We start from the raw sequence: 144,179 nt of genomic DNA, 5'->3' as shown, positions 1-144,179 counted from the left end.
CTCTTTCTCAGCTTCTTTTCCCTTTTCAAAACAAAGAGAGAGGGCCTTACCAGCATCAATAAACTTATCGTCTACAGTTTCTTTATCAAGTTTAAGTATCTCTTCCTTTGATTCATTCTCTGTGTCAACTATCCCATTTGCAGCATCAGAAGCCTTTGCAATAATGGCTAGACAATAATCTTCCCTAAGATTGAAAAGTTTTTGAATATCTGATAGTAAAATGTACTCCTTCTCCTTGAAAGGATTAGATCGTAGAGAAGGAACAACATGGTGAGAACTCTCATCAGTTGCAGGATTTGCATCTCCTTGGCTCTCCTCAATGATGGTCTCAGCTTTGAAGTGAGCAACATCCAACTTCTCAGTAATAGAAGCCTCAAAATCTGCATCTACAACCTCCTTTGTTTCCTTTTCATCTACTAGATCATCTAACATACAAAAGCTAGCAGACTTTGCTCCTTCCAATTGTTGCTTATCAGCTTTCAGAGAATATTTGACAAGGGTGAAAACAATAAAAGCAGCAGACTTTGACATAATCTTGCAGTTCTTGGAATGAGTGGAGCACAATATGTCTCTTGCATAAAACCTGTCTAGAGAGTGGGCACCACACCTCTTAGTAAACATTGACTTTTCATTTCCTGTTGACCCAATGGGAACATGGACATATTCCTTTGTACCAACTTCAATAGAAGGACCTGCTAGATTTTCAAAATCCAAAAAGTCCTCCAAAAAATATTTTTTATAATATTTCAAAACACTGTCAAGGTCCCAATCAAGATTAAAGACATTCTTAACAACTCCATAGAAAGAGAGATCCATGCCATTTTGAAGGATAAAGTCAAGAAGCCTCTCTGATGGAGTGACATCAGTAAGCTCTGAAACTCCAAGACCTCTCATTGCCGACTTTCGCTTCCTTGGAGATGTGGTTGGCATTCTGACACTGGTGGCAGAGCATGGGGAAGAAATAGAATGCACATGCTCATCACATGTTGAAGCCCTTGAGCCTTTCGAAAGCCTTCTCCTTTTCCCAGTTCCTGGCAAAACCTTGGAAGCTAGAAAATTTGTAGGTTCAGACATTTTCCAAATTTTTCTTGATACGGCGCGATGAGACTCAAACGCTAGACACGGATGTTCATACTCGCACCGTATCGGTAATGCAAACCAGAACAACTCAAAGCAAAGGGCCACAACCAAAACGACGCGATAAGGCAGAACCAGAATCAGTGATCACGCGCCCTCACACAGTATCGAGTTAGGAGCCACGCCGAAGGAAGACAAGAATAGGTAAGCCCGAACAGGCAAAAGTGCAAAAGAGGAATACTCGCTCTCGCGCCGTATCGGGAGAAGAATGAGAAGTCCACAAAGAAAGTAAAAAAAGCCGTACGGATGAGGGACACCCCCTTATGTAGGACACACAATAATGCCACGTGGCACTAGCCGTTGGGCTTCGACATGTGGCACTAGCCGTTGGCCGACAAACACGTGGCAAACACGTGGACCGATCGTTAGTCGACACGTGGCATATGGACGTTAGGGAGACATGTGGCACAAGCAATGCGAGACACGTGTTTGACACGTGGCATGGTTGACGAGGGTATATAAGGGATTATTTTGCTTATGTGTACACTTTACATTTCTCAAGCTCTCGTGCCTTGCTTGCCTGATATGGAGTGATCCCAGTGTTGCATCTACTGCATAGCTGTCCTCTCGCGTCGTATCGGTTCCTGTCCTCAATTCAGAGCGAGTGTGCATTTGTCTCTTTCCCTATTTCCTCATTTCGGTGGTCTTCCCTCGGTGGCCCGATACGGAGCGAGGGGGTCCTTCGGTGGTCTTCCCAATATCCATCTCGCGTCATATCGGGCTTCTCTATCTCGCTGTCCTCGTTTCCGATACGGCGTGATTGTGACCATCCGTCTTGTTCGTTTGTTCCTTCTCACGCCGTATCGTGCCTACTGCGTTCTTGTCAGATTTTCGAGAAAATTCCTATATCATTTTTGTCTTTTTGGCTCTTCTATTTTCTCCTCTATATGGCAAGGACAAAGCAAATGGCAAGAAAAGTTTATGTGGATAGGAATGACAGTGGGGGTAGAAGGAAGTTACAATTTGATGAATCTGAGGAGGAACCCTCTTCAAATATTGCTGAGGTTGGGCCATTAGAGGCCCCATAGCATTTTGCCACAGAGATCCCCCTACACCAGGTGTTGGCCTAGCATCTTCCATGGAGTTAAAGCATGCATAGAATGTTTCTTCTCCTGAAGTTGAAGAAGCACAGGGTGAGACTTGCCCTGTGAAGGATTCATCCCCTCCAATTGCACCTGAGCCTACTTCTGCTGAAGCCAGTGAGCCTCCCAAGCCACAAAAGAGAAAGGGGAAGTCCCGGTTCTTCTACATGCAGAGGTGTTTCAGTGAGATTAGAAAAGCCCAGAGAGCTACAGAGCACGTGATTCCAAAGGCTGCTTTCATAAGAGTTGTTAAAGAGATCTCTGACAGATTGTCTAGAGTGGCAACTGTCTCTGGTCTAAATAAGAAGTGGCAACTCTCAGCAATTCTTGCTCTACAAGAGGCTGCAGAAGATTTTGTTATTGATTTCATGAACGATGCTTACATTGCTGCTGCGCATGCTCATAGAATTACCCTTATGAATAAAGATTTTAGCATGATTAGCAGAATCAAGTATAGGTTCGATAAAGTGTTGAGGCCCTTGCCTTCCAACAATCAAAAAGCCCTTGAAATCCTTAACATTCCCCCAAAATTGTCTAGTAAAGGGAAAAATCTAAAGATTGAGGATGTAACTCACCTTTACTCTACAAGGGGTGCCACCCAGCAGGAGTCTATCTTGAGTGAAAAAATTCAGGAGGTATTGGAAATTGAAGATGAAGTTTACAAGAGGAAAGCCGCATCACTTGCTCCCGTCAACAATGAGAGGATGGGTAACGTGTATGGGCAAATAGTTGTGAATGTTTCTGCGTAACCTGAGGAGGATTACCTTAGTATATCTCCCGAGGACAAGCCCATGTTGGAGAAAAGGGATGTCCAACTATCTGACTCCGTTGTTTTTTGTTGCATAAGGTAAGGCTTATACGTTCAAGTATATTCTATATGTAATTTGTATTGATTTTGATCGATTCAAATAGCTTTTGCTATTGATTGCAGGGAATTCGTCTCCTCTCTCACTCTCGATATCCGTAGAGCCATATATGTTGTTGATCCACTTCTCTCAGTGGAACTATTTGCAAGATCTGGGTCTAATATTGCACCATTCTTTCGTACTTTTGATAGTGTGACAAATTACCACATCTTTTTCCCTTATGTAGAAATGTATTTTTCTTTTCTGTAGAGGAAAATTTATATTCATTTGCTTTCACCCTTCTGTTCACATCTACTTTGAAATTGCAAAGGGCATTGGAGTCTTATCTATATTAACTGTCTTACTAGAGAAATTATCTTTATGAACTCTCTCAGCGGTGTTCATGGCCAAGCACGAATGTATGTTGAAAGAAAATTACTTGCTTTGATTATATTTACAAAAAATATCTTGAACTTACAAAGCTTCCTTTTGTAGTGCTGGTAGACTTGTTTCTACATTTTTGGATACTACATACGAGGATCTTGCTGATCCTCAAAAGCCTTATACGTTTCTTCTACAAGAAGTTCCATTGCAAAGCGATGTGCATTCTTGTGGATGGAGAGTTATATCAAATATTTGCAGAACAGTGGATTCAAAGCTGTTACAAATAGAAGGAGTGAATGTAAGTTAATGTCATTTGATTTTTGTGTAACCCTTATCATGATGTCTTTTCACTAACTTATAACATTTATTCTTACAGTGTAGAGACTATCCTGATTCGTATGTTTGGTGGATAAGGGAGAGATGCATTGAGCTGATTTTGGAAAAGGCAATCACACCATATGATCCTGACTCCCCTCTTCCTCCCAAAACTTCAATGGCCAAGGGCACAAGCAAGGGAAAGGGCAAGGGAAAGGGTAAAGGCAATGGTAAGGCAATGGCAATGGCAAGGGCAAGGGCAAGGGCAAGGGCAAGGGCAAGGGCAAGGGCAAGGGCAATGGCAAGGGCAATGGTAATGGTAAGTCAGCCACAAAGACCACTACTGCAGAGTCTAAAAAAAAAGGAATGCCAATGCTTTCTCCTCTGAAATTTGATCCATCCCCTCTTAAACCCCTAGAAAAGAGAGTACTTGTAAATGTGAAATTCTTTCAACAATCAAAGAAAGGCCCTATGAGAAAAAACATCTTTGAAGAAATCGATAAAGAAGCCACAAAGCCAACAAAGGAGAAGGCAACAGATAAAGAATCAAAAGAGCAAACATAAGCATACACAAGCCTTATTATTTTGGCTTTGTACATTTATATGACATTTTTGTACCTCATGATGTAATTAACTTTTTCACTTATAAATTGAATGTAATGTACATTTATTTCTATACATTCGAAAGGCAACTTGATTCATGATAGCTTATGAGTTCCCACTAAGAAATATCTTAAGGGCAGTCAATTAAGATAAATTCCTGCAAAGTTTTCATTCTCAAGGCTCAAAACTCACAATTGTGGGAGACAAACAACTCGTACAAGAGAAAGAGCGCTTGGCTCTTTTACCAATTGTTACGCCATTCACTTTGAACTTATATCTAGGGGATGTATTGTCTAGCAATTTCAAGGTATCCCTCACATCTTTCAGACTCCAATTGGAAGTAACATTCACATTCTTTACTTCTTCATGCGGCAAAACGTGCACCGCAAGTTTATATGGTGTGCAATCTGTATCGGAATCCAAAGGAACCCAAATACCCAATCTTAGTTTGTATCTCTTGTAATCAAAGCCCAAAGCAAGAGTTTGGTGAGGGAAACTATAAGCCAAAGCCAAGGATTGAGGGCATGCACTGCACCTCAAGATATCACCCTTATGGTCGCACTCTCTAGATTTCCAAAGCGTCCCTATAGTGTTGTCCAAATCCTCTTCCGAAAAGTTTCTACTTAGCCAAGATACCTTCATTCTTTGTAAATTTGTTGTTTTGAAGCAAGCCACAAAGATATGGAGGGGTACAAACTATGATAAACATATTCTTCTTGAGATCCTTCCAGCTGTCATGGACTTTTGAATATCCTAAGATATTTTGAATTTGAAACTCTACACCATTACCTTGTCAGGAATCTCCCAGTTTAGAGATAAAAGGCTTGGCAATGGAAAATCTTTGATATTCCCATACCTATCCGCTTTAGAGGGAACGACATACTGTGCATAATATATAAAAACCTTGCATTCACTAAAAAAAGACACAGTTTGATCGGTATAAATAATGTCTGTCAATACCTTATGAATGGCATGGAAAGTCCCACTTAGGCTTTCCACAAGTTGCCATTCAATACTTGTTGACAGAAAGATATCTGCAATGACGAATCGGTTGTTAGTACTTGCCTAAATGGAAAAGAATTACATACGTTATTCAACTAATAACTTACAATGTGTTTGTTGGGGAACACGTTCGTTTGGAGGCAAGTGCATATCCTTGGCCATGTAAACATGTTGCACCTTGACAAACCACCCTTCGGGCATAATTTTGAAGGCAATGATATGCCCCTTCCAGTGATGTTTTATATCATCTCGCTTTCTTCTTTTCACCTTATGAGAGCCCTTGCAAGATGGTAGCATGGTAACCCAATCGTTTACAGTAAAGGTTTTAGGCTCCCAATTTCCATCTGCTCCCTGGCTATAGACTGTGCAAGAGTGTATTAAATGAGAAGGGCACCTAGAGAAAGCCATGAAAAGAATGAAAGCGCAGAGAAAGAAGCTCAAAGAGGGGTGAAGGAACTAAAAAGTAGCGCCAAGAACACAAATGAGTATGTATTGGGCGCCAAAAGAATATTGAAAGATCTTCCGACTTTCAAAAAACTCATTATTAATTTCATCATATCTCTGTCATATATTTTGTCAGATTTGTGAGTAAATAACAACTTTGGGACTCCAAAACATGTCAAACTTTAGGGATTTTGGCTAAAAAAGAAGAGAGAATCATGAAATGGACTCCACTATCTCTAAAAGAGGAGACAAGAATACTATATTCTTGCACACGTGGCAAACTCTCTTTGGCCTATCTCTTAATCCCGTGATTAACAAAAGTGCATTTTTGGAAGTGTTTTTGGCCCTAATGGAGGGTGTAAATCGATCATGTTGACATCTATCTTTAGTAGACGGGTTGTGGGGATTATACATCTTGTTTAATATCATGGTCATGGGCTATTGAAGCATCAATTGTTGTAGGCTATCTAGCTAGTTGTACAGTAATAGGAGGCTCCTCCTGAAATATCACCCTACGTACCTCAACGACTTGCTTAGGCTACTTATGGATTTTCTTCTCATGGAAAACAACATCATGGATACCAATGACCTTCCAAGCATGTGGATCCCATAAGCAATAGCCCATCTCACCTACATCCCCATGACTAAGAAAGATGTATTTCACAGACTTATGATTCAACTTATTTTGCTTGTCCTTGGGAATATGGTAGAAAGCCTCACAACCAAAGACATGAAAATGAGTATAGAATGGAGGTCTTCTAGACCATACCTCCTCTACAACTTGATATTCAAGAGTAGTGCATGAAGATCGATTAATCAAATGTACAACAATAGTAATTGCATTAGTCCAAAAGTGGTGTGGTAAGCCTACGTGGCTAAGCATACTACAAACTTAATCCTAAATTTGCCTATCCATGCACTCAACCATACCATTCTGAGATGGGCTATATAGGGTATTCAATTGATGTTTAATTCCCCTCTCATCAAAAAAATGCTCAAAGGCTTTAGATATATACTCACCTCCATTATAACTTATACCCAAACTAGTTCTACCGAAATGTAGCCAAGACTTCTTATTTTGCTTTATGGGGTATGCCCGAACCTTATGCAATTAATCATTAATGAAAGTAATGAAATACTTTGTGCCACCTAAAGACTTGCAAGGCATAGTTTGAAAAACATCAGAATGAACAAGAGCCAAAGGATCACTCATACACGTAGTGTCAGACTTCTTATGAGAATTATGAGTTTGCCTGCCATAAAGACAATGATCACAAGAATCAAAACACTTATAATCAAGGGATGGAAGATACTACAAATGGATAAGCATTTTCATTCCCTTTAGTGACATGTGCCCAAGGTGGCAACGCCATAATGATACATGTGGTAGTGCATCCACTGTCAAAACATGGTCAATAGACTTAGATACAAGTAAGGGGTAGAGAGTGCCAGACTTAACACCTTGTGCTAGGACAAAATTCCCATGGGTAAGATTCCATGAAGAATCACCAAAAGAGACATCATAAGGTGTATCATCTAACTGTCGAGCTAAAAGTAGGCTTTTAGTCAAAGCGAAAACATGGCACACAATATGCAAAGTAAATATACTTACTAAAAGAAACTATAGCTAGACATCTCCAATACCAATAATATCCAATGCCAAGTCATTATCAAATCTAACAAAATTTCCATGGGTAAGCTTCCATGAAGAATCACCAAAAGAGACATCATAAGGTGTATCATCTAACTATCAAGCAAAAAGTAGGCTTTTAGTCAAAGCCGAAACATGGCATACAACATGCAAAGTAAATATACTTACTAAAAGAAACTATAGCTAGACATCTCCAATACCAATAATATCCAATACCAAGTCATTATCCAATCTAACAAATCCTATCATGTTGCGGTAGGAGTGGGACTACTCTCGATAAGGGGTGACATGAAATGAAGCCCTTGAATCAAGTAGCAACATTGAGCATAGGAAGATGAGGCATCGGTCAACTATGAAACATCAAGAAAAGAAGATTTAAGTATATAATCATCATCGGAATCAATTTGCACAACATTAATCTCTTTAATCTTGACACTAGTCTTACTAGGAATAATTTTGCAATCATCGTTCTTTTCCTGCACTTTATCCTTTCTATTTTCTTTGCACTCGTCATCATGCATTTTATGGCATTGTGGCCGAATATGACCCTACTTCCCACAATAGTAGTAAGAAGTCATTGTCAACTTATGGTTAGGGGACTTATGCGAGACTATCCACATGACTAGGAATGAGACTTCTAAGAGTCTCTCCCGTGGTGGTCATTACCACTCCTATCATTATTGCCTCTAACTATCAAAGCATGAGAGGTGCGAGAAGCATCTACATTGTTTTTATTAACCTCTTCATTCAAGAGCGCATCCTCTACATCTAATAATATCATCCCATTAGCAAGAATATTTACACACATAGTAATGCGGAATGTGTCCCATGGATCATGCAATGTAACCAACAAGAACAAGGGAGGAATATTTTTCTTAAATTCAATTCCCTGAAAGAAGACAAGTGGTTGAAAATAGAGTGAAAATTATTTAACTAGATGGACATGGAGATCCATTCCTTAATAAGGTCTATGAGTCACTTCAACCTTTACATTTCAAAGGTAGGGCTTTGCTTATCATAGGCATTACAAATCTTATCCCATAATTGCCAAATGGCTTGTCCATCAGAGACAATATTATAATAGACCTACTTTAAGAGTGACAAAATAATTATAGATTTTAGATAACTCATCTAGTTCAACCCAATTCTCTGTATCAAAGCATTCAAGATTTACACTCTCATGTCTCAATGGCTTGATCTACAATTTCTACACTAGAACCTGCCTGATTTGTGCCTTCAAATAGTTGTAATTTATGCCATCCAACTTCTCAATGTTAAAGATAACACTGCCATTTGATCCACTAGCCATAATGCAATATATGAAAGCACAATCCAAGACAATTAGGTTGCTATAAATGATAGTAAAATAGTCCCAAAATCACAACCAAATTCAGGGCTAAGCAAGAGAAGCTACCAAAATAGTGAGCTATCCATAAACTGTAATCAAGTAACTTTCAATTCAAGTGAGGGACATCTAGGTACTTAAATAGCATCCCTAAAGCATCAAATATGCATTATGAAATTTATTGTTTGATGTCCAAACTAGAACGGTTCTATTTTTGTGAAATAGAGATTAAAAACTACACAAAACCAACTCTATGAGTGCCCAAATTTGTACTCTAGTTGTGCTCTTGGTTTCTAGCTATAGAATGTCTAAATTCAATACTATATGCAAAAGTTATGGCCAAAATATGTCAATGTTGTCAAGCTGCAATAGCTATCCATGACTTCAATGTCATGTTCTATATCCACTAAAATTGTTGCTCCTCAGCTCAATAAGCACCCATGAAACCTTGACTTGAGACTTTGAATTCGGGTTGAAGCAAAGGATGAAGAAGCTCCTTGAATGGTTGGATTTGATACTGGTTGAAAGATAGAGCCCGAGTGTAAGCACACAAGCGGAAGCAAGAGCTATGGTGGATGGAGCAAGAAGAGAGTAAGAGAGAGACACATTGTATATGGAAACTCCAACAGTCACAATATATGACTAGTCTACCCTTATTTAAATATCACTAAAAGAATAAATAATAAAGTGATAGTCATGGACATCTACCACCTATAGTGTACAGGTGTGCGGGCACTATCAGTGCAATGAATGCACGGGTGGTTAGACACATGCACCTTTATCCCCAATAGAATGAAAAGCAATCGGGTGTTGTGTTTTACTATAAGTTAGTATACTTTTTTTAAAGAAGGGGGAAACAAAGAAGGGGACAACTTAACAACTTCTCTCCATTGACACCTTAAGAGGGCACAACTTGATTCTTTGTTTAAAAAAAGGAGAATGAAAGGAAGTTTTTTTGTACATTCCCTTTGAATGATCACAAGAAAAAAAAATTGGGGGGTTGGCACAGGTGGACTGGTGGCATTGGCAGACTGGCTGCATTGGCGCAGGAGCGTAGGAGACTGGTGGAAGCCTGGCGACTGGCGTTTCTCTCTCCCTCTCCACCTAGTTGCTCACCCTGGTGTCGGCATAGTTAGGCTGGTGGCGGCATCAGCTGCCGATAGCTGCACTGGCACATTAGGTTGGCGGCAGCCTGGCATAGGCTGCATTGGCGCAAAGGTTGTGGCTAGAGGCAGCGACAGCTCGTGATGAGGCACCCACGACACCTGGTTCCGTTTCTCTCTCCCCCTCCACCTAGCGGCTTATCCACTTGGCTGCTCACATGATCGGTTCACAGTTTGAAATGTCTACATTGGTGTCTGTCAAGGATCATCATTATGTGAGGACACGGGAGTATTCACTATGGAGCAATGCAAGGGGTTTGGTCTAAAGACTTGCATTTGGAGTTTTGGGGGCTTGAAGTTTCGTCAACTTACCAACTTGGAGAATATTGTCAACAAGTATCCTGAAATTGGGGAGTTGGTGGCTAAATGTGGGCTAACCAACTATATTAGAGCAACCAATAGGCCTGTTCACTTTGCCAATTGCTATACCTTTGTTCAAAGCTACAATCTTAAGACTAAAACAAGTAAGATGAGTTACTAGGATGAAAAAGGGCAGAAAATTGGGGAGGTAGCAATCACTTTCAAGTTGATAGAACAAGCCTTAGGTCTTTGTCGAGGGTCGGGAGGGCATGGTAAAGCCAGTAAAACTCATCTAGTGGATCAACGGTGGGATGGTAAGCCTAATATTACTACTGATGGAATATTGTTCTTTGCCATTGAGGAGTTGGATCTTAGAGCCACTGCACAGGTGTTTCACCACTTGTTTACCTACAACAAAACTAGCACTCGTGCAGGAAGAATACCCAAGGGCTTCATGGAAGACATCTTATCAGACACGATACTTGATGAGGATTTGAATAAGTTTTAGTTGGATCAGATTTGTGAATCCCTTGTGAAAGCACATGAGACTCTTTCCAAAACTCCAGAAGGGAGGTTCACCACTACTGAGGCCAAGCTATGCACGATAACTTACGGCGGTGTGCTCAGCAAGGTCATCACCACAACCTTGGGATTCTTCGAGCCATTACAGGTGGCACTCGCAGTTGCTGAGATGGGTCAACTGAAGGACAAATGACCACGAGAGGAAAAGGAGCCAAGTGTTGAGAAGTCACTCATGAAGATGGGTCAAAAGAGGAGTAAGAAAGGAAATTTCGAGAAAGAGCACCACACAATGATCGAGGAGTCTTTGAAGGATGCACAACACTTGAAGGAAGATCTCTAGAAGGAAAAGGGGAATCGAGCCACAACCATACATGAATCATATGATAAGGACATGAGAAGGAAGGAAGCTTCATTCCACATGAAGATAAGGAAGATATTGCTAGGAAACCAGGTGGCTTTGATAAAGGAAAGGGGAAGACTTAGGAAGAACAATCCGTGATTGATCCAGGAGATTTTTAGATGCTCATGACCACTTTACAAACCATGCAAGCCAAGATAAACAAGTTGGAATAAGGTAGATAGAACGAAGAAATTATAGTCACTTCAAGTGTGGAGAAGCTATGACATGTTGAAACTACCACTAGCTCAAAAGACCGCCCAAGAAGGACATCAATGAATTTGGGTGGTCTTGCCACAGTCAAGCTCTTATGTGAGGAGTTGAAGCAGGACAAGGACCAAGAAATTTCTGGAGAAATTGGAATTCCAAAAGAAGTATAAGGCAAAGAGATCATCTCATTAAGAATTTTTGAAGCACTTGGCCTAATAGTTACACGACTCACAAACTTAGATTGTGGAGAACAACAAGGAGATGGAGAGGTTGAGGGAACAGTTGCAAGAAGTCAAGACCATAAGGAAAAGGGAAGAAACTATACGTGCTCAGGTTGTTGATCTTATGGTCTAGCTAGAGGAGGAAAAGACAAGGATAGTAGCTCTCACTAGAGAGTTGTCAAAAGCACATTAGACTCAGGTACATATGAAGATGGCCTTCACAGGATTGCACGATAAAATCGCCACAAGTTTGACTACTGTTGTCAATCAAGTTGAGGAGAAAGCTATTAGAGCTCATGACGAGATGTTGTAGCAGCTATTCACAGACTTGGCTCATTCCCTTCACAAGGAACACTAGTTTAAGCTTCATGCAGCTGCCTACAAACATGCATTATAATTATAGCAAGGGCTTTATCAGCAAGTCATTTGCATTATATCATCTAAAAGCACAAATGATGTGGAGGAACTCAAAGCTCAGTTGGGAACTACTATCAGTGCCTTGGCCACTTTTGACCAGGGAAAGGAGCTCATGTTGTTGACCTCAGACCCAACTAGCAGCCAGATAATTGATCATTTGCATGGCATGGGCTATAATGATCAAGAATTAAGGGATGCAGGAATGATGCAGCCAGTATTCAGTGAGCCATGTGACTTACAATATGAGACGCTTGCTGAAGACCCTATTGCAGTAGAGCCTCTTGAAGGTATGGTTCCTTCTAATGATTACATGGATCCTCAAGATTTTACGGAGTAGAAAGTCGGAGCAACAAAGGAAACTTAGGAACCCGCAACAGTGTTAGACAAGGAACCTGAGGTGATAGGATGGTTCAAGTTCTTAGGGAAGTATGCAAGGTGTCGAGGCACAAAGAGAGGATCTAGATGAGCCCATTAAGACCTATCATGAGATGCAGAAGAAGGAGGAGACCATCATTTTTTATTTCATTGTCTATGGAGATGCAAAATTCAAAACACCCTTACCACTTAGTATAATGCAAAATCTTATTAACGTGGGAGAGAAGATTGCTAAGAAGTGACTAAAAAAATAAGATAGGTTGGCCTTGAACAGCTTGTAAGATTCCCAAGGAGAAGAACAAGAGGGAGTATCTCATTCAGAAGCCATGAGAGGTGTGGAAGCTTCAACCAGAATGGAGATATCCTATCCTTGAAGCAAATGAAATGGCCCATTCAGCCTTTTGCTACTCAAATCGACAGACAGATGTGCTCCATTGCCCTTATCCGAGAAGGTATGGAAGAGACTATGATGCTGCGAAGCATGGCAGACATAACTTTCCCAAAATTCCCAATATCAATGCTCCTCATGAGAGTAAAATCCATCACTTCCACTTGCATGATCTGCTACCCTCTTTTGACAATTTCCTTAAACTGTACTCAAATTGCCCAAATCCTGCATTCATAGTCACTTGCAATTATCTCTACCTCATATTCAAGCTCTTACAACAGCCATCGACTTCCTATGAGGATGGCTTGCCTCCCTTATTCTTTGACATCAACACAGGGATTGACCACATTTCCATGGCAAGACTTTTTCTTTGAGTTGTATTGTTCCCCTCTTATTGTGTAGCTTTACTTGAGGATATGGTGAATAGCAGATTTGTCCACTGTACCCATCCTTTCTATCTAGAATCACCCATTTATCTCTGAACCTTTCTTAAGCCATATCTTTTGAGCAAAGGGTGTCTTTCACTTACCTTGTAGCCACTCCTTGAGGAGTGAATCACTTGTACATCCACATTAAAAAAAAACCAAAAACAAAACAAAATAAACAAAAAGGGACAAAAAAAAGCGCTCACATGCACTGCACCGCACGTAGGGGTCCTCAAGTTGGATGCATCCAATGGCTCGATTGGCTCCATCTCTAACCCACTAGCCCTTTTCCCATTTTCCTGCACATTTTCTTAGGGCACATTAAGGTTAGGACATACCTAGGGAGTCTCGGCTTGCCTAGGTTAGACCAGTCTCCTTGAGTCACCTGGACATTTCATCCCTTCATTTGATTTATCCAGTGTCATCAATCCTCACTTCCCAACAAGAAGGAAAAGGTTCAACATAAAGCCAACCATTACATCAGCTACCATGTGTGATTGATCCTGCAGAGAACCATGTTCTTCAAAAGTTTATTGGATTGGACACTTGCTAACTCCTTTTCCCTTAGCCACGACAATTTTCCCATCATCATCTGTTCCAATTCCTTTGCTTCATCAAGCATCATTATCAATAGAAGCACCCATGGAGAAGTTTTCTAATTATGTATTAGACTATGTAAGCACATTCACTCACTTAGTATTTGCACCATAATCTATTCACGGTTTTGGGTCCTCAAGTGTGGGACAACACTTGAGGCAACCCATCTCCCAAACCAACATCATTATTTGTTTTATGCACTAACATAGATTGGCACTTTCCCCTAGGGAGTGATTGCATGAGAGGTTTTACTTTGCAGGTTCAGAGTTTGTGGAGGATCACACGTCATCACTGCTACATCAACATCAAATATCCCATCTTTTGCAATATCCCAATCATTTTCCATGACCATTCAATCTATCTCCATTAGAGGGACAAGCAATCAAGTGTCTTTTTAGCAACACCCAGCTCTACAAGATTTGTCACCAACAACAACATTAGTCACCATCTACCATAGCCTGAGCAACATCCTCTGTCCCAACTGTAGTAGAAAGAATCTTATCTTCCTCGACAACCATAGTTCTTCATTAGATATATTCATTACTCCTCCATCAAGCTTACTTCCTTGAGTGTTCCCAGCATTTTTCGGCTTTGGTGCAAGCTATTGCATGCTACCTATGACATGAGTGCCATGGGACTCGCACTCATCTAGGGGGAAAGTGTTGATGGTATTTTGAGAAGGCAAATTGAAAGTGCAAGTGCCAGATCCTATTTTTTGGTGAATAATTAATTTGTATATATTCAATGTATTATTTTGGGCACTTGTGTATCATGGACATCATCAGAATATCATGGATGTATTATTTTGTGAGAGCCGGGCTCATTCCCATGTAGATTGTATTTATCACCCGTAGTTGTATTTGTCGCATCCACAAGTGTTGCGTGGGTTGTGCACATGTATTTGTGGTTAGATTAGCATAGGCTTGGTCTATTTAGGCTAAGGTGCAAGCATGCTTCAAGGATTGACTAGCCTATAGTCCACTAAGTGGGTAGGATGCCCAAGAGAGGGTGCAAACCCTAATTCACAGTTGTGAGAACCCTAAATGCAAAACACAAAAGGGGCCCAAACCCTAAACCCAAAATGCAAACCCTAACCCTAACCCTAATTCTTGGTTTATATAAGGGTGGAAGGTCTCAATTGTATCACCCTTTTGGCACATCCATGTTGCAGAAGATCTATCAGTGTGACTACTCAAGCTTTCTATTCTATCTTTCCATTCTATCATCTTGCTTCCATTGTGTCAAGAGTGACTGAGAGGGAGATAGTGAGAGGTGCATTGAGTGAGGGATTGAGGGAAGGTGAAGTCCTTCAACATCGTCTTTCTTTTCTCGTCTTCTCTACTAGCTCTTCGACTCATTGGTGTGCTTGGTGTGGTGGATGCAAAGGAGTGACAACATTGGATCATGTTGATTGTGGTTGTGGAACCATCTTCGAGCCTTTGAGTCATCAAATGCAAGAAGGTAAGTTAGGTGAGTTCACTACAACTTGAAGCTAGTCTTATGTTCTTGCTATATGTACTAGCTGGACACTAGCTATAGGCTCTAGTTGGGCCTCTATAACACTCAAAAGACAACCCCCACACGGCCTCGCGGCCCAGGAGCATCCAAGGGATATGTTGTCCTAATCACTACTATAGATATTTGCATTTGTAATGGAACGTAGTCCAACAATACCCTTCCTTACTCCTAAAAGGGAGATTCCATACATCTTGGTATAACATACCACGTAACACAAACATAGAGGAGGCACCCCTTCGGTTGAATGCCGTGGTCCCACAGCAGCTCTCCGACACCAAGAGGATTGCCCCCTTGATGCATTGCTCTAACATAAAGAACATATGAACAATATCCACTCTTATATATTTTGAATGATCTGAGAGATTTGACATTTTCTTACCAAGCTTGCCCCAAGAAACTGTTCATCTACCCTACAGCTTAGGTGCCTTACACACTCCACGTAGGTCAATGTTTGGCAAACAATTGCAATGCATCCAAGTTTGATACCATGTTATTCTCAATGCAAATGTAGATGAGCATTGTGCTCAAGAATTTTAATCATTAGAAACTAGCCAGGTCATTTAGGCAAAAAAACTAAAATTTCTCTTATTTTTCCTATTTTTTCCATTTATTTCTTCATAAAAATGAGATATTTCAAAATTATGAGTTCTTACTAATCAAGGACATTGAGAATTATTTTCATATCCATTTTTATTCCATATGACCCCAAAACACTCGACAAAAACCCCAAATTCCATTATTTCCATAAAAACCGCGACTTACGGGTTTTGTGTATTTTGTGGAAAATTATTATATCATTGTATTTTCTAGTTTTTTTTCATATTTCAGAGAGAATGCAACATGGAAAATCAATAACAATCAAAATCAAGCACTTTCTTCAATCATTTTTCATAAAACAAAAGAATCGCTTACTTACGCATAGAAACCGTGATTTCGAGCTCTTATCTCATAGAGGGGAGGCCGTTGATGCTACTTCTTTGCCATTGATGCACTCTCTCAGCCTGATCTATGTCCTTCATCGCTCCAACATCATCATTTGGTTTGGATTCTTCATCACAACCCTCCCCCTTCTCTCTTAAATTGATGCATATGAACAACTGCAAAGAGGAAGGAGAGAGGAGAGAAAAAGATTAGAAAATTAGATTTTGAAATCCTCCATAGAAATTAGCAAACTCACAATCATTTCCTTCCTCTCTTTGCCTTGATCGAGAATCTCTCTCTCTCTCTCTCTCTCTCTCTCTCTCTCTCTCTCTCTCTCTCTCTCTCTCTAAAAACGGATCACAATTGAAGTGTCATTGATGAGATTTGGAAGGGGTGTAAAAAAATCCCCCCCCACCCTTGTTCATCAATTTTTCATGAGTTTTTGAGGCTTTTATTAGGCCTAAGGTTAAAACTTGAAAATAACCAATTCAATTTTTTTGTGTTCACAATGTCCCTAAGTGGAAGTGGGCAAACGGACTTGGATTTGAGATGTGTCTAGACAGGTGGCTCCGAGGCATCGAAATCCATCATCTTGGCCCCTTAAGCAACATATGCCCAAGACAAACATGCCAGAGAGATATATGTGGAATAGAACCCGCTGACAAAACATTTAATTTTATTGTCAAGCTTATCCTATTGTTGTAAGAGAGGTTAATTCTAATAAAAGGTTATGAGTGTGACTCCATGGAGGGTGAATCTTCTCTCCCCAAATCTTGGGTTTTTTGTTATAAAAAGGGGTAGTGGGAGATTAGAAAAATAAGGGAACGGATAGTATAGTGAAAGTGATATTGAGCAAAAGAGAAAGAGATAATGAGACAATGAGATAGAGAATGAATCACATACTTGTATTGCAATAGCTAAGAGTACACATATATATACAAGAAAGTTGTTGATATGGTATCCTCTACATGTTCTAGATCCATCTTATCTAGTTCTCCTAAATGTCTTAAAGTATTGTCTTCCTAGATATTATAAGTGCATGTTTGTATGTCAAAATTCTAACATTTTTCCTCTCTAGAAAAGCTTAACAATATCTTTTAACATTCTTCCTTTCTTCTCAAAAGAAAATGGAATTGTCTTTTGCAATACAAAAACTTTTTGTAAATCATCTTGGCTACAAGAGAAGTAAGATTACAATGATGGTTATAGCATAAGACCTTGTCCTTATCTTATAGAAGATATACACCAATCTCTACTTGCAATGATTCAAGAGATGTAAGTTGATGTTGAAGATCTTTTGGACTTTGCCTGATGGATACCTTGATGAATAGCTAATCACCATAGTTTGCTTCATGAAAGACTTGATAATGGGCTCATCTTACGATATTTCAAAAGGTTTTTGAAAAGTACAAAATTGTAAAATAGCAAGTGATTGATAAGTAATTTCAAGCATGTTATCTTTGAGAGGACTCCGAGAGTTACACATGACTTCTTCACTAATAGCATATTTAGTGTTAGTGTGCTCTTTTATCCATACAAAGTAGTTTGTGCAAATGTACTCATGTGTTATTTTTTACTTTATCTATTCCTTTCCCCTCCTTTGCAAGACCAAGGTTGTTGGCCGATTTAAGAAAAATACAATTTGTAGATGATGATTTGGGTATGGAAAGCGGTAAGTCATTTTATAATGAGATCAAGAAAAAATTGGAAGAGAGAGTACTTGTGATTATTGATGAGGTGGTTGCCCTGTAAGGTAGAATGATGATTGAGATTTGGGTATACTATTAGAGTAAGATGATTGTAGAAAGGTAACTGTATGGATGGTTTGATAGGGTTAGCTAGAAAGAAATGATGATTTGATAGAATTGGGGGGGGGGGGGGGGGGGGGTGATTGGAGATAAATAGACATAACGTGGATGGAATATGATGGCAAGATAAGGTCATGTGTAGGGATTTAGGATTGCACATTGACAAGTAGTGACATGATAGTGAGGAACTCAAGGAGATAGGATTTTCATTGAACTTGGAAACATTGTGAGAATCATGAATGTTTAAGAGAAAGTCAAGAGTGTGTGTAATTGCATTTGGTCAAGAGATTGTGGTATGCAGTTAAAGTGGAGTGTGTGTGTGAACATAAGAAGATGAGGATATTGAGTACATAAAGAGAGTGTATTAAGTCCACTATTCAGTCTCTCCTATCAACTAATAGACTACATAGAGAATTCTTTGATGGACAACCACAATCCTCTACTAGATGAAGGAGGCCCCTCATACCCACCTCTCTCTCATGACTCTTCTATTTTGTGCTCTCATTCTCTCAACTCATCTATATAAGCCTATTCTTGCTCTCTCGGTCACTTTCAATACTACAATCTTTGTCATTCCTATCGGTCCCTCATCTTAAATCCCGATTAGAGTGGGCTTGAAAAATGTGTATAAGCCTAGTGTGTGTGCTCTGGTACCACATGCAGTGAAAGTGATGGTGAGCAAAAGAGGGAGAGACAATAAGAATGAGATGGTGAATGAATCATGGAATTGTATTGAAATAGCTAAGAGTATACATATGTATAGAAGAAAGTTGTGAATATGGTAGGTTCTCTTACAAAAGTATCCTCCACATGTTTTGGATCCATCTTATCTAGTTCTCCTAAATAACTAGATATTTCTTCCTAGATATAATCTAATTACATATTCATATAAGTTCATCTCATCATTCTAACAAGTAGTGTACAAATTTTTCATTTCTCCTCATAGTTTCCCCCCTTTTTTAGCAAATGTTCAATTTTTCTTTTTTTCCTCTCACAAAATCAAGTTGACCCTAAAATTGAGTAACATAACACTTTCCCTCTCTTTTCCGTTTTGGTGAATTTTCATTGCCATTAAAGCTATGTGGAGAGAGTAATCATGGTTTTGATATCTTAGGTTACCTTTGCAATTTCATCTCTACATAACTATAGATTTTAGGAAAAACATAGGTTTAGGTCTCTCTATATGTTCTATTTTGTGATGTTTTATCATGAGGTTTTGATGTCCGAGACTCTAAATGCTGTCTTCTTTGTAGAGATTATTTTGGACATAAGGCATAGATACCTCTCTCTCTCTCTCTCTCTCTCTCTCTCTCTCTCTCTCTCTCTCTCTCTCTCTCTCTCTCTCTCTCTCTCTCTCTCTCTCTCTCTCTCTCTCTCTCTCTCTCTCATTCAATAGGTTTTGATGTCAGTTTTGACTACAAATGTTGTCTCCTTTTCTTTCTAAGAATATTTAGATATGTGGCATAGGGACCACACACACACACTCTCTCTCTCTCTCTCTCTCTCTCTCTATATATATATATATAATATATATATATATATATATATATATATATATATATATATATATATATATATATATATATATATATATATATATATATATATATATGGTTTAGGGTTTTCTTGATGTTGATTCTAATTTTTTATGTTGTTTTCTTACATGGATATTTTTTGGAAGAGACACAGATGCTCATATATGTGTGTGTGTGTGTGTGTGGTTTCACATTATTTGCTTGATGTAGGCTCAAATTCTTGATGTTGTCATCTTATAGGGGTCATCTAGGGTCAAAGACATAGGTGCTCATCTCTCTCTCTCTCTCTCTCTCTCTCTCTCTCTCTCTCTCTCTCTCTCTCTCTCTCTCTCTCTCTCTCTCTCTCTCTCTCTCTCTCTCTCTCTCTCTCTCTCTCTCTCTCTCTCTCTCTCTCTCTCTCTCTCTCTCTCTCTCTCTCTCTCTCTCTCTCTCCTTCCTTTTTTTAAAGTAGAACTTGAAGTTAGTCTTAACTTGTACCATTTTCTTCTTACAAATATCATTTTGGCCAAGATTGCATAGGTACACTATCTCTTCCCCTCTGTCTTTGTGTTTTTAATTAGTCACAATTTTTCAATAGAGTTGTATCTCAATTCTTACTCTTGGTATTATGTTCTTCTTATAGAGATCACTTTGGGTAAGGTTGCATAAGTGCTCACATCTGTGTGTGTGTGTGTGTGTCCATGTTTTATATTTCTTACTATTCATACAATAGGATTTGATGCCAATTCTAAATGTAGACTCAATTTGTTATTGCAATAATTAACATATGATATAACAAGGATTCCTTGTTCTTTTCTGCAAAATAACTTACAAATCAAATTTTCTTCTTGTTACCAAAATTCATGATGAATTAGACATGTTTGGTTATTAGGTTATTGATGTTTTCTTATATCTATCATTTCAATTGATTTTGATGATTGTAACTATATAATCAAGTGTTCTTGTAGTGATCAACATAAGGAAAACTAGAGATTCCATATTGTCTTCTACAAATTGCTTTATAGGTAAAATTTACCCTGTATTTGTATTGTCATAAACTAAAACCACACACCAAACAAAACACTTATGTACATAGACACAAATGTAGATTGAATTTGGTACCATCACATTTATTATCATGTTTACACAAAATAGAATGAAATATATAGTACATAAATACTCATTGATATAATTTTTACAAAAAGAGTTGATTATATTGAATAAAGCATGTTATTGATCATTTGGTTGCCAGCCTTGTATTGTACTACCCATATATCACACAACATACTAGTTCATAAAACATCTTACCTACCAATCAAAGGTGTCCATTTAGATCTGCATACCATTTGGCTACATCCTTGTAAGTATCACTATGCATTACCCATGTATTCATGCAATGTATTGAGTCAATAACATGCTTTATTCAATATAATCAACTCTTTTTCTAAAAATTATATCAATGAGTATTTATGTACTATATATTTCATTCTATTTTGTGTAAACATGATAATAAATGTGATGGTACCAAATTCAATCTACATTTGTGTCTATGTACATAAGTGTTTTGTTTCCCATGTGTGGGTTTGATTACAAAAGGGTTAATACCTCTTGATGCCATGGTTGATTTCTATGGTATAATTATAACTACTCCTCTATATTAAAATTCTTATCATTTAGCTTTTAACATAGAATGAAAATATATGAATTATCAAGGTCATAATGCTAGAGAGAAGAACAAATATTCTCTCAATGGAAATATGCAATAGGAAAGATGAGAAGGGAACTAGATCATTAACACGTATCATTGTTCCTCTTGGGTGTATATCATCCAAGCATGATGTTTAAAGTGAGAGCATATGCAATATGAGATGTATCAAAGCACTTTGTTGCTTGGCTAACTTTCCTTTCCAAATACAAGTACTTTGTAGCTCGCCAAAATTTATGCTTGTTATTCAAGTATTGCAAATGGAGGACACTTAAAGGTGAATGGTTGTGCCTTGATCCAAGACACATGTGATAGTGTAGATTTGGATATTTCTCTCATTTGAGAGAGTTGCGAGCCTCGAGTTTTGTAGATGGAGAAGGATTGGCCCTTAAGTATAATGCATCACGAAATCATGATATTAACGGAGAATCCACCTACTAACTTCTATTTCAAATTGGAATATCCTATGCTTGCAATAGAATACAATTGCTTTGCAATGTCTTATGCTTACACAAGAATACTAGTACTCTGCAATGCCCAATGCTTGCAATCTTCTAAACATCCGTTATTTTCCAACTTGTTATATACTCATGTATATTATTTGAAATCATTTGAACAAGTTTATGCATATTCTTATTTTTACAAATAGAGGTATGCACTTGAATATCCATTGAGAAAGAAGAGATACCTCTACTAATTATTTTGGATTTTTTGAATGTGTATACATGCATTTTTAAATAGAGATAATAAGTATACACACTAATTCGCATTAATGGGGAGGGGAAGAATGTACCTCCCATCCAAAATTAGTTGATAGATTACATGTGTATTTTTACACTTTTTAGAAAAACATGTATACACCTTTTTTATAAATACATTGCATACACTCGCACACATGTATCGGGGAGGGCCCTAGGTGGGTGACTATATGTAAACTCTCTATATCACATGCATTTAAAGGATATTAGAAAATGCACTTTCCTTACATGCTATAATGCAATAAAATGACCCCTTTTCCTTTAAGAAACTTATAGATTTTTTTTCAAAGTGTAATTAAAAAGACATTTTATAAATATAATATTGTAATTTTTACTAGATAAAATAAATCTTTCATTGATCCCATGTGTTGCACTTATATTTTTTGAGATGACCCCCCTTAGGAGGGGGGAGAGAGGGGGGGGGGGGAATCCCAACTAATATTAGACAATATAATAAGAAAGTGTCACTTGGCACATTGATATACACATATCAAATTTTCCAAGATATTAGTTGAAAATGTAAGTTAAAACCGTGTGTGAACAAGCCCTTTTTCTTTTAAAAGTTAGGGTTTTTAAGATAGATCTAGTTTAACTTTTGGTTTCATTGTTTCATTTCACAAACTCTCTCTTCATCTCCTCATATCCAACACATCCCTCCTACCACTTGAAATGGATGCTCACATAGATTTTGATGAGTGGATCCATGACACACAATTCACTGCACAATATGATGAGATCTTCGAAGCTCTTCAATTCTCTTAGTGTTAGATCTCAATCTCCTAATCATGGAAGACTTCATGAGTACATTCACTACGAACTCATACTCTATCTAGGGATCACACTTGTCAAGGGTGGATGAGGAAACATTTTTCAATGAATCAAAGTCTCCTTTGGTAGCCAAAAACCTATAATTATCTTTACATTCCTGTGCTTGTTACTAGTGGGCATGCAATGTGGGAAGAACAAGAAAAAAGTGGTTAATAGGAGCTCTTCGGCCCACATGGCTCCATGGCATAGAGCATGCATTATACCTATGGATAGTGCCCGAGGTACATCATCATTTGAGCTTGTGGAGCATGACATTGCCTTGGTTATCTACATGAACACCCTAAACCTACACAAAGAGGAGGGGAGCAACGATGAAGAGGCAAGTTCAATGGTTCCTACTATTACCTACAAGGAAGAAGAGTATGTGGAAGAGCCTATTGACCTTGAGGAGGAGTATCATATGGTGATACAGCAAGGCTTGGCTCTCACAATGCCATCATTTTTAGAAGTGCCATCTTAGGCAAACTTAATCTCACCTCATTGACACATATAGAGATAAAAGGTAAACATTACTTGGTATTGTCTAATGTACTAGTGTATTTAGAGATGAAGGAGGAAGTTCTCTTTTTGAATTTCATTTGAGATTCGATAGATGATATCTTCTATTGTGATTATGTGGATGTGAATCCAACAATGGTAGAGGTTGGAAGGTATTATGGCACCAGTGTAGACACACTAAGTGCAATCATAATTGCCCAAGAGGACATTGCTGCAATAGTTGAGGAAAGATATAACATTTCTAATTTTTATTTTGAAGATTTGTAGCATGAAATCTTTGGATCAAGGCCCAAGATAGGCCCAAGATTTCAATGATGAGGGATTTTCAATGGAATCTCTTAATCCCTCCACTCAAAAGGGTGCATCATTAACACATGAGAAGTTAAAGATGCAAGATGAGGTGGAGAAAGTAGGTTTCCTAAGTTTGATAAATTCTATTGCAAAAAAACTTGATTATGGGGTCCATTAGCTCCAGAGGATGCCATGGATGAAGCCTAGTTAGAAAATTTGACCTGTATGGCCTTAGTTTTCGAAATCTAGCATTGGGAGCCACTTTCCTGTCTTGATCAAGTTCCATTGCAATTTGATAACTCTAACTTAATTAGTAATCTTTTTTTTTTGGAAAATGTGATCCATGATATGATTTACATTGATGAGATTACATTGTGTTAAGGAGGATCAAGCCATGTGGATTGATGCAAGGACTCTGTGCTAAAGGAGTACATTGGCCACCTTATTATTGATGTCATTATCTTCCACAAGAAGTTCTCACTTGGAGTGAACAAGCCAATAATGAAGCTTCAAGCATTGACAAAGTTTGCACCATTCTATATCATGCCTAAAACCTCCAACATGGATAAGGTGGTTCGTGTGAAAAGCATAAGAAGCTTTTGTACTTGTCTAATGAAGCGTGTGGTGGAGCACTCTATATACCAACATTTCGCCTTCACTTTGAGACTTAATGATATTTGGAATACCTGTATGGTTGAACAACCATTTCAACGTTTGATGATTTTCAATTGGTACCTGGGCTGCACCAATCCACCAAATCTCCATCTCGGATTGGATCTTATGCAATGGAGCTTGGCCCTCACCATTGCTATGGTCCAATGCCATGCTCATGAGGAAAATGCTAATTCTTTCCATCTTCTGTCCCTTTTGAATCTGTGCTTCATCCAACTTCAAGGCAAACTTTAGAATACCATAACTTTCTTCTGTTGTGATTTTATACATGTGAACCATTGCAATTTGCACCTTTTTTAGATCAACCCATATATTGTTAAACGCATTGTAATCAAAAATTGCCTTTTTTTTGTTTTTCATAGGACATAGACCTTTCGATGTGAATGTAATATCCAAAAACATGTGGAATCTTACGATTCATGGTAATTCTTGCAGTCGAAACTGCAAGGGCTTGGGGCAATCCAAATATAGTTACCCTATTGCGTTTAAGATTTTTAAACCATAATCCAGAGATAGCACGATAACCTTTTCGACTTATACCCACAGTATCACACGTCTCTACAATTTCATTTGCTTTCATCGTGCCTTTTAAGTCCTTCACTAACTCTTTGAGAGTTGGACCTCTCAAATCCACATTTTTGGGTGACTTAAGAATCCTCAAAATATCTTTCTTATTCATGGTTTCCTTCAAAAGTTCGATTCTTTCCTCATTCTCTCGGATATTGATGCCTAATATGTTAGAGACATATTTCTTTGTAAGATTTAGTCTCCTTTTCTTTGCTCTCTCACACAAGTTGGTTATATTTTTTAATGGTCTCTTCCTCTCTCTAAATCCTACTGGAGTTTCTCTCAAGCATGTTAGCTTATCCTGCAATGACTTGTTAACATTTTTCAAAACATCAATCTGACTTGTCAACTCTAAAATATTTGTTTGTGTACTTTTTAGTGCTTTTTTCATTTCATGCATTTAAGCTATATATGTGTAAGATGCAGAGTATAACCTTATACAGTAGCCAAGCATCACATTGTAACCTTCTCCAATATATCTTATATAGTCATGGACATTGAAAAAAGGAGGTGGTTTACCTGTAGAAGGATCCCTGGGATAAATATTTCCATCCACCCACAAATCTATATGCTTCATTCCTTGTGTTCGCAACCTGTTGGCTTCGATCTCATCTATCAATACTCGATGATGTATACTTCTCCAAGATGTGTAAATCGGATCTAGCTGAACAGTTAGCTTGTATTTACGTGTGCTTGCACATGTGTTATTTGAAGAGGTATTGCTAGACATTTTAGCAAATGAACCGATCAAGAATCTCACAGTGATAGGAAGCAAGTGCAACAAAAAGAATGGCAAAAGAGAATAGTGTGTAGAAAGAAAACGTGGGAGCAAACAAATGCGAATTTCGTACAAAAATCTCAAAAATACAAAATCTCTCGAGTTCCAAGACAAAAACGGCCGAAAAGGTGACCCCTAACATGGATTAAAAGATGAGGGTAATTAATGGCCGACCTCTTCAATGAACCAAATATTCTCTCATTAATCACATCTAGACAACCAAATTTAGAGGTTTTATTCTTCCTAAACCTCAACTAATTAGGAACTTAATCAGTTTCTTACAAGTGCCATTTTTGAAGCGTTTTTGGCCCTAATGTATGGATTATGTTATGGTGACATATATTGGTTAGCCTCTTACCTATGATAAGGCCATGCAGAGAGGTGATAGTCACTCTTAGGAGAGGTCCATGCACTTAGAGTATGCCTCACTACAGAAAAATCATATATAGGATTTAGTTCCTTTACCTAGTGTAAAACATGCTTTGCCATGCAAGTGGATATACAAGTTGAAGAGAGTATCCCTGGATGCTTCAAGCTAGCTTATAAGGCTAGATTGGTCACTAAGGGTTTAAATCAAGAGCATGGTATTGACTTTGATAAATTCTTCTCTCCTGTCATCTTCAAGATGACTATCCTATGCTTAATTTTGGCTTTGGTTGCATAGCTTGATCTGGACCTCTATCAATTGGATGTCAAGACAACTTTCTTAAATGGAGACTTGCATGATGAGATTTATATGCAACAGCCTAAGGCATGGAACATCTGGTGTGCAAGTTAAGAAATAGCCTTTATGGCCTTATTCAAGTACCTAGGGAATGGTAGCACAAGTTTCAATGATTTTATGCATTCACAGCTATATACCCATAGTGATATAGATCCATGTTTATCCACAAAGAAGGCATGTGATGGTAGCCTTTAAACGATTTTGGTACTCTATATATTGATCATATGCTAATTGCTAGGAATGCTCACGATGAGCTAGATGCCTTGAAAGGTCAATTTAAAAAGAGCTTTAATATGAAGAACATGGAATAGGCCTATTCTTGGGATGCACATCACGTGCAATTGCTCTAAGGGGCTCATTTCCTTATCATAGAAAGAGTACATCCAAAAGGTTCTCGAGTGGTTTCATATGCAAGATGTTAAGCTTATTGGATGTCCTTTACCTTTTCATGTGAAGGCTAGTTAGCCATGATAGCCACTTGTCTTGACATAGCATTTACAATGGTAGTTGTGGCATGATATATGGCTACACCTAGCAAGCGGCATTGGGATATCATGAAGGGTATCATGAGATACCTTAATGGCACTGCAAATATGTGTATATGTTATGGTAGCCAAGATATAAGAGTCGTGGGGTACACTGACTCTGATTATACATGACATGCAAATAGTAGGAAGTCCACCTCTGGCTATTTATTCATATTTGCTGGAGGTGTTGTTTCTTGGATGTCCAAGGTGAAAAAATGTGTGGCCCTATTTGCTCTACAGAGGCAGAGTATGTTGTAGCCACCAAGGATTGCAAGGAGGCTCTCTGTTTAGGCCGTCTGATCATCGCTCGCAAACCTTGGTATTACTGATATAGTCCCTACATTGCATTCGGATTCTATGAGTACCATTCCATTACCAAGAATCTCATCTTCCATGCAAAGACAATGCACATTGAGGTGTGTTATCACTTCATCCAGGGGGTGGTAGATGATAATTCTATTGAGTTAGATCTCAATTGACAAGAATCCTGCAAATCTACTCACTAAAAGCCTCTTAATGGAATATTTTGCTTCCTTTAGGAAGATGATGGGCATAGGATGAGATGGCATCTATTCCTCATCCTATTGTACTTTATGTACATTTGTACTTTGTCACTTTTTTCATGTTATCTCCTCACTAAGGGCACATTTACCTTTAAGTGAGAGGTTGTTGGGGATAAAGGTGCTTGCACCTAACCTCCCATGTATTTATTATACTCACAATACCTGCACACCTATACACTGTAGGTGGCAGGTGCCCATCACTGTCACTTTATTCATTATTCTTTTAGTGACATTTGAATAAGGGAAGGCTAGCTACACATTGATTATTGGAGTTCCTACATATGGGGTGTCTCTCTCTTGCTCCATCCACCATGGCTCTTGCTTTGCTCTTACTTTCACTTGTGCGCTTCCACTCAAGCTCTATCTTTCACATTCTATATTTGTAATTTCTCTTTTCATTGGTATTTATTCGTTTCTTGTGTGTTTGCATGCTTTACTTGGTTATTTAATGCTTTCGTACTTATATTGTGAGATAAGTAAGATATGAAGCTCTCTTTGTAGCTTGTAATAATATCTATGCAGATTTTACTACTCTTTATGTGGGTTCATAAGGCTTCTTTTCGTTCTATAATTACTTGATTTGAGTGAGAATGAGTGTGTGATGTTTTATGGGGGTTTCTTCATAAGTAGCATTTTCAAAAATGGGCTCATGTTATGAGAAACTACCAGACCATCATTAACAAAGTCATCAAGTTCAACTTGAAAGTCTAACATATTACTAACAAATTGTAAGGTTGTTACTAACAAAGTTGTCAATATCAACTTGAGAGTTTTTATAGATGGTAATTTTTAAAGTTTAAGTAAGAAAAGAAGACTTCTCTCCATTGTTAGAAAACTTGAATAACATTTAAGGAAGTCTAGGCCTTAAAAATCTCAATGTACTTTTGCTCAATTGTAAATAAGAACTTTCAAACTCTTAACAAGAGAAGAATATTGTTTGCCATTTTTACTAATTGACACTACAAGGAAAGAGAGGTATAGCGACAGTGGGTAGCGACATAGGAATAGCGGCGTCGCGACGCCCCACAGGGAAAAAAAAGAGGGCCGAAACCTGAGCACGTTTCATTTCGCGCATTTTCGTGAGACACTTCGAGAGGGGGAGAGAGAGAGAGAGAGAGAGAGAGAGAGAGAGAGAGAGAGAGAGAGAGCGACTGTTTTGCATAGAGGGTGAGAGAGAGAGAGGAAGAAGGCTTGCCATCGCCGCCATTGCCGTTCGCGAAGGAGAGGAGGAGCCGCTGTCACGAAGAGGAGCCGCCAAACCCTCGCCATATCTTTATGGTGAGTCCATTCTCTCTCTCTTTTGCTTGTTAGGGTTTTATTTGTGTATATTGGAGGGAGAGGAAATGGGAGAGAAAGAGAGGGAGAGGGAGAGGGAGGGAGAGAAAGAGAAAGAGAGGGAAAGAGAAAGAGAAAGAGAAAGAGAAAGAGAGGGAGAGGGAGAGGGGAGGAAATGAGAGAGGGAGAGGGAGGGAGAGAAAGAGAAAGAGAGGGAGAGGGAGAGGGAGAGGGATGGAGAGGAAATGAGAGAGAAAGAGAGGGAGAGGGAGAGGGAGGAAATGGGAGAGGGAGGGGGAGGGAGGGAGAGAGAGAGAGAAAGAGAGGGAGAGGGAGAGGGAGGAAATGGAAGAGGGAGGGGGATGAAATGAGAGAATGAGAGGGAGGGAGAGTGTATTCTCTCTCTCTTTTATTTATTTTTTGTATAATTTGTGTATAATGAGAGAGGAAGAAGAAATGAGGGAGAGGGAGAGGGAGAGATAGAAAGAGAGGGAAATTAAAGAGAGGGAGAGGGAGGAAATGGGAGAGGGAGGAGGAGGAAATGAGAGAGGAAATGATAGAGGGAGAGGGAGAGGGGGGAAGACAAAAACATAATAGGGAAATGAGAGAGGGAGAGGAAGGGAGAAGAAATGAGAGAAGGAGAGGAAGAGAGCAAAATGAAATGAGAGAGGGAGAGGAGAGAGAAAAAAAGAGAGAATGAGAGGAGAGAGAAAAAGAGATAAGATGTAAACATAATAGGCAAAGAGAGAAAGAGAGGGTGTGGGTGAGGGTGAGGGTGAGGGTGAGGGTGGAGCCCCAAGAGGAACACCAAGGAAAAGGGAATTCTCTTGCAAGAAAATCTATCTTGTAACATCAACAAGCTTGTTTATTAGGTTTTATATGATCACAATGAAGAAAAGAACACCAGGCACAACAAATCTTCATGCAGCATCATGTAGATCTCCCACGAATTTGATAGAATCAACCATATTCTTTAATATCTTCACAAAATCCATCAATATAACAAAGAAAGCAAAGGAATACACTATCTTTGAATGGAAATACATCACATAGTATTCATCTTCAATATCTTCATAGTCTTCTCTCCCAATCTCTCATATACAATCACTCTGTTTCAGTAGAATTGGCTATCTCTGACTCTCTCTCTCTCTCTCTATATCAATAATACATCATATCCTCACTACAATCTCTCATAATCACCCTCAATAATCCTTCTTAGGTCGTGGATACCCCTCCCAAGAGGTATGTCTGATATGAAGGGTCACCAGAGCCACTACAGTGTCTTTTCATAGCTCACTACTGTCACTTCACTCCAATCTTCACTTGAGTCTTCAGCAGCTACTTCTTTCACTTCTTTCAGCTCTTTTGCACTTGTATTCACCTCTTTCCAAGGCTAGAAAACTTTCCCAAGCTACACTCTCATCCAACAGAACACATACAGAAGCATACAGAACAGTCACAGTACAGTACTAGAATAGCTACAGTACAGAACAAAACAGAGACAGAAGCTCTACAGAAGACCTACAGAAGGTTACAGAAGGTCATCAAAACCTCATAACTCATACTCAAACCATTCCAAACTCTCACAAACCATTCAATAAGCTTTCACAAGATCTCAATCTTCATCAATCATCAATCCATCCCTCCTTACAGAAGATAATCAGAACAAAACAGAACATAACAAAAGCTATACAGAAGGTATGCAGAACCAATCAGAACCTCTCAGAACATCACAAAATCTCATATCTCTACTAATAAACATCATGAACTTCCAAAACACAATCAATATCATCCAAAACACTCTCAAACCACTTCCAAACCAATCAATCATCTCATAAAATCAACCATTCAGCTCTCAAAAACAACAAAAATCTGCCAAAAAACAAGTCATTTCAACACTCAACAGAGGGCGAGGGAGGGAGAGGGAGAGGAAATGAGAGAGGGAGAGGAGAGAGAAAAAGAGAGAAAGATCATTAAACCTAATGCTAAAAGAGAGAAAGAGAGGATCAGGGTGAGGGAGGGAGAGGAAATGAGAGAGGGAGAGAAAGAAAGAAAAGATTTAATGATTTTTTTCTCTTTTTCTCTCTCCTCTCTCTCTTTCATTTTTTTTCTCTCCTCTCCCTCTCTCATTTTCCTTTCTTTCTTTCTCTCCCTCTCTCATTTCCTCTCCCTCCCTCACCCTGACCCTCTCTTTCTCTCTTTTCCCATTAGGTTTAATGATCTTTCTCTCTTTTTCTCTCTCCTCTCTCTCTCATTCCTTTTCTCTCTCCTCTCCCTCTCTCATTTCCTTTTCTCTCTTCCTCTTCCTCTCTCGTTTCCTCTCCCTCCCTCGCCCTCACCCTCTCTTTCTCTCTTTCCCTATTAGGTTTAATGATTTTTCTCTCTTTTTCTCTCTCCTCTCTCTCACTCATTTTTTTCTCTCTCCTCTCCCTCTCTCATTTACCTTTCTCTCTTTCTCTCCCTCTCTCATTTCCAGTCCCTCCCTCACCCTGACCCTCTTTTCTCTCTTTCTCTATTAGATTTAATGATTTTTTTCTCTTTTTCTCTCTCCTTGAAAGAGAGAGTCAGGGTGAGGGAGGGACAGGAAATGAGGGAGGGAGAGAAAGAGAGAAAGGGAAATGAGAGAGGGAGAGAAGAGAGAAAAAGAGAAAAAATCATTAAACCTAATAGGGAAAGAGAGGGTTAGGGTGAGGGAGGGAGAGGAAACAAGAGAGGGGGAGAAAGAGAGAAAGGGAAATGAGAGAGGGAGAGGAGAGAGAAAAAGAGAAAAATTATTAAACCTAATAGGGAAAGAGAAAAAGGGAGGGTTAGGGTGAGGGAGGGAGAGGAAATGAGAGAGGGGGAGAAAGAGAGAAAGGGAAATGAGAGAGAGAGAGAGAGAGAGAGAGAGGAGAGAGAAAAAATGAGATAGGGAGAGGAGAGAGAAAAAGAAATATGAGAGAGAGGAGAGAGAAAAAGAGATAAAAATCATTAAACCTAATAGAGAAAGAGAGAAAGAGAGGGTACCCTAGCACCTGCTACATAGTATCATAGTACTGGGTACTTGGCACTATGATACTAGAGTATTAGGTGCTAGATATTAAGATGCTATGATATTATGTGCTAGGTACTGAGTACTAGGTACTAAATGCGACGCTGATATATGATACTATATGCTCAGTCATAGAAAAAGAGAGAGATGGAAGGAGAGGATAACAATCTAAGAAAATAAAAGAATGATAACAAAAACAAATTGTTTGTTGTAACGTAGATAAAATGGAAAATGAAGAAGGTCATGTTGTTCAAGATCGCAAGGCGTGTCTTAATCAGCGTGTCCCATGTCCTTGCTCTCAATGCAAACTAGCAATTAGACGAAAACGCCGATTGTCTATAGAACATGTACAACAATTTGGCGAGTTTCAATCTGAGATCATTGATCAGGCGATTGTGGATTTTCAGCAAACGGTAATTTGAAGTTAATATCAATCATGCATTGTACTCGCAAGCTAATTGAATACCATATACAATAAGATTGGGTCTCACTGGCAAATTTTCTATCCAGGGAGCTGATGTCTCATCCCAAGGAGGAGTGCACCCTTTGCGGCCAATTAGAAGAGTACGTGGACGTGCAATGGATGGAGTGCAGGAGCCAATCCACCACTTGCAAGGCCAATCTATACCATCAATGCCAGAGGAGACAGGCAACCTTCTAGACCTACCTACAATCTTGGAGCTTGAGATGGAGGCAATGATCGATGCATTGATTCCCATGGATGTCGAGACTTCTGATCTGCTTAGAGAGGAAGCATCCATACCATTATATGATGGGTGCCGAGTATCTCACGTGAAGACACTGCTTGCACTCTTAAGTATGCAAGCAAAATATGGGTGGAGCGATACGAGTGTGACCGAGTTGTTCAGGTACCTTGTACATACGCTTCGTCGATATTTTTTTTCGGCACTATTATTACAAACATTTGTGCTTTTTCAAGGTGTTCATGATTTTTTTCAGGTTATTAAAATATCATATATTACCACATGCAAATACCATGCCTGAGTCTCGTGATGATGCACGACATGTTTTACGAAAGCTTGGCATAGACTACAATAACATCCATGCATGTATCAACGATTGCATACTGTTTCGAGGAAAATACGAGACTATGGAGACATGTCCAAAGTGTGGTGCTCACAGGTATCGACAGGACTTGCAAGGGCAAACCATCCCTCAAAAAGTTCTCAGACACTTTTCGCTTATCCCCCATATAAACCACAGGTTTCATACGTCCGGCATGGCGAGCTTGACAACATGGCATGCACAGAATAGGTCCACGGATGGAGTTCAACGAATATCAGCGGATTCAGGCGCATGGAGCCACATTGACTCTACCTTCCCAGGCTTTGCCCAAGAGCCAAGGAATCTTCGGCTCGGTCTTGCAATGGATGGCGTGAACCCATTCGGTCTGCGCTCAACTTCTTACAATGTGTGGCCTGTAGTCCTTGTCAACTGCAATATCCCTCCATGGCTTTCTATGAAGAAAGGACATCACTACAAGATATAGACCTTATAGTGACGTTTAAAGCGACGAAAATACAAACAACAAAATTTACCCCCATCGTCACAAAAAGCGTCGTTATTGACGACGCCATAGAATCGTCGCTATATGCGTCACTAGCGACACATATAGCGACGGTTGCAGAGAATTTGCGACGCTCATAGCGACGCCAATAGCGACGCGAGCAGTAAATTTGCGACGCAAATAGTGACGGTAACAGAGAAAAAAAAAATTTGTGGCAGGGCAGCAAACTGCCCTGCCACATATAGCACTGTGTGCTGTATGAGAGCCATACAAAATAGTTTCTGCACTGCTGCATACAAAGCGTTTGCAAACAAAAAGAATGTATACTGAAATCATAAAACTGATACATGAAATAAATACATGATCGCATAAAATGTGATTGGTACAATCATGAAACGATATCACTAATACATAGAAAATGTCTACATAGATCAGGCGACTAAAAACTAAAGGTGTGTGAGCTCTAAGGATCCAAGGGCGAGCTACAAATCCTCATCCCCCGAAAGCTCGTCCCGCTGCAAAGGAGCATCAAACGGATTTTGCAGAAAAAGAAACAACATATCAATCCACCATACAATAATGCATTCAAATATCTCATGGTAACTACGGACAAGAAAGATGAGTGACTTACAGGGCCGCCGCGTCTATACAATCGGTCGATCAATGCCCTGAAATCGTGCCTCTCTGCATATCGAGTCTCAAGGCCTTGCGGATCGCGATTTGTAACGGAGTGCTGCAAAGAAAACAAAATGCTAACTGTTAGGAACATGATTGTCAGTACAAAGAATATCTCAAAAAAACAAATAAGCAAAACAAAAGAGAAACTTACAAAGTCCTCCAAATATGTCCTGTGGCCGCCACTCCCAAGATGATGCACCGATCCGGCCTCGATTCGTGTCCTCGCTCAGTCGGCGCCAGTTGTCTGCATCTAACCACTCGGGCTTTGGAGCCCCACTCTTGATTGCCTTGCGTGCGTCGGATCGTCTATGTGACATGTATGCACGCATGCAATCCATCATCTAGCCCGTAGAGAATCTATCTACTGCGGCTAGCACCGGGAACTCCTCGTGCAAGAATGCTACTATGTAGTCCTTGCTCCCCTCCGGTATGTTCCTCCGATGATCCAGGACGTTGTGCCGAAAAACTTGTTGGCACAACTCCCTCATGCGAGCCATCACCCTCCTCCCCTCATCATTCATGATGATGGCTCCTGACCTACTATCCACTAGGTATCCATAACCCCTAGGAGTCTGCCTAAGATGGGCCCTCTCCCATCTCCGTCCATGCTCCTGGGCATATCCAGGAGACCCCTGTACATCCGGTGTACCGACGGGGGTACCCTTTCCCGGAGTGCCACTCAAAGGGGTGCCACCAAAAGGAGTGCCACCAAAAAGGGTGCCATCTGCCGACGGCTGCGCAAAAGCCGGAGTAACTGGAGTGGACGTCCCCACAGGTGTGACAAATCCTGGAGGTGATGCAGCTCCAGTTGAACGACGAGACGGAGACACACGTCCGTGTCTCCACAGCAGCACCCCCCTAATCCTCCTGCAGTCGCAGTCCCTCCCTTTGGCCCAAGTCGCGAGCGTCGAGATCGTCTGCTCGAAGCTGAAGCATCTGATCCCGCTGAAGCTGATCTAGCAGAGCGCCCTGACGAAGAACGAGACAGCTCCTGGTCTGCCATCTCTCTGAATCTCGCGAGCTGATTTGGAGACATGCGTGCCATCATGTCCTGAAACTCCTCATCGCTCATCCCTCGACTCATCCTGAAAATGTCGATACCTGCACAGATAAAAAATGATGTTAGAATAATCAATTTAAACTATACAAAGCACATTAATATAAATCATTCTTGAAAAATCTCTCTTAAAATGCATATCTTGTCTACCTTTATTGAAGATCTAAACAACGAATTGAGTAATACAATTCTCCAAGAATGAAGTATTCTATGGTCCCATATTAATCTCCTGACACAACTCGGCATACACAAGAAGGTCGATAGACATGTCACCACAAAAGAACGAGTCTGCCTTGTTCTCAAAAAATTCTACGACTTCTGTATTTCCATCATTGTTAGCTGATGCGGACTCCAAGCTTGCAATGGCCTCCACCCCTTGTAATATCGACCCCTCTATTTGCATATTTTCTTCATCTATGCCTGAAACATCACTTTGAAAATCCATTCTGTTCACAAACCTGATATATCTTATGCCAATCATGGGATTTTAGCTCAAACATTTGGTCATCTTTAGAAAATGCGGACCTGAGAGAACGCATCATACCCGTCGGAGTGCGGATAGACTTGATTACTTGCTTCACAATGCGCTCTTCTTTGGTAGGCAAAACCCAGGGAGCGCGAGGAAGCTGCACTCCCCCTTCAGCACTCGACTGCGGCAAAAGCGCCTCCATCTTACCTACCTCCTTTAAATCCATTCGTGACCCTATAGTGTCTCTCTTTCCTGTGATGTGGTCCCATAGCAAGCTGCCCACATTTTTGAAAATATGCATGGGATCCAACAAGTGGTTGACCTGTAAGTGGGTCCAATATGGCAACTCGTAGAAAACTGAGAACCGTCGCATTCCATTTGGATGTGATTCCGGATTTACCATTTTCAGCTCATACCATCTTGCAGCGTTCATATGTGCTGGAGGTCGTCCAAGAAAACCTTCCCTGAGTTCGTGATCCTCCGGCAAGAAAGCGGCGTGTCCTTGATATACCATCTTCTTCATGGTTCGTACCTTCGGGAGTCTAACTATGGCCCACACAATGGACATGCATGATAACCTGAGGTAACCAGGCCTGCAAGGCGATCCACGACCTAGTGAATACTTGATTGAATGAAATAAAATATAGATATTACCAGTGAGAACAAAGGTCTGCTCACCTGAGCACTCTCCCAATCCCGGAAAGTCATGCATCGTCCACATGAGAATGGCTCGAATGTTGGCTGACCGTCAACCATCGCGCCTGCTCATATCTTGCACCGTGACCCCCTCCTCCCACAAAATCTTAAGCTCATCGACTAATGGACGAAGATACAAGTCTATATTTTTTACTTTGTAGCGGCCCGGGACGAGCAAGCTAAGGATGAGATGTCCTTTCTTCGTAGAAAGCCATGGAGGGATGTTGTAGTTGACAAGCACTATAGGCCACACACTGTAAGAAGTCGAGCGCGGACCGAATGGGTTCACACCATCCATGGCGAGACCGAGCCGAAGATTCCTTGGCTCTCGCGCAAAGCCTGGGAAGGTAGAGTCAATGTGGCTCCATGCGCGCGAATCTGCTGATATTCGTTGAACTCCATCCATGGACCTATTCTGCACATGCCACGTTGTCAAGCTTGCCATGGCAGACGTGCGAAACATGTGGTTTATGCAGGGGATGAGCGGAAAGTGTCTGAGAACTTTTTAAGGGATAGTTTGCCCTTGCAAGTCCTGTCGATACCTGTGAGCACCACACTTTGGACATGTCTCTATAGTCTCGTATTCATCTCGAAACAATATGCAGTCGTTGATACATGCATGGATGTTATTGTAGTCCATACCAAGCTTCCGTAAAACATGTTGTGCATCATCACGAGACTCGTGCATGGTATTTGCAGGTGGCAATATATGATATTTCAATAACCTGAAAAAAAATCATAAAACACCTTGAAAAAACACAAATGTTTGCAATAATACTGTTTAAAAAAAAATCAATGAAGCCTGTGTGCAAGGTACCTGAATAACTCAGTCACACTCGTATCGCTCCAACCGTATTTTGCTTGCACACTTAAGAGTGCAAGCAATGTCTTCAACCGAGATACTCGGCACCCATCATATAATGGTATGGATGCTTCCTCTCTAAGCAAGTCAGATGTCTCAACATCCATCAATGCATCGATCATTGCCTCCATCTCAGGCTCCAAGATTGTAGGCAGGTCGGGAAGGTTGTCTGTCTCCTCTGGCATTGAGGGTATAGATGGGCCTTGCGAGTGGTCGATTGGCTCCTGCAATCCATCCATCGCACGTCCACGAACTCTTCTAATTGGCCGCAAAGGGTGAACTCCCCCTTGGGTCGAGACATCACCCCCCTGGATAGAAAATTTGCCAACAAGACCCAATCTTATTGTGTATGGTTTTCAATTAGCTTGAGAGTACAATGCATGAAAAATGCTAACTTCAAATTACCGTTTGCTGAAAATCCGCAATCGCCTGATCAATGATCTCAGATTGAAACTCGCCAAATCGTTGTACGTGTTCTATAGACAATCGGCGTTTTCGTCTAATTGCCAATTTGCATTGAGAGCAAGGACATGGGACACGCTGATTAAGATACGTCTTGCGGTCTTGAACAATAAGACCTTCTTCGTTTGCCATCTTATCTACATTATAGCAAACGAGGCTTAAATGGATAGCTTTATGGAGATGTACGTCAAGTTGCAAGTTAACCATAAATCTTGCATTGTATATAGTAGTTGAGAGATTTTCCAATGTTATATCTCGGCCTTGTATCATGCTCAAGGATTTGTTTGTCCCGGTAGATAATTATTTGTTATATCTCGGCTTTGAGTATAAGTAATCCATTTTAAAATTAATACGCGCCATCTATGAAATGTTATAACTATAGTAATAAAATTTATTTCAATCAATTCTACTCATAGTCATAAGACCTGAGAGAAATTATCATATACTCAATTTAAGGGTTTCTTCTTCTATAACAATACTTTTGGGTTCATTTTGATGAAGTACCTTAATGACCATTAGCTAGGGTATCATTTTCTTTTAGTCCTTCCGTTGACTAGTTGGCATGATTTCTACTTTGGCATGCCTATAAAGTTAATACAAAAACAATGAATTATGCATATCACAATTAGATCCCCTACTTGGACTTCATGAAGGAATTGACCATTTTTAAGCCATCTTAAAGAGTTACTAATGTACGTGGCCCATGGCAAAGCACATTGCATACCATTATCAATAAGTCTATTATCTCTCTTTCTCTCCCTCTCTCTCCCTCTCTCTCCCTCTCCCTCTCTTTCTCTCTTTCTCTCACCCTCTCCCTCTCCCTCTCTTTCTCTCTTTCTCTCACCCTCTCCCTCTCCCTCTCGTTCTCTTTCTCTCCCTCTCTCATTTCCTTCCCCTCCCTCTCCCTCTCTCTCTCTTTCTCTTTTTCTCCCTCTCCCTCTCTATCTCTCTTTCTCTCTCATTTCCTAAACAAGCAACAAATAAAGTGATTTAAACATCCTCCAAGCAAAAGGGAGAGGAAGAGATACAATGCACTCTCCCTCTCTTTCTCTTTCTATCCCTCTCTCATTTCCTTCCCCTCCCTCTCCCTCTCGCTCTCTTTCTCTCTCATTTCCTCTCCTAAACAAGTAAAAAATAAAGTGATTTAAACATTAAACAAGCAAAAGGGAGAGGGAGAGAGAGAATGTACTCTCCCTCTCTTTCTCTCCCTCTCCCTCTCCCTCTCTTTCTCTCTTACTCTCTCATTTCCTTCCCCTCCCTCTCCCTCACTCCTAAACAAGCAAAAAAGAAAGTGATTCAAACAACAAACAACCAATTTCGTCGTGAGAGAGAGAATGCACACTCTCTCTCTCCCCCTCTCCCTCTCCCTCTCGTTCTCTTTCTCTCCCTCTCTCATTTCCTTCCCCTCCCTCTCCCTCTCTCTCTCCCTCTCTTTCTCTTTTTCTCCCTCTCCATCTCTATCTCTCTTTCTCTCTCATTTCCTAAACAAGCAAAAAATAAAGTGATTTAAACATCCTCCAAGCAAAAGGGAGAGGGAGAGATACAATGCACTCTCCCTCTCTTTCTCTTTCTATCCCTCTCTCATTTCCTTCCCCTCCCTCTCCCTCTCGCTCTCTTTCTCTCTCATTTCCTCTCCTAAACAAGCAAAAAATAAAGTGATTTAAACATTAAACAAGCAAAAGGGAGAGGGAGAGAGAGAATGCACTCTCCCTCCTTCTCCCTCTCTTTCTCTTTCTCTCCCTCTCTCATTTCCTCCCCCTCCCTCTCCCTCTCCCTCTATTTCTCTTTCTCTTTCTCTCCCTCTCCCTCTCCCTCTCCCTCTCCCTCTCTTTCTCTCTTACTCTCTCGTTTCCTCTCCTAAACAAGCAAAAAAGAAAGTAATTTAAACATTAAGGGAGAGAGAGAGAGAGAGAATGCACTCTCCCTCTTTTCTCTTTCTCTCCCTCTCCCTCTCCCTCTCTTTCTCTCCCTCTCCCTCTCCTTCTCTTTCATTTCCTCTCCTAAACAAGCAAAAGAGAACGATTTAAACCTTCAACAAGCAAAAGAAAGAGAGAGGGAGACTCACCAATGAGATATGGCGAGCATGGGCGGCTTCTCTTTGCAACGAGAGCTCCTCCTCTCCTTCGCGAACAACGGCGGTGGCGGCGGCGGCGGTAGCAAGTCTCTTCCCCTTCTTCTCTCACAAAGCCTTTGCTCTCTCCCTCACTCTCGCTCTCAAAAGGCGAAACAAAAGAAATGAAAACGGCGCTCGGGCTTCGGCCGCGTTTTTTTTCTTGCGGCGTCGTTATTTGCGTCGCAAATAGCGACGCAAATAGCAACGCCAATAGCGATGCCAACAGCGACGCCGATATCCGCCGTCGCTAATCGGCGTCGCTAATTGCCCAATTCCTTGTAGTGCATCTCATCCTTAGCTTACTCATCCTCGACCACTACAAAGTCAAAAATATCAACGTGTATCTTCGTCCATTAGTCGATGAGCTTAAGATTTTGTGGGAGGAGGGGGTCACCGTGCAAGATATGAGCAGGTGCGATGGTTGGCGGTCAGCCAATATTCGAGCCATTCTCATGTGGTCGATGCATGACTTTCCGGGATTCAGAGAGCGCTCAGGTGAGCAGGCCTCCATTCTCATTGGTAATCTCGTTCAAGCAAGTATTCACTGGGTCGTGGTGTTGGAACAGGTTTGGTTACCTTAGGTTATCATGCATATCCATTGTGCGGGCCACAGTTAGACTCCTGAAGGTCACGAACCATAAAGAAGATGGTATATCAAGGACACGCTGCTTCCTTGCCAGAGGATCATGAACTCAGAGAAGGTTTCCTTGGACGATCTCCAACACGTATAAACGCCGCAAGCTGGTATGAGCTAAAAATGGTCCACGCGAAATCACATCCAAACGGAATGCGGCGGTTCTCAGTTTTCTACGAGTTGCCATATTGGACCCACTTACAGATCAACCACTTGTTGGATCCACTTACAGGTCAACCACTTGTTGGATCCCATGCATATTTTCAAGAATGTGGGCAGCTTGCTATGGGACCACATCACAGGAAAGAGAGACACTATAGGGGCATGAATGGATTTGAAGAAGGTAGGTAAGATGGAGGCGCTTTGGCTGCAGTCGAGTGCTGATGGTCACGTGCAACTTCCTTGCGCTCCTTGGGTTTTGTCCACTAAAGAAGAGCACATTGTGAAGCAAGTAATCAAGTCTATCCACACTCCGACGGATATGATGCGTTCTCTTAGGTCTGCATTTTCTAAAGACGACCAATTATCAGGGCTAAAATCCCATGACTGGCATAAGATATGTCAGGTTTGTACTACGAATGGATTGTAATTGGCGTGCGCATTTTGCTGTTTGGAGTGTAGCCATTATTCATAATGCTTTCTCATTTGTGGCAGTTTGTACTACCAATCGCGATCGCAGGATGTCTTACTCCAGAAATACGCGGGGCCATTTACAGGTTGTCGACTTTGGTGCAATGGATCTCACAGAAGGAGATTAAGATGCCCTCTATTGAATTCGCGAGGCGGGGAGCAGTGGAGACGGTCTATCTCTTTGAGAAATACCTGCCCACCAGCATGCTCACGATACAAATCCACCTTCTTGTGCATCTTGTAGATGAAGTGGAGATTGCTGGACCTGTCCATACACGATGGATGTTCTTCTTGGAGCGCTTCATGAAAACCCTAAAAGGCTTTGTGCGGCAACGAGCTCGGCCAGAAGGTAGCATGGCTGAAGGTTGGTTGGTGTCTGAGGCACTAGTGCATATTTCACAATGGCTACCAACGGTGGATCCAGACAATGAAATGCTATGGTCGCTGAAGGATGATGATAGACTGACTGGAGATGTGGTGGTTGGAAATGGGGTAGAAAAAAGAATGGATGCCTCAATGGAGGAGAAGGTGAATCGCTTTTGTATGTTGCACCATGCCTCTATGGAGACGTGGCTCGCCAAGTACCAATCGCTAAGCAAGATCGAGAGGAAGCGCGAGCTGAATTCCGACATAGTACGTGTCATTGACCGATTCGATATCCCGAAGGCATGGAGGAGATGCCACGGTTCATGTCAACGCGATGGTTGCATGGAGCTTTGACTGCAGCATCTTGCAAAGGGACAGAGGTCTCAATGGAGAAGTGGGAATTCTCGAGGGGATGTAGTCCAAAGGTGATGAGGGGTTTAGAATATGTCGTATCTAAATTTTATATGCAACATCTAATTTGAGTGTTTCAATGTACAATACAAAATATATAGTGCAGCATGGTCGCGCGGGCGGCATTTTCGCGTGTTGACAAAATGCGCTCCACAATGGACTGTGGTATCATGGCAAGGTTCAAGCAAGAGAACCAGCGACGAGCAATGGAGCCAAACACGGTTGTGGATGAGATAGAGTATTTTGGGAACTTACAAAGTATTGTTACGGTGGATTACCGTAGCTTCTCCATGATACTATTCGATGTGTAGTGGTTCAAAGTGGTACTTGGAGGAGCTGGAGCAACAGATCGATGAGGTCCATCTGAATTTCTCAAAATAGATTTCGAAAAAAAATGGATGGATTTGCACGACACCTTTGTGTTGCTGGCCCATTGTGAACAGGTACATGGACTCATTTGTTTGCTAATTGTATTACAACATGGTTTATGTCACAATGGTTTGAACTCTCTTGTATATGTTTGTGAATAAGTAATCTTCTATCCAAACACCCGACAACCTCAATGGCGGTATGTTATACCTTCAACTCCCCGAAGTGCAAGAGTATATGATCAAAGCGATGTTCCGAGCATAGATGAAGATAATATGCAAATAGAGGGGTCGATATTGCAAGGGGTGGAGGCCGTCGAAAGCTTGGAGCCAGCATCAGCTAACAATGATGGAAATACAGGAGTCCAAGAATTCTTTGAGAACAAGGTGGACTCATTCTTTTGTGGTGACATGTCTATCGACCTTCCAGTGTATGCGGAGTTGTGTCAAGAGATTAACATAGGACCATAGGATACTTCATACTTGGAGCATCCACTTACTCAATTCGTTGACCAATCGCTTATAAGGGTATATAAGATATGCATTTTAAGTGAGATTTTTTTTTAAAGGATTTATATTATTGTGCTTTATATGATTTAAATTTATTATTCTAACATCATTTTTTGTCTGTGCAGGTGACATTTTCAGGATGAGTCGAGGGATGAGTGATGAGGAGTTACAGGATATCTTCATACGCATGTCTCCAGACCAGATCGCGAGATTCAGAGATATGGGAGACCAGGAGCTGTCTCGGTCTTCGTCAGGGTGCTCTGCTAGATCTACTTCAGCGCTATCGGATGCTTCGAACAAGCTTGACGCTCCAGACTTGGACCAGAGGGAGGGAGTGCTTCAGGGTCAGGGGGATGCTGCACAGATACAGAGGCAATGAGCCCGCGGTCAACACGGGATACATGTGCGACTCCTCGCTCTCGTGTCCCTTCCAGGGAGCGTGGCTCAGGCTTAGGTGGATACTATGGAGACACGGATGCAGTGTCTCCATCTTATCGTTCAGTTGGAGTTGCATCACCTCAGGGATTTATCACACCTGTGGGGACGTCTACTCTAGTTACTCCGGCTTTTGCTCAGCTGTCAGCAGGGGCACCCCTATGGGTGCCACTCCAAGAGATATTACCCCGGTCGGTACACCGGATACACAGGGGTCTCCTGGATATACCCAGGAGCGTGGATGCAGTTGGGAGAGGACCCATCTTAGGCAAACTCCAGGGGGATATGGATATCTAGTCGATGGTAGGTCAAGAGCCATCATCATGAATGATGAGGGGAGGAGGGTGATGGCTCACATGAGAGAGTTGTGCCAACAAGTTTTCCGGCACAACATCTTGGATCATTGGAAGAACGTACCGGAGGGGAGCAAGGACTACATAGTAGAATCCTTGCACGAGGATTTTCCGGTTCCAGCCTCAGTAGATAGATTCTCTACGGGCTGGATGATGGATTGCATGCGTGCATACATGTCACAGAAATGATCCGATGCATGCAAGGCAATCAAGATTGGGGCTGCAAAGCCCGAGTGGTTAGATGCAGACGACTAGCGCCGACTGAGGGAGGAGGCTACAGATTCTCCAGGACATTGGAGTCAGCAGCGCGAGGCGGCGAGCGCACGACTCGAGGCCGGAGTGGTCCATCATCTTGGGAGTGGCGGCCATATGACATATTTGGAGGACTTTGTAAGTTTTTCTTTTGTTTTGCTTGTTTATTTTTTTGCAATATTCTTTGTACTAACAATCATGTTTCTAACAGTTAGCATTTTGTTTTCTTTGCAGCACTCCATTACAGATCGCGATCCGACTGGCCTTGAGACTCGATATGCAGAGAGGCATGGTCTCACTTCATTGATTGACCGATTGTATAGACGTGGCAATCCTGTAAGTCACTCATCTTTCTTGTCCGTAGTTACCATGTTTAATTAGAATGCATTATTGTATGGTGGACTGATGTATTGTTTGTTTTTCTGCAAAGTCCGTTCGATGTTCCTTTGCGGCAGGACAAGCTTTCGGGGGACGAGGATATGTAGCTTGTCCTTGGATCCCTGGAGCTCACACACCTTTATTTTTGAGTCGCCTGATCTATATAGACATTTTCTATGTATTAGTGATATTTTTTCATGATTGTACCAATCGCTTATTATGCAATTATGTATTTATTTTATGTATCAGTATTATGATTTCAATATACATTGTTTTTGTTTGCAAGCGCATTGTACATAGTGCAGAAACTATTTTGTATGGCTCTAATAAAGCACAGAGCTGCCCTGCCCCCAAAAAAAAAATTTCATGTTACCGTCGCTATTAGCGTCGCAAATTTTACTACTCGCATCGTTATTGCAGTGGTTATTTACGTCCCAAACCGTCACTATCAGCGTCGGTATCAGCGTCACAATACCGATGCTGATAGCGACGGTGATATCGACTATTCTATGGCGTCGCCAATAACGATGCTTTTTGTGACGACGGGGGTAAATTTTGTTATTTGCATTTTCGTCGCTTTAAACGTCGGTATAAGGCCTATATCTTGTAGTGTGATTGAACTAGTTTTTTAAACACAATAAGAGCTTGACATTATTCGCATAATCTTTAGATCATTCCACAATGTTTTTTATAATTGGTCCCTTCTTTTTTAACTTCAAAGTCTCCCTCACATCTCACACTTTTTCTTATTGACACATATAAATATATCAATTAACTTAGAAAATACCTCAAGTGTAGTAGTGTACAAACACTGAAAAGAGCATACTTGAACCTATCCTTAATGCACTTCTTACAAACTGCCTATACTAATAAAATCTTCTAAATAATAGATAACGTGCTAGACTTTATTATGAACCATGGTTCTTATTACATGGAAATGCAAAGCATTAGGGTCTACATGAGAAGAGTCATCAACTCACATACTCTCATGTTTCTTATCATAGGATAATAAAGCCTTTGATTGTTGTAGTCTATTAAGCCCTAGAGATGTGGATACATTCCCTGCATGATCAAAGAAATTGATCTCATGTAGTACAGCAGTACGAAAAAGAGATAGTGCCTCGCTCCAATTATACCATAATGGGTAATTTTGGTCCCATTCATCCATTTGAGCAGCTTGTCTTAGAGCACTGGAATTGCCCACATTCTCATATACCCAAACATCATATGGATTGTTTGTTGAGTTTTGTACAATGGAATATAAACCTGCAGTCAAATTGTTCCATAATTGGAGACAAGCATAAGTAGCAATCAACGTATTGGCGGGATTTGCTATCATGGTATTGTTTATGAAGGTCACATACTCCATGACAGGTTCCCTCACAATAACACCATAATTATTTGCTCCATCATCTTTCACATTCCATGTACCAAACAATGCAGTTGAACAATCTTGAAATCCAGACGATGAGTTTCCTGCATATTGCCTTATTTCTGCATTGACGCTAGCATTATTTGCAAGTTGTGTCCACAATTGTGCTACTAAGCGGCAATAGGTAGCATCTTGCAAGACATAATTTCCATAGAAATTGGGATCCATGCTTCCATTGGCAACCCCTGCAATAAAGGTAGTACTCCATGCCTAATACATATAAAAGGTTGTATTAGTGGTCATTAAAATTATGTGTTTAGGAGGATCTACATCACAAGTCTACGTATTATGCACATAGAAAATGAATTGATCCTACAACCTTACAAATTGTGCACCATGATCTAATGCTCTAGGTCATCATATGTAACAAGCCATAAAGTGTGCTTGCTACTCAAAGCAATCGGCATATCATTTTCTTTTGTCTACAATATTGTTAAATTTGTAAATTATGCATGTAGGATCTCATATTGTGGGTCATCATATGCAACTAGCCACTAAATTTGTAAATTATGCATGTAGGATCTCATGTCGTAGGTCATCATATGCAACTAGCCACTAAATTTGTAAATTATGCACGTACGATCTCATGTCATGGATCATCATATGCAATTAGCCACTAAAGTGCAATCATGACTTAAAGCAGCCCAAATTTCATTCTATAATGAGCCACTAAATTGTGCTCATCCCTTAAGCATGCCAAGTTTCATTTTATTTTTTCTAATTGTAAATTTATAGATTATGAATATATGATGTCATGCTCTAGATCATCCTATGTAGCAAGCCACTAAAGTGTGCCCATCATCTAAAGTAGCCAAAGATCATTTACTTTTATGTTCTGTAATGTTAAAGTTTAAAGTATGCACTTATGATCTCATGCTTTGGGTCATATTATTTAATGAGCCACTAAAGTGTGCTTGCCACTTGACATGGCCCAAATTTCTTCTTCTTCTTTTTTGATGTTAAATTTGTAAATTACACATGTAAATTTTAATGGTCTAGGTCATTCTATGTAACAAGCCACTAAAGTGTGATGACTTCTGTTCAGATAGCAAGCTTAAGATATGACTTTCTCTACTCCATCAAAATGCATTGGCATCATTCATGGCATGCAGCACTACCGATCTTCATTAGAGTAGGTGTTTACGCATACTATAGTTGGCCTTATTATATATCTAGCCCATAATATTTTACATTTTTACATTAATATTTTATATTGACACTTATATATACACCTTTACATGTGTATTTTGAGAGAAGAATATGTAAATAAGAAAAAGAAGTTGTTGGCATGTGTGTGTGTGTGTGTGTGTGTGTGTGTGCGCGCACGTGCGCATGCACGTGTGGGTGTGTGTGCATGTGTGTGTGTGTGTGTGTGCGTGTGCATGTGCATGTGCATGTGCGTGTACGTGTGCGTGTGCATGTGTGTGTGTGTGTGTGTGTGTGTGCGCGCGCGCGCATGCGCGTGCACTTGCGCGGTGTGTGAATGTGTGTGCGCATGCGAGTGCGTGTGTGGGTGCATGTGCGTGCATGTGTGCACGCATGTGTGCGTGCGTGCGTGCGTGCTTGTGTGTGTGTGTGTGTGTGTGTGTGTGTGTGTGTGTGTGTGTGTGTGTGTGTGTGTGTGTGTGTGTGTGTGTGTGTGTGTGTGTGTGTGTGTGTGTGTGTGTGTGTGTGTGTGTGTGTGTGTGTGTGTGTGTGTGTGTGTGTGTGTGTGTGTGTGTGTGTGTGTGTGTGTGTGTGTGTGTGTGTGTGTGTGTGTGTGTGTGTGTGTGTGTGTGTGTGTGTGTGTGTGGGCACGTGCATAGGAGCTTCTTATATTTGTGTGGATGGTTGGAAAGAAAGCCGCAACACAAGGAGGACATGCCCCCTATCTATTAGTAACTTAAAGTGGCCTAGATCTCATTTTCTGGATGTCTGCAATGTGAGAAATGTTTGTGAGATATCTTAATCATGGCCTAGAGATACACAAAATAATAATAGAATCTCACCTCATATCTTATGAAACATGTTCAAAACACTTAATATTAACAAAGTTAGATAATTAAACAAAAACATAATTAAGAAAGTTAGAAAATTTAAAAAGAACAACATTACATGATCCAATTGTGAGAAAAAAAGACCAATCGTGATGCTCTTCTTAACAAACTTGAAGACACGGAGCCCCAAAACAAAGGAGCCCGACATCTCCATTAGTGAGGACCAACTTGTGAAGGAGCTATATAAGTTGGACATCACCCCCTTTCCCAACCATAAAGAGTAAAACAAACGGAATCATCAATATATTTTGACATGGAGATTATTCAAGCCGATATCAAAAGGATAGTTGAGCAAGTCAGGCTCCTCTGACAACAAAGAGGAGTTAACCCCTCATAACAATAGTGGCAAAGGGAAGTCAAAACCTCAATAGATCTTCTTTTGTATATTTTGCATTTAGCATGGAAAGAGTCTCACCACATGTCTTTATTGTGATCTATCCTATCATTGTATGCCATTTGCTTTACATAAGCTTTTTTTGTGCTTATTGCAAAATAACATAGTTTTGACATATTATAATAGTAATGTGAAGTATGTTGGCAAGCTAGTAAACTAGAGCATGGTTCAAAATATTTATCATGTGGTTTTGAGAAATTCTATTGGCGAGTTGAGTACTTGGATAAGTTATATAAGATGACTTTTAAAATTTCCAAGACAGTTGGTTAAAGCATTTTCTTTTGAAAGTTTATCATAGTTTGACAGTAAACTTGTTTATAAAAACCCTTTGTGTGGCCATAAAATTAACAATTATTGTCACAAATCTTATACTTAAGTTTAAGAGCAATAAAATCTAAAGTCTTACGACATTACAAATCACAAGAATAATTTCCCTCTAATGAGGGAAGTTACCCTCCCACTCATAGCTTATTGTGCTCATCCAACTGTGTTCTCTAATGAATTTGTGTTGTTATAGAAGACTTGCATGTTTAGCTTTTGAAAATAGATAAATAGAGGGATCTGTAGAAAATTGACCTGTGGAAGTAAGTCCACTGCACCATTCCATATATATTCTGACAATGTGGAGTTTTGCCTTATGTTAACAGCATGAATGGAAGCATCATTGAATTGATTCGTAACACCTCCTGTGAATAGTTCCATTAGAGGAAATATATTTTACAACATCATAGAAATTCCATGATAATGACATCAAAATTACAATGTGTTTCAACATCATAGAAATTATTTTATGTGGATCATTGTCTACGAAAAATGGTTAATGGGGATCACTAACTAGGAAAAATTACTATGTGTTTCAATGTCATAGAAACTACTTTTATGTGGATCGCTGTCTTTTTAAAAAAAATAGATAAATTTTATTTTAATGCAACAGTTGGTCAAAAAGTAAGAAATTTATGCATACTCTTTGAAAAAACTACCCTATATTTTTAAAAAATTCTCTCCCTTTTCAATGTATACCAAAATGAAATTTCTTCAACATCTCAAATTGTTGGCTAAGACATATATATATTAAACATGGGTGTGGATACTCCAGTTGGTGTACATATACCATAGGAGGCCATTAAAATTGTTGTATAGATTAAGCATTTGACATAAGTATGACTAAGGGAATGTTGAACATGTTTTCATAGGCAAAGTAGATGGATTTTCCCTATACCTAGTTAGGTGCAACTAAGCAAAGAGATTGCCAACTATAGGTTGGAATTTTGCATGAACTACGTCTAGTCATGTATATGATTCCTTCTTTGCTAAATACCACATTGTTTAAAATTTTTGAGGAAAATGAATTAGAAATGTCCCTAGTTAGGAAAATGCAAATAGATGAGGAAAGAGGAAAACTAGCTGTTAGGCCTAGCATGAGGGCCACAACCATAATCAATTGCTATGCTAAAGGGGCCAATAAAGTGATGTCCTCCCAAAAGCAGAAGGGACCCCACCCCAATTTAGTGATAATTTTGCAAAAATGACAACTTTTTAGCCACCTAAATTTTATTATAATTTTTTAAAATTTTACGTTAAGCTGAATGTGAGCCAAACAATTGAGCAATGTAAGTTCCTTTATATTGTGAATTTGTAAAACCTTTAAACAATGTATCCCCAAGTGTCACTCTATGAACCCCTCACATTGTCGCTCTTTTTAAAACCCTTCATTCATAACTGGATCTACTTGATAAAAATATCAAAATTCCCCAAAGTTTAATTTTTTGAGCTCCATATGATATATAGTGTGATTATTTTTTAAAAAAATTACAACTAACTTGGAAAAAACTATTATAATGGGGGACTCTTAGATGATACTCTATTGGCCCCTTTACCGTACTTGAAATTGATAAGAAAGGAAGGCTTTGAGAAGAGTAGGTTCTTCAAGCACATGCTAGGAGGCAATGAGACAAAAGTACAGCCCATTGATGCAAGAAAAGTGAAGCAATAGGGAGGGTTTCTAATCGGTGAGGTAGGAGATAAAGAGAGCTTAACTGGTGGTTTTGGGATGTAAATTTAGCCAATCAATTGGCTAGCAAATGACTACTCTACTTTTGATGATAGCTTGACAAGTATGCTCCATGCCACTATGGAGGCATGTCGATCTGCTGCCACAACCTCCATGTCCTAGGCATATCTGAGTGAAGGGCCAAGTTTGGGCGACCACACTTAGCTACATGTGTGAAAGCTTGTCTTGAGAAGCTCATGATGTTGAAGATGTTTTGGGAAAGGGGCCGCTTACTCATGAGGGAAGATGCTCAAAACTTGTGTGGTGGATCTCTCTATGTGCTTTCTTTGCATCTTTCCAGATACGAGCTCTATCTCCTTGTACCTTTTTGTGCACTCTAGTCCTTGTAAGTTGTGTGTGTGTGTGTGTGTGTGTGTTGGAGAGAGAAGAGGTGGGATACGCTCAATATTCCGATGTTTTCTACACTGGAACAATGGATGCGGCCATGCGCGCAATATTCCTAGACTTGTTTCTATGGTCGAATATGTAGTGCCCTCTCGCTCTCTCTCTCTCTCTCTCTCTCTCTCTCTCTCTCTCTCTCTCAATCCTTCCACGCCGCGGGATGAGCGGAATAGAAGGCAAAGAGGCTTACTGCGATCGTCAGCCTTCACAACAGAAAAGAAGCCCCCCATGAACAGAAGCACCGCCATTATTACGCAGTAGTTCCGCATTCTTCTGCGATTAAGTACCAAAATATACCGAATGTTAGTCTGAGAGAGAGCGCGCGAGCTTAACAGGAGAGAGAGAGAGAGAGAGAGCACTGTGTGTGTGTGTGTGTGTGCGTGTGTGTTTTTTTGGAGAGCGAGAGAGAGCGAGAGAGAGCGAGATTACTGCAACATTGTTTCTACAGTCATCGCCATCTTCACGATATACACTATAGAAGCTCTGCCATGCCATGCATTTATATGCAAAAAAAGTGTCCCGGATGCTACCAAGAAGCACTACAATGTAATAAAGAAATTATGAGAGGGCATAGGTGAGGGCTATCCTACCAAGAAGCACTACAATCTACTAAAGAAATCATGAGAGGGTTAACAAGGGCATAGATGAGGGCTATCCTCCCCCCACATTGAGCATCGAGGTCGCACTCGAGAACTATGGTACAAGACATTTGTGGAAAAGCCATTCATTGACGTGTCATGTAATAGTGTGAGGTGGAGTCTCTGCAAGATGTAGCTCCAATGACTAATGAAATCCTTGGAAGAGTCTCAAGCACGCTAGGACTCAATTAGCACCCCTTTTGTGATGGGATGTTTGTGGGGCAAGGTTGGGGTGAAGATAACCCTCGGACCACTAGGTGTGTGACCCCATGGTTTGTGGGGGGAAGTAGCACTTCCCTCCCCCCACTAGCCTTGGGTATGACGAGGCCTTTAACATTTTGGATGGAGAAGAGTTGATGCAAAATAAGAGAAATGGTCTTTAATGTTAATAAAATCTTCTCAAGGTAATCAAAATACCAAATTTTTTGATTCCAAGTCATTTGAAGGCTTACAAGAACATTCAACCATTTCCCTCAAATAAGCAAACGTTTGCAAGGAGACTCCAACATGTTTGAAGATCTTGGGGAAAGATTTCAAGGGAAGGAAGACAATGTTCTGGCAAAGAGAAGGTCATCTAAGAGTGCTACTAAACGTATAGTCTCTACTTGCATTTCAGAGCAAAGGTGACTATAAATCTAGTAAGTAAGAAGGAAAAGAGACATGTCACACCACACAAACTTGACTTATTTGACATCCAAAAGGCTAGATGAGTCTAGTGTGAACCCACTCTAAGAATTTTGGTGGATTTCCATAGTCTTATTGATAGGCTGCAGAGGAGAGCTTCTATGGCAAAATTACTCCCAAGATGTGCTACACAATGTAGCCAGGCTCAATAGACCTAATATCGCTCAACCTATTGGTAGTAGGTAGTAGAGATGCAATGGTGCAAGTTAGTTAACATAATACCCTTTTTATCATTGTTGTCATATCCCAAATAGCATATCGTCTTAGCATAGTAGATGTGGTGTACACATTATGTAAACTCAAATTATTTTTTGTTTCAAGATGGTATGGTGATCACGGAAATAATGAATAACACATGGTGATAAAATAATTCGATTTGGACTACTTTCATGCTCAAACTAGGACATTTTCAAGTACTACTAGCAAGTATCTCGAGTTATAATGTCTTAGATAGGCAAAAACATATTGCATTGACATAGAAATTTCACCCTTGCCCATGTCATGTAATTTTTTAATCAAAACTCTTTTACCGTTGTTTGACCCCACCCACCTACATGTCAACACCTTAACCCACCACCCATGTTTAATACAGCTCCCTCTTTTATCACTTTATGAGATGTAAAGAAGCAACCTTGGCTTTGAAAATCAAGGAAAAAGGAAGAATGGTCCCAATACCATGTGGCAACACAAGAGAAGAAGCGACTCTATCAAAGAATTTGTGGAAATCTTCATGATCTCAACATCCCATTGTTAAATTCTTGCATAAGAAAACTCTTGGGTAGATAGATGCATGGCCTTGAGGACCATGTCAAGTGCAAGCTTATCAAATAGAATTTTAATGAAGCCTAAAACAAAGGTAAATGAGTTCATATGCCTTACTATTTTGAGAATCAATTAGTCCATTACAGCATTCCCAAGATTCCCTTTGTAATAAGTTTGTGAAAAGTAGAAGGTCATGATGACATTTACATTCATTGAAGTGGAGAGAGAATCACAAAACAAAAAGTAGCACATGTAAGAGGTATATACTAGGGAAATTTATCTTGCATCTTTTCCTTTTAAAAAATCGATTGAAACTTTGAAAACTTCCTAGAGTTTTCTAACCTCCATGCTTTAAAGTTATGCATAGCCTCAAAGCTTAAGTGTTTCACATGTGTACACACACATATACAAATTGTGACTAATTTATTGGATACGTATATCCGAGGAACATGCCTCATGTAAAAGATCATGCTTTGATGTAATGGAACAAGGATTTCAACACAAGAGAGTAGCACTCAAATGATCCCTTCCCCCACCCTAGCCCATCTTTATGATATGCCTATGATACTCATTATATTTTCCTCTCATAGTGACTCTCCCCCACCAAAAAAAAAAACAACAACAACAACAACAACTAGAAACAAATTCTCTAGAACTTAATTTTCTCCATATTCAATAATAGAACACATATACATACCTCTTCCCACACGATGTAATCTAAGTTTTGTGCTAGCCAACTTTTCTATGAAAATAGCTTTTGATTATAGTGCCCTTACAAATCCTAAAAGTGATAAGTATGATTTTTCATTAAAATTTCTATCCAAATGGATTCTAGGATTTGATAGAAATATAAAAGGAATCACTTAATATTAGAGTCAACATAACTTTAAGTACCCAAAGAAACCTTCCTACACATGACATGCCCATGCATGGTTAATGCAAGACAATTAATAATACACTTTACGTTTATACAAAATTTTCTCCCCATTTAAATGAAAATGTTCATTGATCTAAAGAACTAATTTAGTATGATTCAAACCTAGAATGTTCATTGATCTAAAGAACAAATTTTAGTATGATTCCAACATAGAAATATAACTCACAAAAATCTATTCCAAAAACACTCATGCATAGCATAGGAATAAAAACCTAGGTGGATGGCTATTCTATCTCCATACGTCTCCATACACATCATGTTTTTAAAAAATCTATTCCAAAAACACTCATGCATAGCATAGGAATAAAAACCTAGGTGGATGGCTATTCTATCTCCATACGTCTCCATACACATCATTACAAACCAAAAAATATAGAGTACTTCATGGGTCCTCATATCTTAAATTGATAGCAAGCAAGGTGGAGCATTTTTTTACTACAATTTGTTGGTCCTAGATGGATTCTGCATATTATTCATGCACTCTTCCGCACTCTTGGTCTTCTAATTTCTCACACTCTCTCACACAACAACAATTCATGCCATTAGCCTAGCCTAACCATATATTCTAATTTATGGTATAGTGTGGCTTCTAAACATAGTAAAGAAAAATATATGGGATAAGAGGAATCATTGAGTTGTAGTTTAGAAGATTCCAATGATCTCCCCAAGCTCCCTAGATCCCAATGACCATGTATCTTGAGGCTATGCACTCTTTGATACCATTAGCTTGCACGCAAGAAAACCAACTCCTTTTCTTGTTTCTCCAAGCCGAACATGAGGAAGCTCTCTCTCTCTCTCTCCACACACACACACACGCACACACACACGTGCGCGCACACGCACACACACACATGCACACGCACACGCACATGCACACGCACACGCACATGCACATGCACACGCACGCGCACGCGCACGCGCACACACACATATGAAAATCTTTATCTATGTGTGTGCATGCATACGTGCGTGTGTGTGTGTGTGTGTGTGTGTGTGTGTGTGTGTGTGTCTCAAGTAGTGAAAATGAAGAAAAAGAGTAAGAGAAACAACATTGCAATAAGAGAAGAAGGCAACCCACCACCTTTCAATCTCCAAGAGTAGGATGTCACTTCTTTATACAAGCTCCGTGTGTACAATAGAATTTGATAGAGAAAATGAAGGCACAAGAAGATAAGCTTGTTTGATTTATACCACCAAAATAAAATCTTTGATTAATCTTTTCACCTTAAGCATGGATGGGATCATTTACACATGGGCAAAACTATTTAGCTATTGGGCACCCTTGTTACTATTTTACATTCAACCATAGGGTTATTTACCCATCCAATGTGTCTAATTTAACTTTCACTGACTCACTCTCTCATGGCAATTTTATATGCACACAATTTTAAATTACAAGTTGCACATGCATGAGCTTATTACTTGAAAAATATTTTTTAATTAATGTTTGGGGATTCTAGACATTAAATTTAATTCCCCTCATGGTATCTGAAGCCTTCACACCTTTAAGCTATTTTTGGTTTTTTTGCAATTTAGGATGCTTTTTTATTTCAGTATTCCTAGTGTATCCTTTTGATGTCCTAATCCTTGTTATGCCTTTGATAAATTTTGATTTTTTGGGCATTATATGCTCATCGTTTTTTCTTTTTTTCTTTTTCTCTTGGTGTCAGTCAATCTTGGATGGGATTAACATTACCCCCTCACTATTGAGTGCCAGTCCCATGGCACTCGATTGAATGAACTTGAGTGGAAAGGTGGAGGAGGGTAAGAGGCTTATCTAATGATGGAGTATGGATTGACCTCAATGGACTATCACATCAGCACATGATGTACCTACAACAAGAAGAAAGTGATGTACCTATGGAAGAGGGTGCCTAATGTGAGGGTGGATGCATATGTGATTGCGAGTTGGAACTAATGCTAGGCAAGCGAAGGCTTACAAGGTATATCCCACAGTTGAGGAACCAACCTATGTAAAGTTATTAGTGCAATGTTGTGAGATGGCATTTAGGGTGACATGTCTATCAATTTATTGGGTTGTCTTGCCCTTAAGGAGCCTAAATGAGTTGTCCTCATCCTTTTGGTCCCTTTGATTCTCCAACTCTTTAAGCATGTTCTCAAGACCTTGAGCTAATTTTTAGGTGAGGAGCAATAGTGAGGTGAAAGATCCTTCATTCCTTGGATCTCTAGTAGTGACCTTGCTAGATTTTGAATTTTCAATATTGCAAGTTGCAATGCTTCAAAAATCACATTGTTAGGACGAAAGAAATGTTTTTATTGTGTGTGAAAAGTGATGACGTAGGTAATATACAAATCCTAAGTTGGTGGGGAAGGGTTAAGAGGGTAGTAAAAGATAATTATGTAGCACTTAATGACTGCACTCTAGGAGAAAAGAGGGATAGACCACTAAAGGTGGGTGAGGTATAAAGACCATTCTATTGTGATGGACTCAATACTTGTGTGAATGCCATGGTATCTCATAGTGGAAAAATAGCTAAAGGATGAATGACTTTTTGCATTCATACTAGTGTTGCATGAATGTGATGTTGTTGAAGATAGGGATCATGCAATAGTATTAGATTATGTATGTCAACCTCACAAGTGTATGGATACCCTATCAGGGAAGATAAGGACTTTATAATTATATTAAATGGTAATTCTATATGAACTTGGAATATTTTTTAAATGCTACAAATGAAATATGGTTGTTAAAAGTGAATTTATTGTTTGATGAATATGCTTGCACTTGGATATGGCTGGTTGTGGACTATTCATCAAAATAGATGTTTTTCCAAGATACGGATGGTTGTGGATGTAATTGAAGAGATATATCATGGCTATTGTGATGATTATTATTGGCATATCCTCTCCCCCAATTCTTATCATAGCTTCCACCCAATTGATTATTATTTTCTAGAGTATAGGCCTCCACCTAGATGAAAGGTAAAGTGTACCAAGAAGGTTTGCCCTTATGGCAACATAAGAACCAATGGAGCTCTAGTTGTTTAAACAATACTTCCGATTGATTCTATACTAGGGAAATAAATCCTAAATGGGCACTGTGTATAGTGATGAGCATTAGAGGGACTCTAATAAGAAAAGAGGGATTGTAGACGATGTTCAACTTGGTTTAGGATCAAGGTATCAAATGATTGATACCAAGAGAAAATAAAATTTTGGAATGAAGTGGAAGTAACTTAGTAGTCTTGGTTGGAGAAAGATAGGTTTATGAAAAATGCTTTTAATATTGTTTTAGAGAGGATTATTTCTAAAGTCTTTGTGTCGTGCTTAAAGGCATGAAACAAACACTATCTAGTAGGTCAATAAATGAAGTTGTTTATATATGTCAAATAGTGTGGTATAGTCTAATTAAAGAACTAAGCATGTTAAGTGTGTGCATGGAAAAAGGATGAGACCACGTTATCTGATGCTTGGACCCAATTAGTTGGATGCTTTCTGAAAGATGGAAATAGGAATAAAGTTGAAGGATGACTTCTTATAACCAATGTTTTAGATCTTGACTAATCCTAACTAAGCACTATTTTAGGGGACTAAAGCTAAGATGATGCCTTATTAATAGAGAGGTCTAGCTCAACTTCCCTTTATCCCTCGTTATCTTTGAACCAATTGTGGTGATTAGTCCTCTCTCTTTTGAGTTTAGTTCTGAAGCAACCTTTCCTATTTGGGTGCTAGAATACTAATAGAGACTGATAGGTCTTGTCTCCTAGGTCAATCATAGTGAGTTGAGGCCAAATGTTTTGCTATGAGGTAGACTTAAAAGTCACTTGACTAATCAACTTATATGAATCCTAAGGGATCTAGTTGATGCTACTCAAGGAAGGCATTTAAGTGACTATCAAACATCCTCACCCCTAGCTTGGCTAAGGGTAAGTACATCACACATGGTATTGAAGCAAAAATATACAAATGGTTATATTGCACAAATTAAGCTCCAAAATTAAAAGCCCAATTTTATCAATATGACTATATCTTCATTTTTCTAAGGGGAAGAAAATGTAACATATTGGACCTACATGGGCACTTGATCTTTTAATCAACGTGTCCACTTGACCCTTCAACCTTGCGTGAACACATGTTGTCATGGAACATGCATTAAGAAGAAATTAAAATAAAATAAAACTACTTTGTATCAGAGAAAACATAAAGGGTCGTATTGCATAAATTATGCTCCAAAAATCAAAACTCTAATTTTCTTAAGATGAGGACATCTTGGTTTTTCTAAGGGAAAGAGAATGTAACATATTGAATCCACATGATTATTCGATCTTTCAAACTACATGTGCACTCGATCCGTCCATCTTGCATGAACACGAGCCATCATAGGACATGTTTTAATAAGAAAAGAAAATAAAACAAAATAATCGACTAGTTAGTTAGTATAGCTAGCTAATTTTGTTTATTAGTTAGGTTAATACTTGATTAGTAGATAGGTAGTATTATTAATATATTTTTTTGAAAAGTAACTAAAGTTGGTAAAGAGGGTAGGAAGGGGACAATTAAGGGGAGGGAGGCACCCTAGTGAGACCTCCATTTTCAAACAGTACCTTACCCCCTCTGTCATTTTGATAGCCCCCCCCCCCAAAAAAAAGCCCCGAGCTTCAATATGGACAACTAGTGGGGGCCAAAAGCCACACTCTCCTCCATCCAACTCTCATCTCCTATACAAGAAGCTCCCATTTACTTCCCCATCACCATCACCTTCCCTCCTAGGCATTGTCAACCATTCCCATCCTTCTTCCACTTGTTGTGCAACATCATTTCCAACCCCCGACCATTCAATAGTGGCAAGCCACTTTAGAAATGCCACACACCCACCCCAAGCCCCTCTCCTCCATCACATGAATAATAGATGCATCATTTCCCTATCTCACCAAAGTATTAAATATAATAGTAATCTATACTAATTTATTATTTTGGTTATAGGTTCAGGAAGCCCTGAACATCTAGAGGGGTTCCCGAACCTACCCCCCTTCCCAAACCTCCTCTTATTAATTAAAACACACACACACACACTCTCTCTCTCTCTCTCTCTCTCTCTCTCTCTCTCTCTCTCTCTCTCTCTCTCTCTCTCTCTCTCTCTCTCTCTCTCTCTCTCTCTCTCTCTCTCTCTCTCTCTCTCTCTCTCTCTCTCTCTCTCTCTCTCTCTCTCTCTCTCTCTCTCTCTCTCTCTCTCTCTCTCTCTAAACTTCCCTTTCATTTTTATTTTTTCTTCTCTTTTTATTAAATATTTTTAACACATTTTGTAAAAATCTAATTTTAATTCATTGTTTCTCTCTCTCTTCTTTTCCTGTTTAATTATATGTTTTTATTTAAATAAACTTATACCTATGTGTGTAAGTCTCTTTCAGTTAGTATGATGGAAGAATAATGAAAGAAGAACAACAATGAGCTGAGGCTCATCTTCCACTCCACTCTGCCTCTCTCCCTCTTTTCCAACACAATATACAACTAATCTTCTTGATTGCCAATGTGATAAACTTCTTGATCATTTTTTCTTACTCCTTTCCTCTTGATTAAAGCTAATTAGAGATAGATTATGATAGTTTGGAAGGCACCAAAATATAGAAAATGCCTTCAAGTTATGGATGTAAGTAGCATGCTGCTCCACTCTCCCATTGGAAAATACAATTGTTGAGTTTGGGATACTCGAGGATTCTTGGCTTCTTTGGCTCTTGACCTCTTTTACTATCTTCACCTCAATCTTTGGAAAGTCCATGAGTGGAAGGCATCATTCATCATCATCACTTGAACTTGTAACTAAATCTGAATCCAAAACACCATAATACTTATTCTTGAGCTTTTCATTTGTGCTAAGTAATCTCCCCATGTACTTTATCATTGAGCATGCCTTGACTTTCTTTTCTTCATGATTATCATGTCACTTAGAAGCCTCATGAAGAGCATTCTCAAAAGGATCCAACTGTTCCCATTATTTTTCCATCTTTGAACTTAAACCTTTCAGCTAAAGAAAATTAAGTAGGGATACTATTAAACTCCTTACATAAATCAAATATACAAAAATACTTGTAGAATTTCCCCTTATCAAGGCTCGTGAACATATGGACAATGTTTTGAGTTATGACCATGCTCAAAAAAAACATTCACCTCTTCTTCTTTTTCTTATCCATATAGAAATATTAAAGCCTAAATAGTTAACATTCAAGCATGAATGCATGTGTTGCTTGAAATATCCAAGAACAGAGAAACTACTTCAAAGTTGTCTAATGTATGATTTTTGTGAAATTATTTGAAATATAGAGATGTTTCCTAAATTGTTTATCTGTCAGCTTGACTATCTACCTAATAGCATTACTACTTGAACTATGTATTTTATTGTATATTTTTTACTTGTACAAGATGTGCATGTCTACAAAATGATTCCTATTTATAAGGCCATGCATGTCTGCTTTATACAAGCATCTGAATGCAAACCCAAAACCCCAAAATACCATGTAATTTCTTAATAGCAAAAACAATGCCCAAAATATTAGGATTTTCTTGCACCATTCAAGATCCATAGAAAAGACTCATTGTTTGCAAAAATCCTATTTGTCATTAGTGTGATAACTTCCATAAGGAAGGTCCACCTTTATTGCATGTGAGAATAAGCGATGTTCTAATTTGAGTTGGAATCTTGGTCTTGGACTTCAAATAGGGTTGAAAACCTACAAGAGCCCAACATGGTTTAGCATTGGAAGGCGTGGGATGAATATGAGAAGGGTGGTAGCTCGATTTGGGGTTGGTTCACTTTTGAAGTGATAGTATATATGAGAATAAAAAATAAAAAAGCATTGTTTTCAAAATAGATTACTTTGTGTCCATATCTTAGGCCATCATGCCAATGAGCCATGCAAAAAGATTAATTAATGAAGCTATTTGTATATATTATCACAATGTGGTAGCATGCCTATTTAACATACTAAAATACTCCTCAACACTATGTGAAGTGGGTGGAAGATCTCTTGATTGAATCATCCTACGATATCGGGATGGACTCGGTTAGAGTTTGGTGGCATTCCTCAAGTTTAGAATAAAGACAAACAAGTGAGACCTTCCCATGAGTCAGTCCTAGAATTGCTAAGAGCACCACTTTAGGGGCTAGTGTAAGGCTATGCCATATGGGTAGAGGGGTTGATGCTTAGCTTTCCCATGTTTCTTACTCTCATTAAACCAAGTGCAGTGCCCACCTAACTTGAGATTCTTGAACAATTTGCAAAATGCATTCATTCTAAGTTCAATCTTAGATTGCTACTAGAGTAGTTGTGTCTTTAGGAACTTGTAGGTCGATCCTCGTGGGATGAGGCTAGACGCTTTGCATGTGAGGTAGGCCTAGGGAACACGTAGTCATATAAGTCCACACACCAAAAGAGAGCATGGATGGTGGTGACTAGGATTGTGGTCCCTAGAGAACTACCGAATTGCCCTCCCTAAGTTAAATTTAGGTTGGATACGTTTCACATCTCTCATGGAGATGCTAGCAAATATGGTGAAGAAAGAGATCAACTAGTGCTAAATGCCATAAGGACCTAGAAAATACACTAACATTACTTGCTTGTGCACACATATTTATTGACATTAGAATGTAGACTAAAGAGCATAAGAAGAACTTGGGTAGGCCATTGACATGGGTAGAGCAAGAATATATCTTCTTGTTTTCTCCAAAAATCTTAGGAGAATTCATGAGGCATATAACCAAAGATGCATTAAGGGAACTTTGCTTGATTTCTTCGTTCCACATTGGGCATCATGAGATAAGCAAGGAGAAAATAGAAGCACTATAACAAAAAGAAGAAGGGTGTAGTGTTTTTTGAAAATAAGTATTCTATTTAGAGTTTAGTAGCTAGAGTCGACAATCAACTAATGACTATTGTTGAGCAAAGACATGGTCTTCGGATATCAATGAATGATCAAACATATGTTTTCCCTACACCGCTAAGAATACTTGCAATGTTTCGAGGTGTTAAACTTGCTCTCAACTTGCTAAACTTATCTAAAAATACCCTTAGTGTAACAAATTCCTTTTGAAGGAATAATTACATGTTGCTAGTAGATTTGGGACAAGAAAGCACGGTATTGGGGATGCTATTTTATATATATAATCCAAACTTCAATTTCTTGATGTATGTACCCCATTTAAATACACCCCTAACATATTTGATTGGTTTACTTCATGGCTAAGTGACACTAAACCAAATCTTTCCTCTACTTTCACTCCTACACAACTCATATCTTCAATCTTCATCCAATGATGCACAATAGAGTGATGTACCTAGAACTCCTACTAACAAGGATACAATAGCAAAAATAAATATGCTTGAGATTCTAGATCCTAAGCCAATAGCTAATGAATTTCGTACTAACTCAACCCACAAGTTAGACCAAGGTAAGCAAGCTGAACCCTAGAACACTCTTGAAGAGGTTTCTCAAACTTGCCTACAAATTAGCACCACTAAACTTGATCCTCCTACTAGACTTAAGCCTCTCCTTGTTTTCCTACCTCCTAGTATTTTGATTATTGATTTGTCCAAACAAGGAAATTTCCTTGAAACAAAGCTATTGCTCCAACTTGGCTCTACTTTTTTTCCTTAGGTGCATAAAATACTCCACGTGAAGAGTAATTGAGGTATCCCTAGGGATAGCATCGTGCTTAATTTGTATCTGACTATTCAAGCCATGGACCTAATTAATATAATTATTTCCATGCCTTAAAGCAATCAAAAGTAATTTCTAAGTTTTCTACCAATTATTCCTTTTAAAATAAATCTTAGTGAATTAAAATAAACAAATAGAGCATTTCTATGATTTCTTAACAAATATTTCATCTTGTCGGTTTGCATGTATTTTACTTTTTCATGTGCATGAATGCATCTTATTTCCTACTTTTCCATTTGCATAAGTAAACTGAGTATTTCAATTGTATTTTAATGCACTCTAATGAAATAATGATAACAAATTTCATTTTTCTTTGTGGAAAGAGAATTAATTTACAAAAATGTGAGCATTTATCCTAATTTATACAAGCAATTCATTTTTATAAACAAAAATGATCTTACATCAACGCACTTGCAAGGAACCATCATGGATGGAAACAATAAGAAAATAGAGATTTTCGAGATAGGGGATGAAGCACAAACTCCTGCTAGCTAGCTCTCTCTCTCTCTCTCTCTCTCTCTCTCTCTCTCTCTCTCTCTCTCTCTCTCTCTCTCTCTCTCTCTCTCTCTCTCTCTCTCTCTCTCTCTAACTTGTCATCATTGTGTGTTGAAAATAAGAAAATATCTCTCCTTTCAATAGTTTTGGTAGTGGTGGTGAGAGGGGGAGAGACAAGCGTAGCATCTTTTACTAAGGTTTTCACAAGGGGGAACTAATTTCATTTTATTACCAAATGGTTTTCTTTTATTTTTTATGAAAAAATGGATTTTTACTTAATTTATAAGAAAAAATTATACCTCTCATTTTGCTTTACATGAGAATGAAATAAAGGGGAGGGGAGAGGGACTGTTGGCTATGCAAACCAACACCACTTAGCCCTATTAACCCCCTTAGCCTTCTTTCTACGGCTTAAGCCTTACCTCCCTTTCTTTACACACACACACACACACACACATATATATATATATAATAAAATTTTGTAGCATTAATTTTTAAAAATGTGAAACTTAAGATAATATCCAAATTATTTTAGGAGGAATACGACTAAGAAAATGATTAAAATTTTATAAATAGCTTATGTTAATTTTTAAATATTTATTAAAAATTAAGAATTACTCCCAAAATTTCAATTGTAATTAGAAAAATATTTTTAATTAATGAAATAGTTTGAAAATTCAATTTTTGGTTTGTAAAAATTTCAAAATAAGTTTTAAAATATTTAAAATAATTTATTTTAATTTAAACTTTTGAAAATATCCTAATTAATTTCTAAATTTTTATTTTATCTTAATAATATTAATCAATCTATTTTAAGCAAAAATGGATGGTGAATTAGCTAAATTGAGTATATTTAACTACAAAATTTTGATTATGTTACATTTTGTTTCCCTTAGAAAAATTGAGATATCCTCATCTTGAGAGAAACTCAGGGTGTTCCTTTTGGAGGATAGATTCCTCAATCGAGATTGCATCTTCCATTAGGAATTCTTTCCATTGGATTAGATATTCACATAATGTACGATTTCTCAAGGGCTTTTTCTTGATTTCTAGAATACTACTAGGTTGGACTTTAAGGATTCTTGGGTTGGTATTACAACTTGTTCATCACTAAGAATGTCTTCTGGATTGAAAACATAGGAATTGAGTAGACTTATATAGAATGCATTGTGTATCTTGAGATGATGAGGTAAGGGAAGCTTGTGTGCATGTGTCCCAATGCATTCCATAATTTTGTAAGTCCCATTTTTGAATTTCCCATGAGATAGGGAGCTCTTCTTGGGTCAAAATCTTAGGAAGACCATATCACGTTCCTTAAAGGCTCCATCAATCCTCTTTGGATCAATATAGACCTTTTATCAATCTTATGTTGCCTTTATATCCTATCAGATTGCCATCGTTTACATGCATGAGGTATATTCTTATGGGATGTATGGTTAGTGACACTTTGAGTGTGTGACAATATTTGGTACTAGTGATCTATACCTATTCATTGCTAGTTTCATTCTGTATATCCTGGTTGCTACCTAGATATCCCTAATAGTGGAAGCTTGCTTTCTTGTCTATTAACCCACAATTGGATTGATATATACTACTATATTTATTATAGACATGTTGTAATTATTGTTTTGAGTATTCTTTTGGAGAGCAAACAATTTGTTTTGGCACTCTTTTGATTGCAATTTGTGGATAGCTATGTCCTTATTTATTTCCGCCCTTTCAGATCATCTTTGGGGTTGTTTTGCTATAGTTATAGCAGCCCATTCTTTTGTTCTTTGCAATCATTATGGTGGGCACTTCTCATGCATCAACTAATAGTGCTATTTTCAATATTGAAAAGCTTGATGGCAATAACTTACAATATTGAAAAATGTAAACATAACAAGTCTTGGTGCAAAAGAAGTTGGTTAAGCCATTGAAGTTAGAGGGTATAAAGCCAAAGCTTTATGATGTAGAGGATTGGGGAGAGCTTGATGAGCTATGGAAGTTCACTATAAGTTTGTCATTATCAAAGCTGGTGTACTTTAATGTCATTGGCACTGAGGATGGTGCTTATGCAGTATGGAAATTGATTTGTGATCATTATGATAAGTAGAGTCATGCATCTTAGTTGTGTTGGTTGAAGAAGCTTGTGGACCTTTGCATGAAGGAGAACACATGCATGTCTACTCATTGGAATGAGTTCCACGGTATTTTATGCTAGCTTGTTTTGCAAGATATCAAGTTTGAAGATAACATAAAGTCTTTCTTATTACTTGTCCCACTACTTAAGTCATGGGATACTTTTCATACTACTATGAGTCCTAATCCTCCTGAGGATAGTTTTAAATATAGTGATGTAGAGAGTGCTCTACTAACAGAAGAAGTAAACTGGAAGAATATTGATGTAGCCCGCACTTCTCATGCATTGATTGTTAGAGACGGATATAATGGAAATGGTAATAATAAATATGGTAGAGACTCGCATCCCAAAAAGTCTCAATCTCATGGGCAATCTCATAGTAAGTCCCGTAGTTAGGCCCTCTTTGATATGTCATTATTGTGGGCAATAAAGTCACATTAGGCTATAGTGCCATAAAATGCACAATGATATACACAATGACAATGTAACGTGTCCCCTAGTATCATCCAAGACACGTCTTAGTAGTCCATCGGAAAGGATGTCTAGAAAGCTCCGCCCGGCACTCCCGTGGAATGTTACGGGTTTTGCGATCTAGGTTTTTCTGCGTCTGCCACGTAGCGGAAGTATCCTGGTCGTTCCCACTTAGGATCAACCGGAATTAGGGTTTTCCTGATGGGTCATCAGCTAACAGCAACTAGCGTCAGACCCGAGCGAACTACTTTACGCAGAAACGCCAGGTCCGAAGCAGATTCACGCTGCACTTGGTTCAAGGAGAATTGGAAACGAGAGGGATGCAAAGCTCAACCTCTCTGCCATAAGGCATAGTCCCATTCTGTTCCCCTAAAACAGCGTAAATCGGGTAAGACGTAACTTTAGGTCATCGTTCTCGTTATTCGTTTTGATGATGATGATCATTCCGCTGTTCTTCGAGATTTTTGAGAAAAGTTCCCGGCTAACCGGGACCACCCAACCGTAGGACGGACCCATGGCCCATCCTCCGCACTTTCCTTGGTTTTTTTTAGTTATGTAATTATCTAACACATTAATTTGACATATAACAATCAGCTTCTTTAATTAACCTTGTTAAGCACTAGTTCCTTCACGTAATCCTATCACGTGACATAGAAAAACAACATCAAGCAAGTTCTTTTAACATTTCATCATTTAATCTTTGAAATACAAGGAGTTCCGCCCGTAGGCTTGTCCATAATCTGCCCGAAGGCTAACCAGTAATCTCCAGGGATCACTACTCCAAGCTTTCGCCCGTCAACTAGTATGCGGGCCTCGAGATCCAATCCCGAGTCACATTAGCCTCTTGTGCAAGACCTGGAAGGCGAGGGATTTACGACCAGAGCCCCCCCTGGCACCCAAGCATCCTCCTACTCCAAGTAGAGCTTAACAGAGAGACCTCTCGCGGCAGGTTCGGTCCACGTTCCCGGCACGGTCAACAACCCCCTTGGTTAGGGCCAGGCAGGCAGTCGGGGGTAACTGAAGCTACCTCTCCCTTCAAGCCTTTATCCTAAAGTATAGGTACTCATTTAATTTGTAATTTATATTTCAAACAGAGCTCTAAAATCTCTAGCAAGCACAAACATTTTCGTTAATCAACCGAGTTGTATGGCAAACTGCTAAGGAAGTGTTCTTTCCTTTTTGAGTGTATCAACACTCGTTCCCAAGGTGTCTTGTAAATTGGCAAGATCCTTTTACATTCCGGTGTTAGGGCATACCCAACTTGGTTAACCCTAAAGTGCTTTAGATATGCTAGTTTCCGGTTTACAACTTTCCTTATTTAGAAGGATATCCAAAAATACGTCTTTTTGCAAGATAACTTGCGTAAGGATCTGCCGTCCTTGATGAGGGTTTTTCCCCTTTCTCCTTGTGAATCAATCACAAGACTAAATGATTTCATACATGTTGCGCAAGTCCTGCGATGGAATAATCTATTTAGATTCTTTAAGCTGACGTATGTCAGGCCTAGGGTTTCTTCTTTTAAGAACCTTAGGGACAAACCCTAGTTTCTTATCTTTAGATATGCTAGTTTCCGGTTTACAACTTTCATTATTTAGAAGGATATCCAAAAATACGTCTTTTTGCAAGATAACTTGCGTAAGGATCTGCCGTCCTTGATGAGGGTTTTTCCCCTTTCTCCTTGTGAATCAATCACAAGACTAAATGATTTCATACATGTTGCGCAAGTCCTGCGATGGAATAATCTGTTTAGATTCTTTAAGCTGACATATGTCAGGCCTAGGGTTTCTTCTTTTAAGAACCTTAGGGACAAACCCTAGTTTCTTATCTTTATGAATTTATTGTCCCTACGGTAAGGAAAGTAGTCAAGTGTTTAGGGTATGAATGTTTCTATGTTTAGATTGGTTCAGTTAACTTTTGGAAGGTAATATTAATCGTCTTGTCACGGTTTTACTATCCTTGTGACAATTTACTTTCCCAATCAATACAGTTTAATTTGGCATATAGCATAATGCCAAGGTGATACAAAGAGCGACAATACTCCTTGGGACAAAAAGGCCTAGCTGTGAAATTGGTGTATACACACTTTATTAGTCCCCAAGTCCTCAAATAGCAAGGGAAAAGTGTTAATAGAGTGTCATCCAGCAATCCCCCATTAAATTTTCTTTCCAAATGAGTTCGTATATCTAATTTTTATACTTGTTAATTCCTAACATTTAACTTCCGTTTTCCTTAAAGATGAACTCATGCCAAATAACAGCAATTGCCTTGCTAAGATGTGCAACAAGCAAAGATAACTCCCTAGTAACTTGAGCATCGAAAGAAACCTTTCATGAAATTAGCCATTTACCATGATTCGTTGCGAAAGGAATAAGACTAATGGTGCAAGATATAATTTCTACACCTTAGGATTTAACTAAAATATATTACTATAGTAAATGGATAATCTTGCTCATAATTTATAATGCTTGATGCAATTTGAAGAAAGCTAAGTTCTATACATTGTCATTCCTAAGCTAAATTCCTTCATTACAAATAACTCGAACAAATATATCCTATCCTTAACATTTTTCCTTTGCATGATCTACTTAAAACCGAATTAAAGCCAAGAGAAAAAAACCTAGTTTTGGGGTGAGATATCCACATGGATACCGGGAGATGACCCTCCCACAGCTACACCTTGGACTTTCTTAGGCGGCATCGTAGATGTAGTCTTTCCGTTGTGGAAGTAGCTTTACAATTCCTTTTGAAATTCCACCATGGCTCCCTTTTGCAATAACTTGCACCATCCGTCGAAAGTAGTTTTAGAAGGCTTCCTCCTTGAAGTAGGGAATTCGGAAGGGGGTTATTCACAATCTTTTGCGGATAAGACCCATTAAAGCCATAGGAGGGGCTTAATGGCCTTGTAAAACTCGCACAAACAAGGAATAAAATAAAATAAAAGTGTGGAATCCCTTACGAGGGTTTTTGAGTGGGAAAGGGAGGTGTTAAAAAGACCCTCAACACTCTTTTTCCTTTACGAGTGAAAACAAAAAAAACAAAGCCCCAAGGGTATTTTGCATGGAGAAAGGAAAGGGCTAAGGGGGGGCCCTTAGGGGGGATTTGAGATATGGGGGAGGGGAAATAAGGCCCTTTTAGGGAGAACTTACAACAAAAAAAAGCTATAGGGAAAAAGCTTTTGAGGGGGTGGAAAAAGGGGCCTAGGGGTTTAAAACATGGGGGAAAAAGTAGCTTTAAAGACTATAGGTAAGGGCCTAAGGACCCTTAGGGAAAATTTCGAGGGAGGGGGGTTTCAAGAGCACAAAGGAAGGGGGGTTAAAAGAAATTTTAAAACACGGGGGAGGGGGTTTCAAGAGCCACAGGAAGGGGGGCTTGGAAGGTTTTAAGACACGGGGGGGGGGGGGGGGGGGATAGTAAGACCTTTAAGGTCTGAGTTCTTTTTTTTTGGGGGGGGAAAGGGGGCTTAAAGATTCCCCCCTTAGAAGCTTCCAAGAAGCTTCTGAATGCACGTGGCATGTGGAGGACGACGGAATCCCTCACGGCTCTTTGTGGACTGGTTGACAATGGCAGCGGCGGTCTCAGGATGTAGGCGGCAGCAGCCTTCCATCCTCCTCCCTCAGCTCGGTGATATGGCGGCACTCTCCTCACGGCAGGGTTGTCTCCTTCGGCCTCTTCTCTCACGGCTCAGCCTCTTCTCTCCAGCGGCCCCCCCCCCTCGTTTAAATAGTGGAGGGGAGGGGGATCTTTCCTCCCGGCGTGTCATCACGCACGGTCCCCCTCCCTCCATAAGGCTCCACCAAGGAGCTTAATAGCTCCTTCTATTCCCCTCCCCCTCCAGCTCGTCAGTCGGCTGGAGGGATAAGGGGGGAATTTAAAAATTCCATAAATCCAACTCATTTTTTTAACACGGAATATTACAGACAAAGGCAATGAAAAAATACATGAAAATGCAAAGTCTATTGAGATTGTACCTAAGTCCAAACTGAAGATAGAGGAGATAAATGCATTGGAGTACAATTTTGATGATTATATTCTTACGGCTTCATCTCTTAATACTACTCAATTGAATAATGCACCATCCGCTTACTCTTAGTGTTGGCTTCTTAATTCAGGAGCTTCTTTTCATATTACCCCGCATCACCATTGGTTTCATAGCTACCATACAATTACCAATTCAATTAGACACTAGGTGATGACACTTATTGGATATCATTCACGTATGTGATATTAGACCGCAGTTTGGTATTTGTTCTTCTTTACGTATATCATATCCCAACTTTGATGAAAAGCCATGTTTCAACCGGACAGTTGGATGATGATAGGTACCATGTATCTTTTGATGATTCTCTATGGAAGATCACTATGGTAGTCTTGTTTTTGCTAAAGGTGCCAAGGTTGGATGTCTCTACCCTTTACTTATTCCTAGTCTATTGACCATATCTTGGTTGTGAATAATCTTCCATATGGATCTTTATGGCATCATTGCCTTGAGTACATGTCTTCAAAAGGAATGAAAATATTGACCCATTTGTAGTATCTCCCGCCCTTGGATTACTCTCATTTTGATTCATGTGATCGTCTTTATGGGGTTGGTAAACTCGTAATTTGCATAAGAATTCTGGTTCTACGTGTGTGGGTGAACCTTTGGCTCTTGTGCATTTGGATATTTGTAGCCCCGTGCCTTGTCAATCTCTAGGTGGTGCAAAGTATTTTGTTGCATTCATAGATTATTTTTTGCAAAAGGTTCGGGCCTATCCCATTAAGCAAAAATTGAACGTTTTGCCTACAATAAGTTGGATCCGAAGTTTTTCAAATGCATCTTTTTCAAATATGGCGATGCAAGTGAGATGAGCTATCATCTTTGGGATCCACATGCTCATAAGATTATCAGTAGCCATGACATAATTTTCCATAAGATTATCGGTAGTAGCCATGACATAATTTTCCATGAGGATAACATGCATATGAGACCACAGCAAGTGATTGAGATACTCAATGTGATATTTCACGAGTAGCCTCCTCTCACAGTATAGCCATCCCCAGTGAGACAACTTGTTGTAGTTGATGATGATATAGTGACCCAAGAAGTGCATGTTGTATAGGATCATGATATTGAATAGAGATAACACACCGTACAAGCCCCACAACTAGTTTTGAGGCACTCTGCTAGAGCTTTACATCCTCCTGATTGTTATGAGCCCTCTATGGATTATGTCATAGTAATAGACTCCACTGAGCCACTTACCTATGAGGAGACTATGTGCAAAGGTGATTATCATTCTTGGGAGAGGGCCATGCAGACTGAGTTTAATTCGTTGTAGAAGAACTATACATGAGATTTAGTTTCCTTGCCCAATGGAAAGCGTGCATTGCCATGCAAGTGGGTGTACAAGTTAAAGAGTGTCCCTAGTCATGCAAAGCCAACATATAAGGCCAAATTTGTTACTAAGGGCTTTAAGCAAGAAAAGGGAGTTAATTTTGATGAGATCTTCTCTCCGGTGGTTAAATTGACTACCCTATGCTTGATATTGGCCTTCGTTGCTTTGTTGGACTTAGATCTTTATCAAATAGATGTTAAGATGACTTTCTTACATGGGGAACTATATAAGGACATTTATATGTAGTAGCCTAAGGGCTTTGTGAAGAAAGGTAGGGAATATCTAGTGTGCAAATTGAAGAATTGTATTTATGGGCTTAAGCAAGCATCGAGGGAGTAGCACCATAAGTTTGAGGCTTTCATACATTCCCAAGGATATTCCAACAATAATATGGATCCACGGTTATACACACAAAAGGCCCATGATGGTAACCTTATTATCTTGGTGCTTTATGTTGATGATATACTTATAGCTAGAAGTGCTCATGCTGAGCTTGATGCCTTAAAAACTCAACTCAAGAATAGCCTTGATATGAAGGACATGGGACGGGCCTCACACATACTTGGTATGCACATTACGAGCATTTGATTATGCACAATTACTCTAAGGAACTTCTCTCCTTGTCCTAGAAGGAGTATATATGCATAGTACTCAAGCGATTCCATATGCAGGATGGTAAGCCTATTGGCTATCCTTTACCTTCTCATGTGAAGATTAGTCAAGTTGATTGTTTACAATTAGATAATGTGAGGGCCAAGATGGCCAAGGTTCCATATGCATCCACCGTGGGCAATTTGATGTATGCCATGATAGCCATTGATCCTGATATAGCATCTACAGTGGGAATTGTAACACATTATATGGGTACACCTTACAAGTGACATTGGGATGCCGTGAAGGATATCATAAGATACCTTAAAGGCAGAGTAGATATGTGCACTTGCTATGGTAGCCAAGATATATGAGTCATGGGTTATACTAACTCAAATTATACAAAATGTGTAGACAATAGAAGTCCATCTCTAGATATGTCTTTACCTATGTTGGAGGTGCTATCTCTTGGATGTCTAGGGTACAGAAATGCATGGCCTTATCTACTACCGAGGCTTATAAACATGCCCCATGGTTAGGCTATTTGGTTGTAGATCTTGGTATGACTATGACTCCTATAGTGCATTTAGATTCGATGTGAGTGCCATTGAGTTGGCCCATAGTCCATCATCTTCCATGAGAAGACAAACCACAGTGAGGTGCGTTTCATCACAGAGGTGGTAGAAGACAAGTCCATTGAGCTTGTCAAGATACTTACAAATACGAATCTTATAGAACTACTCACTAAAAGTATCCTAGTGGAACGATATGCCTTCCTTCAAAGATTGATGGGCGTAGGATGAGATTTCGTCTTTCCTCATCATGTTGTACTTTATACACGTACTTCTCTTTTTTCTCCTAACTGAGACACATTCACATTTAAGTGGGAGGTTATTGGAGGTTAAATGCCACCTATATTTACTTGTATATAGCCCCATACGCCTATACATTGTCGGTGTGGCACGCACCCAACACTGTCACTTTATTCTTTATTCTTTTAGTGACAAATAGAATAAGGAAATGCATATCACACATTGTGACTATTGGAGTTTCGACACACCAGTCTATCTCTTCCTGCTTGAACTTCCACAACTTTTTTACTCTTCATACTTCCACTCATGCTTTCATCTTTCGCTCAACTTTCACATGAAAGTAAGTGGCAATGCCAAAGAAGAGGGCAATTTAGACCTAGAGAAGACTCAAGTTAAGACTCAATGATAGATCTTCTCACTTGAAAAAACACTTCATGATGATCAACATTGAGCAACCATTATAAGAAACTAGATTGCCATGGTTATAACTCCTACCAATTGTGGATAAGCCATTCCATGTGCAAGGGAAGGTCATTATCTCAAAATTTGTAACTACTCAAAATCTTGTGCTAAATTGGAGGGTTGTTATTTGAAGGGGTGTGGAAGGGCAGGTCTAGTCTTAAAGGGGATGCCTCCTAGTTAGTAGTTGTGTGGCTAAGTGAGGAAGCTTATCGCAACTATTTTGTAACCCACAATGAAAATTTAAATCCATCTCTTTCTTGCTGTAAAAAAGAACTTCGAAGGTGGCAAGATGTTTGGGAACTTCCATTGTTCTAGCTTCAAGAGCATTGCAAGAATTGCATTGGAGTACAAGCTAACTCATGAAGAGTGAGATTGAGTGGCTATTGTATTGGCTTATAAGGTGAAGGCGTGACTAGCCTACCTCATACCACATATCATAGTGGGTTCAATCTCTTTAGTGATGCTAGAAGTCGAGACTAGGAATGCCTTATTGTTTGGCTAGCTAGAAAGCCATTTTGGAGTTGTATCTTCCATCTCCAAAAAGATTATCCAAGAGTCCATAGTTTATTATGAAAATGCCTTAAAGGTGGTATGTGCCATGCCGTAGCTAAGGTGCTAAAGCAAGCCTTGTAATGGGCCTTCACGTGTCTTTTGTCACTGATTATCCAAGAGACCATAGTTTATTATGAAAATGCCTTAAAGGTGGTATCTACCATGCCGTAGCTAAGGTGCTAAAGCAAGCCTTGTAATGGGCCTTCACGTGTCTTTTGTCACTTAGTCCATTCCGAGGGACTTGTATATACACTATTAGATAAATGTATACTTATTTTACATAATGAAATGAACTTTCTATCAAATACTCATTTCCTGTTTAGCAAATTTCTGTGGAGTAGGGACCCCCTGCATTAGATCAACAAGTTGAAACTAAGAGACTATTAATGGTAAACTTCAATTTAGAAGAGGTTGGCAAAGGAGCAAGCAGTACCTTACCCCTCTCGCTAAAGAGAACGATCGAATTGATATAAGGATCCCAACAATCGAACGACATCACGGGATCACACATCTAACATTAGATAAATCATTCCATACACTATACTGCCTGTAATGAGAAGAACGTCCATCCGCACTAAGAAATTTAGTCATCTCTAGCTCATTCCATACACTATACTGCCTGTAATAAGAAGAACGTCTATCCGCACCAAGAAATTTAGTCATCTCTAGCTCATGTCGCGCAGGGCGATGATACAGAAGAGAGAATGAAGGGCGCAAACTCTAAAAGGTCCTACCGGGATTCGAACCCAGGTCGCTGGATTCAAAGTCCAGAGTGCTAACCACTACACCATAGAACCAACTGACAATCTGACGTACTTCTCACAGAACTCGATCAATGTTAAAGCGGTAACGTAAAATGCAACCAGGAAATTCACACTTAAATCAAACGGCCTATGCTGCCAAGTATCAACTGTCTTTTATTTCCAACGTTTCAACCTCATGATTCCTTTCCTAACTTCTCCGTGCTCATGTTAATCACCCACAGAGCTCCTTCCATGATTTGTCTGAGATCGTTACGAGTACATTATACGAAGTGTTTTGGCCGTTCGTTGAGTTGTTCAAGCTTCATTAGGGTGATTTTGCCCTCTCAAAATACGGTTAGCGAAAGAAAAAAATGCCTTGAATCACACCCCCCCCTTCAAAGAAAATCAGAAGGCAAAGCTCCCTTGATGCATAAGGATAAACACAAGCACAGCCCCCTACGAACCTTCTGCCAATGATAAAGGCCTCCCAAAATTACCACCATTCCAATCATTATCAGCTGCCACACTAGCATAGGTTCCATATTAAACGCTAATAATGAAAAGATAAAGCTGTGACACATATTGCAATGTATTACTACTCCAGAACCAAATTCTTTTATTATTAGTTTAGCACTGTAGGAGTGGTATGTTTCTTCTTGTGGACCGTCCCAGTTAATCTCTAGACACACTACCGTGTAAGATACTTAGCATTGAGTGCATGATGCAATCTGGTTTAGAATACAGTTTACATACTGTACAGCTGACTAGATGTTACACCTTGCTCACAGAGCCTTGTGTTACTAAACAAATGCCCAAAAAATGATATGCCAAGGAGGCATAATTGAAGAATTCAGAGTCGAGATCCTGCATTTGAGTCCAAATCTGGATGTAGTTTACTGAACAAAGATGGCTGCTGATATATAACCGAAGCACATCGTATCAAGATTGCTGCAGTCAAGCCCCAGACAAGAAATTTCTGGCCATTCGATTCAACATCAAAGTAATGCACCTGATATGCAAAGCCCAACCATTTTCTTTCCTCGGTACGGTGTTGCTTGTCCTGCAATGTGCACAACAACACACCTTCCAAAAAGTTCAAATCTTGCATTTCAGCCACTTTTGGCTGTCGTATTAATGAAGATGCACAGTCTGCATTAATGAGCAGTAGGAAACATGAACACAGGACAGAAAAATTTTATGAGAAAAAGTTAAAACTGCCTATGACACATACTTTGGTGGTATTTGCTTCAAGCTTTTGGACAACATAAAACCCAAATAGGGGAATTTTCAAAAGAGCCGGTAACAAAGAGCTGACCCTATGACATAGCATTCAGCTCTGCAGCTGCATCATGAAAACAGATGAATATGCAGTGCCTTCAGTGCAGGATGGAAGCAAAGTTCAATGCAGGTGATGGAGAGTGAAGTGCAATGGGAGAATCTCAAATACAGGGCAGAAAACCTTGTCGCATATGTTCCATGCAAGCCATGACAGTAGTTGACACAAAAGAAGGGTTCCTCGAGTGTTGCAAGTCCTAAACTTTAGGGTACCACTTTGAGGAAATATTTTGACATGTCAAACAGATGAAAAGCTAAAGATGATTCCTTGGCAAAAGAAAGTCTGGTAAATTTGTGGAGCCTCTTGAGAGAGAGCTGATCATCCTCTTATAGAAACTCAATAGACACATGGAACATGGGCATCCAGTTGTAACAAACTTTGAAGACTTGCAGGTACTCGTGTGGCTGTGACAGAAGCAATAGTGCATCAATGTGCATGGGAAATTGGCCATGCACACCAGAGTTGTAGCTGAAGCTATCAATCACATTGGTTCAACTTTGAACTCATTGATGTACAATGGTTGTCCCATTGCATTTGTAGCATCCAAATTTTCCAGATGGCAAATCCAATATCTAACATAGTTTTATTCTCACTGATCACATGGATTTCACCTATTTAGCATGCAATGTAAACATGACAAACAATCGAATACTTACCCTCAAAAATGTGTCAAGTGGTGCATCAAAGATTGCATCGACTTCCCCAGGGTTGGGGACAGGCTTGAACTTGCTCGGTTCAGACAGAAATCCAACCACAGGTGTTACCCTCAAAAGTTTCTGTTCCAATGAATGTGTTAAGAGACCAGCAGAATTTACACTACCAATAATTGAGCTCACAATCACAGATATGAGTTCAGAATAAAGACCTTTGAGACAAATGGTTCAAGAATGGTAATGACTTTCACAAGCGAAGGATCCAGACCAATTTCTTCTTTAGCTTCCCTGAGAGCAGTTGTCACATCATCAGCATCCTCCTTGTCCCTTTTCCCTCCTGGTAAAGCAACTTCACCTGCAACATGGGTCCTGTCACTAAGCTTAATCCTTGCATGGAAGTAAATCACGTTTGAGTAGCTCAACTGCATCAAAGAGAGTTCACAAAACTTGCTTTTATGTAACAGGGTGACAAATCAAGTGAAGCAACTGGAGTGTATGCATCATATCTCATGAAACAAGCTTGCTCAAGGGATGTTAATCATTAATGCTGAGCCTTGAGGTGACCTAAAGATGCATCAAAGGCATCATCGACAAAGAAGCTGCGACTAACATCAACTTTGGATCTCAGACTTTCATGTTTCGTTTAACTTATTGCTCTACGATCAAAATGTTGAGAAACCACTTCTTCAGTTTACACACTGCATCTAGGGTTTTGCACTAACAGCCCCAACAACTAGTGTCCACATTTTGGCCACTTTTCAGTGGGCGTCCACTCAATGGTGTGCCACCCTAGCAACTTATGCCTATAAATAGGCAATCACTTCATTCATTCTTACACACCACTTCAGTCATTCTTCACCCCTCTTCTTCCATCATTCTGACATCCTTCTCTCTCCTTAAACTGTTACTCACACCCCTATTGGAGGACTTTGCAGTTTGTGGCTACCTTTCACCTTACATTCATCCCTACTGCTGCATTCTACTGCGGCGTTCTACTAGTGTTTTACTACAGCATTCTACTGCTGCGTTTTCAACTTGGCCCTCTTCCTGGCGTCCAAGGACTGCGCTTCACTCCCTCAACAGCTGCTGATCATCTTCTACATCCCTAACGGCATCATCAAACTGCGCTTCCCTCCCTCAACAGCTATCCTTCACCTTCCAGTGATTACTTCAATAGCCCATTGCCCGAAGGATTGCATTTCGCTCCCTTCACTGTGCAGATTCCCCACAGGTGCTGCCACTTAATTTAGACAAGACTACAATCATCTTTTGAGCTTTGGCTCCACTATATCAGTTTTTCTACTTGTAGCATGATTCAGTGCATCATCGCCGTGTTCTTGTATTTCTAAGTTTCTCTTCTCTCTCAATGTTTGCCGTACACACTCTGTGTTTCTCCCCGCAAACCCTATTGTCTCTCTACACCATTGCACATTTTGACATGGTATCAAAGTATACCTATTATTTTGACTTGGTATCAAAGTGCAGAACCTTAGAGAGATAAAGACCCTCTTCATTAGAGAAGGCAAAGATAGGTTGCAGTTTCGTCATCATCTACTAATTTCCCCCTTCATTTCCACTACATCACCGCAAGACAGAGATTCCCTTATCTTCCTCTCCCACACTCCCTCCCTTTTACATGAAATCCATCAAGGTCATCTTCATGGAATATGGAGATGAGGGAGAGACGGGTTATAGAGTTTGGCTTCCTCAAGACAAGAAGATAGTACGCAGCCGAGACATAGTATTTAATGAGGCAAAGTTGCTGAAAAGTGCTACACATGGTGACCATGACAAAAAAAAGGTCGAATTTCAGCATGAACAGCCAGCCATTCAGCAACCATTAGCTAAAGATTATGTTCCTTTTGATGCTGAAAATGAGCAGCAACCTATTATGCTACAGCCAAAAGATAATGAACAGCAAATAGATGCACAGGATGGAATAGGACAGTAAGAAAAACATGTTAAAAACAGGTTACAGCAGTAAGAAAATGCTGAAAAACAGCCACCAAGTGATGATGTGCACATATCTCTAGATGTAGGCCCATTGCCTAACAATACAGATCATTGGGTAAGAAGGTCTACAACTATCAGAAGGCAGCCACAAAGGTTTCAGCCATCTTTGGATTGCATTATATTGACTAATGAAAGTGAGCCTCTGACATTTACAGAGGCACAATCATGTGGAAACAAGAGAATAAGTCATGGGAGCTTTACCCAAGGATAGGAAAGCTATACCTAAAAAATGGGTTTACAAGGTGAAATGTATTGATGGGAAGCCTAAGTACAAGGCACGTTTGGTTGCTAAGGTCTATACACAAAAGGAAGACATAGACTTCCAAGAGATTTTTTCACCAGTAGTGAAGATGACTATGCTCCATGTTTTGTTTGCTCTCACTACATCCATGGATTTAGAGTTGGATCAGATGGATGTGAAGACTACTTTTCTTCATGGTGACCTGGATGATGAGTTGTACATGAAACAGCCAAAAGGTTTTGCTATTCTGGGGAAAGAGCATTTGGTTTGTAACCTGAAACGTAACTTATATGGGCTGAAATAAGCCCCTAGGCAGTGGTATAAAAAGTTTGATACCTTCATACTCAGCCATGGATTTAAACACAATCTTGCACATCACTGCTTATACACTAAAATGCTGATGATGGAAACCTTATTGTGTTGCTCTTATATGTGGATGACATGCTGATTTGCAAAACAGCATAAGAGTACTTTGAATGCATCTAAGTTCAGCCTTCTCAATTAAAGATTTGGGGACGGCTGAACACATTTTGGGCATGTGCCTTAAAAGAGATAGCGGACAACACTTGTTGTTTCTCTCACAAGACAAGTACATCAGCAAAGTACTTGAGAGATTTAATATGGCTGATGCTAAGCCTCTTGGTGTGCCTTTACCGCCACATACAAAGCTTAGCAAAGCTGATTGCCCAAAGGATGATGCAGTTGCTAGTGCTATGAAGGGCATACCTTATGCATCAGCTTGTGGTTCTTTGATGTATGCCATGGTTGCAACTTGCCCTGACGTTGCTCATGCAATGGGAGTTGTTAGTAGATTCATATCTAACCCTAGCAAGCCACATTAGGAAGTAGTGAAATGTATCTTTAGATACTTAAAAGATACACAAGAGAAGTGTATATGCTATGGAAAGCGTACACTAGAGTTGCAGGGATTCTATGATTTGGACATGGCAAGAGATCTTGACACTAGAAAATCTACCAATGGGTATGTCTTTACTTTGGCTAGTGGGGCTATTTCTTGGTGTTCAAGGTTGCAGAAAATTGTGGCATTGCGTACAACAGAGGTTGAATATATTTCAGTCACAAAAGCTTCTAAGGAAGCTGTTTGGCTTGGCCTTCTGGTCAAGGATTTTAGTCTCTCTTCAGGTGCTCTAGTGCTTGGTTGTAATAGCTAGAGTGCCGTATGTCTGGCTAAGAATGCCATGTTTCATGCACGTACCAAACACATAGATGTTCGCTACCACTTCGTTCGCCAAGTCTTGGATGATGGTCTTGTCACACTAACTAAAAAGATCAAAACCCAAGACAACCCTGCAAATGTTCTCACTAAGAGTCTTGCAAAGGCTCAGTATGAGCATTGCATTCGATTAGTAGGAGTTGGCTAGCTTAAAGGTACCACTTCGGGCCTTTAAGTGGGAGGTTGTTGGGTGTAAAGTCTCTTAATCTCCATGTGTATAAACTTATACAAGTGTGAACACACCCTTATTTGTACCCTAACATATAAATACATTTTATTATTTGTGTACCATGACTTTTCTAGTACACTCATCTTGGCATTCTCTCACTCTCAACACTGCTCCTGCTCCATTTCTGTCTTGCATTCCATTGCGCACTCATCACAACACTGTATAGCTGACAGTACATTTGCTAAGAGAGCAATATTTAGTGTCCTAGGCACTACGTTTGGTATGCATATGGTACGGTTTATTATCTACAGCTCTAAAACTATACATCAGCATCAGTTAATAATTATTAGCGGTTGATTATTAAATGCTAGTTTTAAGTGTATGGTCATTAATTTTCAATGGTATTTAGATGATTTTATGAACAACACCATATGTCAAAAAATAACAAAGAGACCAAAGAGACAGTAGGGTTTGCGGGGAGAAACAGTGTGTATATGGTAAACACTGAGAGAGAAGAGAAACTCAAAAACACAAAGGAACACCGTGATGTGCACTGAATCATGCTATGAGAAGAAAAGCTAATACAACGGAGCTGAAGCTCAGAAGACAACTACATTGTTGTGTTTGAATTAGGCACAACAGTACCTATGGGAATCTGCATAATGAAGGGAGCGAAACACGGTCCTCCGCACAATGGGCTATTCAAGTAATCACTAGAAGATGAAGGACCTCAGAAGCCAGGGAGTGGCCTAGGCAGCAAAACGCAAATGCCAAAGCCCAAAATGCTGAAAACACAACCTGTCATCTCCTAGTTGTGAGCTCTTGTCAGAGTTTAACAGAGACATAGGAGCTTTGGCAGTTTAAGTGCATTTTCTTTATTTGTAGGCTTCCTGTGTGCATTCCTAGGCCAATTACTGCTTTCCACAGTATGCTTATACTTGCCAGACATTGTCTTTGTCATCTGGGATTTTTACAGGGTGCCCCCTTTTTTTTTTGGCATTTCTTTCTATGTGACCAGTATTTTTGCTCGTCGGCCAACATTTATGGCCTCTCCTGGATCAGGTTGGGCAGTTTTTTGGTGCCCTTGCCATTTATAACTACACCCCCCACTTGGCAGACACTCACACTCTTCAATCTTCAATCTTCAGTCTTCAGTCTTCCCTTTGTAGGTGCGCACTCTAACAGTCCGACTCTCCGTGTTTGCTGCTGCCATTGTCATCAGCAAAACGCAAATGTTAGAGCTAACAATGTGAAGGCAATGCATGATGATAGCAAACGCAAACTGTAGAAGCTTCTTCTGTGCAAAACGCAAGGTAGATATTGATGCCAGTAGGTGGAGACTGTTGCCATGTGGAGAAAACCCAAATCAAAAGCAAACTGATACCGCTTGGTGGAGAAGCGATGTCGCCAACAAGAAAAGGTCGCTAGCTACAAAAAATCTTCAAACGCAGTCCTTATGATGAGGAAACACAACACCTAAAGAAGAAGAGGAAGGGTGACCATGAACTACGATGTCCTCTAGTAGGGGTATGGGCAGCAATGGAATGAAGAGTGTGGGAGTGGCAAAGAAAGAGGTGTGAAGAATGACTGAGGTGGTGTGTAGAATGAATGGAGTGACTACCTACTTATAGGCATAAGATATCAAGTGCACCACTATGTAGGCACCCACTGAAAAAGTGGCCAAAATGTGGACACCATCCCTTTTTGGAGCCATCAATGCAAAACCCTAAATGAAGTGTGTAAACTGAAGAAGTGGTTTCTCAACATCCCCTATCAAGCCCAAAAAGGGATGAAGAAAGAGAAGCGAAGAGAGATATGAAGAAGATGTGGAGGATCCTGAAGATCCAAGATTTCCACCTAAAAGGTAACATGTAGTAAGGAACACTAGATGGGATGAACTAGAGAACCCACCTCCACCTAGCGAAAGAAGCCACTAGCTCCATAACTCCATGCTGGAAGGAATTTGAAGACCTCATCACCAAGTCCAGCTAAACCTCCAAGGCCCTAATCTAAGTGGTACTACCTAAAGATCCTAGGTATCAAGAGGAGAAATGACTACTCGAAGACAACCATCCCAAAAGACTAAAGGTTGGATGAAAAACTTCATGAGGAGGAGGTGTCCCATCCAAGGGAGGAGATGCAAGGGCCCCCTCTGAAGTCGAAGAAGAAGTAGGAGCCCCCTTGGAGGGAAAAAAGAGTGCATCCCCCTCTAAATCCCTCTCTACTAGAGATAGGGAATCTAAAAACTCATAAAGCATGGAATCCGACGGAATCCAAATCATCTAATGACGAGGAAGTGCCATCGATCATGCCGAAGAAGATATCTAGGGTGTCAAATATGTCAAAGAACTCCTAGAGGTGGCCTCTCAAACCCCAGTAGTCGAGGGTGCGGAAAGGGAAGGCTCATATTGAGCCAAGAGTGGGCAACAGTTACTATCTCTCAAGGAAGTGGACTGCAAAGCCAAAGTAATGGAAGGTGTCAAACAACCACTATCTCGGGAAGGAGCAGACTATCGAGGGGACGGTAGCCAACAATCACTATCTCTTGGTGGAGCAAACTATAGAGCCATGGGTTGTTGAGGTAGCATTCTGGAAACCCTAGAAAAAGTAGAAACAACATCTGTAGCGCATTGCAGGGGTCGCGAGGAGGCCATGATACCAATCAATCCTCCTATGGCTTGAAAGAGCTCAATGCGCATCGGATGCATCTTATTGCCTTGAGTATAAAAATCTGAAAGTCGGTGTAGAATAAACTCTGTGGCCCAGAAGGGAGAGGTGGCACAATGAGTGCCTAGGGGTAGACATATATACTCCGGCGAGGTAGGGAGCACAGATCCATGTCGGCAAGCATCGGTGGAAGGTCCGATGATGCTAGAAGAGGAGCACTTTGTGGTCTATCCATCTACCTCTGGAGAAGTCATAGCATCAGAGTGTCAACCTATTAAAGGGAGGGCATGTGGAAAAGGAAGATAAGGGTATCTCTGTCTCCTGGTGATGCAATGGAAATGAAGGGGAAAATCAATAGATGATGCCGAAACCACAACTTGTCTTTGCCTTCTCTGATGATGCAAAGGATCTCCGTGGCTTATTGGAGCACCACTAGCTCTGATACCATGTCAAAAAATGGCAAAGAGACCAGAGAGACAGTGGAGTTTGAGGGGAGAAACACAGAGTGTGTACGGCAAGCACTGAGCAAGAGGAACTCACAAACACAAAAGAACATGGTGATGATGGATTGAATCATGCTATGAGAAGAAAAGTTGATACGAGGGAGCCAAAGCTCACAAGATAACTGCATTGTCCTATCTAAATCAAGCAGCAGCACCTGTGGAAATCTACACAGTGAAGGGAGAGAAATGTAGTCCTCTGGGCAGTGAGCTATCGAAGTAATCATTGGAAGGTGAAGGATAGTTGTCAAGGGAGTAAACCGCGGTCCTCTGATACCATTAAAGATGTGGAAGATAATCACCAAATGTCGAGGGAGTGAAAGGCAATCCTCAAAAGCCGGGGAGTGGCCTCAGTAGCAAAACGCAAATGCCAAAGCCCAGAATGCTGAAAACGCAAACTGTAGAATGCTGAAGCCTATGTGGGAAAGGTCGCTAGATGTGGAGGCCATACCTAATGATAGCAAACGCAGATTGTAGGGGCCTCCTCTATGCAAAACACAAGGTAGATATTGACGTCAACATGTGGAGACTTTCACCAGGTGAAGAAGACCCAAAACGCAAGCAGACCAATGCCGCCTCATGGAGAAGAGATGTCACCAGCAAGAAAAGAAGATAGCCAGCTACAGAAGACCTCTAAATGCAGACCTAATGATGAGGAAACATTGCACTTGAAGGAGAAGAGCAAGGGTGACCACGAACTGCAATGTTCTCTAGTAGGGATATGGGCAACTGTGGAGTGAAGAGTGTTGGAGTGACAGAGGAAGAGGGGTAAAGAATGACTAAAGTGATGTGTAGAATGAATGGAGTGACTACCTATTTATAGGCATAAGCTGTTGTTGGGTGTAAAGTCCCTTCGTCTCTGTGTAAAGTTATACGGGTGTGAACACACCCTTATTTGCACCCTAACATATAAATACATTCTTTATTCTTTGTGTGCCATCACAATCCGGTATACTCATCTTTGTGTCCACTCTCTCTCACTCTCAACACTGCTGCTCCACTTCTGACTTGCACTCCCATTGCACACTCTTCCCTTCAACCTATTATTAGAGCTGCAACTAAGGTGTACACGCTTCTCGAAGTTTGGGCATATTAGCTTCAGCTCGTCCATGCAAAGAAACGTCAGTTCAGGCCAGCATGAGTATAAGCAATAGCTTACCAAGCTACTAATAGGTCAATCAATAACTTCCAAGCAAGCGATAGGTCAAGGGCAGGCAGTGACTAGGTCAGGCAACTACTTCTAGCTAGCGTGAGCAATTGCTTCAGATAGAGCGAATCGGCGAAGTCAAATCGGCTGGTAGCTCAACGACTGCGCACGCCACATTTTTCCAGGACAATACATATTTTTTTTTAATATTTTTGCAACTAGGCCCCTGTTCACTAACGGGGGTTTGCATATATAGGGACAGTTCAAAGATTTGTGCAAATTTAGGCCCAAAATTTGGGGCTTTTCCCAAATTTGATGCAGTTCATGCATAACAGTGACCTAGAAATTGCAAACATTGTGCACATTGGCTCTGGAAAATTTGGGGCTTTTCATGTATCAGTGAAATTTTTCTCACCCAAGCTGAATTTATTGACATTGGTGCACATTTGGACCTGAGAAATTGGGCCTTTTGGAATGAAATTCTGCTAAATTTGCTCGTTTTATGCTCTTGGGAACACATATTAGTGCAATTGGGACAGATTGGTCAATGAAATTTTGGGACTTTTGCTGAAATTTGTGGATTTTGGCAAAATTGATGTGTGAAATGCACTTTGGGGACATTACTGAAGCTGTAAGGAATGTAATTTGAGTCTTTTATCTCCCACTTGTGAGATTTTGGAGAAATTGCAGAGAATTTTTGGGTAATTTGTATATCAGAAGTTGATTCGGGCACATATATATGCAGTATACATGTTAGGCAGCTCCTATTGAGTTGACGTATTGCTGAATATTCATGGTGCAGCAGTCTTAGAGATCATTTGTAGTTCTGGGATCTGGGATTGTTGTAGATGTAATTTTTTGGTGATATTGCTGAAGTGGGAGTCACTTGCCAGTGATGTATGTGTGTAATGTATGCTGAAATTTCAGTTATATTGCTGAAAGTCATTCTTTCTACTGCCATACTTGTATTTGAGCACTGTTTGTAATACAGTGACACTAAATCTTGCTCTTATTTCCTGAAATTTTGGGCTGAAAAAAGCTGAATATTCAGCCTGTTGTTTGCTATCATGAATTACAGCATTGGTCTTTGGTGCATTGTTGCCAAATGGCCACTAATGCTTCTAGCAGTAGTGACACTAAATCCCTCCTTGAAATCAAGAGGTTTGATGGCACTAGATTTGATCTGTGGAAAGAGAGGATGCAAGGCATTTTGTTTCTCAAAGAGTGTGAGGATGCTCTCTTGGAAACTAAGCCTGCAGCTATGGCAGATGAGGATTGGGCTAGACTCAACAAGAAGGCCATTGCATACATTAATATGGTTGTATCGATGATGTACTTACAGACATTAAGCGTCTTGATACAGCTTATGCTATATGGAAAAAGTTGATGAATACTTATGAAAATACAACTCCAGTAAATCAAGTAATGGATACTTATGAAAATACAAATCCAGTAAATCACATGCATCTCATGTGCAAGCTTGTGAACATGGCGTTGGATGAGTCTAAGCCAACATCTGAGCATTTGAGTGCTTTCACAAGGATTTTGAGTCAGTTGCATGACTCTCGTTTGCAGCCCTTCAATGATAAACTGAAGGCTATTTTCTTGCTAATGACTTTACTTGATAGCTGGGAGGCTTTGGTTGTTTCACTTAGCAATAACATTGATTTAACCTTTGATGGTGTTAGGGGCTCTATCCTCAATGAGGAGATCAGAAGAAAATCCATTGGAAAAAGTAGTGGTTCAGCCTATCATCTTAGAGGCAGGTCAAAGAAGATGGATAATGCAGCAAATAAAGGCAAAAGTAGGAGTAAAAGCAAGGGCAAACAGCAGGATGTTACTTACTATCAGTGTGGGCGTAAAGGACATAAAAAGCCCAAGTGCCAATATTACAAGAAAGAGCAAGAAAGAAAGAAACAACAGGAAAAGAAAAAGAAGGATGACAAGAAAGATGATGACAACTCTCCGTCAAAAGAAGTTGCAAAGGCAAATGTTGCATCTAGTGTGGTCATTGAAAACCTCTCTGACAAAATAAGCAACGATGTAGAGAGACAATAGGGTTTGCGGGGAGAAACACTGTATGTACAGCACACACTGAGAGAGTCCTATTTGAATAAGGCGGCGATACCTGTGGAAAATCCGCACAACAAAGGGAGTGAAATGTAGTCCTCTAGGCAATGGGGACGATTGAAGTAATCACTGGACGATAAAGGACGGTTGTTGAGGGAGTGAGCCATAGTCCTCTAATGCTGTCGGAGATATGGAAGATCACCAGTTGTTGAGGGAGCAAACCGCAATCCTTTGATGTCGGGGAGAGACTTGGGCAGCAAAACACAAATCCTAGAGTGTCAAATCTGTCAAACGTAGAGAAAGCAGCCCAGATGTTGATGCCAAGTGCATAATGATGATGCCAGATAATGGAGAATGAGCCACGCTGCAAAAACGCACATCCCAACAGCCTTTGTGACAAACGAGTAATGCCAAGTGATGGAGGAGGAGCCAAGCTACAAAATTAGGTGAAGGTGAAGCTTGAAGGAGAAGGCTGCTAAAGAATGACTAAAGAGTAGTAGGAGTAAAGAATGAATGAAGTGACTATCTATTTATAGGCATAGGCTGTCTAGGGTGGCGCACCACTGTGTGGGCGCCCACTGATAAAGTGGCCAAAATGTGGACACCACCCCTTTTTGGGGCTGTCAGTGCAAAACCATAAATAAAGTGTGTAAACTAAAGAAGTGGTTTCTCAACAACCCCCTCTTAGACCCAAAACAGGATGAAGAAAGAGGAGTAAATAGAGAGACAATGAAAATGTAGAGGATCCCTGAGATCCAAGATTGCCACCTGAAAGGTAACCTGTAGTAAGGAGCAATAGATAGGATGAACTATAGAACCTGTTGGGAATAAAGGCCTCGTGCCTTTTAATGTGCTTGGGTGTGAGCACACCCTTAGCACTTGTACTTACACATATATATCTATCTAAAACCTAAAGAGGTACACTCGTCATTGTACCCACAAATCGTGCACACTCTCTACTCTACTCTCTCTCACTCTCTGTCTCTCCGCGCGTAACGAATACTGATTGTCTCGATCTTCGTGCCTCCCGGTCACTACAAACTCGTATCAAAGCGGACAAGAGACAGCTCAGGTGTTTAGGAGTCCCAGGTGGACTCGATGAGCAAGAGTTGTCACAAGCTCGTAGGTTGTACACGCTTTCCGGAGTTGGCACCAATCGTCAGCATACAGTCAAGTGCGAGCAGAAGTGTGCGACAGGGCAGATAACTAGGCGGCGTGAGTCAAGCTGCAGCATCATGGACAGTCGACAAGAGTGTGTGACAAGGCAGCTGACGTGTTGCCAGTCAAACAGAATACGGCAGGCAACAGGACTGCGTAGCGGGCAACAGGGCTACGCTACACACGCGACGGGACTGGTGGCGAGCTTCACACGTGATGGGCCTCCGCATGCAACGGGACTAGAGGCGAGCTACACACGCAACGTGACTACGGATCTTCCGCGTGACGGGTGACTAGCTAAGGTCAATGGCCTTTTTTTTTTAAATTTACTTCTTTTTTTTAAAACCCCTTTTGCCGGGTGTTCACACCTACAACCACAAATAAAAATCTGTCTCTTGAAATTTGGGGATTTTCCCAAATTTGTGCCCGACAAACATTGCAGTGTTCTCTGGACCAGAAATTGCAGACATTGAATGCGCATGCCTCAAAAATTTTATGGGGATTCTCAAATGCAAGTGAGATTTTTTTCTCGGATGAGTCAATTTCACTGAAATCTGTGCAATCTTGGCTTGAAAATTTGGGCTTTTCCCGGATTTGAGAATTGTGATGCAGGACAAGACAATTTGTCTCAGAAATTGCATGAATTTTGTGACATCTTGCCTCCGACATTTGGGGCTTTTCATGTACATGCACAAATTGGGCTGAAATTTACCCAATTTCTCAACATTGATGCACATTGGACCCCGTGCAATTTGGGGCTTTTGCAGTTAGAGCAAAATGTGTGCACCATTTGGTCATTTTATGTACATGTAGGCTCAATTCCATGCAATTTTGGACATCCAATGAAACCAGCCTTCCTTCTTGGAATGGGTGGTGATAACCTGATTTAAGAGTTAATTCCAGCAATAAATAAATGCACATAAAATGAAATACACACTTTACCATAACATTCTTGGACAGTAGACTCCCTGTTGCCCCCAAAACTCGCACCCCTTGTGATATTTATTTAGCTTTCATTCAATTGGAAGGAGTACAACTTGAGATTCTTCAATCTCCTCCTGCTAACCAATTGCTCTTGCTGTCATAAATGACCAGCAAGCCTTTTGGGTCATTTTCCCCTTGATTCACCCAGGACTTCTTCTCCAATTTGACCCTTGGCTGGCCAAATGTTGCTCCAAATCAATTCTGGATGGGCTGGCTCCTAAAATCCCTTGATAATCTTCAATTATCAGCTGCTGATTTTAGTCCCTTGAGCCTTCAATCTCTGGCATGGATCCCAAGGTGGCTGCTAAACCCTAATTTATGCTGAATTAGGGTTTACTGCAGATATTACAGATCAGCCCACCAAAAATGGCTAAGATCTCCTCCGAATGGCTAAGAATTGCTGAGAATGGCTAAGCATAGGCTGAAGGAGATGAGAGAATGCTATAGAGAGAGAAAATTCTGAGATTTGTCGCGAAGAACTAATCAAAATCAGCTGTTGCCCTGCTGTACCAGCCCCAAACAGATGCACCAACAACAATAGGAGCATCAGAGACTGTGATCTTCAGGAGAAAGTGCATCACCAGCAATTGTCAGCTTCCCAAGGTCAAGAATATGCAATCTCCATCACCAAAATGGTCTCCAATGGCTGGGAAATGGCCCCAAAGGCTGGCAGCAACAGTCCAACACCTCTTCCTAACAGCTCCAAATGAAAAAACGAGATTTCCCTCTCCCTTTAGCCCTATTTAGCCTTTCCCCCAATTGCATGGGAAAGTTTTGCCAAGTGGCAGCTTTCTTAATCCATTTTCAGCAATTTCCAGCCATTTAATCAATTTTCATTCAGCCCTTATTCCATGCCCTGAAAATTAACCTTGCTCATCCAAAAATTAATTGGCTAGGCCATTTGCAACCCAAAGTGGTCCCAATGCATTAATTGACCCTTGGACAAGCATTAATCCATTAATTAATGCCTAGGCCCTAGTGTCACCACTGACACTTAATGGCCAATAATGGTCCTAGGGGCAAACTGACACCATAGTTCACCTAAGAACCTAACAAGTATAACTTGTTACAACTTTTGCCTTTGACACCCATCTTTTTCACAGGGTCCTTGGGCCTTCAATTGTAAAAAAAGTAGCTTGCACCTCACATGTGCAACACATGTGCATCTTTTAATTGCACATTTGATTAATCCTTTAATCAAACGTCAATCAAACATAAGCAAAGCATCAAATTTTCACATCCTCATGACATCCAACACTTGGAAAATTTGGGGGTTTTACTGAAATTGCTCTATTTTGGCAAAATTGGCCTATTCTATGCATAATAGAGAAAATGCAGATGTGTGGTTGAGCTCAAAAAATTTTGGGGCTTTTGGCCGTGCGTGTCAAATTTTATGCCCGTGGGTACATGTACAACAGAAATTGCAGCCAAATTTTGGGATTTCTCATGTAATGTGATGTATATGCCCTTGAAACAGCTGTAATCAGTTGTGGAATGCTGTAGCACATGGTTTGGTGCTTCTGAAAATTTAATTACAGATCTGAAATCTCTGCTTCTACGTGGCCATTTATTGCTTACTACTTGTTTATACCTTGGTCACTTGTGTTACAGTTTAGGCCTGCATTTGCTGATTTTTTTGTCACATTTGGGCTGAAAATCATGGCTGGCAGCAATGATAGCAGTAATCTCATGCATATAAAGAAGCTTAAAGAAGCACATAACTTTGCAGTTTGGAAAAAATAGTGCTACAATAAGAAGCACGCAAAGCTGATTAAAACCAAAGGGGCAAAGCTCGCAAACATGGAACAGGAAGATTGGGATGAGTTAAATGAGCTTGCACGCTCAACCATCGAGCTATCGATTTCTGATGCCTTGTTGTTTAACATTGAAGGTTTGGATTCTGCATATGCTATATGGACTCGACTGGAAGAACTGTATGCATAGAAAAGTGTTGCAAGCAAAAGTGTATTGGCTGAAAAAGCTTATAGATTTGCGTATAAAAGAGGGTACAGCAATGTCTACTCACTTGAGTGAGTTTAACTCCATTTTCAGCCAGCTGGTTGCCTTGAAGTTCTTGATTGATGAAGAATTTAAGGCTACGTTCTTGCTTTGCACTCTTCCAAAGAGTTGGGATACATTCAAGACTGCTATGAGCAATTCCAATGCGATTCTTTTGTATGCTGATGTAGAGAGTGCTCTACTCATGGAAGAAAAAAATCAGCCGAACAATGCATCTAGTAAGTCTTCTAGTGCATTGCATACTAGGGATAGATCACAATAGAAAAGAATATCTAATAGCAAGGGACACAGTAAATCGCGTGGCAAAGATGTTGAATGCCACCATTGTGGTAAGAAGGGTCACTTTAAACGTGATTGCTACAAATGGAAGAAAGAGAAAGGAAAGGGCAAGAAGACAGATGATAGCAAGAAAAATAAGAAAGAAGGTCAACCCAAGACGAGCAGTGTCAAAATTGAAGAGGTGAATGTAGTCACTCATGACAGTGAGGACAGTGGAAATGACATACTTTTCGTCTCTTCACACTTTGGTGCACATGCTTTACTTGCAGATACAGATGAGGACATGCATACTTGGATTCTCGATTCAAGTGCTTCCTTTCATGTCACCCCTCATCGAGAGTGGTTCTCTGCCTATACAAGGGATCGACATGGTGTTGTCCATCTTGGGAACGACTATGCATGTGACATTGCAGGTGTTGGCAGTGTGCAGTTGCAGTTTCAGCATGGCTCTGTCTTCACACTTCAACATGTACGTCATGTACCTCAGCTCAAGAAGAGCTTGATTAGCACAGGGCAGCTAGATGATGATAGTTTTCATACCACCTTTGGTTATGGAAAACGGAAGATCTGTAAGGGATCTAGAGTGATTGCCGAAGGTTGTAAAAGTGATACCTTGTATCCTTTCCATGTATCTAGTATGAGTGATCATATTGTTACCGTGACAGAGCAACCAAGTGTTTCTTTGTGGTATGGCCGGTTGGGACACATGAGTCAAGGAATGAAAGTGCTTTCTCGTTTGGGTTACTTGTCTTGTCTTCGTTATGCTGATTTTGAGCATTGTGATCATTGTATTTATGGTAAACATGCACAGACGTCTCACAAAAAATCTCTTTCATTGAAATCTTCCCTCTAGAGTTAGTACATTCAGATGTATGTCAAATGCCAGGATTATCTTTAAGGGGAAAGAAATATTTTTTCACCTTTGTCGATGATGCTACACGGAATGTATGGGTTTATCCTATTCATAGCAAGTATGAAGTGCTTGACAAGTTTAAAAAATTCTTGGCATTGGTTGAAAATCAAACTGATAAGACACTCAAGTAAAGATAACTGCATTGTCCTATTTGAATCAAGTGGCAACACCTATGGGAATTTTGCACGGAGAAGGGAGAGAAACATAGTCCTCCGAGCAGTGGGCAATCGAAGCAATCACTGGAAGATGAAGGATAGCTGTTGAGGGAGCGAACTGCAGTCCTCTAATACTATTGGAGATATGAAAGATGATCACCAATTGTCGAGGGAGCGAACCGCAATCCTCTGATGCCAAGCAGTCACCTGCGCAGCAAAATGCAAATCCCAGAGTGTCAGCGATGTCAAACGTAGAGAGAGCAATCCAGATGCTAACACCAGGTGGATAATGATGATACCAAATGATGGAGGATGAGCCAGGCTGCAAAAACGCAGGTCCCAGCAACCTTTGTGACAGACAAATGACGCCAAGTGATGAAGGAGGAGCCAAGCTACAAAAACACGTGAAGGTGGAGCCTAAAGGAGAAGGGTGTTGAAGAATGAGTGAAAAGTAGTAGGAGTGAAGAATGAATGAAGTGACTATCTATTAATACGCATAGGTTGTCTAGGGTGGCTGTCAGAAGTGGAGCAGCGGTGGAAGCATAAACATGTGCTGAAATAAACTGCTGAAACACAAGACAAAAAGAGAAAAGAAAGAACACGATACAGATGAGAACTCAGATGTATGCACGGGAAATGGAATCCATATATCTGAACACGAGACAGTCGCATACAACAGTGAGTCACTGGCTGCGTGGGCACTGGCACTGGCTCCTCTCTCCACAGAGTCTGCAGATGGTGAAGATGATGTGTCTAACTGAGGAGGAGCCACTGAGTATATATAGGCTGAAAAAGTGGGGAGCAACAATGCTGGTCGGCCAGCATTAAAGCTGGCCGACTGGTGCATAAAATGTCCCACTGGCATAAAATGCCACACCAGAAAAATACCTAAAATACCTAATAAAAATGCCCAGCCCAGATCAAACTCAGACTCACACATGAGCTGACAAATACTCTGCTGACACCCTCTCTCAGATCATGAGTGATCTGATACAATACAATAGTACAATGAATAGGGATCAGAAACTATACAACATAGATCCACCAAGTAGAACCATGGATACCCAAGCAGTGGGTGATCAAGCCACCACCAAGGTGCCTCGGAGAGAACCTGATGTCGATGTCGATCGTACCAAACACTTGAAAATAGAGAAGATCATAGCATGTCACTGTGTCCATCACCAATGTCTCGCAGGAGCATACAAGACCATCCTGTCAAAAACGCCCCTGAACATAGGTGACCATGAATTCCCCGCCTTTGGCCAGACCGCCAAAGTGTCCCCTCATGTGAGCTCCAGACGAAAGCCTCCCGCTCTCTGTTAGATAACCAGCTCAGCATGAACCTGGATGTCAATCCCAGCTCCAGGATTTGATTCCGCCAGACTGAAGTCGATGCGGCAGGGACATCCCTCTCTGGAACCTGTGCACCTGTATAAAAATATAGATGAGGCACGGCTGCCCCATCTGAACACCCGCTCACACTCCCTCTCTGGCACAAGAGAGTCGTGAGGGATGACCTCATCACCACCACTAGAAAGCAGCCGAGGAAGGGGCCACCAAGCCCTTCCCGCGATCCGAAGAAGAGGATCCCTTCCACGCCTTGGACTTCACCTTGGTCGGAGGATCGGAGTCGGAGTCTGATGAAGGAGAGGACTCATCGGTAGAGTCAGCATCCCGCTTCGTCTTCTGCTCCTTCTTCCTGGAAGCCGCTAACTTCTTGCAGTCCTTCCGCAAATGTCCCTTCTTGCCACAGTGGTAACACTGGGTCTTCGACTTCTTCTTCCCGTCACCCCTCTCTGAAGCTACATAAGCCTCACCTCCATAATGTGCCGGAAGCCGCCCCTGTAATCTCAAGGATGCCTCATGCTCAAGAAGCATCGAGGTCATATGTGTAAAACTGACAGGAGTCGATGATGTCTGTGCCCGCAAAGCATTGGCCACTCCATCAAACTCCGGGGGGAGCTTGTAGAGGACCGTCCCGACAAGATGCACCTCGGGAAGAGCAGATTGCATGTGCCGAAGCTGGTCTTGTACCTGCGTAACACGAAGAAGAAAAGACTGAATAGTATCTTTCGGCTCAAACTTCATCTGCTGGAGCTGGCCATAAAGTGTGACGGCCCGCATGGTGGAAGGTGCCTCGTACATCTGCTGCAACTTCTGCCATACTTCAGGAGATGTCCTACAAGAGGTAACCGCCGATAAGACCGCTTTAGAAATACACCGAAGCAACGCCGAGTAAGCACGGGCATCGTCCGAGTCCCATGTGAGCACCGCTTCCTCATGGTTGTCCTCATCAAAGTCTTCAGGAAGAGGAAAAGGACGAAGAGGTTGAGCAATAGCTCCACAGACGATGTACCATAGCCGCTTCTGCACAAACCAAGCTTTCATGACAGCACTCCATGTGAGATAATCAGGTCCATGTAACTTATCATCAGTGGAAGTGCACGGAGGAGCCATCTGGAGAGGATAAGAAGAGAAGTAGAGAAGAGATGGAATTTAGAGAGGAAACACAGCCAAAACACAAGCACAGACTACAGAAAATGAGAGTTCACATGCAATAGAACCCAAAATCTGATCAATAGAAGACAAAATCTGCTGCAGAAAGTCAAAAAATCAGTCAAAAACTGCCAAAAACAGAGAAAACGGCCTGAAGTAACAGTCACCCAGCCACGAGAGATGCTGAATCAGCAAAACGCAGGCTGTAAACCGGAGAAAAACAGGTAGAAAACTGTCGCCAGCAGTGGCAGATGAAAAACGCAGGCAGCAGAGGGTGCGTAGGCAGCAGAGGGTGCGGAGGCAGCAGGCGATGGCAAAACTGCAAAAAACGCAGGCTGAAGACAGCCCCAAAACAGGTCGCCTGGCTGCAACAGCAGTCGTCTGATCAGCAGGGGTACAAAACAGTCCTGAAATCAGCAAGAAAACACAGCAGAAACACAAATCCTGAAAACTGATACCATGTCAGAAGTGGAGCAGCGGTGGAAGCATAAACATGTGCTGAAATAAACTGCTGAAACACAAGACAAAAAGAGAAAAGAAAGAACACGATACAGATGAGAACTCAGATGTATGCACGGGAAATGGAATCCATATATCTGAACACGAGACAGTCGCATACAACAGTGAGTCACTGGCTGCGTGGGCACTGGCACTGGCTCCTCTCTCCACAGAGTCTGCAGATGGTGAAGATGATGTGTCTAACTGAGGAGGAGCCACTGAGTATATATAGGCTGAAAAAGTGGGGAGCAACAATTTGACTGGTGCATAAAATGTCCCACTGGCATAAAATGCCACACCAGAAAAATACCTAAAATACCTAATAAAAATGCCCAGTCCAGATCAAACTCAGACTCACACATGAGCTGACAAATACTCTGCTAACAGTGGCGCACCATTGTGTAGGCACCCACTGATAAAGTGGCCAAAATGTGGACATTAGCCCTTTTTGGGGCTACCAGTGCAAAACCCTAAATGAAGTGTATAAACTGAAAAAGTGATTTCTCAACAACAAGCTATCTAGGCAAGGTTTACTTGCGCAACAACTATGCATGCAAGATAGAGGGTGTAGATACCATTCATTTGGTCCTTGAAAACGGCTAAGAGTTGATTTTACAGGATGTCAAATATATACCTAGCATAAAGAAAATTCTATTGTCGGTTGGGCAGCTTAATGCAAGAGGGTATTTTACTACCTTTGGTAGTGGATCTTGGAAGGTCCACAAGGGCTCTATGCTGATTGTTAAAGGCAGCAAAAAGAGGACTTTAAATTATTTGCATTGTAAACCATTACCTGGAAAGTTCTTGGTTGTGGCTAATGTTCATTCGCAGATGGAACTTTGGCACAAAAGACTTGGCCATATGAGTAAAAAGGGCCTTTAGATTCTCTCCTCTTTAGGTAGATTTTATGTAAAAGGCACTGATCTCAAATTTTGTAATGATTACATATATGAAAAACATGTGAAGTCTCCTTATTAGTTTGGTGTCATTAAAAAGTCCAATGCTCTTGATTTAGTACACTCTAATGTGTGCACTATGCCTGTTAATTCATATGGGGATGCACGGTACTTTGTCACTTTTATTGATTTCAGTAGAAAGTCATGGGTGTATGTGTTAAAGAGAAAAAATAAAGTGTTGGATACTTTTAAAAGGTTTCTTGCTTTTGTTACCAACATAGAAAGCACTTAAGTTAAAAGTTATAAGAACGGATAATGGAGGTGAGTATATTTCTAATGAGTTCAAAAAGTTTTGCGAGTTGACAGCCCCTTGTAATCCTACATCCAATGGTGTTGTTGAAAGATATAATCGCACACTTTGTGAGAGAGTCAAATGCATGATGTCCACAGCTAATCTCCCGCAACTGTTCTGGGAAGAGGCTCTTAAAACTACGAAACATATATATAATCACTCTCCAAATCGTGCATTGAAAAATGGCATTCCTCAAGAGGTTTGGTATGGCAAACCTGCTCCATATAACCATTTGTGTGTCTTTGGTTGTGATGCCTTTGTGCATATACCTATAGATCAAAGGATCAAACTAGATATGAAATCCATCAAGGGCATCTTCATGGGATATGGAGATGAGGGAGAGATGGGTTATAGAGTTTGGCTTCCTCAAGGCCGAAAGATAGTACACAATCGAGATGTAGTATTTAATGAGGCAAAGTTGCTAAAACATGCTACACAAGGTGACCTTCACAAAAAGAAGGTTAAATTTTAGCATGGACAGCCAACCATGCAGTAGCCATTGGCTGCCATTGGCTGAAGATTCTATTCATTTTGATGCTGAAAATGAGCAGCAACCCATTGTGCTACAGCCAGAAGATAATGGACAGCAAATAGATGCACACAATGGAATAGGACAGCGAGAAGAACATGCTGAAAACAATTTACAGTAGCAAGAAAATGCTGAATATCAGCAACCTGGTGATGATGTGCACGTACCTAAGGATGTAGGCCCATTGCCCAACAATATAGATCATTGGGTAAGAAGGTCTACACATGTCAGGAGGCAGCCACAAAGGTTTCAGCCATCTTTGAATTGCATTTTGTTGACTGATGAGGATGCACCTCTGACATTTAGAGAGACACAGTCATGTGAAAACGAGACAAAGTGGAAGCTTGCTATGCAAGAATAGATGAAGTTTTTGTATGCAAATAACACTTGGGAGCTTGTACCTTTTCCCAAGGATAGGAAAGCTATCCCTAATAAATGGGTCTACAAAGTGAAATGTATTGATGGAAAACACAAGTACAAGACATGGTTGGTTGCTAAGGGCTATACACAGAAGGAAGGCATAGACTTCCAAGAGGTCCTTTCACCAATGGGGTGAAGATCACTACGCTCCGTGTTTTGTTTGCTCTCACTGCATCCTTGGATTTAGAGTTGGATCATATGGATGTGAAGACTGCTTTTCTTCATGGTGACTTGGAGGAAGAGCTATACATGAAACAGCCACAAGGTTTTCCCATTCCAAGAAAAGAGCATTTGGTTTGTAAGCCAAAACACAGCTTATATGGACTAAAACAAGCCCCTAGACAATGGTACAAAAAGTTTAATACCTTCATGCTCAACCATGGATTTAAATGCAATCATGCAGATCACTACTTATACACAGAAAGGCTGATGATGGATGTCTTATTGTGTTGGTCTTATATGTGGATGGCATGCTCATTGTAGGAAAGCATAAGAGTATTTTGAGTGCTCTTAAAAGGCAGCTAAGTTCAACCTTCTCTATGAGAGATTTGGGGACAATTGAACACATTTTGGACATGCGCATTAAAAGAGATAGAGGGCAACACTTGTTATTTTTCTCACAAGACAAGTACATTAGCAAAGTACTTGACAAGTTTAATATGGCTGATACTAAGCCTCTTGGTGTGCCTTTACCACCACATACACATCTTAGTAAAGCTAATTGCCCAAAGGATGATGCAACTACTAGTGCTATGAAGGACATACCTTATGCATCAGCTTGTGAATCTTTAATGTATGCCATGGTTGCAACTCACCCTAGCATTGCTCTGCAGTGGGAGTTGTTAGTAGATTCATGTCTAGCCCTAGCAAGCCACATTGGGAAGTAGTGAAATGTATTTTTCAGATACTTAAAAGGTACACAAGAGAAGTGTATATGCTATGGAAAGGGTACACTAGAGTTGCAGGGATTCTGTGATTCAGACATGGTAGGAAATCTTGACACTAGGAAATCTACCAGTGGGTATGTCTTTACTTTGGCTGGTGAGGCTATCTCTTGGTGTTCAAGGTTGCAGAAAATTATGGCACTAAGTATTACAAAGGCTAAATATATTTCAACCACAGAAGCTTCTAAGGAAGCTATTTGGCTTCGCCGTCTGGTCAAGGATTTTGATCTTTCTTCACGTACTCAAGTGCTTGGATGTGATAGCCAAAGTGTTGTGCTAAGAAATGCACTTAGCTACTTAAACAGCCCCAAAACATACTTATTTTAGGCTTATTTTAGCCAAAATCCTAAAATGGGGAGCGGATCGAGAAAGTTAAGTGGGAGAGGATCTAGAATCCTAATTTTCTATAAATTGGCAGCCAGCCCTTCACTCTTTCAAAATCTCGTTTTTACAGGTTTCAGGTGTTACCAGCTTGCTGCCCACACCTCGGTCACGGAGGACATCTCAGCCCTTGCTGTCCATCACTATTCCCTACAGTCTGGCGCCTAATTCCAGCCCTCCACACGCTGATCACTGCTGTTTCTGCCTGGCGACTGACTGTTGTTCATCTGCACTGCTGTCGTACAGCCTGCCACGCCAGCAAACTGCTGCGTTTGCAGGCTCCAGCTGCCGCCTGACAGTTTTGTCTCTCTTGCCTGCAATCACTGCAGTCTTTCTCTCTCCTGCAGGCTGTCCTGCCTGCGTTTTCAGTCTTTCTCTCTCCTGTAGGCTCCGTTCTTAGTCTTTCTCTCTCCTACAGGTTGTCTTGCCTGCGTTTTTAGTTTTTCTCTCTCCTGCAGGCTCCGTTTTTAGTCTTTCTCTCTCCTCACTGCTATCTGCATCAGATCCAGCTTCTCACTACTGCGTTTGTTGGTGTTCGACATCCGGAAGCTGCCTTGCTGCAATTCGGAATCCATTCGGAGTACGACACACTCTTCAGCTCATTACCCCTGCCCTGATCCTAGAGATACAGGAGTTCGAGATTCAATACTCATTCACTGCATAGTGTGTTTGCTACATGAGCATCATATTATTAGTAGTCATATCATTTCATTTATTCACTGTGTTCATTGTCTCTGAGTTACTCTAACCCTAACCCTAACTGTGTTCTTTTTATTAGTCTGTGCTTTGTCGTACGGTTTCTGTTTATGTTTCTGTGTTAGGGTTTTTTTTTTTACATGGTATCAGAGCCTGGTACTTTCTGAGAAACCTAGGCCTTTGATCTAAAAGCTCTTCGCAAGAAGCAAGAACAACAGTAGGTTCAAATGACTTCGAACACATCAACACCGATTCACTCTCGAGATCAACCTATGCCGGGAATCGAGCGAGAGTGGGCCGATCAGCTTGCTCCACAAAGTTCCGACATGGTGGGAGAAACATCTGAGTACATGGAAGAAAAGATAGGCAAGCTAACCTCTGAGGAATATAAACTGATCATAGCCTATCGACAAAAGAAGATTGAGGAGCTCGACCAAAGGATTGCCCTTCAAGAAAAGCTTCTAAATGAAGGTATGCATAGATTTCACTCTTCAGATGTTGCGCATAAGTTTGATACTGTTGCAGGGCCGTCGAGACCTCCATCAAGGATGGGCCCCCCTCTTGGAGAGCAAGATCTAGAGTATGTTCCATTTTTTCAAACTCTTCCGTCCTCTCCGGTGCAAGGTACTTTTGATTCGTCTTTTGTGCCTTCTTCTTTTACCTCTTCTGTTTTGCAATATACTGGTAGAGATCATGTGGAAGAAAGAGTCTAGTCTATTGACTACACAAAAGGTCCTCTAGAGGACCAATTCTTGTATGTTTACACACGTCGCGGGGATTATAAGAAAAAGCCAGGTAACTCTTCTTCCGTCCTTCCTTCTTTTCCATCTACTTCACATAATCAGATTGAATTAGGTGTTCCTTTCACTTCATTACATGGTGTATCATTATCTTCACTGTTTCATTTTCAGTCTTTAAATGATAAAAATGAACAAAAAGAATCTGCATCTCATACACCTCACTTTCAAAACCCACCCATTCCACCACATTCTTCCGCTGGTTCACCACTTCCATTTACACCATTTACATTTCCATTTCAGACACCTCATGTCACACCGCACATCACACTAGGGGGTTATGGAAACATAGGCACATCCTGTAGGACCTCATCCTTCCCTCAGCTGGGTGGTGTTCCACCTACCTCATAAACACTTTCGAGATCATTGCAGCCTGGGTATCCCACTCAGTCTCTCCCAAGTGTGGATCAGTTGCCTCCACAGTTTGCCTCCATGGCATTGCCTAGTGGACCTTCTGGTCATAATGTTGTATCCCAGTCTTACTTTGGACAAGGCTACTGTGTCCCAGTGCCTCCACCTACACCGGCACCTTATGGAAACATTCATGTTCCAGTGCCTCCGCATCAATCGGCACTCATTGGACACTCACAGCCTACTTTTGTCTACCCACCTCTTCCCCCTCCTTCTTACTCTTATCAGACACTCTCACCTCCACCATCTTTCCCACCATCATCTTACTCCACCCACCCGACACCTCATGGTTCTAGGTCATCTTCTGCCAAGAATGCATTTAATGACAAGACTCGTTTTAACGGGTCAAACTTTACTACTTCGTCGAATTTGATGAGACATATCCTTGATTCACAGAACCTATGGGATCTAGTGCAGGGGTTGAAACCCCAACCTGATCCCGCATTTTTTGTTCCATACGAGGTCGTCCGCTCATGGAAGGCTAGGAATGCCTCCGCTATTGTCGAGCTAATGCAAGGTTTATTGCCAGAGTTTCATTCTTAGCTTCAGCATTTTAACTTAGCGTCAGAGCGATGGGCACATTTGACTGACCGCTATGTGGCTCGAGATAGGACCCGTCGTATTAATCTTGACCATGAGCTTCAGCTTTTCAAAATCACTGACTGGGATGACTTGAAAGTCAAGTTGGTTGAGTATCGGCGTCTCCTCGCTGAATTCTCCACTACGGGGACTCCCAAGTCCTCTGACGATCAAGTCACATTGTTCCTAAATAAACTCCCCAAGAAATACTTCAATTTTATGGAAGGAATAGTTTCAAAGCCTACCATGCCTACATTCTATAAATTTGAGTGTCAGTTGTTGCATTACGCACGGTTGTTCGATCAGTTTCATATGAATTCCTCTTCAGAGGGGGCTCTTCTTGCTCATTCTCAGAAAGGGCAACAAGGGAAAGGCAAACCAAACCAAACCTCCACTCAAAATCAAAATCAAACTCAAAAGGTAAATCAATCTGGGGATTCTCAAGGAAACTCCCAGTCACAACTCAAACCTGGGTGGCAGAATGTACCTAAAAAGAATAGGTATTGTCAACATTGTCAAAAGACTGGTCATTTTGACGACGAGTGTCGATCAAATGCACGAGGCACAGCACCAAAACCTAAGTCTCAAACCCCCGCCCCTCAATCGGGCAACCCCCAGCAGGGGAGGCAGGGTGAGGGCAAGGGGCAGTTTAAAGGTCAGACTCACACTGCCACCGCACAGTCATCTCAATCGACAACGTTCTCAACTCCAGAGGGCTTGTCTGACTGGTCTGCAGAGGCCCATATCGTCTCCATAGAGACATCATATGCAAGTCTCGTCCACATCTGTGAGTTGCCTCTCGACGAGGTTACTGCAGAGGCCCACATGTCACAGCTGAGCACTTCAGCTCCAGTTTGGATTGTGGACAATGGAGCTACACATCACATGACTCCTATAGAGGACATTTTCCGTGCCCGAGCCCCTGCAGCCGGACGGGTCCGTGTAGGAAACAACTCCTCAGTCAAGATTCAGGCTCAAGGTTGCGTTAGTTTTGCCACTGACAAGGGTCCGGATTTGGCTTCGCTAGACAATGTATATCATGTCCCTCAGCTTGAGGTGAACTTGTTATTTGTTCAGCAACTTTGCCGGTTGGGGCGAGCATTTTTCTTTACAGCAACCACAGTCGAGGTCCTTGACTCTCTAACTGATTTAGTGATTGCTTGCGGTGAGGCACAACCTAATGGCCTATACCACATGACACTTTCTAACCGAGCCGACCATCGAAGGCTCCATGTTCAATAGCTTCCAAGCCTTAGCCACATCTCGGGATCCTACACAAAATGAGCATCTTTGGCATTTTCGCTTACGGCATCTTGGTTATGACTCACTTTATGAGTTGTCACGCCGTGAGCTGGTTGAGGGCCTTCCACGCCTGAAGCTAGCTCGAGATGTCTGTAAAGCCTGTCAGCTCGGGAAGCAGCACCGTATCCCATTTCCTCAGCAGTCTACACATAGAGCTGAGGATCCTCTTAGACTGATTCACGTTGATCTTTGTGGGCTGACATCCACTGCTGCTTTGAACAACGCGTTGTACTTCTTTTTGATAGTGGATGATCATTCTCGATACATGTGGGTGTACTTCCTCAAGCATAAGTCAGATGCTTTCACATATTTTTCTACTTGGGTGCTGCTTGTTCATAACCAAACTAGTTGTCGTATTGGGTGCATGAGGAGTGATAGCGGTGGTGAGTTTATCTCCCACGAGTTTTCAGAGTTTCTACAGAAGCATGGCATTTCTCGCCAGCTCACCTCTACCAACTCCCCCTCTCAGAATGGAGTCGTAGAGCGTAGGAACAGCACAATCATAGAAATGGCACGCTCCATGCTGTTCGCAGCAGAGCTTCCTGAGCACCTTTGGTTCGAGGCTGTTAACACTTCGGTGTATATCCTCAACCGGTGCCCGACTACAGCTCTTCCTCAGAAGACCCCGTATGAGGCATTTTTTGGTTCTCGGCCTATTATTTCCCATTTCAGAGTCTTCGAGTGTCGTGCGTACACACACACGCTTGATAACAAGATAGGAAAGCTTACTCCCCAAGCTGATCTCCTTATTTTTGTGGGATATTCCTCTGAAGCGAAAGCCTATCATTTGTTCGATCCTCGGACAAACAAGGTGATCGTTAGGCGAGATGTCGTCTTTGACAAGAGGGATATTGTGCAGTCTTCTGCACCAGATTCCGATCCGCTTCCTTCTTCCACATCATCAGAGATCATGCCTACTGAGCCTAGTCTACTTCCCACTCCTGACATTCCCACAGTTTCTTCACCTCCCATGCCCCCTTCGCGAGACTCGTTACCTCGTTGGTACCAGCAAACCATCCGGGATTCGGGGATCCTACCATCGGATTCCACTCCGGAGGACCTAGAAGATCTGTCCGGCTTGCTCCTCAGGCATCATTTGCATCGTTGTTTACAGTTGATTACATAGCGCATTCTGAGCCAAATACCTAGCAGGAGGCTCTTCAGTACCCTCAATGGCGAGAGGCCATGGAAAGGGAGCTAGAGAGTATTGACCGAAATGAGACTTGGACATTGGTGGATCGTCCGAGCCACAAGAAAGTCATCGGGACAAAGTGGATTTTTCAGACAGAGCTAAAAGCTGATGGGACTTTAGACAAGTACAAGGCTTGCCTTGTAGTGCAAGGGTTTCGACAGAAGCACGGCATTGATTATGAAGAGACCTTTGCCCCTACTACACGGTTGACTTCCTTTCGGTTGCTACTCACGCTCACCGCTTACCATGGCTGGCCGATACATCAGATGGATGTCAAGAGTGCCTTCCTGAACAGATACTTGGAGGAGGAAGTCTATGTGGAGCAGCCACCAGGCTTTCCCTCAGGGAACCCTAGGGATACAGTATTCCACTTGCAAAAAGCTCTTTATGGGCTGAAGCAAGCACCGCGGTCTTGGTTCCATAGAATGGATGAGTTCTTACAGACTCATGGATAGAATTCTACCCCTTATGATCCGAACTTATATGTTCGATCCACTCCAGAGGGGGTTAGCTATATCCTGCTATATGTTGATGACTTACTCATCACAGGGTCAGATTCTGCTGCCATAGCGGAAATTAAGGCTAAGCTTAAAGCTACATTTGAAATGACAGACCTTGGTTTGTTGTCTTATTTTTTGGGGATGGAGGTAGTTCGTTCTGGAGGATGTATTTTTGTGTCACAGCAGAAGTACACACTTCAGCTTGTGGAACAGTACACTTCGGATCAGACACGGCCAGTGGCCACGCCTATTGATCCTACTGTCCACTTGTCGAAGGATACCCTAGGACAGCCCTTCGATACACTCACCTATCGTTCTGTTGTAGGAAAACTTATTTGGTTAATTCACACTAGGCCAGATTTAGCTTACTTAGTTAGCATACTCAGTCAGTATTTCACAGCACCTAGGATGTCACATTGGATTGCATGTCTTCATGTGTTGCGTTATTTGTGGTGTGCTTTTTCTTATGGCTTGACATATGGTTCTGGCTTATGTTTGCAGGGGTACACTGATTCTGATTGGGCAGGAGATCCTGACACCCGGCGTTCCTATGGTGGCTACCTCTTTACCTTGGGCACGGCTCCCATTTCTTGGTCCGGCCATAAGCAAGAGACAGTGGCGGCTTCCACGGCCGAGGCTAAGTACCGGGCTCTCTTCGATGGCACCACCGAGGCCATCTATCTGAGGAGTTTACTGGCGGCGCTTCATTTTCCATGTGACTCTCCCACAATTGTCTACTGCGACAACCGGAGTGCCATTGCCCTTACGGGCAATCCGATCATCACACCACGGACATGGCATGTGGGAGTCCACTTCCACTTTTTCAGAGAGCAGATTGAGCTAGGCACTATTCGCCTAGAGTTTGTGCCTTCATCATATAATTTTGCAAATATCTTGACCAAAGCGGTCAACCAGCCGGTTCTTCAACACCTGCTACCCAGGATCAGCTTGGGTACACCCTTCCTTACTTCTTCAGCTTGACGGGGAGAGGGTGCTTCCCTCTTGTTTTCCCTTCCAGTTTGAGAGGGGGCAGCTCCTACTCTTGATCCTGACAATGATGATGCTTACAGTTTTTTAGACATTACATTCACTTATTCTTTTGTATTGTATTATGGGCATTTGTAACTTCATCCGCACTATCAGGATGACCTGATTGTAAAAGGGCACTTGGACAAGTGAATACTTCCCCTGCGAGGGCACTGTCCCAGTGGCACCGTTGCATAGCATATTGTATGAGCATGACATCTTGCATCTTCCTTTGCATTACCCTATGCATTGGCATTTTGTCCATGTCAACATGCATCTATGCGCATTTATCCCTTTTCGGTCTTTTGAAGCGGTCGACTCTAGGATCCATCATATTCATAGCATAACACATGACAGTTCTCCTAAAGGCAGTTTTGTCAGAAGTGGTGCAGCAATGGAAGCGTGAAGAATATGCTGAAATAAATGCTGAAACACAAGACAGAAGAAAGAAAGAAAGAATGAACACAGTAGACAGATGAGAACTCAGATGTATGCTCGGGAAATGGAATCCATATCGAACACGAGACAGCAGCATACAACGGTGAGTCACTGGCTGCGTGGGCTCCTCAGCACCGGCTCCTCTCTCCCAGAAGGATCTCCACTGATGGCTGAAGCACCAAAGACTGTGGAGGAGGAGCCCTATAAATAGCCACAAAAAGTGGGGAGCATAAAATGCAGTCGGCCAGCATTTAATGCTGGTCGGTCAGCAACAAATGCTAAATAATACATCATAAATGGCCACTAAAATGTGCCATAAAATACTGCATAAAATGCCCAGCCTCTAACACAGACTCACACCATGAGCTGACTAATATCTGCTAACACCCTCTCTCAGATCATGTGTGATCGGATACAATGAAATAGTACAATGATGGAGAATCATAAACTACACAACAAAGAAACACCAGAAGGACCATGGATGTCCAAGCGGTGAGTGGCCAGCCCACCACCAAGATGCCTCGGAGAGTATCTGATGTCGATGTCGATCGTACCAACAACACCTGAAAATAGAGAAGACTCATAGCAGCTCTCTGTGTAATGTCACCTATGTCACTCAGGACATACAAAGCCAATCTGCCAAACATGTCTCTGAACATGTGACCATGGAGTTCCCGCCTTTGGCCAAACCACCAAAGTGTCCCCTCATGTGAGCTCCAGACGAAAGCCTCTCGCTCTCTGTCAAGAAGAACAGCTCATCATGAACCCAGAAATCAACACCAGTCTCTAGGATTTCATTGCCAGATACCGTCGATGCGTCAGGGACATCCCTCTCTGGAACCTGTGCACCTGTATCAAAATATAGATGAGGCACTGCAGCCCCACCAACACCCGCTCACACTCCCTCTCTGGCACCGAGGAGTCGTGAGGGATGACCGCATCACCACCACTAGAAAGCAGCCGAGGAAGGGGCCACCAAGCCCTTCCCGCGATCCGAAGAAGAGGATCCCTTCCGCGCCTTGGACTTCTCCTTGGTCGGAGGATCGGAGTCGGAGTCTGATGAAGGAGAGGACTCATCGGTAGAGTCAGCATCCCGCTTCGTCTTCTGCTCCTTCTTCCTGGAAGCCGCTAACTTCTTGCAGTCCTTCCGCAAATGTCCCTTCTTGCCACAGTGGTAACACTGGGGCTTCGACTTCTGCTTCCCGTCACCCCTCTCTGAAGCTACATAAGCCTCACCTCCATAATGTGCCGGAAGCTGCCCCTGTAATCTCAAGGATGTCTCATGGTTGTCCTCATCAAAGTCTTCAGGAAGAGGAAAAGGACGGAGAGGTCGAGCAAGAGCTCCACAGACGATGTACCATAGCCGCTTCTGCACAAACCAAGCTTTCATGACAACACTCCATGTGAGATAATCAAGTCCATGTAACTTATCTTCACTTGAGGTGCACGGAGGGGCCATCTGGAGGAGGTAGAAAAGAGAAGTAGAAGAAAAGAAGGTCGTTTGGAGAGTGAGCACAGCCAAAACGCAACCAAAAACACCAAAAAAATAGTGAGTTCACATGCAATATAACCCAAAGGCTGACCACAATAAGCCAAAAGCTGCTGCACAAAGTGAAAAAATCAGTCAAAAACTGCCAAAAACAGCAAAAACGGCCTGAATAATCAGAAAAACAGACAAAAAGAATGTTGTAAACAGCAAAACACAGGCTGCAAACTGAAGAAACAGGGGCTAAAGACTGTTGCCAGCAGGTTGATGAAGAAAACACGGGCAGCAAAGAGTGGAACAGCAGTAAACGCAAATCTGTCCAGAAAAACGCAAAAAGCAAATGCTGAAACACTGTCGCCAGCAGCAAATCAGCAGTCGCCAGTAGGAAGGACAGCCGCCTGATCAGCAAAAAGGGTGTAAATCCTGAAAACAGCAAGAAAACACAGCACAAATAGGTTGCAGCCTGAGCTCTGATACCATGTCAGAAGTGGTGCAGCAATGGAAGCGTGAAGAATATGCTGAAATAAATGCTGAAACACAAGACAGAAGAAAGAATGAATGAATGAACACAGTAGACAGATGAGAACTCAGATGTATGCTCGGGAAATGGAATCCATATCGAACACGAGACAGCAGCATACAACGGTGAGTCACTGGCTGCGTGGGCTCCTCAGCACCGGCTCCTCTCTCCCAGAAGGATCTCCACTGATGGCTGAAGCACCAAAGACTGTGGAGGAGGAGCCCTATAAATAGCCACAAAAAGTGGGGAGCATAAAATGCAGTCGGCCAGCATTTAATGCTGGTCGGCCAGCAACAAATGCTAAATAATACATCATAAATGGCCACTAAAATGTGCCATAAAATACTGCATAAAATGCCCAGCCTCTAACACAGACTCACACCATGAGCTGACTAATATCTGCTAACAAGTTTCCCTACCCTTGCTTGCTTGCTTGCTTTGCTTGTCTTACTAAGCCCACCGTTTTTTTTGCCTCTCACATATTCAACGCATGATTGGCACATACACTCACTTTTATCATCCTTAGGCACTTATCCTCGTCAGTGCGAGGGATTGGCTTGCTAGTTTTGTGAATAACTTGGGTTTAAAACTCTCTTTATCTTTTCCTATCTGTCACTTAATCAGTCGTTGTCCCTATGTTACTTATGTATTTTCAAAACACTTTTCAAAAAAAAAAACAAAACAAAAACAAAACAAAACAAAACAAAACAAACAAGTCCATTGTTGATTCCATCCGCCTTTGTAGGCCTTGGTAGGCCCTTGGGCAGCCGACAAGCACCCTTGGTCCGATGCCCTAACCTCTCTGGGGTGATCACTTGGGCTCCCTTGGAACACCTTGGGGTAAATCAAAATTTAGGCTGGCCTACTTTTCTCGCCCTATTTTGGGCCTGAGAGGGGGTGTTGTGATAAGAAATGCACTTACCACTTAAACAGCCCCAAAATATGCTTATTTTAGGCTTATTTTAGCCAAAACCCTAAAACGGAGAGTGGATCGAGAAAGTTAAGTGGAAGAGGATCTAAAACCCTAATTTTCTATAAATTGGCAGCTAGCCCTCCACTCTTTCATGATCTCATTTTTGCAGGTTTCAGGTGTTACCAGCTTGCTGCCCACACCCCGGTCACGGACATCTCAGCCCTTGCTATCCATCACTGTTCCCTACAGTCTGGCACCTATTTCCAGCTCTTCACACGCTGATTGCTGCTGTTTCTGCCTAACGATTGATTGTTATTCATCTGCACTGCTGTCGTACAGCCTACCACGCCAGCAAACTGCTGCGTTTGCTGGCTCCAGTTACCGCCCTGACAGTTTTCTCTCTCCTGTCTGCAGTCGCTGCAGTCTTTCTCTCTCCTGCAGGCTGTCCTGCCTGCGTTTTTAGTTTTTCTCTCTCCTGTAAGCTCCGTTTTTAGTCTTTCTCTCTCCTCACTGCTGTCTGTATCAAATCCAACTTCTCACTGCTGCGGTTGCTGGTGTTCGACATCCAGAGGCTGCATTGCTGCAATTCGGAATCCGTTCGGAGTACGACACTCTCCAGCTCATTACCCCTGCCCTAATCCTAGAGATACAGGAGTTCGAGGTTCAGTATTCATTCACTCCATAGTGTGTTTGCTGCATGAGCATCCTATTATTAATAATCATATCATTTCATTTATTCACTGTGTTCATTGTCTCTAAGTTACTCTAACCCTAACCCTAACTGTGTTCTTTTTATCAGTCTGTGCTTTGTCGTACGGTTTCTGTTTATGTTTCTGTGCTAGGGTATTTTTCTTTACACAAAGTGCAGTATGTCAAGCTGAGAATGCCATGTTCCATGCATGTACCAAACACATAGATGTTCGATACCACTTTATTCAACAAGTCTTGAATGATGGTCTTGTCACACTGACTAAGATCAAAATCCAAGATAACTTTGCAAATGTTCTCACTAAGAGTCTTACAAAGACTCAACATGAGCATTGCATCCAACTAGTGGGAGTTGGTTAGCTTACAGGTACCACTTTAGGCCTTTCAAGTGGGAGGTTGTCGGGTGTAAAGTCCCTTCATCTCCATGTAAAGTTATATGGGTGTAAACACACCCTTATTCGTACCCTAACATATATATACAACATCACAATTTGGTACACTCATCTTTGCGTTTACTCTCTCTCACTCTCAACACTGCTTCTCCACTTCTAACTCGCACTCCCATTGCACACTCTTTTCTTCAGCTATCTAGGGTGAGTGGGGCACCACTTGAAAAAGTGACCAAAATGTGAACACCAGCCCTTTATAGGGCTATTAATATGAAACCCTAAATGAAGTGTGTAAACTGAAGTAGTTTCTCAATAGCATATGTTATGATGCCATTGATATTTCAGCCATGGTTCGTGGTTGGTTTATGTTATACTATGGTTTAGTTTTGTCAGAACAATTGAGCTCATAATTAATGGATCCATCGCATGATAATCTAGCAACGTTTTAGAGATTCTTTGTGAGTCTTATGTTATGTTATGCTGGCTGGTAATCTTCAGCATGTGTTGGGTATATAGAATGGTTGAACAGCAGTGTGCAATGCTCATAGGCTATTGAGCCAACAAGCGCTCTTTGATGTAATGATATTGGACCTCAATGTGCTTCATGTGTGTGCTCAAAACACAAAGCTTTTAGTTGTGCTAGGTAGCTCTTATAGTTGCACCAAAGAACCCTCAACCACCACTGTGGAAAGCCAATCTTTGCAAGCAAACTCCTCGACTACCACAGCATCTTGAATTTGTACATTCAGCCTATACTTCTCTGAAGAAATAAGAGAAACAATAGATTGGCTCTCATCACTCAGGAAATAACACCTAATCTTACAATAAATAAAGACATGAAATGCATCTCAAAGTGTCAATGTCACAATGCATACATGCTTCTACGTGTTTAAAAGTAGGCTGGCTCTCATCCCTCAGGAAATATCTTACAAAAAATAAAAACATGCAATGCATCTCAGAGCATCAATGTCACAACGCATACATGGTCCTGCGTGTTTAGGTGCTTGTAATTCTTGCATTACCACAATGCAGCCTCATCAATCAGGAAGGAGGAACCTTTGCAAAAAAAAAAAAAAACTGAGGATAGCAACTGAAATGGATACATCTGGGTGAGTATGAATGAGGAGCTTACAAGGCTCTTCTGCTTGGAGACATCTGGCAAGTCACTAGGTATGAGCTGGAGCAGCTTAGAAATGGCCATATATGCAGCCATGTTATAACTTGTAGTGCTGCAGCATATCCTGCTGAGGGTACAAAATACCCTTAGGCATCTGAATAATATCAAACCCAAGGTAGCAATAGAGAATCCCAAGTTCAATCTATCATCACAGCTCTCTGCTAGCTGCTCTGAAAATATTTCAACTGCAATTCTTTTAAGGAGTCTTGGCAAACCAATAGGTGAAAGTTTAATCATCAGCTTAATGTTTTCCTTGTGTGAAACCTATGCACCATTGGGTTCATGGGGCTTCCAACTCTTGCACAAGGTCTCCAACCAATCAAGACTAATTGAGTTCCTTCAAAAGGTTGGTTTCAGACAGGCATTGAGCTTCATTAGGGCAATGCCATTACCCTTATTCAGCCAGCCCTAGGTTTGAATCAGTTTAGTCCCCATGGCCTAGGCTAGTCTTTCCATTTGCGTCAAGAATTAACGTACGATCTTTAGCTCAGCCACTTGGGACTGCCTCTGAGCTAAATGCTCTATTGTAAAGAAGATGCTTTCAACTAAGCATTCAATGCAAAATGTATTCTATAAAGTCACTCTTGGGACCATCACATGAAGTTTAGTGTGGTTCAGGTATTAACATGACATTTATCTTATCAGTTGACCCATTCAAGTAAAACTTGTCAGAATGCTTATTTCATGTCAAATTTACAAATTTGAGCAATTGGCATTGATAGATTCCTATAGTTATGATTGGCCTGCTCATATATTAGGGTAACACCTTGTGTGCTCCCTCAGAGTGCAACATGTATGTTGAGCATGCATTTGTGAAACAACCAAAGCAAGAGAAAGAATCAGGAGCACCCCTTGTGCACTTCGGCTTAGCAATCTTATGAATGTATTGCTACGGATGGTACAGTTGATCAATTCATGATAGACTGAATCTGCAATTTTGTGCAGGAACGTACACAAGACTTGGCCTACAACCGTGGTCTCTGTAACACCCAATCTAAATTCTCGGAATACCTCTTCTGATTAGTAAGTACGACAAGATCTCCCTGATTAGTAAGTATATTGACTTCGTTGAAGGGATGATGCAAAATTTGGCTGCAAAGCTTAACCCGCTAAAGGACATTGGAAAAAAAGCACGCAGCCAGGATATACCAGAATGGGATGAAAGAGCTTGCGCCCTCTTTGAGAGGATAACCCGAATTTCTCCTTCCACATTTCGGAAGAGGCAGACGAGAACAGCAGCCTTCCCTCTTGCGAAAGAGAGCCTGAAATCGCTTCGTTTAGAGACTGCTTCGGCCTCAGGGAGCCCCATATTAGAGGAGAGTTCTTCTCGGCCCTCCGCATTGTCCTTCTCGTCGGAGGTGCAGAGAAATCGCCTGTGCCTTTCTTCTGTCAAGAGCTTGCACGAGCGGCCGCTGGGATTGCTGCTGCGCATGGCGATGGCAATGGCCGTGGCCACATACCTTTCGTTGAAGGAGGACATGGCGAGATATCGTTGGAGAGCCAGAACCGAAAATTGCAGTAGCTGGCTGGCTATTCTTGCCTGCTTAGGACAAAATTTTCAATCCTCGAGCAAGTACTTATGACAATGCCACCGCTTGGCAGTTCGTTATTGGTGTACGCGAGGGGGAGTCTGTTTTGCGTGACTTTAATTAGTTGTTAAAAAGCAAGGTGCATCGTTGATAAGGAGGAGCACGACATCTCCCGACTCCCGAGCATCTCAGGAGAATCTCCCTCGTCACTACATTCCCTGAAGATCTGTCTCCTAAAGTGATGAGATCATATCAAAGGGTGGATTAAGACTAGCGGTGGCAAGGATATATCAAGATGTGGCATCCTCCAAATGGCTAAGACTTTCCTCCTCTTTTTGTCGGACTCGCCCTCTTTCTACCAACCCCTCCCTCTCGGAAGAACTTTGGCACTAAGAAAAAACCTTTTTACCTTCTTGTAACACATTCTGCCTCCGGCCTCACTATTCACACAAGAAAGCATAAGGTTGATCATGTTTTGCAGTGTTACCGCCTTCGTCTGAACCCAACCAAAGTAACTCGAGTAAAAGAAGTAACCCGTGGTGATTCAAATATGTGCCAAGTTACATTTAATATGGACACTTTATGGTGTAAGATTAAATTACTTAATTTTTGAATTTGAAGTCCGCTAGCCTTAATTTGAAGCACCTGTATTAACATGGGGCATGATGTAAAGTAACCCGGGCCAAACAAGTAGCCCAAAACTCAAGGTCCCAATTTTTTATACATGGTAAATTCATATTTCTTATTTTTCACTCGGGTCGCACCGCTAGTTGTCATTCATGATAGAGCGACTTGGATGGCGTAGCATATACGTTGGACTTGAATCTACCATCCCCATTGGCTACAGATTTGAGAGGAACACCGTGCAGGAGAGCCATGCCCATCAACTTGAATCAACCATGCAATCCAAGTTCATTACTAGAAGGATGAGAGTTTGCTACGTTGTGTGGTTCATGTCTTCTCTTCAATGTTGTATTGATGTATGCGACTGCAATGCATGGCATGTCTAGGGAGCATCTAGCTCCAATACATTTGAATGATTCTTGCATTATGGTCAATGGGTGCCACTAAAGCCATGTCCTAAGAATTATGGCCACTGGATTACTCACCTACAAAGTTAAAACTGGCTTACATCAATGCAACCATGCACCAAATACAATTTGGGCATTGCGAAATTAGTAGCCCTTACAATATTAATAGAATATGATCCTCATGTAGCCCAAGAATAGTAGAGTATGCAACATCAAGTATAATACACTAATATGTTCACCTACTCGATTGGTCATTAGAATGAAAAAATATACAAGTGTTATACATATAGTTGGATTCTTATAGATTCTATGGTTCTTGCAGGTTTGTAGACATGGACACTTTTTGTGATGGTATAGACCAAATAGCATATGATGATATGTCCATTACAAGTGAGGACTCACCACTTAAGGGTGAGAAAATTTATGAGAACAAAATACCATAGCCTTGTGTGCCATGTTATGGAATTATATTTATCATGGTATTTTACTGAAACTCACTATGAAAATAAGTTGATTTTATTTTTTTATTATGGATTTTGTTTATTTACCACATGATCCATGACTTATCACATGATGCACATGTGTGATATCGGTCGCATCATGCCTGCCAGATAGATAGAAGGATACTAACATGTTTTGTGTTGTCATGAGCTATGTGTGGATATTGTATATAAGTAAATGTAAGCAGCTAGACACAGGTGGCCTTTAATCTCCAAAAACCTCCCATTTAAAAGCAAATGTACCTTAGTGAGGAGTGAAAGAAGAAAAAAAGAAAAGAAAAGTACAACATGTATATAGAGTACAATAGGATGAGGAAAGACATCATCTTATCCTATGCCCATCTACTTCCTAAGGAGAGCATATTGTTCCACTAGGATACTTTTAATGAAAAGATCTTAGGATTTGTATCCGTAGGGATCTTGAAAAGCTCAATGGACTTGTCCTCTATCACCTCTCTGATGAAGTGATAGTGCACCTCAATGTACTTTGTCTTCACATGGAAGATCAGATTATAGGCCAACTGAATGGCACTCATCGAATCCAAATGTAGTGTAGGAGCCATAGGCATACCAAGATCTGTAACCAGATGGCTTAAACATATGGCCTCCTTGCAAGCCTCAATGGTTGCAACATATTAAGCCTTTGTAACAGATAAGGTCATGCATTTCTACACCCCATATATCCAAGAGATAGCACCTTTAGCACAGATATAGATATACCCACATGTGGATTTCCTATTGTTTGCACATCCTCTATAATTTGAGTCAGTATAATCTATGACTCCTGTATCTTGGCTAACATAGCAAATGCATATATCTGTAGTGTCTTTAAGGTATCTCATGATACCCTTCACGTTGTCCCAATGTCATCTATCAAGTGTAGCCATATAATGTCCCACAATTTCCACTACAGATACTATGTCAGGATGATTGGCTATCATGGTATATATCAAATTGTCCACTACGCATGCATACAAAATCTTGGCCATCTCAACCTTCTCATCATCTGACTATGGACAATTGGCCTGACTAACCTTCACATGAGAAGGTAAGGATAGCCGATAGGCTTAGCATCTTGCATATGGAATTGCTCAAGTTCTTTGTGTATGTTTTGGTGTGTGGCTAACAAGAGTCTTCTTCTTCTTCTCTTCTCCTCATCTTCTTCTTGCTTGTGTGTGCTCTTGAGAGAGGGAGTGTGAGAGTGTGAGGAAGTGAGTGTGTGAGAGTGAGGGATCAAGAGGGTGAAGCTCTTCACCATCTCTTCTTCTCTTCTCTTCTCTTTTCTTGCGTGCGCGGTTATGGAGGATGGAGCTTGGAGATGGAGGAGGCTTGAGCTCGCATCTAGGATCATGGAGCTACCGGGGTGTGTGAGAGAGGAGGCAACTCGTGTCGGCATCAAAGTAAGCTCACTACACTCATAGGATCAACGGTGCATCGGCTAGGTGAGAGATAGCCATTAGAGCTCGCTTGGAACGCTTGAAACGATAAGCGGTCCATGGGTCTTGGAGGTTGAGCGAAGGCTCCCACACCTATCCAGACCCCGCTTTCATTACAACTTGTAATTATCTTAGGACCATTAGGTTTCTACTAAAGCAAAAGCTAGTCACCGAGGAGGCCCACCTGCCTCCACTTTTTTTAAATCTCAACCTAGGAACAGATAGTTGTGCCATGGCCTGACTAATGATGAGGGCTACGTTGTTACCCTCTTTTTGTATGAAGGTGCTCGAAGACATGAACGATAGCCGATTTACCAAGTGTGGACACCCCTGTTTGTCAACCACACCTTTAAACATCAAGGCTAATCTCAAGAGCTACATGCAAAGCCGTGCCTTTTTGAGAAAATCCCTTAGGCCACTTCGTGATGCATCATCAAAAGAGAACTAGGGTACAGCCTAGGAGCACCACCGTATCTATCCCAAAAAAAAAGAGAGAAAAAAAAAGAAAAAAAGGAATAGCAAGAGAGGGAAAAGACCAAGTCCCTCAAATTATTCAAGTGCCGCAATCACTACACCTAGGCTTTTTTACCTAACCCCATTCCCCACTTCACGCTTGGGACACCTCAAGGGTAGAACTTCCAGACCTTTCTCCCTAAGCCGTGCACCCCACTAACAATGATGCACGAATTGGGTCCTTAAGTGTGGGACAACACCGTAGGCTTTGACCCATCTCCCAGTTCCACTAGCACGAGCACAATGCACCACGTGGCAAGGTAGACACTACCCCTAGGTAGTGCATTTATTTTCTTTTTAGGTACAAACAAAGGCGGTAAACCACCAACTTTGGAGGCCCTGTCATTCACTTCAACCACTCTCGACCTCTACCACCTCAACATTTTGATCAACTTCTCTAATGACTAATCCCCATGAGGCCCCACTATCATCAACTCACCGACCACCCTTTAGATCACCAAACCCTTATCAAGACAGACATGGAAGTGCCATGGGATAGGCACTTATCTAGGAGGAGATAATATTAACCCCGATTTGAGACGGAGAAAAAGAAGTCCAAGAAAACTCCAAATGCTGACACAAAGGAAGGAGGAGGAAGGGAAATGGACAAAAGAGCAAACACGGCCTCAAAAGCTAAGTTAAAGGCAATTTCACATTTTTAAATGCAAGGCACCCATAAAAACTTTGTAAAAGAGCGTAGTCATAGAGAGGGATAATGCATCGGCTATGTGAGAGGTAGCCATTAGTACTCGCTTGAAATGCTTGAAGGAATATGCAGTCCTGAGTGGGTCTTGGCGGTTGAGTGTGAGCTCCCATTACAACAATGTAGGTAAGATGGGCTATCGTCTTTGGGACCCATAAGCTCAAAAGGTTATTTGTAGACAAGATATTATTTTCCATGACGAAAGAGATGCATATGAGACAAAAACAGGTAATTGAGGTATGCATGGTGATGCTTTAGAGGAGTCTCTTGTTATAGTACAAGAAGTCCCAATGTGATAGCTTGTTGCAGTTATTGATTATATAGTGACCCAACATATTCATGTTGTATAGGATCATGATGTTGGACAAAGAGGATAGGCTGTACAAGCCCCACACTCAATTTTGAGATGCTCTGCAAGAGCTTCATGTCCTCCTAATCACTATGAGGCCTCTATGGATTATGTCATGGTAACATACTCTATTGAACCACTTACCTATGAGGAAATTATGTGCAAAGGTGATCCTCATTCTTGGGAGAGGACTATGCACTCTAAGTTTGATTTGTTTACAAAAGAACCATACATGGGACTTAGTTTTCTTGCTTGATGGAAAGTAGATTCTCATTCTTGGGAGAGGACTATGCCCCTAAGTTTGATTAGTTTGTAGAAGAACCATATATGGGACTTAGTTTCCTTACTTGATGGAAATAATTCATTGCCATGCAAGTGGGTGTACAATTTGAAAAGTACCCCTAGTCACCTAATGCCAACATATAATGCCAAACTATTACTAAGAGCTTTATGCAAGAAAGAGGAGTTGATTTTGACGAGATCTTTTCTCCTATGGTCAAGATGACTATCCTATGCTTGGTCTTGGCCTTGATTACTCAATTGGATTTGGATCTTTATTAGATGATTATCAAGATAGCTTTTTTACACAGGGACCTGCATGAGGATATTTATATTCAACAATCTAAGGGCCTTGTGGAAAAAGGAAGGGCACACATAGTGTGAAAATTGAAGAAGAGTCTTTATGGGCTTAAGTAGGTACTTAGGGAATGGTACCACACGTTTGATGCTTTCGACATTCATAAGGGCATTCCCATAGTGATATTGATTGGTGCTTATACATGAAGAATGCCCGTGATGGTAGCCGCATTATATTGGTACTTTATGTTAATGATATATTTACATCTAGGAGTGCCCATGTTTATCTTGATGATTTAAAAGACTCAGCTCAAGAAGATCTTTGAGATGGAAGACATAGGATAGACCTCATATATACTTGGTATGTGCATTACTCACAATCACTCCAAGGAACTTCTCTACTTGTCTCAGAGGGTGAGCTCTCATTCACTTTTTGAACTTTATATATACAAACCCTAAAATCCCATGGGCACCCATCCCTTTTTTACATGACCGGCCCTTGTGGCAAGGTCTTTTTTGCATTTCCCTCTTCTAGCCTTATGCCTCTAGCCTACACCCATTTAGTATTTTACAATTGGCACAGGAGGGAGCCTGGCACTCTTTTACAAGAGTTTTTGAGTTTTTTTGAGGCACCATTCATTTAAAATTGCACTTTTTGCCCCGGCTTAGTTTTGGAGGTCGCCTGCGTGTCTTTGCTCCTTTTCCATGTTTTTTTCTGCTTTTTCCTTCCTTTTTCCGCTATCTCGACTTGGGGCCATCTCGACTTGGGGTTAACATTACCCCCCTCCTAGACGGGTGCTAGTCCCATGGCACTTCTGTGTTGTTGTAGGTTGGCAGGCAATTGGCCAAGTGGTGCAATGGTAAGGGCCACTTGGAGACTTAGGTACTTGTAGGAGCTTTGAAATTTTTGTTGGAGGAGCCAAACGGGTATTGCGTGGTTGACGGGGCCTCCGAAGTCGGTGGTTTGTTGCTCTCTGATATTTCGAAGGAGAAGGTGCAGTGCTGTTCCTAAGGGGAGTGCTTACCTCATTGTGTTAGTGTATTGTACTCGTGCTAGTGGAATGGGGAGGTGGGTCTAACCGCAGGTAAGCCTGGGTGATGTCCCACACTTGAGGACCCCATTTGTGCCAAGGGGGGTGCGGTGCAAGTGGCTTAGGGTGACAGGTCTAACCATAGGCGAGTGTTACCTCCCTAGGTATGTCCTTCCCTTGATGTGCCCTAAGCGTGAAGTGGGGGAGAAAAAGGGATAGGGGGTTGGGAGTGGAGCCAGCCGGCCGACCGAAGCCACCAGACACGCCTAACTTAAGAACCCCTAGGTGCAGTGATCGTGCTTTATGTGGTGGTAAGTGCTTCTGCAAGTGGGTGATGTTGTCCAGTCAATGTTTTTATTGCTGTTCTTTTCTCCGCTGTTTTTTTAATTAAAAAATTTAATAACAGTAGTGCAACCTTGACGGTCAAAGTTTCAAGGCAAGGAGCCAACTGTGGGAGCTTTCACTCAACCGCCGAGACCCTCGGACCGCTTATTGTTTCAAGCGTTCCAAGCCGAGCACTAATGGCTACCTCTCACATAACCGATGTGCAATGCCTACCTTACGGGTGTAGTGAGCTTACCTCCGTGCCGTTCGAGTTACCTCCTCTTCCGCGCACTCCGGTAGCTCCACGATCCAAGTGCAAGCTTCAAGCAAGATCCATCCTCAAGCTCCACACTCCAAGCTCCATGTCCGCGAGCAAGACAAGAGAAGATAAGAGAAGAGAAGAAGAGAGGAGAAGATGGAGAGCTTCTCCTCCTCGGTCCCTCACCCTCACACACTCACTCCCTCACACTCTCACACTCCCTCCCTCAAGCACAAGCTCAAGCAAGCAAGAAGAAGAAGAAGAAGAAGAAGAAGAGGAGAGCTACTTTTGGCCACACACAAGAATGAGCTTCTCATTCACTTTTCAACTTTATATACAAAACCCTAAATCCCTTTTGGGCGGTCATCCCCTTTTCCCCTTTTTACATGGCCGGCCGTAGCCTAGGCCCTTTTTCCCAATGTCCTTCTATCTTCCTAGATTCCTTTCCACCGCCTGTCTACATTTACAAATTGCACGGGTGAGAGCTCGGCGCTCCTTGAATTAAGCCATGATGCGCTTATGCTCTTTTACAAAAGTTTTGACTTGCACTTTTCCTTGTGCGCCTTTCTCCCTTATTTAGGACTCTTCTCCTTGTGCGTCTTTGTCCTCCGTTTCTATTTGCCTTGGCCTTTGTCTTTGTCTTCTGCTTTAGCTTTTCCGGATTTTCCACCTTCGTTTGTTTGAGGGTTAACATTACCCCCCTCCTAGACGAGTGCCAGTCCCATGGCACTCACCGTTGTAGGTAGCAGGCTGGAGCATGCACCGAAGACGTGGGTGACAAGGACGCCTGTGGTTTCCGTGGAGGAGTGTTGGTGGTGGTGTGATAGAAGGTCCTGGGGGCCTGTTGGTGGCCAAGGTGGCTGGTGGAAGGTTGTTGGAGTTGGCGGTAGGGCTATTTTGTGTTGGGGATTGCATTGATGGCCAGCACAAGTGTTAGTTTGTTGGGGATTCTGCACATGATGATTCTTTGCGGGCTTGTCGGATGGTCCCCTAGTTCGGCCATTGCAACGCGGTTTTCACACCAACGCTACTCAAATTGACTTCGGCCCTCTGAGAATCACTTTAGTTGCTCTATGTCTACGAGATTCGGTCGGCAGAGCACTTCATTGAACGTGACGGTTAAACGCAATTTGTTAGCCTCCTCGTCAAAGACGAGTTGCATGCGTTCATGTAAGAGCTTGTTATAGTGCTCGTCGAGATGTTCTTGCTCTTCCCAAGATAAGGGGAATGGCAAGTATTCTTCAAGCTGCTCCTTAGGGCATGCACCCATGTCCGCAAGGGCGTAGATACGTGAGAATGCTTTGAGCTTAGCATCCAACTCAGTTAAGCATTCTGCGACTCTTCTATGTTCAGCGAGGGCTTGCTCGATTGCCATCTCATGCAAGGTTCTAGGAATTTGCCTGGGCTTTAGCATAGCTAGGGGCTTAGGCCTGGATGAGCAAGATTGGTCAACGTTGGGATTGCTCATTGTTAACCCCAACACGAAGAGAGCGAAAGAAAGTGGAAAAGACGCAGGGCAAAGGCGGAAAAAAGGTAACCCAACGGAAGGAAAAGAAGGAGAAAAGGCCAAAAGCGCAAGGACAACCGTTAAAGACCAAGGCAACCACGAAAAGGGAAAGGCGCATAAAAAGCGCACCCTAAAATCTTGTAAAAGAGTGCCGGGCTCTCACCCGTGCTATTTGTAAATATAGTAGGGTAGTGAAAAGGAAGCAAGGAAGATAAAAGGACAATGGAAAACAGGGCCTGGGCTATGACCGGCCATGTAAAAAAGGGAAAAAGGGAATGACCGCCCAAAAGGGAAGTAGGGTTTTGTATATAAAGTTGAAAAGTGAATGAAGAGCTCATTCTTTGGTGTGGAAAAACTAGTCTTCTTCTTCCTCTCTTCTTCTCTCCTTCTTGCTTGTGTATGCTCTTGAGAGAGGGAGTGTGAGAGTGTGGGGGAGTGAGTGTGTGAGAGAGTGAGGAATCAAGAGGGTGAAGCTCTCCACCATCTCCTCTTCCCTTCTCCTCTTCTCTCTTCTTATCTTCTCTTGCGCGCGCGGCTATGGAGGATGAGGCTTGGAGATGGAGGAGGCTTGAGGATGCTTGAGCTAGCATCAAGAATCGTGGAGCTACCGAAGTGTGAGAGAGAGGAGGGTACTCGATCAAGCATCAAGGTAAGTTCACTGCATTCGTAGGATTGATGGCGCGTCGGCTAGGTGAGAGATAGCCATGAGAGCTCGCTTGGAACGCTTGAAACAATAAGCGGTCCGTGGGTCTTGGCGGTTGAGTGAAAGCTCCTACATTTTGGTTCCGTTGCCGGGACCAACGGATTCAAGCTCGAGCACTCGCGTGCCCCATATCAAGCATCGAAGTAGGGCATTCACCCTGAAACGGAGCTTGAGATAGGTAGGAAGTCTGGTGTTTTTGATCTTCAGAACAGGTAAGTGTTTTGGAACAATCTGGTTATTAATGACTGGAAAACATGGAGAAATTAGTTCAGTGTTTTGCTTTCGATTCAGTATGTGTTTAGGATAGATTAGCAGTAGGAAATCACACACGAAAAGGCAGAGGGCTGCTACTGTGAAACAGGGGAAAAATCACAGGAACAAAAGGAAAAAAATGGAGTGGATGCAAGGTAACGGCATAGGAAACGCCAGGGAAGGAACCTGTAGTGTGTAGGGCAGAACTAGCAGGGTATAAAACTCTGGGAGGGCAAGAGGACCCCATTTCCAACCAACGGAGAGCGAAAGAGATAGAGAGTGAGAGAGTGAGCGAGCTGGGCAGCTGTCCGATCGACTGGAGCTAGGAGGACATCGCATTTGGCGACTTCAGGTAATCGATCTCGTCTGCCCCACTTCAGCTCTGTCGTGGGGTAATTGCATGACCAATAGGATAATACACCTAGTGAAAATCGAGCAAATCGGTGTGCGTGACCCATTGGACCGGCGGAATCAGATGGCCGACCGAGTGTCCGATTCCCAGAATCGGACACTCGGACAACCGTCCGATCGGAACAACCCGTTCAATCACTAGACTCGGACTAACTGGTCCGATCGGACGTGCCACGTGGCACTCGGACCGACCGTCCCCTTTTGTTAGAATCAGACGCTCGGACCAACTTGTCCGACTCAACTACTCGAACCACTCGAACGCTCTGACTCGGACCCACCCGGTCCGATGGGACGGAGTAATACACGTCACCAGTCCATGTCCGATCCCTAGAATCGGACCCATCCATAATCGAACTAGAAAGAATGGGATCGACCGGTCCAATCGGACCTCCTAGAATCGGACCGATTCCTCGCACACTCGCCCGTCCGATTCTTGAGAATCGGACACGCGGACCCTAAGATCCCCATTTCGCCCTAACATACCTGGTCCGATCCCCACAATCGGACCACTGGTAAATCGGACGTCCGATTCCCAGAGTCAAACCAAAACAAAACCTGACCCATCCAGGGACACACTGGGGCACTCCCCCAGTGGCCCACCCCCACGTGAGCAACAGGAAGCAGCATAGGGCCCTGTGACCCATAAGACGGCCAGGACTAGAGTAGCAAAGCCTGTCAGGCCCAAAACGAGCAAGAGTGAGCAAGACGCAGGGAAAGCACTCACAGCACTCTGATTGAATTTCCGCACTTGAAGAACACTTAGGAAAGTCGAAAGCCTGTTTGAGCACGAGTGCACGAGGGACAACACGCTCACAAGTGACCCTAAGTTGAGCACTGCATTCAAAAATTAAAAAGAACTCACTCAGATAAATTGCCAAAAAAAAAACCCACCATTAGGAGAAAACCCAAGCGTAACAAATGCACAGAGCGCAGGGCAGGATCAAGCAAGGAGCGACAACGATAAGGATCTGACTTACAACCATGACAGAGGGAGGCTCAAATCATCGGTTTGCAGGGGAGCTAGATGTTAGCGCATTTCCAGAAGCCATACAGCAAATGGTGAGCAGTTACGATGCGCATGCCAGGTACGAACACTATGGCAGGACGGCGGAGGCAATCATTGCAGACCTAGAGGAAGAGAGGAGGCTAGCCCGCAAGGCACTGCAGGGCATAGCAAACTATAATAGGGACCAACAAGCCAGGAGCCTAAGGTAAAGCATGGAGCTGCATGAGGTGCAGCGAGTGTTGAACTTGGCTGGCCGAAACCGAACGGACCAGGAAAGAGCACTCGAGGAAGACCTGACGCTGGGCGAGCTCCTCATGAAACGGTTGCTCGATAACACCGCGGTGGAGCAAAGTGCCGCTGCGCTAGCAACCTTGCTACTTGCAGGGCTAGGGGCAACCCAGGGTTCTAAGAGCCAAGCCAAAATATCTATCGTCGCTAAGCAACTCGACAAGTACCAGCCACTGGACGACCCGTACAGCTTTGTCGAGCAGTTCGAGCAGGTCTGCGAGGCCAATGGCCTCAACGATCAGGCCCAATGTGCACAAGCATTCGGACTTTGCTTAAGCGATAAGGGTAGGATGTGGTATACGAGCCTAGATGCTATAGAACGAGCCAACTTCAATAACCTCAAGGACCTTTTTGTCAAAAGGTTTGCCGAACCCGGATACTCTGACAACCTGCTAGTGCGTCTGATGAACGTCAAGCAGAAGGAGAAGGAGGGCATCCGCGACTATGTGACCCACGTGAGAAGCCTCCTTAAGAGAATCCCCTTGGGCGAAAGACCGACGGACAGGGCAGTGTCAACCATGTTCATCAGCGGGATTCGGAATGAAGAATTGTACAAAGCACTAGCAGGCAACTCGAGCCTACAAAGGGACGTAGTGGCTAGGGTTTTTGAGGAAGCCATTAGGGTCGATGACCAGCTGAGGGAGCGGAGCTCCAGGAGCTCGAACCCAGAAGAAATCAACCCACGGAGTTTAGAACGAGCGCCAACCTCTAGCGAGCGATCCAACGCGTCATCCCACGATAAAGGGAAGGCCGCCAAGATGGATCACGGCTTGACCGAGGTCAAGACAGAACTGGCCAAAATACAAGACATGTTAAGGCGACCTACGCGTCCGCACGTCCAGTGCGTGTACTGCGGAGGAAACCACCTGCCAGCAGAATGTCAAGACCCTAGGTCAAAACCCTGCGCTAACTGCGGAAGGTTCGGCCATGATGCCGCACACTGCCGACTACCACGAAGACTACCGTACACGCAGCCCTACGGCCAGCTCTACCCGACCAACAGGCCACAGCCATTCTACGGAAGGGGAGCCCCTCTTGCCTTACTAGCACCTAACGACACGAAGCCAGCAGTTCCTAGGCTGGACATAAATCCTACCGGTATACCTAGACCGCCTGGTCCCTATGTGACCCACCCACCGAGCGATGCTCCTGTGCACTACATAGAGGAGCCCAGTGACGAAGAAACCTACATATACCCTTACGTTTCGCATGACAACGAGGGCAATGCAATCCTCATGGATTACCGACCAGTACCGGTGATGGCACTAGGACGAGGACGGGGTAGGGGCCTGGGAGGGCAGCCACAGGATCCAGTCACTTGTTGGACATGTGGGCATCCCAGTCACGTCTCATCACGCTGCCCAAAAAGAGAGCAGCAAAGTAGGGACAAAGCTGACCAAAGGTGTGCAGAGTGCGGAATCACTCATCTTTTCATAGATTGCCCAAAACGGAAGCCGCCTTCTAGTACAGCTAATTTACCGTCTGTCCCGCTGGGACTGTTTGGTGTTGAAAACCCCGATGGGGAGGCCACACCTATCCCCCTACGAGTGATGACTCGAGCACAAACGAAGCATGCCGGCGTCTCTCTGCCAGGACCTAGCAATCTCAACGCTACCTCAGTAGGAAAGAAAAGCCGTAGGCGGAAAAAGAAGAGGTCAGAGGCTAAGGTCGCACTAAAGACCGACAGCATTACGACCTTACCCCACAGAAAGAAAGTCTCAGACGCAGAGGCAGAGACTTCAGCCCCTAGAACTGCCCAACAGGAAAGCGCTAAGGTAGGGGAATACCCACACCCCGGGCGACAATTGGAAGCCATAGAAAAGGTGAGGGAATGGGTGAGGGAGGCTCAACAGCACCTCAAGGATGTCGAGCCTATCATGGAGGATGAGATTGAGGACCTCTCCAACATGAGTGCGCCGTTATCGCTACCCCAACCTAAGTTTGCCGAGACTGCTACGCCACAAGCAGTGCTGACAAGGCCAAGCCTAGACGTGACAGAACCACAGGACATCCGTGGCCATTGGCCCGGACAGTCTGAACAAAGGGAAGGACGAGTGTTTAGCAATCTCCTAATCACACTAGTGACCACACCTGTAACGGTTGGACTGGGAGAGCTACTCGGCAGCACTCTACCCTATGGTAGGACCTCAAACAGTGGGTCGAAAGACCACACAAGGGAGCCCCGTCAAATGCTCAAGACCAGGATACGGACATGCACTTACCAAGTTTGACGCTACACTCAGACCCTAAATCCTTGCACGTCAATGCCTTCTAGGAGGGCTCAGAAATGCACGTTGTCCTGCCAGTCCTAGCTCAAGGGGACGCAACGAGAAAGGGGATCATAGACACGGGAGCTGGGGTTAGTGTGCTTAACCATGCGGTGCTACAGAAGTGGGGAAACCCACCTGTCGAGGCTGCTCGGTTTAACGTCACGCTAGCAAATGGCATGCGAGTGAGACCATTCGGGGTCTTGAAGAATTGGCTAGTGAAGATTGCAGGAGTCCAGTTCTCTGTCGACATCATCGTCATGAAGGGAGTGGACTATGACATCTTATTGGGTCGACCCTGGATGCGCAATGCCAGAGTTATCGAAGACTGGGGTAACAGCCTGATCTTCCTGGGCAACCGAACTGACGCTGTGAGAATAGAGATGGACACTTGGAAGACCTCACCAGTCGACCTGGATGCCATCTCTACTCTACTCGAGGGAACCACCCAGAGCAAGGAACCCTATGGGTCCTTGACGAGGTATATCCCCTGCCCAGAGGACGAGCGGGATTGGATGCACTTTCTCGCTACACTTGATCTGCCGTTCTCAGATCATGAAGCGTATGAGCAGGCTGTCATAACAATTGGCAAGCCAAGAGAAACACAGCCTGCACCTGTCTACATGATGACAGCAAGCCTCCATGACGGGCCTAAGCCTGTTGCCTCCCAAGTACCAACCAACAGGAAAGAACTCCAGGGAATACTGGGGCACCTAACGGACCGACTGGCACGCAACACAGCCGCCAATCTCAAGCCGCTCCAAGACCTCTTGGAGGAACCCGAATGGAAGTGGACCAAAGTGCACGAACTAAATCTCAGATACAACTGGGCATTGGTCCCCGACCAACAAAATGAGGCAGAGCAGGCCTTGGGGGACGATGAGCAGTCCAGTGAGGCGGATTCTGGCGACGAATACGAAGATTGCCAACCCTTCGATGAAGGAAGTGAGGGTGAGATGGACACCGTAGAATATGACACCGAAGGGTGAGAGATTGAGCAAATCCGAGCAGATGCAAAACCGCATCCGAGACCGGCCCTTAGACTAGACCAAGGAGTCATGTGTGCAAAATGCGATCGTGCTTGGTTGGAACATATGGGAGCTGTGGATTTTAAGCAGGCCGGCCTGACCCAACCAAAAACGGCAGCCATGCTTAGAACCGAGTCGCCATCGAATTGCGGCCGCCAGGGGAGACCACCTCCCCTAGTGAAAATGGGGAATTCGACTCTGAATCTGAAGTTACTTCAGAGGATGACCCAGAAATCCCTAGGCCACCCATGACCAGATGCACCAGGGGAGACTTACCCATCCACTTGAGGCGCCGACGGTTACGGCAGAATGAAGCAGAGCGTCCCGACAATGTGCGATCGGAGAAGCAAGGGAAGCCACAAGACCTCCCTAAGCGCTTTTCGAAATTCAAAAGAGGGGACAGGGTGGTGGTTCTGCTAAGTGCCAAGCGCCAAGGGCAAACCCGTGAGCCCATCGAAGGGCCAGCCAAGGTCAAGGAGATAAACCTAGCCCTGGAACGAGAAATACCCCGACCAATGTTCATTGCCGAGGACCTGACCACGGAGGAAGAATCCAGCCTCATCACTCTTTTGCAGGAGTACCGGGATGTGTTCGCTTGGTCTTTAGATGAGCTACATGGGGTAGATCCGAGTGTTGTGACTTACAACATACCCATGAGAACGGATGCAATGCTGGTCAAGCAGCGACCGTACCCCATGAATCCAAAGCACGCCCATGCTGTCAAGGAGGAAATTGACAAGTTGATGCGAGCCGGATTCATTTACGAAATTGAGCACACGGACTGGGTATCACCCATAGTCATTGTGATGAAGAAAAACGGCAAGATTCGAGTGTGCGTCAATTACAAGAAAGTAAACGCAGCGACAAAGAGAGATAACTACCCCTTACCGTACACTGAGCACATGCTTGAGAGGGTGGCAGGTAAGGAAGCCTACAGTTTCCTGGATGGATTCTCGGGATACAATCAGGTGCAAGTGCACCCTGCGGATAGGCACAAGACCGCCTTTGCCACTGAGTGGGGCGTCTTTGCCTATGTGGTCATGCCATTCGGGCTAACCAATGCCCCCGCCACCTTCCAACGTCTCATGTGCACCATATTCAAGGACATGCTTCGCAAGGAGTTAGAGGTCTTCGTCGATGACATGTGTGTCCATTCGGCCTGGAACCAACATCTCGAAAAACTCCGCGCGGTCTTCGAATGGTGCCGTTTATACCGTCTCTCTCTCAACCCCCTGAAATGTCAGTTTTGGGTAAAGCAGGAATGCATTTTGGGACACGTGATATCCAAGAACGGCATTGCCACGGACTTCTCAAAGGTCAAGGTTATCGCGGACCTCCCACCCCCAAGTAATTATAGGGGAGTTCAATGCTTCTTAGGTCACACAGGATACTACCGGCGGTTTGTACTGAACTATGCGCTGATCGCTAGGCCATTGTACAAGCTGCTAATTGCCTTCGAGTGGACCGAAGCATGCCAACGAGCCTACGAGGAATTGAAAAAAGCCCTAACCACGGCACCTATCCTACGACCCCCAGATTGGACTATGTCGTTTCACGTACACATCGACGCCTCTAAGTTCGCCGTGGGGGCAGTGCTGTGCCAACCTGGTGAGCATAACTTAGATTACCTGGTGAGTTTTGCGAGCAGGCAGCTCACTGAAACAGAGATGAATTATTCGACAACAGAAAGGGAGGGATTAGCCATGGTATTCGCCGTGAAGAAGTTCCGGCATTACCTGCTAGCCACCCCCTTCACCTTCTTTGTAGACCATCAAGCCCTGCTCTATCTAGTCAACAAACCTTGTGCTACAGGACGTATAGCCCGATGGCTTCTCCTACTCCTGGAATTCGACTTCTCAGTGGTAGTACGGAAGGGCAGACAACACTACATGGCTGACCATCTGTCCCGAGTACCCACAGGAGAAGCTGCTGGACAAGGCATAATGGACGAATTACCGGACAGCCACTTATTTCGCGTATCCGATGAAAAAGACCTATTCAGGGCCGACTTGACACCATACTGGGCAGACGACATAGTCCAAGTACTCGAGCATGGGCTGCCCGAACGACCTATAGAACGGGCACGGCTTAGGCGATTAATCCTAAAGATCCAGCCCTATCAGTTGATTGCAGGCCAGCTCTATAGGTTGGCGCAAGACGGTCTGCTACGTAAATGCGTATGTGAGCATGAAATGCACGATGTGCTCTCAGAGGCGCACAACGGTATCGCAGGAGGACACTTTAGCGGGGATACTACAACACGAAAGGTGTTGCAGTCCCAGCTATGGTGGCCCACTCTCTTCCGTGATGCCTCACAATTTGTCAAACATTGCGACGAGTGCCAACGGACAAGGGTCCCGGTCCGTAAAGATCAGATGGAGTTAACTCCGGTCATCGCTCGCCAACCTTTTGAAAAGTGGGGAATTGACTTCATAGGACCCATCAGCCCTGCGGCACAATATTCACAGGCGAGATACATCGTGGTGGCCACAGACTACCTCACCAAATGGGCAGAGGCAAGGGCCACACGAAAAAACGACGCTAGGATGATTGCCAAGTTTTTATGGGAACAAGTAATCTCGCGTTTTGGGTGCCCCATCGAATTGGTCAGCGACCAGGGAACGCATTTCATCAGCGAAGTGATAGCCTATCTCCTATCCACTTTCCTCATCATCCATCGCAAATCCTCACCATACTACCCTCAGGCTAACGGCCAGGCTGAGTCAACCAACAAAATTCTCATCACTGTCCTGACCAAAGTAGTCTCGGCCTCACGAAGTGACTAGGATAACAAGTTGATGGTAGCCCTGTGGGCCTACCGAACAGCTTATAAGACGGCCGTCAGACAAACGCCTTTTAGGCTCACCTATGGGACCGAAGCTATTCTTCCACTAGAATTCTTTGTCCCTAGCCTACGGATAGCACTCCAAGAACGATGGGAGGGGAGGGAGGCATGGACGCAACGCTTAGTCGAGCTAGAACGCCTATCAGAGGTACGTCTCCTCGCCACCCATGCGCTTATTTGTGAGAAAGCTAGACGCAAAAGCTGGTTTGACAAACACGTCAAGCAACGAGAGTTTGAGCCGGGAGACCTAGTGCTCCTCTATTCAGTTAAAGGACACAAACAGAAGATGAAATTCAGAGGTCTTGGGCTCTTTAAGGTCCGCGCAATCAGCCGAACTGGTAATGTCAAGCTGGAAACACTGGATGGAGAGGGAATGGGCTTCTTTAATGGCAGTCGAATCAAAAAGTACTATCCGCCCACTCACCCACTGCACGAACAACCAATGGTGAAAACGCACGTTAAAATACGAGTAGCCACACTTATGGAAATCGGCGAGAATGAGGACGAGCTTGTAGAACCCGCCTACCTCCGCATCACGGTCACGGCCAAGCAGACGTGCTCCTTCAACGCCCTGATCGACGAGGGGGCAGATTTTAACATTTTGACGCATGAGCATTGGACCCAACTTGGCACACCAACGCTTCATCCCATAACAGCCAGATTGAACCCATATGGGGCCCAATCCTACTCGCTCCTCGGCACATGCAGGGTTGCCGTTTCTATCGAGACTGAAACTATACCCATGCTATTCTATGTCCTACCCGATGCCAGGGAGGCAGGCACAGAGTCATTGCTCGGGCGAACTTTTAAAAAGCAGACCCGTTGCAATGTTGATTATGAGTCACAATGCATCCACCTAACAATCGGGAATGTGGCTATTGTCACGACTTTCAGCCAGCGCCTCATAACCCCAGCATCGCTCAATGGGCCACCAATAGAAATAGCCACACCCAGGACTAAGGAGGAGGGCCGTGCATATTTACTACGCCCAGATCCCCATGCACCGCAACCCGCCAAACCTAAGGCAAAGCCCCAACAGACTCGCTTGCATTGGGTGCCCAAGAAGCCTCGAGATCAGCCTAGAACTAGACGCGCAGGTCTGCGAAACACCTACAAACCTAAACCTAGAAGACCAAAACGCCATCATCACAAGCGCCGTGGGGTTAAACAAATATGGGTCCCTAAAATCCTGTTGTGCGCACAAGGCTACTATGAAGGGAGTGCCTTGCTGTGGATCCCCAAAGTCCCAACTGACACGGGCCCTGCTCCTACGTCAATCGCAAGGCCTTGTCCTCTAACACTTCAAGACCACGAACCGCAGAGTCCACCCCAGTCACCCGACTCCTTTGCGAGTCACCCCACAGGTGTCACACACGCCCAACGGCCCAAGCACCGGCCACCACCACCGATGGTATCACCCAACCACCCTGGCCCGCAACCCAGCAGCCCTGCCGACCACCGTAGCATGGTCCCTAAGATCAACCCCGACCCATCCATCCGACCATTGCCCGAGTTGCTGACTCAAATAGGCCCCCAGCAGCAGCTCTGTACCGACAGAACCTCTAGCCCTAGCAAACCTCAACCACCCGCCGGCCTTAAGCCTTCCTATGAACGAAAGTCATTCCTAACGCTGGCCGCTGACCTCGCCAAGGACACGGGGGATGATGTTGTGGACTGCATCAAACAACTCGACGCCACCTTTGTGGCACTGGCCCTTAACTATGACCGCCTAGACTTGGGACTGTTAGCGGAACCCCTTGCAACGGACGTGCGCACCATGCCTTGCTCTTGGGAGACTTTTGAATTCGCCTTCGCACAAGCTTCACGCTCTGCCGCCGCTGAGCTACTCGCTCGCGAGGTCTCCAAAGAGCAAGCCATTAAGCAATGCCTCATCCCATCGTTTGACTCGCGCACGACGTCCGGCCTCACTAGCCAAGAAACAGCAAGGTTGTCCCACCTCGCGGACACCGAATCTCCCTTCTTGAAGCAGTGGTACACTCTTCGATTAAAATGGGCAGTGGAAGGATGCCGCATAATGACCAACGCCGAACAACGCCGAGCCATCAAGACAGCCGAGTATGATCCCACATACGTCGTGCCCACCTCGTATCGAGTGTTAACCACTCTTCGAGGTCGAACCATGGACGATCATATCTTAGGACACCCCTATCTCGATCGCATCCTGACAGAAGAAGAGCTCCACATCGCAAGTTGGATCAACTCCCGAGATTTCCTCACCGATGTCCTCACATACATCACCCACGTAGGCATCCGACCCTGTGACCTGGACCACTTTGCACACCTCGAATATAACCCCAACTTCTACGATTGGCTCCTCCACAAAACAACCTGAACGCCTTGGACCCACACCCCAATCCTGGGACGGATTTTTCTTTTCCACAAGGGAGATGGGGCAGTAAATCTAAAAAGCAAACCAAGCATGAAAGTTAAAACTAAAAAGTGAACCACGCATGAAAAGGCTCCAAATTAAAATGCCACGCAGAAATAGGTGATAGAAGTTTGAAAGGAAAAAATCATGATTATAAATGATAAAATCTGCTATGGTCGTCCTATGAATTGGTTGCCAAAAATACTAAGGAGTGAATTGACTGAATGTACAGGTAGCGACCATGGCAGGTCAAGACAAAGTTGGCAAACTCCCTTTCTCGGAGGAGGAACAGGTGCGGTACGGCCTCACGGTGGAAATCAGAGCATTCAATCAGCTGAAGTTCCGCCACATATTCAACTTGGAAGATGTGGTTATTGAGGAACCAGCGGTACGACAGATCATGGAGCAATGCCACTTACAACGGTATCTGGAAGCAGTGGGCCAGAGGATAGACTATACCCTATGCACCGAGTTCCTACGCACCTTCAACAAAAACAGGGGCACCATCACAATGCGGGACGCAGAAGCCACCAAACAGGTGCAGGTGACCCCTGAGCTGATAGAAAGAGCACTGGGGCTTCCGAACAAGGTGGAGAAGAAGCCGAAAAGGGACGTCTACGCCATGTTGGGAATGGACAAAGTGAAAGTCCACACCAACGATGGAGTCAACTTAGCAGACATCCCTGATCCAGAGATCCAGCTGCAGGCAAAAATGATGCATATCCTATTTTCGAGTCAACGGTACAATAGCATCATGTCCAGGATAAATGTGCCTTTACTCGAAAGCATCGCGGCTCAGGCACTGGATGAGGTGAACCTCAACGGGTTCGTGAGAAGGACGATTGAGGCCTCAACCAAGGCCCTGGCAACAGGAGGAAGGGCCGTAGTAGGAGAGTCCCCCTCAAATCGATCAACCCGCAAGGCCTCATCCTCCAAGGCCTCCACCATAGGTTTTGGAGGTGCCCTCACTGCGATCTTCCACGAGGCAATAGGGCAGGGATGTGCGGGAGAGAACAAACAGGGAGATGGCGGAAAAGGAGGGGAATCATCGTCGCAGTTCCAGCCCCAGGCGGAGGAACAGTCGGATGAAACAGAGACAGACATCGACAAGGAGGAAGAATGCCAGGCTGCACCAGAAAGGGAAGCGGAGCAATGGACCAAAGCCCTGCACGGAAAGAGAGAGGAGGAGCGAAGGAGAAAAGAGAAAGAGAAGCTCGAATGGGCCCAACGAGAGTCGATAAGAGAAGAAGAGGAAAGAAGAAAAAGGGCTGAGGAAGAGCTGAGGAGGAGAGAATAAGAAGAATTGGAGCTGGCAACGCGTCGCTCCATCAAGGAACAGCGGAGGAAAGACATGGAGGGAGCGGGCAGGGCATACCAATCCGAATCTGAAGCACCCGGCCCCAGCACTGGTGCGCCGGAACTTGTGCCGCCACCTCCTACAGAAGGGAAGGGAAAAGATCCGGTCAGACCCGTCTCCCCTCTCCTCGCACCAACCATGCAAGCCACTCCCCTCAAGGTGACGCCCCCTGACACAGCCGCCCTGATGCACACCCCAAAGGTCGATGAAAGCAATGTAGTCACCTGGCTACAATTCTTGGTGGAAAGAGAGTTGGCAAGGGAAGCAGTCGAGGCCACCCCAGTCTCAGGGGCCAAAAGGGCAGCGACGGCCGAGCTGGAGCCAGGGCCAGAGGAGAAAAGACAAAAAGTGGAGGAGATTGCCACCACTATGATCTTGCCCCACTCCCCACCCCCAACAGGCCACTATGATGATTATGTAAAGGAGCTGCTCGCATAGTTGCAAACAGCCAGGCAGGAAAGGAGGGTGGTGGTGGAAGAGCTGGCAGTGGAGCGCAAATCGCAAGCTGCCCTCCAACTGGACAGAGTAAGGCAAATAACAGAATATCAAAAAGAAATTACTGTGCTTAGGGAGGAGGCCAGCACCAAGGAGACGGAGGAGCTGAAAACCCTGAAGGAGCGCGATGCTACCTGGGAGGGACGAAGGAAAATCCTAATGGAGCGTCTCACCAGGGAGAGGGAGACAAATGCCCACCTTCAGCGCAGAAATGACCAGCTATCTGCAACCAACTTGGAGGCGCAGAGCCAGCTTGAAAAAATTAGACAAGACATTGAAGAGCTGGATCAATTGAGGGCAGAACAGGTGCGTAGGTTGCAGGCGATGCGGGACCAACTCAACGAGCAGATTGCAGAGCAGCACCGAGAGCAGTCCCGCTTGCACCAGGAGCTCGAAGCCCAGCAACAGCAGTTTATGGCAATGACCCTCCGACAGGGGGAAAGCCTGGAAGACATGGAGAGGCGGGCAAAGGAATGGTCAAATCATAACGAGTAGAGAGTGCGGGACCTAGCACACCGGCTGGCCAAGGCGGAGGGCGACAAAGTGATGGCTGAAAACCAGGCAGAGGCAGCCCAACTTGCTATGATGGCTCAGCAGCGCACCTTCATCAACACGCTGCTCCACACCACCCACTCAGAAACAGAAGAGGCCAATGATCAGTTGCAGAGAAAGCTAACCATTGCGCGCAGGGCCCTTACGGCAGGCCTGCACGTACCACTGCAGCTACGAGGCCCTCCGCAGAGCCTAGAGGAACAAAGGAAATATCTGGCACAAGCATGACTGACAACACAGGAGATGGATGACCTGGGGTTCACTGAGGAGAAAGTACAGGAGGAGGAGCAAGCAGAAGGGGGTGAGCCCGAGCTTGAACTAGGGCCTCAAGACGAGGAATATGCCCCGCCACCCCCTCAACCCCAACAAACCGAAGTGCCACCCCATGATGCATCCGCCAAACGAAGAGCGGCCCACACCACCCGAAGGAAGGAACTGGTGGAGAAGGCAAGAAGAAAACTGAAGGCCAGACCCGCCTTGAAACAGCCCGCCCCTTTCCCGCTGCGCACCCAAGACTCCCCCGCTGAGTACCGCGCTGAAATGATTATCTGGGAGCAGCAGGAGTATAGCCGAGACCCCTTCGACCTACGCTTCGAGTTTCCCACTGCCTTGAATAGGGTGCTGCCCATTCAGTTGGTGGAGGATGTCATCGCCATGGGGCCCGGCTCAAGGCTAGATGGTTAGAAGAGCGTGAGGCCCACCCAACTGCGCGGGGGACCGAGGACCGAGAATTTTGGCAAGACAAAGTCCTCCAAATACCTCGCACAATGGAAGGCTATAGCTCCCAACCCACCTGGAGGCAGCGCATTTTTTACGTCAACCTGGAGGCGTGGATGGCATTTTGCAACACCCTCCCTTCGGAAAGGAACGACCCCACCTTTATGCCGTTTCCTCGAAGGGTAGGAGTGGATTTTAACCCGTCCATCCACGGTAGGTTTGACTTTCCCGTCATTTATAATGCCAATACCACTTCCCATAGGAATGCTCTTCTCTTCACCCTGCACGATTTGTACAGCTCCATAAATAAATTCCTTACTAAATTCACTTCTTGCCCTGACCCAGCCTTCATCACCACCTGTAACTACCTTAGATTAATTAGAATCCTAATACACCAGGAACCTGCACCCCAAGAGCACCACCTTTCACCCCTCTATTTTGATCCCAATGCCATAGACAGCACCACCATGACTCGTCTCATGATGCGTGCTACTCTTTTGCCATCCTTCTGTGGTGCACTGCTGGAAGACATGAACGACAGCAAATTCACACAGTGTAACCACCCCTTTCTCTCCATCACCACCCTCAAAACCCGCCTCCACACTAAAGGCTACTTGCTAAGCTAAAAATTCCTTACCAAGGCCCCCCGCCCACCCTTCCCCACCATTCGGATGACGAGGGGTAGAACTCCCGTTATCCCTTGTACTGCTGCCCCCATGTAACCATGGCAAAAAAAAAAACAAAACAAAACAAAACAAAACAAAAAAGAGAAAAGAAAAGAAAAGTAAGCAAGTCCCAAACACAATGGGACACCCTTAACGACTCCTCCAAACAAGAGTCAAAGGTGTACTTCATCTCCCCATTACCACGATTCTGCTCCACGCGGCCCCCGCCGCCCAGTCTTCTAACTACGTAATATTTAAATATGCACACGCACGGCACTCATATAATACCTAAACAGAACTAATTCACAGTTTGGGTCCTCAAGTGCAGGACAACACTCTCAGCTTGCTTAGAGTTCGACCTGTCTCCCAAACTAAGTCTTGTGCACAAAACAGAGACTAGCACTACCCCTAGGGAGAGACCACCTGACAGGTTTTCAATTGCAGGTGTCGACAACCACAACCCAAGTGGCATTCGTTCTTCATCGACCTCCAATGCTAATTGCCCACCCAGCATCCAGCGAGCTGGACAAATCATCCTACGCGGCATCCCCAACCAACCTCCACGTAACCGGTCACCAGTGCAGACCCCAAGCCCCTGTCCCCCCGAAGTCTTCAGTGCATACCACCACTTGCTCCCTGTGCCAGTAAGTGCCATGGGACTGGCACTCATCTAGGAGGGGGGTAATGTTAACCCCAACACGAAGAGAGCGAAAGAAAGTGGAAAAGACGCAGGGCAAAGGCGGAAAAAAGGTAACCCAACGGAAGGAAAAGAAGGAGAAAATGCCAAAAGCGCAAGGACAACCGTTAAAGACCAAGGCAACCACGAAAAGGGAAAGGCGCATAAAAAGCGCACCCTAAAATCTTGTAAAAGAGTGCCGGGCTCTCACCCGTGCTATTTGTAAATATAGTAGGGTAGTGAAAAGGAAGCAAGGAAGATAAAAGGACAATGGAAAACAGGGCCTGGGCTATGACCGGCCATGTAAAAAAGGGAATGACCGCCCAAAAGGGAAGTAGGGTTTTGTATATAAAGTTGAAAAGTGAATGAAGAGCTCATTCTTTGGTGTGGCAAAACTAGTCTTCTTCTTCCTCTCTTCTTCTCTCCTTCTTGCTTGTGTATGCTCTTGAGAGAGGGAGTGTGAGAGTGTGGGGGAGTGAGTGTGTGAGAGAGTGAGGAATCAAGAGGGTGAAGCTCTCCACCATCTCCTCTTCCCTTCTCCTCTTCTCTCTTCTTATCTTCTCTTGCACGCACGGCTATGGAGGATGAGGCTTGGAGATGGAGGAGGCTTGAGGATGCTTGAGCTAGCATTAAGAATCGTGGAGCTACCGAAGTGTGAGAGAGAGAAGGGTACTCGATCAAGCATCAAGGTAAGTTCACTGCATTCGTAGGATTGACGGCGCGTCGGCTAGGTGAGAGATAGCCATGAGAGCTCGCTTAGAACGCTTGAAACAATAAGCGGTCCGTGGGTCTTGGCGGTTGAGTGAAAGCTCCCACACTCATGCCCTTGGGGTTTCCATGTTTCTCTAGAGGCTTCGTTCTTGCGTTATGGTTCTTCTTGGATGTGACTAGTGTGAGTTGGTCACCTTGTTGTGACCGTGTTGTATCCACTCTTGATTGGTTGATGTGGGTTTTATTGTCAGTGGATTGAGCGTTGAAAGCAACTGTTGATGGCAACAGCTACTTTGATTTTTCAGAGCACATGGATGTGTCTGAGGTTTCACCGCTATTAGGGGAGACATCTATGGGTTCATTGGTGGATGGACTCGATGCTTTATTCATCAGCTCTCCAGCACTCTTCATCCCAATGTTCTTGGGGTCCACAACTACCTGCAACTGTTGTTGTTTTCGCTATTTTCTCCTCTTTTTCTTGGTCAATGAAGGTGCATCTCTCAACGACTCAGGACCCTGGGCTAGGTTGACCGCTAATGTGCTTGGTTGGGCCTCAGCATTCTCCTTCTCTAGAGTATCCTTACTGGACATGGCCATGGCCTGCTGAATAGCCTCCCTAGGTTGTGAGAGCACAACTACCTCCCTTTTCGGAGAGTCTAGCTCTTCAGCCAACTCCCTTGTGTTTAACTCCTCCAGCCTAGGCTTTAGGCACTTTGAAAGTGCTGGAGTTGTCGAGGAAGTTGATTGCGACACCTCCTCCACAGGTAAACTACTAAGGACACGTTCCGCAAGGGGTCTTGTCACGGCCAAGGGCTGTGACTGCTGTGATCCCTGATTTGAAGGAGTAGCAGCTAGTTCAATGGACTTGCTACTATTGGTGGATTGCAGTGTCAAGTCCTTAGAGCAATTGGAAGTGGTCATGTCTTTTCTTTCCCTTAGAGCATTCACTTGCGTAGATCGAGTATCCATTGATCTAGCCACGGTGGATTGCACAGGCACATCCTTAGGTTGAGAGCTAAGGGTGGTATCGTGTCCTGCCTCTTGGACATTTGGAAGCTCTGATGTAGGTAGAGATTGGGATCGAGTAGCCGCATTTGACGCTTGTTGTGCTTCCTGTGTCCGTTTAGGGGAAAAGGGTGTAGGAGACTTGGGACTCCTAAGTGGTTTTGACTCTGGCTGGGCGATTTGCTCGTGGCTATTAGATGATTTTTCTATTTGTTTTGTTAAGCATTTAACCTTGCCATGAGCAATGTTGTGCATATGATGCCTGCTATCCTCTTGGGGGATCAAAGGCTCCTTGGGCACTAGTGGCTTTTGCGCATCCTCAACGATTACATCTGATGCCTGCTTGTCAAGCACACTAGACTGAAGATCTACCCTCCGATTGGTCCCGTTTGGTTCCTTGATTTCGACCATGAGGGGCTTGGTCACTCCACTGTTATTGACTCGAGGCTTGGTTTTCCGTTTAGATCTCCTCCTACGCTTCTTTGCTCTTGATACGACCTGGCCTTCAGTCGACCAGGGAGGTTTAACAGGGGGTTTTGGTACCCAAATCCATCGGTTGCCTTCATAATACCCTTGAGCACGTAGCAACGCTTTGGATATCCATCGTGGTGTTGTGCTAGCTCCCCATCGATGCCTTCGCCTATAAGGCTTGGGCTTCTTTCATGGTCTTCTATGATATTTGTAAGTCCAAACCCTATCCATGGCCTTGTCTCCTGACCTTTTTGTTTCAAGTATGGCCTCACTCACTGGTTCTCTTCGTTCGACTTGTGCTTGTATCAACTCTTCCAACAAGTCCTTGCCCTCGTTTGTAGGCTTGACTGTTATGTCAGCACCTTGCTTGCCTTTCCCTCAAGGTTTGATGAGGTCACCCTTGCTAAAGGTTGTGACTATCCTCACACCTGGTAGTGTCAGGTGTATCCTCTGTGCTACATAGTCAGCCTCACACTTGGTCGCCCTTTTGAAGGGTCTACCAAGGAGGGTTTCTTTCCCGCAGCTAGCACTATTTGGAGGAACATGAAATAGGATAGGCAAGCTTTCTGTTTCAATTGTCGCAAGGATTTTCCACTTCCCTATGAGTGCTTGTGGGTGTCCCCCATAAGGGCTAAGAGTTGCACTAGTCGGCGTGAGCTCTGGTTGGCCTAGTAGGGTCCATGATTCATAGGTCAAGATGTTAAAATCTGCTCCTTCATCAATCAGAGCATCGATAGTATGCTCTCTTTTCGCAGTGAGCTTGACCTTAAGATAAGCAGGTGGTACTTGTCTTCATCTTCTGGGTCTTGGCTTGTAAATTTAAGCCTTCTGACAAATGCCCTTGAGTCCCCAAGTGTACGACTAGATGTGGATTCTCCACTGGTGCCTTGGATCGTCAGTGTAGTGGTATTCAAGGAGCATCTATCGTCAGGACTGTCATATCTAGTCATTCTCGCTATTGTAGCTTGATGTTGTTGCTTTCCACTTTGACTAGATGCAGTCCGAATGCAACACATATGTGTTTTTGCAGTGTGGCCTTTTTGCCCTTGTTGGCTAGATGGGCCCATTGAGGTTCTAGGGTCTCTGTTTGTCTCTATATGTGCAAGAAGCACGAAATGGAGCCCGAACAAGTGCTTAATGCCAAGCTAGAGCTGGGGTCGAAGTGGCTGAATGGTGGCTATCCAAAATCGGGCGTAGATTTGCATGATCTTGTTGCTGCTCTTGCTAGTCCATGTGGCAGGTCTGGAGAGGTTGGATGGCTCAAAAATGAGCCAAAGAGGCCTGGGAACAAGCCTTTAGCAGCCCACAACCAGTGGCAAAGAGATATGAAGTTTGGAAACTTCAATGGTGGTTGCCCTGTTTACCTAGACCTGTGGACTGAGATAAATCTCTGAAATAATGAAGCAATATCTCAATGTCGATGCCCTGATCGTGCCTCTATAGGCCAGGAAGAAGCTCGGGAAGCCGGGGAGTGACGGGAGCTCAAGAGAATGAGCTATGGCTACCGAGAAGGAGACCCAATGCAAGTGGGGAGTCCATGGGAAGCTGAGAATGCCACGAGCCAAGCTCAAGAGTCAGAAGCCGTGCTCTGATACCAGTTGAAAGGTGAGAAGGATCGAAGCTTACATCGAGAGCTATTGCGGGAGAGCAAGAGCAAGAAAGAGAGAGACAAGAAATGGGAACTCCAATAGTCACAATGTGTGACCGGGCCTTCCTTTATTCAAACTGTCACTAAAAGAATAAAGAATAAAGTGACGGTGACGGGCGCTCGCCACCTGCAGTGTGCAATAGCAGTGACTATCAATGTAGTAATACACGAGCGGCTAGGCGGAGGCGCCTTTACCAATAGGTGGGGCTAGGTATGAAAATGCTAGGTCCAGTGATTTGTGGCATACAAAGTGCTTTTTTTTTTAATACTTGAGGTGCTCTCAGTCTCTACCTTGATCTTTCTCGAACGAGTCACGAGGTGGTATTAGGGATTTAGTCAAGAAGGAGCAGCTCTGCAAGTATTCTTTGATATTAGACCTCACATTGAGAGGTGTGGTTGACAAAAAAGGGTGGTTGTACCTCGTAAAGTGGCTATCATTCGTGTCTTCAAGGATCCTCATGCAAAACAAGAGAAGCAATGTTGCCCTCATCATGATCCTAGCCATAGCACATCTATTTATTCCTAGGTTAATGTCAAAAAAGAGTGGGGGCAGGTAGGCTTCCTCAGCTACTGGCTTTTGTTTAAGCAGAAACCTAATGATCCTAAGGTAATTACAAGTGGTTATGAAGGATGGGTCTGGGCAGCAGGAAGAGAAATCCTCGAGGAAGCAGTTAATAGAAGGGCGCAAGTCTCCTACTCTAAAGGTCATGCATTCCTCGGAAGTTGCTGCATTGATATTGTAGATGTTCGGAAAGTCATACATGCCATGCACCCCCCTATCATAATCCACTCCATGTCTGCGAGGGTAGGGCATGTAGGTGGGATCATTCTGTTCTCCCTGTAGCGTGCCACAGAATGCCACACATGCATCAAAATTGGTGTCCTAAATCCTCCTCCAGCACTTTGACTGCTGTGCCTCGTAGCCTTGGACAGTTTTGGAAACCTGATAGACCCTATCCTGCCAGTAGTCCGTTGGCTCTCGCCTCCATTATATGATGATGATGCTTTACTCCTCGGCCCATCGGTTTGCTAGAGTATTGCTCAAACGAATGATTCCTTCCACTACTTCTACTTCCAGGGCTAAGACTCAGTCTAAGGCCCATGGGTAGAGGAAGGAGAACTCAAAGGGTTGGGATTGGAGCTCTTATTGTTGCCAGATTGTCAACTCATGCGGCTAGTTAACGAGGTGGTGATCCTCGCGTGACAGCATGGGCTCATCAGGAAGCTGTTGTGGTCGTGCCTACGCGCAGGGCCTATTCCACAAGTTCTCGTCTTCTTCTTCTTGCAGCAATAACGCGCTCAGGAACCTGGGTGCCGTATAGCTCTTCTAGGGGTAGATTAGGTAAGGGCGGATTGGCCTCCCTCATTTGTAGTTCTTCTTCAAATGCTTGCTCGAGGTCAAGCCCTTCCTCGATGTGTTGTTCCATAGAGAGTTGGATTGGGGGTGGGTGGGGCTATTCTTGTTCCTTGAATCCAAGTTCCATGAGCTCATCGGTGGAGAGGCCAGCTTGTCGCAAGTAGCTATGTTGCTGCTCTTTGGTTGTGCTCATGCCGGTTGGAAGTGTCCCCTCTTGCAGGCCATATCTAAAAGCTCTGGTTGTCATATCCATCTTTCTCCTCATTCTCTCCACCGAGTCCTTGCCTTCAACTTGTGTGACATGAAGCACAATGCTCAAAAAGGCTCACCTCTGCATATTGGAGCACGCTTCAACGGCCTCAACTTTGGACTCTACGAGCACCCTCTCACATTCTAATATTGCCAAGTGCTTTGTCAGTCCCTACACTCTTTCAAGGTTGCATTCCTCCCACTCCTGTGCCTTTTCTTCCATGTTTTCCTTACCCCTCTCCATCTCTTGAGACAGCATCATTACCATCTGTTGCTGCTCACTCTAGATTTCCATCATCTTGGTCTTCTCTTTATCCCGATGGTTCTTGAAAGGTGAGAAGGATCGAAGCTTGCACGCAAGAGCTATGCTGGGAGAGCAAGAGCAAGAAAGAGAGAGACAAGAAATGGGAACTCCAATAGTCACAATGTGTGACCGCGACTTCCTTTATTCAAACTGTCACTAAAAGAATAAAAAATAAAGTGGCGGTGAAAGGCGCCCACCACCTGCATTGTGCAGTGGCGGTGACTATTAGTGTAGTAATACACGGGCGGCTAAACAGAGGCGCATTATCCCCAACAACCTCCCACTTAAAGGCGAATCTGCCCTAGTGAGGAGTGAAAAGGAAAAAGAAAAAAGACAGTACAACATGTACACATGTACAACAGGATGAGGAAAGACATCATTTCATCCCACGCTGATCAACCTCCTAAGGAAGGCAAAGCGCTCTGTAAAGAGGCTTTTCGTGAGCAAATCTATAGGATTCTAGTCAGGCAAGATCTTGACAAGGTCAATAGACTTGTCCTCAATGACCCCACATATGAAGTGATACCTCACCTCAATGTGTTTCCTCTTCGCATGGAAGACCGGATTCTTAGCCAACTAAATGGCACTCATAGAATCCGAATGCAGTGTAGGTATAGCATCAATCCCAAGGTCAGCAACTAGACGGCCTAGCCATATGGCCTCCTTGCAAGCCTCAATGGTGGCTGCAACATACTCGGCCTTTGTAGTAGAAAGGGCCGTGCATTTCTACACCCTGGATATCCAAGAAACAACACCTCCAACATAGGTGAATACATAGCCAGAAGTGGACTTCCTACTATCTACATGTATTGCATAATCAGAGTCAGTGTACTCCACAACTCCTGTATCCTGGCTGCCATAGCATATGCACATATCTACAGTGCCCTTCAGGTACCTCATGATACCCTTCACGACATCCCAATGCTTCTTGCCAGGTGTAGCCATATAGCGTGCCACAACACCAACTGCAAATGCAATATCTGGATGAGTGGCTATCATGACATACATATAAGACTACCCACTACAGATGCATAGGGAATCTTGCCCATCTCGGCCCTCTACTCATCTGTCTACCGATAATCAGCCTGTGATACCTTCACATAAGAAGGCAATGGACAGCCAATAGGCTTTACGTCCTGCGTGCGAAAGCGCTCAAGGACTTTATGAATGTACTCCCTCTATGACAAGTAGAGGAGTCCCTGATGCCTGTCGCATCTAATGTGCATACCAAGTATGTGAGAGGCGTGTCCCAGATCTTTCATCTCAAAGCTCTTCTTGAGCTAAGCCTTAAGAGCATCTAGCTCATCATGAGCTTTCCCTGCTGTCAGCATATCATCCACATAGAGTACCAAAATCAATAAAGAACCATCACGGCGAATCCATAGCACTCTTGCTGTAGCCATGTGACTGCATAAAGGTATCAAACTTATGATACCACTCCCTAGGTGCCTACTTCAAGCCATAAAGACTTTTCTTCAATTTGCACACTAGGTGCTCCCTGCCAGGTTCTGCAAAGCCCTTAGGCTGCTCCATATAAATCTCATCATGCAAGTCCCCATGTAAGAAAGTTGTCTTGACATCCATCTGGTATAAATCCCAGTCAAGCTGAGCAACCAAAGCCAAGGCTAAGCGCAGGGTGGTCATCTTAACCACAAAAGAAAAGACCTCATCAAAGTCCACACCATGCTCCTGCTTAAAACCCTTTGCTACTGATCTAGCCTTGTATGCCGGCTTGGGGTGTCCAGGGGTACTTTTCAGCTTGTATACCCACTTGCATGGCAAAGCCTTCTTGTTCTTAGGCAAGGAAACCAAATCCCTAGTCTCATTCTTACGCAAGAGGTCTATCTCAGACTGCATAGCCATCTCCCAGGAGTGACTCTCACCTCTGTGCATAGCCTCATCATAAGTGAAAGGCTCTCATGCATCTGTAACCAAGACATAATGCATCGAGGGCTAAAATCTATTAGGTGGACGTCTATCTCTAGCAGATCGTCTCATGGTAGGCTCTGTTGCCTGCCCAGCTGCTTGTCCAACACCCTTACAATGAGCATCTACTGTGGCTGTACGCTGTCCAACTGGCTGTGCGGGAGCTCTCACCTCCTCCTGAAATATGACCCAACGGATCTCAACAACTCTCTCATTCTACCTATGCATATTATCTTCATGGAAGACTACATCATGATTGCGGATGACTTTCTGCACGTGCGGATCCCAGAGACGGTAACCCATCTCACTTGCATCCCCATAACCATGGAAAATGCATTTGACACTCTTAGGATCCATCTTACTGCTCTTGTCCTTGGGCACATGGCAAAATGCCTCACATCCAAAGACTCGGAGATGCGCATAAGAGGGAGGTTTTCCAATCCATACCTCCTCTGCAACCTCCTCTGTAACCTAGAAATCCAAACCACTAGAAGGTGATCTGTTTATGATATGCACAGCTGTACTAACTACCTCAACCCGAAAGCTCTCTGGTAGACCTGCATGGCTAAGCATACTGTGTACACGCTCGTGGATGGTTCTTTTCATTCGCTCAGCCAAACCATTCTAGGGGGGGTGTAGGGGACAGTCAACGGATGCTTAATACCCCTCTCATCACATAACTGCTCAAAAGCACGTGAGACATACTCACCCCCATTATCTATCCTTAGCCATTTTAGCCTATACCTAGACTGGTTCTCAACCAATGCAAGCCATCTCTGAAACAAAGCCAAGACATCGGATTTCAGCTTAATGGGATAAGCCCAAACTTTTCGAGAAAAATCATCTATGAAAGTAACAAAATACTTTGCATCACCCATAGACTAACAAGGCATGGGCCCACAGACATTCGAATGTACCAATGCCAAGGGCTCACCCATGCGTGGCCTACCAGACTTCTTGTGCATAGACCTAGTCTGCCTGCCATAAAGACAATGCTTACATGAATCAAAACATGCATAGTCAAGGGGCGGTAAGTACTGCAAACCAGAAAGCATTTTCATTCCCTTCAAAGACATATGGTCCAAACGGGCATGCCAAACAGATGCATGTGGGATAGAACCCACAGACAAAACATGATCAAGGAAAGAACCGGATACAATCAAGGGATAGAGGCTGCCAGCCTTGGCACCTCTCGCAATCACATGTCTACCATGAGTGATCTTCCATGCAGAGTCTCCAAAAGATACATGATAACCTGCATCATCAAGCTGTCCAGC

General features: G+C 42.8%; 2 protein-coding genes and 1 non-coding gene across 3 annotated transcripts; all 3 read right to left on the bottom strand.

Annotated features, from left to right (window-relative positions):
• Nucleotides 1–44,887: 44,887 nt before the first annotated feature.
• LOC148016727 (uncharacterized) lies at nt 44,888–50,821 on the bottom strand. The gene is made up of 4 exons (XM_087664421.1): nt 50,747–50,821; nt 50,508–50,590; nt 48,442–48,551; nt 44,888–45,645 (listed from the first exon to the last, which is right to left on the bottom strand). The coding sequence occupies exons 1-4, from the start codon at nt 50,773–50,775 to the stop codon at nt 44,980–44,982; spliced, it is 888 nt and encodes a 295-aa protein (XP_087520547.1). The 5' UTR covers nt 50,776–50,821; the 3' UTR covers nt 44,888–44,979.
• A 22,795-nt stretch (nt 50,822–73,616) lies between these two features.
• On the bottom strand, nt 73,617–73,688 carry TRNAQ-UUG (transfer RNA glutamine (anticodon UUG)). Its single transcript has one exon. It is a non-coding gene; the product is annotated as a tRNA-Gln (tRNA).
• A 550-nt stretch (nt 73,689–74,238) lies between these two features.
• LOC148016725 (nudix hydrolase 11-like) lies at nt 74,239–111,598 on the bottom strand. Its single transcript, XM_087663958.1, has 4 exons — nt 110,972–111,598; nt 75,836–75,978; nt 75,627–75,746; nt 74,239–74,694 (listed from the first exon to the last, which is right to left on the bottom strand). The coding sequence occupies exons 1-4, from the start codon at nt 111,300–111,302 to the stop codon at nt 74,485–74,487; spliced, it is 804 nt and encodes a 267-aa protein (XP_087520084.1). The 5' UTR covers nt 111,303–111,598; the 3' UTR covers nt 74,239–74,484.
• Between the last annotated feature and the right edge of the window lie 32,581 nt (nt 111,599–144,179).

This window comes from Lygodium microphyllum, chromosome 23 (genome assembly GCF_053477565.2).
Source record: "Lygodium microphyllum isolate KBCC chromosome 23, Lygodium_microphyllum_v1.1.10, whole genome shotgun sequence".
Classification (NCBI taxonomy): Eukaryota; Viridiplantae; Streptophyta; class Polypodiopsida; order Schizaeales; family Lygodiaceae; genus Lygodium; species Lygodium microphyllum.
This window is presented reverse-complemented; position numbering and strand designations above follow the sequence as displayed.

Bases quoted from the DNA above. Each gene is read 5' to 3' on its own strand.
- LOC148016727 (XM_087664421.1), bottom strand. From the start codon at position 50,775: ATGGCGATGACTGTAGAAACAATGTTGCA. The intron at 50,591-50,746 runs GTAATCTCGCTC...ACTTAATCGCAG, and splicing joins ACTGTAGAAACAATGTTGCA to AAGAATGCGGAACTACTGCG. The intron at 45,646-48,441 runs GTCAATTTTCTA...TATATGTATTAG, and splicing joins CAGTGGACTTACTTCCACAG to GCATGGAGTACTACCTTTAT.
- LOC148016725 (XM_087663958.1), bottom strand. From the start codon at position 111,302: ATGTCCTCCTTCAACGAAAGGTATGTGGCCACGGCCATTGCCATCGCC. The intron at 75,979-110,971 runs GTATATCCTGGC...CCCATGTTGCAG, and splicing joins AGCTCTTTCATCCCATTCTG to GTGAAGTTGCTTTACCAGGA. The intron at 75,747-75,835 runs GTCTTTATTCTG...TCATTGGAACAG, and splicing joins TTGAACCATTTGTCTCAAAG to AAACTTTTGAGGGTAACACC.